The following is a 129,557-nucleotide window of genomic DNA, read 5'->3' on the forward strand; positions in this document are numbered from 1 at the left end:
ATTCAGAGACATGGAGACTTCTCATCCTCCCTCGGCACATTGGAACTGGATGCCTTTTTCTTTCTCTTCATACGGTCACCCATGCTCCACTCCAGGGACTTGAGCTCTCTAACAAAACATGTAGCTCTCTTCTTCCTTTCACCAGACGATAGGACTTTATTCGCCTTTCTCTCAGCCAAAAACCTAGCAATGGTCAAGGCTTCTTCATCTTCCAGCATCTCCAGACTGGAGTCATCCCCCTTCTCCAGCATCTCCAGACTGGAGTCATTCAATCGTTTGTATATCCCTTTTTTCTTCCTTTTTAATATTAATACAAATTATTCAAATAAAAAATTTGGTTTTCCTATGATAATGGAAAGTCGGTTTCATCCAGTTAGAGTCTCAAAATTCAACAAAAGAACATCGATATCAAGAACTAGTTCCCTAGAGATCTTAAGGAAGCAGTAGAAACAACTCTGTTCCATTGGAGTAGGGAAAGGAAAGGGATAAATTTTTAACGTATAGGGACTTAATAATAGTTTAGGACACAATGATTTCTTCAATCCAATCTTATGGTAAAACTTCGATTAAACGAAGTTTGGATTTTCTCAAGAGTTCTCACAAATTGTAGGACACCCCTTTACGTATTGTGAAGTTCTCTTCTGTCTAGTTCTTTTAAATTTAATAGTTTTACTTGGCACAGTTTAGAGAAGTATCAGTCCTTTGTAAGCAGATGGTATACACACACACACACACACACACACATATATATATATACATTTGAAGGCCAAAAGCTAGATAGAGTTTATTGGAAGTGTGAGTTGGGTGAGAAATGAGGGAGTCCATGGAGACCTTTCTCGTACAAATAAGTTATTCTGAAGCTTGTACCAACTAAAACTGAAAAGAACATGACTTGGTAACACAGAAAACCCAGGCCTGTAAAGGTCATCACTGAGAGCAACATGGTTTACTTCATCAGCTAGATAAGTTCTCAGATACACATATTGACAAGAAAAGAGCAGGATGGAGGAGATATTAAAACTGTAGTCCTCAGATAGAGATATTATAATTGTAAGAGGGGTGTCCCCCGTCCAACAAATCTAATATATACAGGACAACCATGAATTAATACTTCAAGGAGAAGTATTATTTCCTTTTTCTTCTCCACTTCTCCACTTATATCCTTTTTGCTAGGCCAAATCATCTTCACATAAGTCCAGCAAAGTCTAGACACTTATATTATCCATCCAATATAACTTTGTCCCACTGGAGCTTGGAAAATTATATACCACATTGAAAAGTATTTTGACGAACCCATTTTAACTACCAGTTTATTGATAAAGTGCATAGATATTATAAAACAGAAGGCCATCCCTTCACCTATTATACTGACAAACAAGCAGATCTGCTTAGTCGAACCAATGAAAAATACAAGAAAGAAAATAGCTACAAACCTTTACATTCAAAATCCAACTAAATAGCTTAAAACATTAGATACGTCCAAAACTATAATAATAATAATGGAGATCGATTGGTACCTTTATAGGCTTTGGATGGTAGTTATTCTCACGAACAGTTTTCAATAAACCTGACATAAGATTCGTTCGAGTAGCCTGTGAAAATGCAGAGTCACATATAAGTTAAAACTCAAAGACTTAAACTAGATAGAACAAATCTTGAACATAATCTAACTCTAGGAGCAAGTAAAGTTACAAATCAAATCCTATACCATCTTAAAAAGTCCATGAAACAATCGTTTTCTTGAGAAATATACTAGAAGGAGGCAACTAGCATAACAAGTTAATCACATGCTCAACACTTCCTACAAATTCAGATAGAAAGAAGACAAAATAAACTAAAATCTTAAGAATACTATGGTGCTGATTTTTAAAATTGCATGCGCCTACAGTGACCACCAGACATTTACATCAAAGTGCATCTTCATCGTCAATACTTGATGGCACATCACACAAGGTTTTTATAGATAATTGCATGAGGAGCAGTTTTGAATTCTAATATACACTCCCACCTCTAAACACAATCGGATGCAAGCTATTCTAATTTCTATAATCCATACAATTGAGTGAAGTTTAAGACACATGAGTCCATACTCAACAAGTAAACATACCTCGAAATCAGAAGAACGGGGATTTGCCACAACAACAGCTGTTGATCTGTTGTCCTTGCGGTTTAACATGGAGAAATTTTCATCATTTGAGCACAATATCCACGTCAGTACCTCTGTAAACCCGGCCATTGCCGTCTACATGCAACATAAATAGTGGAAAGTATGTGAATTAAATCCAATAATCTGACTAATGAAGAGTATATTATATACAAGCTGCTCTTGGAGAACCATTAAACAACTTGGTGGTACTTTGAACTACATGATCTATGTATGCCTCCGCATATTGACAAACTTGATACTCCAGATTTAGGCTCTTGGATCCTGTATTCGATGGGTTTAAAATGGTTGTCGCAAGCTTTTGGAAGGTTAGAATCAACAAGAGTTTTATAGAGTCAAATCCAAATAGCATATTGGAGGTGAAGGAAGTTTTAGTTTTGCTGTTCCATTGGAACAGAAACACCATTCCCGCTAGGAACTTACCTTTTTTAGGACTTTGTTTCCAATTGGGAGGCTATCATGATGTAACATTAGGAATACTTATCTCCTTTTAGCCTTCCATTCTTTTTCTTTTTCTTTTTCCCCCTTTCTTGTTTTTTTTTCGCTTTTGTATTCTTCCTCATTCTTTTAATATTAAATCAAAGTTTCAAGAAAAAGTAGTTCACAAGAAACAGGAACCAAGAGAAATTAGGTTAAAACGATAACCATTTTGAAACTCACCTCCCCTCTAATGAGGTCGCTAATTTGGCTCAGAGGTTGCTGCCTTCCTTGTGTTGAAATCACAGGCCTTGTTCTTAGGATATTATTAAAACCATATGCAACAGCAAGATCCTTCACATAAAGAAAAAAGAAGTTCAAATTAATTCCTAATTGACTGGTGAAGAAACAATGGACCAGAGATTTATGGCAATACCTCTGCCACGTCACAAGCTTCAAGAACATCACTTCTGGTTGGAGGTACCGACACACTTATCAGACAGTCTCCGTTTCTTGATAAAGATTGCTTAGCAGACAATTGCATCTTTGTTAACAAATTGGTAACCTAAACGAAAAAAGATATTTCGTGAATAAATTATACAAGATTCAAGTATTCAGAATGCAACTCACTATCATTATTGGAAAATAGATAGAAAATGATGGGCCTGGACCATATGACAGTAAAATTACCAGAACAATCTTTCAACGAATGCAGCATATAGATTGTAATATTATAAACTGAAAACAGCAAATACACATCTATTTGACAAAATCATCCAAATAACAATTGCAATTATCCAAATTCTGATTACTTGAAGATAAGAAGATCTATTTCGATTTTCGACACAGATGCTAGTACCACCAGTTATCCACCAAGATCAACGCCACTTCTCATCGCCCTTTATTGTGTTGAAAATGTTCATTCAAACCCAAAACAAAAGAAATGATGTCTCAGTGAACATCACTTCAAAGCTTGTTGCTTCCTAGAGGATGTTGAAGTCTACACAGTGACCGACTACAAAATCATCAAGTCCAACTCCATATACGTAGAATTCAAATCCGTGATAGATAACAGTGAGTCCGGTGCTATTTTAGTGACTAAAGATTTGTTTGAGGCTTAATCCCTTTCAATAGGAGAATAATGCAAACTGCGTCAAATTTTCTTGGGGCCTTTTTCAAAAAATAAGCCAGTCAAGCTGGCACAGAAATCATCAAAACCAACCAAATTCTTTTGAGACTGGGAGTTTTAAAATTTTAATTAGTACTTTTTCTTTTTTGTCAGAGTTCAATTCTTATGTCAGGAATAATATTTCTTTTAGATCCTGATTATTGTTTCGGTTAGATTAGGATTTATGTTTCTAGTTTAATTACGAAATGTACTAAGAGATGGTCTAGTTTCCCTATACGTAGGATTCATCCCCATAAGTAGACAGTTTATAGTTGAATATTTTATTTTGGTTGATAGTTTGGTGAACTATAACTCTATAGAGCAATATCTAACACGTTAAACTCAAGGCAGTTTCTGAAAAGTGAAGTGTTGCATGCTTTGGTTTCAAAAAGAAAAATTAGGCCACATCTATATAGAGAAAAACAAGAAATAGTTGTTTACTCCACTACGACAACATAATGTCTGGAGTGTTCCACAACAAGATACACAAGTGTATCTAATGTCGCATAAACTCAATACAGATAAATAACACATAAACACCCAACAGCAAAACTAAAAGATTCGAAAAGAACTTAATGTCATTAAGAAAAATCGAAGGACACTTCTGTTCACACGTTTTCTACACTTTTCCTAATTTAAGGAAAAAACTTAAAAGGATGCTGTAAAATGTCATTTTTCACGATTGAGTCCAAAGTTGCAAGGTTTACACCATATAGTTAATATAGACACCACGGTTGGCTACATTAACCATCGGCACATGGATATTAAAGCTACAGAAAGACATAGTAAGTTGTGATACTAATACCTCGTTTGCCTCCACAGAAATACCAATTCTACCAGTAATCTTTGACAAAGGAACCTCCATAATGAAGGACGACAAGTCGGGGTAAACATGTGACTTCCCGTCAGAGCCAATCACTTCAACAGGTTCAACCTCAAATTTTCTTTCACAGTACACAGAAAACATGGTCACCTACGCCACCAAATGAAAGATCAGTACCTAATTGAAGACAACATATTGAACATAATAACCAGCGAATGAGCATATAAATATAACAACCAAAAAATGATAACTGGACTCACCATTGTGTTCAATACAATTTTTGCTTTGGTTAAATCAGTTGCTGTGCATTCAATAAAGACGTTCTTCGTATTTAAGGAGATTGCTGAGTGTGCACCATTAATAATTGGCGGCAAAGATAAAACCGTTCTGCAGAAAGAAACTTCAACCTAATTAACAACGATGTTTAAATACTAAACAATAGGATTCTATTCCAGAAGGAAGTATACCTGTTAGAATCATATATAACAGGAAACACAGGTGAGTTCTCAATTATGTGCAAGAACTTCTTTAGTTTCATATCAGACTGCAAATGAACATTCACAACAAAAAATTACTTACCAAAAACGACCATGTACACTACATATACAGAAAAGCAACTGAACAATTAATTGGAGAATTAGCAAGTGGGAACAACTAATGTAACGGGACGTAACAAACTGATGAGCAAAAAAGGAAATAAGATAAGATTAAGAACAATTTCATCCTTTAAGATATAGAGATTTTAATGAATTCTGGTCTTCTGCCTCGCCGGAATGGAGGCTAGACAGTACGTTCTTGGTTCTTATCCATGAGAAGGAGAACATGAAGATTTAGAACGATTTCGGACGCTTAGCCATATTGGCAACCCTTACAAAGTTATCACCAAGATCCTAGCATCCAGGCTGTCTATAGTTTTGAACAATATCATCTCCCCTTTGCATGGGGGGCTTCGTTTCGGATAGACAGCCTTGATGGTGTTCTAATCGCAAATGAGCTTACTCACTCGCGGCTGAAAGCTAAATAGGATATTATCATTACGGCGGATCTTGAGAAAGCCTATGATAGAGTCAACTGGGACTGTGTTTACAGTGCCATGGAGGTCTGGGATTTGGCTATAAATGGAAATCTTGGACAATGCATGAATCTCATCGGCATCCTTCTCGGCTCTCGTTAATGGCTCCACATGTGATGAGTTATGTAGTTTGAGGGGGTCTTTCTTTTGATTGGTGAGATTCTTAGTCAAGCCATTACAAAAATTGAAAGGCTTGGCTGGATCTCTGGTGGAAAAAAACAAAGATACAATCATCAGGTTTGAACTATTATCAACTCCTAAAGTCAATTTTCATACGAGCTCTATCTTCTGAATCGAAAAAGCCAATAAGAAAAACTCTTCCAACCGGATACCCTGGCTAGCATGTGGGACAAGGGTACCAAAGCAAATCTCTCTGGGATCTAGTCCAGGAGAGCATTGATAGAACTCTGAAATCGGATTCCCATGCCATTGTGTGGTGCTTGTGGAGGGATAGGAACAGCATCATCTTTGGTGACAAAGGTGTTGATAAGAAATGAACAATCCTAAGTAACCAGGCAACTTTACACCCTTGGAGTAGACAAACTCCCTGGGCTACGAACTTATCTTTCATGGATTTCATTTTAAACGAGGCTTTCATTGTAACACTGTAATTTTGTATTTTTTTTTCTTTTGCCTTCATCAGGTCCACATTTTTAGGACCCTGAGCATGTAACTGTGATCGTTTTTCTTCTATCTCAATCAATCAAATCATTCAAGAAAAGAAAAGAGTTCTGGTTCATATAAATTGAGGCTTAGAAAGTCATAGGAACGTCAAACAAAGATGCCATAACTCAATAGTACTCACTTGATAAAACTCCATTAGCTCGTCAGCTCTGAAGTTTTTAACCTACCAAAAAGAAATCTTTAGCAAAGATTATAAAACATGGAAGATTAGACTACTAAATTTTGCATTGCAATTCCACTGGAGTCCAAATAATTCATTACCAACAGATAAAAGGGAGAAAGGCATAACACTGGCCATACAGTAGTTGTCACTAAATCAAAACAATTTTGCCATTGTTTACTCTGGCTTGTTTACAACCATCTACACGGACAAGTTTATCAAATGGCTAAAAGTTTCTGATAGTGATTGTTTTTTCTGCTAGGTCAAATATTCTGACTAGGTATACTGTCTAAAAACTGAAAGATTCTTAAGAAGCCTTATAACGTTGGCCATTCATCTGCAAGGGCTTGGACGCTACATCAATGAACATAAGAGATTAAGATTGCAAAAAAATCTGTGTGCAAAAAATACCTATATGCAAATCATGGTGATCAAACAACACAAAAATGATTTAAAGTGCCAAATAAGTTCTAGTCTTCCAAATTCCACTCTTTGACCTAAGCTCAAAAAGCATCGAGTGGTCTAAAGATCACAAGTTCATAAGCTTACCTGCTTTAGTGGCACGAAATTTATCTCTGTAGGTGGGAGAGCCTGGAGAGTGAAAACAAAGATGTGTGGTGTAAGTAACAGGAAGTATACATCTTTTTAACTAACATTATAAGTCAAAATGCAACCCAAACAATTATAATAAGAGATATTCAATTCCAGTATTTCCTCACTGGAGCATGATGCATATAAAACGACTCCCCTGCTATGACATGAAATTTAAAACTAATATCTACAATACTGGAATTGCTAATATATATATACATGATTATAAATTTTAATATATATAATAATAAGCCGATGAAATCCGACTGGTCCCGCTGACATCCCGCCTTGTAGCTAGTTCCCTGTTGGCCGCCTACGCCCTTTTTCCAATTTTTTGAGCTTAACATTGGTTCCGTACGCTAAGAGACTTAGCCTGCTAGCTTATATAAAATTTGCTACACTGTTACCATAACTACTGTCTTTTGCAACATTTTGAGCACCGATAGTTAGTGCTGCCTAACGTTGAACAAGACGTCTCTCTCTTGTGGGCCTTAAATTAGAGGGAACCCAAATGTCAAAATGAGGAATTTCTTATGCCACTTACTAGAGGCGGAACCAACCTAAGGTTATTAAGTCCCAATGTTCTTAGTTGGAAAACACTTCACCAAAATTGCCTCATAGTATGCTACAGAAATGGAAACGCAAAGAGAGGGAGAGATAACCCCAGATAGCAATTCAAGAAATTTGTATCTTGAACTGGTCCATTCTAATACAGTAATATTATTGTTTTCGAAGTGTCAAGTGTAAAAGGAGGCGGCAACTGCAGCACAATACAGTGGTAAACATCAACAAGATTCTTTTAAAATCGGAGTATCACGACTTATTCTTATTTAAAAAAATAAAAACAAACAGGATGATCTCTTTAGACCTCAAACAAACAGCAAATTTGCATCATTACGTAGGAACCATTCCCGATCTTGACTAGCTAATAGCATGAGAAAACAAATAAATATTAGCATGATTCCTACACAGGGTTTCTGAGGCTATGAACTGGCAATACCTCATATGTGAAAGGACCTTGTAGTGTATCCAAATCATGAGTCCCAATGGCAACCAAGGTTCTCCGCCTGAATCACAATTAAGAGGTTAGGTTTATCAAACCCAACTCCCCGGAGTCAATATAACTAAAGAAAATATGAAGCTAGGTTAACAAATGGCAGTAACCTGAGTTACCAAAAGAATTTGCACATACAACCTAAAATTATGACTACTGTAGCAAACCTGTAGCTTTAAAGTACAAAGTCTCAAAAAAAAAGCATGCTCAAAGTCCGTAAAATACAGAAGTTCATTAAAATGACAGAGTTTGACAGGTATCAGTTAGTTAAACTATTGTATACCATAATTTTTTTTTTTTTAAAAAGAGAGAGAGAAGGGAATCAATAGTACCTACTCAGTCCCCAATAAGGACTACAGAAGCAACTTGAACTTTTCTGGAATGACTAGTTCTAAGGTGCACACTTAAATATACCTGGGGTAGGAAATGCATTACCTCAACTAGGACCTCATACAATAATGTATAGACGTTTGCAATTTCTTGTGAATAAATACCATCCTACAGATTCATACAAACTTCGAACTACAACATAAATGTGGTGGTGTGATCAAATATAAGCATAAGAGAAATAACCTTGACAAATGGCTCGGAGAGAAGATAAAGACAGATAGAGCTGTATAATGTATCTTAAACTTCAGATATATTCAGGATCTATTTCAATGTGTACTAAACGAAAGAACTCATAAAATTTCGACTGGTAGACATTAAAAGGTCCCGAAACTCAACCTTTCTCCACAAGTAATACATGTACATACTACTGAATCTTATGAGCCTCTTATGAGTTGGATAATTTCTATCATTACAGTCAGGCATTACGTCACCGGGAAAAAACATTGGTATAATGTAGGAGTGTCGATGATAAAGCCAATAGTTGGTGTTAGTATAACGTGTGTGTATATATATATATATATAACTTTTTAAAAGGCAGCATTCTGTTTTTCAGAAAATTGGCAAATTGACAAGAACACACAAGAACAATTTGAAACAGGATAATCTCCTGGGGTCAAAAGAATGTCTGGAAAAGTAAAGTAGGAGACTTATACCGGCATATGTTCTGGTGGAGCTTATCTTGAAGGTCAATGAAACTCTTATAACTCGCTTCGTTAAAAGTTATGCCTCTTAAAACAGCACAAACAACGAATTCCCGAATCTTCGAAGTCTACAGAAAGAATTTCAAATAAAAAATTAACTTTAAATTTAAACGAAAATAAGTGATAAAAGCACTCAATCTATAGACGAAAAAAGGTACCTCTGCTTTGACATGCATTTTAAGCATGGATTCTTTTGGTACAAGGGATGTGGTATATGTAGGCATTTTATCGACACCTTCAAAAATACGGAGAGCTTGAACCAACCCTTCAATACAGAGCAAATCATATCTGTTGACGAATAAAATAGAGTGGGTTGACAATGGTTTGATCAATACAAGCACAATTAATCAACATTAGAGGTACAAAATAGAAAATATACCGATTTGCAGGGACTTCGATTTTGTATATAACTTCTTCATCTTCTGTTGAATCTTCTTCTCCCTCTAAGTGTTTCTCTTTCCTGATAATCGCCTTTTCCGTTGTCTAAATAAAAAACCAACAAATCTTACTTGGTAAAATCTCAAAGTAATAAAACCCTAAATCGAACAAGACGAAATCCTTCTGAATTGCTTACCACATCATCAAGTTCGAGTCCATATCTCAAACATAAATCATCGAAATCTTCCTCAGCTACAAATCAAAATGTAACATATGAGAAGAGCTCAATAATCTAGTGAAGAATAATCAATACTTTAAACTGTGAAAATTACATTAGTAAAAAAGAAAGGAAGGCTAAATCATACTGTAATCTGTTGGTTTATGAAGAAGTTGGAAAAGGAGATCCCTTCCAACTGAGATTTTAGGCATGGTGGCTACAATTCGTCAAGAGCTTGTGAAGTGTTGGAAAAAAATTGGACTTGAAGAAATTGAAACCTCGATTGGCTGACTAGGGCAGAAAGGGTTTTGATGGAGGCGATGAGGCAACACTAAACCCGAATCATGGGTGGACCGGGGAGATCTGAACTTTACTGGAGGCCCACTCTTTATTGAACCCTCCTTCTTAACTAACTTGGGGAAATTTTAAATGCACTCACCCTTTCTACCCTCAGACATTCACATTCCCCTTTTAACTTGTCACATTCGTTTTGTGGTGAACAAGTTCAGTAACTGATTACTGAGAGCTTACAGGTTATCAGTAATAAAGAGGAGCTAGCTAGGTTAAATGAACAATTACATAATCTTTACTTATATCAAGAGAGTTTGTGGAAGGAGAAATCCAGAAATGACTTTATTTCGGTAGGAGATAAGAACACCAAGTACTTTCATTCGCTAGCCATACAACGGAACCGTATCAATAAAATCACGGCTATTAAAGACAACAATGGAGATTGGCATGAAGAACTTAATAGCATCCAGTCCGTTTTTACCAGTCACCTTCTTAGCATCAACACCACGGATAATACTACTACGGCTCCGGACATCCTCAACCTGTTTAATCACTCTATTACCCCGCATCAGAATGAGAATCTAATCGCTATTCCGGATGAAGAGGAGATCAATAATGCCATCAAAGGTCTTAAGAAAGAAGCGGCTCCAGGCCCGGATGGCTATCCCCCCTTCTTCTTCCAATCCAACTGGGACACTGTTAGGCCTGATATTAATCAGCTTGTCCAAAATTTTTTTCTCACTGCTACATTACCTACTGAATCAAATCATACTCACATTTGTCTTATTCCCAAAACATCTACCCCCCAGGCTCCAGCAGATTATAGACCGATTAGCCTTCTTAATACCACTTACAAGATTATCACGAAGATCTTAGCGGATAGGTTTAAAGAAACCCTTAATGCTATCATTAATCCTTTCCAAGCTGCATATGTCCCGGGAAGGCAGATTTCGGACAACATTATAATTGGACATGAGATTATTCATTCAATGAAAAAGATGAAGGGAGCGACAGGGTACTTTGGATTGAAACTGGACATGTCTAAAGCTTTTGATAGGATCGAATGGAATTTCCTGATAGATATCATGAAGAAGCTAGGCTACGCAGAGCACTGGATTCGTATGATTCACACTTGTATTTCTACATCTTCCATGTCGGTTCTGATCAATGGTCATCCAGGACCCACGTTCTATCCGACTAGGGGTATCAGGCAAGGAGATCCTCTCTCCCCCTTTCTCTTCACTCTTGCTATGGAAGGACTGAGTAGAATGATTGTAGCAGAACGCGGATCTGAAACGTTTACGGGATTCCCAACTAATAATCCTAGTCTCAAGATTTCGCATCTCCTCTTTGCTGATGATTGCATAATCTTCGGTCGTAATTCTCTAGATAATATTCATATTCTTAAGGACATTCTTAATACTTTTAGTGTGTCATCAGGTCAAATGATCAATTACAAGAAATCTAATATCTTCTACTCTAAGAATTCTCATCCGAAATTCAAGCGTCTTATAATGCGTTCCCTTAAAGTTAAGAATGCGTCCACCTCGGATAAGTACTTAGGGGCGCAGCTTTTCATTGGAGCAAATAAGACTAAAGCTTTCAATGACATCCTTCTTCATATCAAAGCCAAATTAGAGAAATGGAATCACTCTTTCCTTTCTCAAGCTGGGCGCACTGTTGTTATCTCAACAATAGTTGCGGCCGTACCCCGATACCAAATGCAATGCTTTGCCATTCCTAAAGGCATATGCAAGAGCATTACGACTATTCAAAAGTCGTTCTGGTGGGGTAAGTCTAGAGGCATTTGTACGAAATCATGGTCTTCCATTTGTATGCCCAAATCCATGGGAGGGCTTGGTATACATCTACCTGAGCTAGATAATAAAGCTATGCTCAGTAAGCTCGCTTGGAGGATTAAATCGGAGCCCAATGCTATGTGGGTCCGTTTCCTAAAAGCTAAATATTTTCCTCATACAGAGAATCCTGGTCCAGTCAAGCCACATCACTCGTGGATATGGAAGACTATTAGAAAGCAATTACACCAGATTGAAGATTTCACTACTTGGGAGGTCCACAATGGAGAGAACATCAATATTTGGACGGATAGCTGGATTCCTGACATCAATACTCCTCAAATCCATAGTAGTGAGCCCACGGTGACAAAGGTTTCTCAATTAATCAGTAATCACAAGTGGAATGAAGAGGTCCTCACTAGTAACTTTGATAATAATACCTATAACCTTATTAAATCCATCCCCATCGATGAAACGGGGGTGGATCAAAGAATTTGGACGCTTACTAAATCGGGTAAGTTTACAGTTAAATCCATGTATAACTACCTTTGCACTAGTATGAATTCTCCCCCTCCACTTAACCCTAACTGGAAATTTATTTGGTCTCTCCCTACTATACCCAGAATACAAAATTTCATTTGGAAAATATGTACTAAATCCCTTCCAGTGAGGAAAAGAATTGGTAAATATATTAACAATAACCTGGTTTGCCCTAACTGTAATGAAATTGAATCTATTGAGCATGCGCTCCTTCACTGTCCTCTTGCTAGAAATATCTGGTTCTATTTCAATATCATATCAGAGAATATTATGAATGTTATAGAATGGATTTTTTCATGGGAGCACACACCTCCTTTCAATGAACCTTCATACCAGAATCTGTTAGCCACTATCCTGTGGATCATTTGGAAAATCAGATGTGATCACTGTTTTCAATATGAAATTAATTCTCTATCTCAGATTATTAATATGATTCAGGCTTTTCCAAAAAATATTATCACTCTTCCTAGCACGAATACACAATTGCAAGGAAAATGGAACCCTCCAGAACCAAATTGGCTGAAAATTAATGTTGATGCTTCTTTTATCAATGTGCATGAAATTACAGGAATTAGCCTAATTATCCATGATTCAGAATCTAAATTCATAGAAGCTCATACGAGTATTACGAGAGGCAGAAATAGTGAAGAAGGAGAGGCAATTGCAATTCTCGAGGGCCTGGTATGGGCGGTAGAACATGACTATAATAATATTATTATTGAAAGTGATAATATAAATATCATACATAACATTCAGAATACTAAGCATGAAGTTCAATGGCAGTCTAGAATCCATCTTCGTAAAATTCAGGAGGTAAAACGCAAGATTCAGATGGTGAAATTCAGTTACACTAATCGTAGATTCAACTCTCCGGCGGACAAGCTTGCTAAATGGGCCAGAAAGAAGAATAAATCGCAGACTTGGAGCAGAATTCCTTATTTTATGATTTCTTTCTATTGTAATGACACTTTATTAGCTTAATAATATTTATATCCCTTAAAAAAAAAAAAAAAGTTCAGTAACTGATTTTCGGAGCCTATCCATAAGTTGATCGGAATGGTTCATTTATTGAAAATCGCAATCCGATCCAATCTGTTTCGGTTACTAAACCAAACTATGTCTGGACAGTTTGGTTTGGTTCAGTTGGATAACCGATTTTTTTACTTTAAAACATGTTACAACTATACTTAAAACCGACTAAAATTTAGTGTGTATCACAAACCATTACATCTACATGTACCTAATTAATCCAACATAGTTTATCAACTACGGTGTCTTTTCTGTAGCTTTAGATGGAGATCGGTTAAGTGTGAAAACAACCGTTTTCAAAGCATAACCCCAGAGAGCGTTAGGAAAACCTATATTGTTTACACAAAGGCAGCAGCAGCTGCCTTTGTTTCCCTCCATGGTTCCATAGTCCATGAAGGAACTTTCATACCCATATTTAGACATTTACATGCTTACATACAAGCATTCAAATATTCAACTAAACATGCATATCAAACAAACAAAAACTAAACAAACATTCAAACACTGAAGATTAAAGAGTTAATATGTCGCAATTAACCAACAAAAGCACAAACAAACAATGCAATTCGAGTTTATCAACTATGAAAACAAGTGCAAGTTCGACAAAGAAGTAAATCTAGCAAAAGAAATGTTTCAAGTCTAGTAAAGATTTAAAAGTCAATATCTTCGTGATCTCCTGATTGAGCACCACCATTATTGTTTGACTTGTCTCATTCTTGCTCTTTTACAGGTGACGGATCGGCACCTTCACCTGCCTCGGGTTCAGAGTCTTCACCAAAAAGTTGACATTGTGGTTCCATCGATTGACTTTGACTTTGGTTTGGTGTTCTTCTCCTCTTATAAGATCTCAACTCACTGCTCGGACTCACATGATCTCCTTCATTTCCCTCAGCCTCTTCAACAAGCTCATATGTTAAATCGGAGTCACCTATGAACTGATCTGTTACATTAAATAAGGCAATCCACTCATCCAGATTTGCATTTTTCAACATGATTGGATCCATATATCTTTCACCAGCACTAGTTCGACCCAAACAATGAGTTGTTAAATCAAGGGATAAACAATCTTATAAATATAATGATTTGAATTTTTGGAGATTTTATTTTCTAAGGTTGTTTATTCATCACTTACATTATCAAAGGGACTCCAATTCCTTTCGCATTGAGATGCTGCAAGAGTTAGCTCAAACACTCTTACAACAAACTTCTCAAGTTCTGCCACATCTGATCCCCAACTAAACCACCATTGAGCTACATTGTCTGGATAACAAATTAACCATTAATAAACTAAACAAAAGATAATTCAAAGTTCCCAATTATGTTTGATTACTTAATACTTAGTGCTAGCGTTTTTTGTTTTCGTGATTGCTTCCTCGTCCCTCATTTCTCCTGTCGCATAACGATATTCTATAATTTGGTAAAAAATCAATGACCGAGCAGCAGGATTTGGAACTAAAGGCCATATACAAGCATTCACCCCTCTTTTTATCTCTAAGTTACTTTTCATAGTTGTCTCCAATGATGGATCGAAATATATGCGAGGATTAAGATAACATCGTGTTGCAGGAAGAGGTTGATGGAGTTGATCAGACCATCTATGCTCAATAATCTTAAGCACTTTCTGAATCACCAAATCATTTTTTCCTCCCAAAGAGTGTCTAACTTCTTCCTACACTCAGTCATTGCAAGATAAAAGTATCCCATGCATGGCTTTTCTTTCGGGATTCTAACCTAATAATCTTCACTAATGGTGAGATAATTTTGAGACATAAATGTAACTTAGTCCAGATATCAGACCTCTCCATTGTCTTTGATACTTTCTTTCCTTTTTGCATTTTCAACCATTTGCTCGTAGTCCATCCCTCGGAAAGCATCATTATCCTCAACCCTGTTCTTTGATTGAAAATATTATCCATCTTTAACTAGTAGCAAATCTAGTGGTTGCAGGTAATGTTGTCAAATCGTCAATCGTGTCGCAAATCGTTTTTCAATTTACTAAATCGTATCGTATATGTAAATCGAAAATCGTAAGATTTTTATATATATATATATATATATTAATTCATTAAATATAATAGCTCTAGATATTTGCTAACAAAAACGTTCAATGTATCTCTAACTCAAAACTAAGAAATGTATATCATAAGTTAATTAAAAAAATAAAATGTAAGATGTTCTTCCTCTCCATTCTTCATTCCCCGATCTCCATTTTCATTCTTCATTGTCATTATCAAGATCAAGAATATCCAAATCTAGGTCTTCATTAGGTGCATCATTATCTGATTCTGAAGCTTCATCTTCATCTTCATCAATAAGTTTTTTCTCTTTGCCTTTTCCTTTCGTTGATTTTGTTGAGTTTTTTGGTCATGTACCAAAAATAAAGGTGTTCGATAAGCTGTTTTGTATATGTGAAACAAAATCTATCATAATTGTATTTTACGTACGCCCGATGTCTTCGAAGAGTTTCTCTTTCTGTGTCAACAAAACAATCTCCAATTTCCCTCGATGTTGTGTCTTTTGGGAGTGCAGGGCCCTCTTTCTCAATTATCCACTCATTATCAGGCTCCATGTTTGATAAAGAAATAGGATTAGTTCCTTGTTCTCTTTTTACTTATCGTTCCTCGAGTCGAAAATTGTACTTCACAAATACAAAAGCATTTAAGCGTTTATGTTCCAACTTGTTTCTTTTCTTTGTGTGTATCTAAAATCGTATATGTGAGTGAATAAAGATACAATTCAGAATGTAAAGCAATAATTTAAAACTAACTTGCTACTTAGCTATTGTAAACTTTGTATTACCTGTTCAAATGTGCTCTAATTTCGCCCACATCCTGTAGCACTGCAGGTTAAGCTTAATATTTAAATTGTCAATCATTGCAGTTCTGAACGATGACCTCTATAACTTTCCCACCATAGAGCTATACACGAAATTTTTAAACGTTATAAAAATATTATGCACTTGACTACTTAAGAAAAAAATAACAAACGTTTGTAATTTGTAAACCTTGTTGCCTTGAGGCTCTTAAAAGTTTTGTCACACTTCTTCCAAATGTTCCTTCTGCTCGTGAGAATTTATCAATTTGTGAATCAACAAGTATTTTTCCCTTGAATTAAGACACATTCTTTCAATGGTGTTATAAAAACCCTCTTTAATCTTTCGGTCTGGATTAAAACCATCATTGTAATGGAATTTAGGGTTTAGGAATAAGTTGCAGCATGTAATGGGCCTATGGAGTTGAAGATTTAAACACTCATCAATTATCTTCCAAAAATTCGAGTATCTAGATTTTACTAAGCCAAGATTTTTCTCTATTTTCTCCTTAGCTCTATGCATAGCTTCTTTAATATTACCAATTAATGAACTATCATCGGAATCGACAAGACATAAAACTTTCACCAGTGGAGATGTACATTTGATTGAGAACTGCACTCCAGGCCAAAAACTCTAATCTGCCAATACAATATCTTTTATTTCGGTTCCTTCACTAGTTCTTTAAAGATAACTCTTCTACTACTCTGACGAAGCAAACATTTCCCTCAGTCCCAATTTTTGCTCATGTATGCTTTTCAATGAAAGAAAACATGTGGAAAATCGTGTCACTGTTGGCCTCAACAACTCTTTTCCCTTCGTATGCACACGCATTAGATTCAAAACCCCTATGTTTGTAAATATATGTTGATATTCTCTTGGGGCAATCACAGATGTTTGCATTCGCAACTACATAATGTCACCAAGCTAAGATCCACGAGATGTGCCGCACAAAATGACAAAATAAATGTTTCCTCTTCTTCATTAATAAATCTCCAAACTTAACATACGCTGCAGCACTATCAGTTACCACTTAAACCACATTTTCCTTGCCCACCTCTTCAACAACATCACTTAACAACTTGAATAGATTTTCGACATTCTTGGATATATCAGATGTGTCCATTGATCTAAAAAAACAGATCCCAATGGACTATTCACTAAGAAGTTACAGATGGACCTTTCTTCCTGTCCGTTCACCCATCAGACATTATAGTGCATCCAACCTTCTTCCGTTCTTTCTTATTTATACATCCGCAATTCTCTCACTTATTGTATCTACTTCTTTATTTAGATTAGTTCTTGTACTCGTGATACAAAGGCGGCTTAAGTCCACGACCAAAACAACTAATCTCATCTATCATTTCTTTGAAATACACGTCTTTCACAAGGTTAAAAGGGAGAGCATTAGCATAAAAGAACCTAGATATTTTGGCACAACATTTGTCTCTATCACCCTTCTTTCAAATTGCACTAATAGTGTTTTGCTTCTTGACAACTCGGTGATCCTACGTAGTTGTTTTCTTTTTTTCCTTTAGAATAAAAAGATCTCTATATCAGACTCAAACGTTTCCCCTTCTTCAACCATTTTGTTTTGCTTTTTCAGTTGCTTTATCATTCAACATCTTCTTAAATTTTCTATATACCTCTTCTGGGTATTTACTACAAGCAGCGACAATCATCCTAGTTCTTCCCAGATGGTATTTCATCCTATAAATACCACCTCAATAATTGTTGGTATAATAATTGCATTTAACGTGGTTCTTGGAATAATATTTTTCTTTTACCTGATCCATTTCTTTCAAACCCTTCAAATTCTGGGGTGAAATTAGAATCCCACGATTCCGTTTGCGATTTGGAATGAAAATCGTGTGGTTGATGTAATTCGATTGATGCAAATCGTACGATTTTGATAACATTGACTGCATGCCTCACTAACTCTCTTCCCTTAAGTCAACTTTCTCATCATATGCAACACTTGATTGTGGTTGTACATGAATACTACAATATATCTACAATCTCATACAACTTTCGAAATCCTAGCTATTTTTTATACATCATGGCGCGTGAGGTTCATACACTGTATCGCACATGGAGTCCAATAAAAGTTGTCTTTCTTATCTTCCATTAAGACACATGTCTGCAAGCTTGTAATTAGATGTATTATTTGTTACAACCTACAATCAAGTCAAATATGCCAAAATAAAAATTACCCTGCTTGGAGGACTGTTGTACCAAAAATCTCTCATTCACCCTTTGCGGCGTTGTTTAGCAAAGGACGAGCAAGAGTATGTAATGAACGAAATACACGGAGGGGCCGCGGGGAATCACGCAGGCCCGACAACGGTGTACAGACAGTTGACCTTAGCCGGGTATTACTGACCAAAAATGTTAGAGGACTACATCAAGTATACCAAATACTGCGAACCATGTCAGGTGTACGCCAACGACTACCGACTACACCCCACTGAGCTAACGCCAATCACGAGCCCCTACCCTTTCGTGCAATGGGGAATTGACCTAGTAGGCCCCTTCCTAGCAGGAACGGGGGGGGGGGGGGGGGGGGGAGATGTTGCTAGTCATGGTAGATTACTTCACCAAATGGGCGGAGGTAGTGGCATTATCCAGGACTCGGACGAAGGAGATTACCAGCATATTTTGGACAAACATAATAACTCGGTGTGGGGTTCCCAGGATTCTAATCATGGATAACGGGCCCCAGTTCAACAATGAGGCCATGAAGGAGTTTCTTGCCGAATATGGAATCAAACCAGCTTACTTCAGGCCAGTACATCCCGCCGAAAACGGACAGGTCGAGGTAACTAACAAAACTCTGGACGAATTTTCGGAAGTATTGTGGACCTATCGCATCACACCGCGAAGAGCCCCAGGAGAAATGCCCTTTCGGATGGTATACGACATGGACGTCGTGCTACCTGTGGAAATAGGAAAACCGAGTCTAAGGATAAAACACTTCGACCCCGAAACCAATGAGCAGCTAGCATTAGAATATCTGGACCTAATCGACGAAGTCCAAGATCGGGCAGAGCTGAGAAACCTTGCTTTCAAAGACACGATGACTAAACAACACCGAACTCAATGAAGATAAGAAAGTTTGACGTCGGAGACATGGTATGGAGGAATTCCAAATTTACCCAAAAACCATCGGCAACCAAACTCTTCCCCACACGGGAAGGGCTTATATAATATAGTAAAAGTTGTGGGCCCCGGTACATATAGATTGGAAAACACGTCAGGACAGATCCTCACACACTCCTAGAACGCAGAACATCTCAAGTTCGCCTTCTAGAAGAAAAACGCTGATGTACCTTGAACACGGTGACATCAGCTAAGTCCACGAGGCAATCGATAAACCAATCTGTATGATATTAAGTTAAACGCTGATGTACATGCTTCTAACGCACCTAGAAGCATGTACTGATAAGATTCACTCGACCCTAGTAAGCTGGTAGCCCTGGCAGTAGAGGTAACGATAAAAAATCTCAAGGAGGAGTCTTAGTCAAACTCATTTTGCTTTGGCTAAACAGGTAGCTCTAGTAGGTAAGGCAACGACCAGAGACCTTAAGGAGCAGTCCTAGTTAAACTGAAACTTTACTCGAGTAAAACTGATCCTTCACCAAGGTCCCAAGGAGGAGTCATAGTCAAACTGATCGTGCTCAAGCTGGCAAATTAGGCAGCTCTGGTAGATACGGCGACGACCAGAAACCTTGTAAGGAGAAGTCCTAGTCAAACTCACTTTCCTCGAGTGAAACGCGGTGCCCACTGAGGATCCTAAGGAGAAGTCCTTGTTAACTTACAGCCCTGGCGAAGGTAGCTGGGGTTATAAGGAGAAGTCCTTGCGAAACTAGTCATGCTTGAGCAGACAAAATAGCCCAGAAAGCGAAAGCAACGACCAGGGGTGCGGGAGGAGTCCCGACGAAAACTAGTTGCGCTCAAGCCAACGAAACCAGTCCTAATAGCGAAAGCCACAACCAGGGGTCCAAGGAGAGGTCCTAGTTAAACTAGTTGCGCTCGAGCCAACGAAACCAGCCCTGGTAGCGTAAGCCACGACCAGGGGCCCAAGGAGAAGTCCTAGCTAAAGTAGTTGTGCTCAAGCAAATGAAACCAACCCTGGTAGCGGAAGCCACGACCAGGGGTCCAAGGAGAAGTCATAGTTAAACTAGTTGTGCTGAAACCAACGAAAAACAGGCCTGTCAATAGCAGCCATGATCGAGGGTAAAATCCAGACCTGAAAACAATTTAAAGCTACTCAGTTGCACTAATTCGGGTTTTATCTTGCCGGGGGAAATAGTAAGATTAGGGCATGATAGAATAAGTTTAATCTTCTTTATTTTTACAGAAGCGACATATGGAACATGCGTAGGAAGCTCAGGATAAATGCATTAGTAATAAGTTAGGTTTTATATTAACGACGATAACTAGCCACTTTTGCAAGACCGCTGGAAACAAGAAGGACAAAGATGAAAGTAGCTCAGCAATCGAGAACAAAAGAAGCATAACATTTCAGGGAAATAAAAGTAAAATTCAATTGATCAAAAAGGTTTATTACAAAAGAAATTGCAACATAAGTACATCAAGAAGAGTGCGACCATTCAGATCTATTACAGAAGAAATTGCAAAAAGGATATAGAATCCACAAAAAGAAGACACAGGGCGTGGAAAAAACCAAAGAACGCGAAAGGCTAGAAGAGCAGTCGCGCCATTCGGTCGAAGAAAAGTTCAGCGGTTACTAGGTACCCCTTTCCAGAAGAGCTGCCAAGACAGGAAGACAACCAAGGAAAAAATAACCCCCTTGTCATCATCATCTTGTCCAGACTGTCCCAGCTGGAGGCAGCACTGGTAACCCTATGTCCTTGTGGAATTTACCCAAATGGGACATGGGATTACCATGGCCAATATGGGAGAGTCCACCCTTAACTATCTCTATTATCGGAAAAGCACTCTTCAAGCGGGAAGCCGGTATGAAGTCAAATAGAGGTCGCATCTCGGGGCTCCAATGAAATCAAAAGGTAAGGAACAGGATGTTATAATATATCGACGAAGGAAGGACCTTCTCTTCTCTAAACTTTTGATGATGAGGAGTTAAAAAAACCAAAGTAGGCTATTTATACTGAAAAAGAATAGCCATGAGACTTCTAGAAAAGAGATGAAGGGTAATTAAAAGTAAAGACCAAACACATCTCGGGAACACTCAAGGGAATAATGATCGAGGGATACGCACAGCTCGAGACTGCTCAGATTCGACGGGATATCGATAGATTTCGAGGAGACACGTCAATTCTCCCACTAATGGGGCACCACGTGTCGACGCATGCTGAAATAACTGTCGTGTACAACAATCCAAAAGATCAACGCCGAAAACGCGTGATCAGAAGATCAAATACGTGACGTCACAGAATCACGCATGGAAAGGAAATTAATTACTTGAGCAGAAGCAGAGACGTGTCTCGGGAGAACAAACCACGCGTCCTTCAATGCAAGACTTGAATCAGTTCTGACAAGTACAGCCTTAAGGAAAAAAGGTTTTACCGTCGGCAGTCTCCACCAACTCGGTACAAACTAGCCCAAGAATATGCAGTTTTGGAAAATCGAAATAAAGACCGAGCTTCGCGAAACAGCTCTGGTCCAGGTAAAATCCTTGACTTCAGAGTCTTCAATGTTTGAAACACACGAGTTACTTCTCTTCCCCAGTCTCATTACTTTCGACTAAGGAGTGGCGGGACTCATGATGATGCATAAAATGTTCAGACGTTGACTAACATCTTAAGAGTCAAGATCAGACCTGAAGTCAACAAGATCAAGCCGGCTTAAGGCAGCAGGACTACTGAGCTTCTGATGGTCCACAAAATGTTCCCCTGACTTGGAGGTCGGCCAGAAGAAACCAACTCTACGAGACGCCCTTGGCATAGACAGATAAGCCATGAGGTCTTCAAAGGAGTGAGGGGGGTCCACACAGGTTCGGCCAGTGTCTTACGCCCAGAACTAGGGAGGCAGCAACGCCAAGCGATCTATCGACTTAATCCCGAAACTTCTAAAAAGATCTTAGTCGGCTATACATCTCGAAGTGTTTAAGCTAGCTTAGACTCCAAGTATCTAAAGGAGGAAACTTCTCCTTTAAAGTCTATCACACCGGCAAGATATCTACGGAAAATCCTTGAAATTAGGAACTTCCACTTATCAAAGATCCGGGATAGACTCTGAGAAAAACCCTAGATACTCAAAAGAGGAAACTTCCCCTTTGGATTGACAACAACTACCTCACCATCGGCACTAATCACAGTTGGCCTAACATCGCCTATAAAAGGCCCCCCACATCGTCATTCACATGACACGATCTCTTTACCCAAAAAAAAATCACAAGAAACTCAGAGTTCTCACAACTTGCCCCCAAAAGGATCAATCAATATTCATTCTTTTACTACAAAAAGCACCTTGACTGGCTTGAGCGTCGGAGCGATTTTCGAATCCTTTGGAGGTTTTCCCCCCTCGGGAACAGACGAACAAGAACGAAGAGCTAGAGCAAGGAGCAAGGAGCAAGGAGCAGGAGCAAGGAGTGAGGAACAAGAGTCAGGAGCTGGAACAGAGAGGAGCAAAGCTGAAAACAGGAACACGGAGCTGATCAATCCCCAACTTAACAGAGGATTCAAATATAACGGAGGTTGTCATGCATCAACTCCCTATTTCATGCTGATTTAACGGAAAACCATTTTTTGACATCAGCAGGTTCGACTCGGTTGAGTTCGATTGATCGGTTTAACCGAACACAATTTAGAGAAAATATTATACTAATGATATTCATGTCATTGCATATACTGAAAATAAAAATTAAGAACCTATCGTACTTTTCCGCCATTACATATGCCGATAACGAAAACTACAAACTCATCTTAATTTTTCACCGTCACAAAAGAAAAAAAGTAGAAGTGCGAATACAAAATCTATAATATTAAGTTACTAACTAAGAATAGGTTGTAGTAAATAGAAAATGAGTGAAGACTTACCTTTAAAACCTTTCAATCAAGTTGAATAGGTGGTTGATGAAGCCGCCAACAGCAACTAGGAAGGAAGATGGATAATAATATGGAAGACTTGATTAGGGGGTTTCTAAAAAAAATTTCTTTTTAGTTTAACAATTTCTAACTTTACAAAATTATTATTTCATTTTTCCTTAGGGTTCGGTCGGTTCGGTTTGGGTGGTTTCTAGAAACTCCAGTCGAGGCCAAACTAGACCGAGTTTGGGTTGCCCGGTTTTTGGCCGAACTGAGTCGAATGGTGATCGGTCCGACCTAAAAACCGATCGGTGCGGTTCGGCCAATTGGTTCTGTTTTTGCTCACCCCTAGAAGAAAGTAAAAAATAAAAATAAAAACACATAACAAATGTTAGCGACTATATTCTTTTTTAGCTACAAAATAGAGTATGGTTGTTGAATTATATTGAAGGAAATTAAGATTTTAGGAGAAGAAGAACGTGAAAAATATGAAGAAATTAAAAAAGAAGAAGAAAGTGAAGAAGAAGGAGAAGAAAGTAAAGATGAAGAAACTAGAGAGTATGCTTGCTGCATACTGGTCACTAAGCAAAGTTAGCAATCATACTCTGTCTTTTAGCAACAAAAAAACAGAGTATGGTTGCTAGCTTGTTGCAAACGAAAAGTTTAGAAGAACAAGTCACCAAGAACAGTAAAAACGAGTAAAAAACAAGAACTTTATGAATTGAAGAAGAAGTAAAAAAGAGTAAAAACTAAGTGAAGAAAACAAGGGTTACTTAGTGAAAATAAGTGAAGTAGTAGCTCAAGAATAACATGTTGAAAATCGAGTGAAGAAATAAAAAGTAAAGAAGATGAAGAAGAAATAGAAAGTGAAGAAGAAGATGTCTGAGTTACCTAGAAACAAAACCCTTGAACTTTGGAGAACAAGAAGATGATCGTTGGAAAAGAACTTGGTCAACAATGAAGGGTGAGTCGTTTAGGGCAAAAGTAGAGAGAGAAACTGATTTGAAGAGTACAAAATTGTTTTAGGTGGACTTTGAGGAGTTGGGCTAAAAGATTAAAACCATGAAATTTCTATTGACACCCACCTAAAACGACTTGGTCCGACTCACAGTTTCCTAGAGGCGTCTAAAGGCGATCGTCTGAAGGCACCATAGAGGGAAAGAAATGGAATTCACCTCCAAAGGAGGTGACCCCCTTGGCATCACGTCACTTTGGGCGCTTATGCGTCGCCTTTAACAACATAGAGGAAAACTGGTTAGGCTCATCATGGGTCGAAACATGTCGAACACTGTTTGACTTCTCCTTTCAGACACACTATTCATTTGAGGCGTTCCAAGTGGAGTAAGTTGGGACATTATTCCACAACTCTAAGATGATCATCAAATATGGAGTATCTGGTTTGTTTTTGTCGTCTCTTCTTGTTAGCACTATCCTGAGGTGTTCGACATTCCACGGTCGGGGTAAGATATACCCCGAGGTTTCCTGAAGGATGAACGCCCCTAGGCCCACTACCTTGTTGATTTTGTAAGGGTCCTCCCAGGTTGGAAAGAGCTTTGCTGCTGAAGGTTTCTTAATGAATTTGGAGTTTCTCCAGACCACGTTCCGTATTCTAAATTTTCTTTCCTTCATGTGGGGTTTGTATTGTTTTACCATCATGTTTTTGAAAGCGACATTTCTTACCTCAGCACGGTCTCGTATCTTCCCTACGAGATTTTAATGTTCTCTTATAAGGTTGTGTTTGATAGGGGTGTGCAAAAATAGACCGAACCAATCAAACCAAACCGATCCAAACTGGTCCAGTCGGTTTTTAAACCAAACCAAACACCGAGTGGTTTGGTACGGTTGTAGATTTTTAAAAACCAACTGGCTTGGTTCGGTAAGTGGATGTAATTTTTAGGAACCATTGAAACCAAACCGAACCAGTCAAATTAAATTAATATATATATATATATAATTATATACATTATTTTTGTCTAAAATGTATCTATCAAATCTCTACAATTTCATACAAATACATATGTTTCATCAAGTTCTACCCATATAAAACAAAAACAATACTACAATATAATGTTACTAGTTACTATAAAATATTTCAGTCGGTGGCCTGCACATGTCCTTAATGTTTCAAATATTTTTTCAATGTATTATGTTAATTTGATTATTTCTCCAGGTTTTTAAGGAGTGTTGTCTTTATTTTATATGTCAATGTATGAAGAAAGTAATTCGATTTGCCGATTTTCATGGAGAACAAATTATTTTTATGGATGGTTTGGTATCCAGTGGTATCCAAACCGCTTATGATGGTTTGGTTAGTAACCGAACCAAACCCTGAGCGGTTTGGTAACGGTTTGAAAAAACACTAACCAAACCATGAGTGGTTTGGTAACGAATGCACCAAAATACTAGATACCGAACCAACGAACACCCCTAACTCCCACTTACCTTCTTGAAATTTCGCGATTCCAGAATTTCTTCATTCCTTAGGAATCAAAATTACTTTGATTACCTCTATGAATCGAAGATTCTAACTATTGTGTGCTTTAATCCGTCGATGGATTCTTTGAGCATGCTTATGGACATAACTGGATTGGAAGAATCTTACTCTTCTTGTCTAGTTTTGGGAAACATGATTGTTTTCGTCCTTCTCCATTTTCTATTTTGGAAAATTAATTTAGGTCTTCCGTTAACTTAAATTATCAAGCTACATGTCTTGATGAGATATGAATTCCATGATGATTTTGGCTCCTGATGATTTTGGCTCCTAGCCAAAATCTAGAGTCAGTTTCCCGTCTCTGCGCAGGTCTTTTATCTCTTCAGAAATAACCTTTATTTTCTGAGTCTTTGAGATTACTTTTGACCTTAAGGGCTTTTGAACAACAATTTGGAGTACTCTCAGTCGCTTGAGAGTTCTCCTGCGAATGACATTCGCTTTTGTGCGGTAGGTCTACAAGTTTCATGATTGTTCTTCACGACTCTTCATGATTTTTCTCATGATCGAATTAATCCGACTTGTACTTTTCTCCCACTTATTCTTGTAATAATTAGTACTTTTCTCCGAGAAATGCTAATTACTATAAGAATACTATCATGAGCAACAAAAACTTTGTTCTCATGATTGTGTATGGAGGAAGAAGCCCAAATTTCTTCTAAAGAAATTACGTCAGATATTAACCAAGTTTTGTAACACTGTTACAAGTTTTAGCCTTAGAAGGAGTAGGTTAAGTGTGAAAACAATCGTGTCTAGCATATATCCCAAGGTATTCGGAAGACTGGCTTAAACCCATCATTAATCGAATCGTGCATAGCAGTGTTCGATTACTCCCACTGAATCCACCATCTGTCAGATGTGTTCCATGGAGCAGAGTTGGGAAACTGTTTCTCAACTCCTTTGATGGTTATCAAGTGTTTGACTCAAGTTTTCACTATCTTGCCAAAGTGATTCTTTACTTCGGTTCGTACTTTGTTTGAACCTTTCAAACATTCCGACTCACACTTTATGATTTGTACGTTTCCATACTTCATGAAGTTTGTCGGAGTACATATTGAAGTATCTCTCGTTAGCTTCTGCAAGTAAACTTATAGGTCTGCATAATACTGTATGAGTCCTAATAGGTTACCAGTCTTATGCCCTTTTGATAGGGTGACTTCGACAATGCTGAAGTTGATGAGTTTGAATCTCTTGATATCAGCCATTATCAATGTTAACCTTTAGTTAATTTACCACTGGTTTAAAACATTAGATGTTTCTAGAAGAACAAAATAATTATTATTAAGTTCTAAACTAGATCAGTGTCTAAGAAAAGACTTCGATCCCTTTCAGCATCCTTAGCATTACTGCTTCTGCTCCCTCTTGGATCTTTACTTCTTTTAGTCAAGTATGCGATTCCCTTTAGCTTTACCGAGCCGCTCATCCGGTCTTAAAATTACCTGATGAAGGAATTTTACGATACTTGTTTAACTTTGTTAACAAGGATATGAAACCGGAATTCATGATTCCATTCCTTTTGTCCTCTAGATGCTAAGGGTAGTTTCCTTTTAAATGGTCTAGCCATTATTTGGAAACATTGACAGTAATGAGGAATACTCTTGATCATGTACTCGGCAACTGCTTTTCTTTGATCAAATGTTTGTCTCACTTAACTGACCCTTTGCCCTTTTGAATCTCAGGAGCTTTTTCTAGATTCTTTGTACCAAATCTCAAGAACCTTTCTTAGATTGGATATTCTCATATGTTCTGCTCAGTTTGTTCGTAACAACCTGAGTGACTCATTTAAGGTCTTATCTATCTTTGTTCAATCAATATTGAAATTAGGTGATAGATGTATTATGTTGTCTTCCCTTAAAATGACTTTCAGATTGCCTTGGAGGTCTCGTACCTCCCCATTTATGACTTCTGTTGGAATTTCTTCCTCAGTTTGTCTTAATGGTCGTGCTAGCATCCATTGCTCTTTCAAAGAGAATGTTATACGATTGCTTGCAAAAGGCTTTTGACCTTCTCTTGTATGAGTCAATATTGGGATTGGGAATTCTAGTGACCTTTCTTTGAATCTGAGAACTATTCTCGGATTCATTCTTCCATTTTAGGAAGTGGATCAACACCTCCCTTAGGTGTGTTTTAAAGTTGAAATCGTTTCCTAGTGACATCTTTAAAACTACATAAAGAAATGGCAAAGTTTTAAAACTCGTTATCGTTTTTGAAAAACACTAGTTTTCCCACATTATTCAATAAAATCGTCCCCGATTGAATAAGTGATTCCAAGACCCAGTTCTTCGGAGTAAAGCGGACGAAGGCCCTACCCTTTGACTCCGTCGTTCCGGGTGAGGGAAATACTTCACTGATCATACTTTATGACTCTTGGTTGATAGATTTCATTGATGAATGACTAATCTATCCTTTTGCCTCGAGTATCCAAGACTCTCTTGCTGATCTTGTTGAGTAGAACCATTTTGACATGTAGGCCTCTTCTATAGGCCTACCCGCATTGTGCCAAGGTAGAGGAGGTACTCTGCGAAGGCCGACACACCTTCCTCGAACAAGGGCGCAAAGGGTGTCTTAATCTGGATAGGCGATTACTCAAGATTACGTTTGGGGACTTTTACACTGGTCTGGTGTTTATTATAGTGAACTATTTAGCCTAACTAACATCCACGATATAAAGCGTAAATAAGTAAGTAAATGCACGCGAGAAAGTAAATCAAGCAGACATGGATCCTAGTATGTCCCCTAACCTAGAAAATCTAATCACCTTTGGTTTTCTTCTTGTTTTGCCTTTTGGTTCGTCTTAGATCGCCATCTTTGAATCTGCATTGATTTTTCCCACTCGCTTTTGGACTCCTTCCTCGAGCTTCTTCAATGGACTTATTGACCCTAAACTCCAATTACAAGACTCTAACGATTCGCAGATCGTATAAACTTGGAATTAAAATTACAAATATGCACCCATCCGTGCTTAAAACAAGAATAAGAAGTAAATCTATAGCCATACTAGTTTCCCGCATTCACATCACATGCATTCATATAATATATCAAGGCTAAGAATTATATATGCATGATGATCTTGGGAGATACTTTTGTCGACATCATATGTCACATTACGGACCTTAAGTCTAAATTCGAAGAATTGGACTAATGGTGTGTTCTAGTTTTATCTTTTATGATCGTAAAATCAATTTTAAGAAAAAACTCCGTTTTGGGTTTCGAAAGCCCGGGTCAATTTCGGAAAAAATTTGGTTCGATTCTTAATGATTTCACAAATCAATTTTAAGAGAAACATCGTTTTGGCCTTTCGGATGGCCCGGGTTGATTTTGAAATTATTCGGTGGAATCAAAAGAAAATTTGGCAAAAACTCCCACTCGAATGATGGTCCCTTTTGTGGTCCGAAAAGCCTCGAAAAACCCGGGACAAGTCCAAGACAAGTCCCGACCCAAGCCCACAAAGGGCCCAGACAAAGGCCCGGACATGGCACGGCCCAGAGGGCCGGCATGTCCTAGCCGAGGCCTTTTAAGGCCTGGTCTCGTCCTGGCCGGAGCTAGGACGCTAGTCCATGCTCCAGACGCGTTTGGTGCTGGACCGGATGATGAGTCATGATAATGTCTCATCTGAATCTCTTAATTTGGGCTAGTTAGTCTATTTCGAACAGTTACTCTGATGAATTGTGTGTTTCTCTTTCTCAGGTGTCTTTTACGGAGATCTGTACGAAAAACAGATAAAAACAGGAGAAAGCCACAGGAGGGGCATTTTGGTCATTTGTCGAGTCTGGTGATTTGGCCAAGATCTTTATTCGATTGAGAAGTAGAGTCCAAGATGAACGCGTAGGCGAAAACAGAAGTCGAATCGAAGTCCGGATTAGCAAAATAAAGCGGGTCAAAGTTTCGGTCAAAATCGAATATTTCTGTAACACGTGGCACAGATCTAGCAGAAGGACGTGTAGCAATCTGACGGTGGAAATGATATTTCGGTACACTGTTATGAAGAAGTGGGACGTCTCTGGGATTTTTCTAAGTTATTAACTACATGCAACGCGGAGCAAGATAACTAAGTAGCTCGCAACACTCTATCCGCCGGATTCATTACGTTAACACGTGGCGTCATCCAGTATGTGTTTCGTCTCTTTTCAGCAGCCCGCGACTCACTGAATCGACCCTTGATGCCAGCCCACTTTAACCGATTGGTTGATATTTCTCCCCTTCTCTCTTATCATCTAATCCTCTTTTAACAGAAAATTTCCTTTTTAAGAAAACTAACAAAGAAATAACAGAGATTCAAATGGAAAGAGGGATTTGTGAAATCGATTGAGAGAGAAGATTGAGTTCGATGGAGATATATTTAGGAGAGACTAGAGAGAGGAGCTGGTTGGTTTTCTTCATGGGAATATATTATAAAGAGAGAAAGAGGGATTGGCTGAGATTTAATTGAGGATTTTTAGAGAGATTCTCCATGATCTCTCTTCTTTGTTAAATTTGAAAGTATTATAAAGAAACAGATTCGGCTGGGAAGAGAAAGAAGAGAGACACAGTAGAGAGAGAAGTGTTTTGGAAGGTTTCTTTGGAAGGAAGGTTTTTCTTAAATGGAAAGAGAAGATTTTAAAGAGAGATTGAAGGGGATTTTATTTGATCTTCTTTCTATAAACAGATGACTCGACTGGGACTAAAACATCTCCTCTCGGCTTTGAACAAAAAATCAAAGAACACCATCACTATCTCCATTCGGCTAAAACAGAGAGGAAGTCTTCATCATCTCAATCTGTTTTTCTTTCTTTTAGTCGTATTTTCCTTCTTTTTGAGAGAGAGAGATTACAGAGAGATAGAGAGAGATTGTAGAGAGAGAAATTACAGAGAGAGAGGTTTGTAGTAAAGATTGAATCAAAACAGTTTCATCTTCATTTATTTTTGTATCTCTCTGTAATGGTGTTGTTCTTATTTGTATGAGAGAGAGAGTTTATAAGAAAAGAAAAGAAAAACAGTAGAGAGAGAGAAATCAGTGGGAAAGACGAGAAAATTGCTTGGGAAAATAATTTTCCCACAAAGAAATCGTTTCCGAGAAGACGAGAAAATCGATTTCCTTAAGGCTCTGTTTGGTTTGTCGAGAAAATTGTTTTCCCGCCTGCTGGAAAGTACTTCCCTAAAGGACTGTTTGGTTGCAAAATCAGTAAGAAATCCGACTTTTTCCCACTTTTCTCCCACATTTTATGCAATTAAACTTCCATCTCTCACCATGAGTAACTAACCTATCAATCTAGGGTTAGGATGAAACCTTAGTATCGCGTAAATGTCTGACTTTTTCAACTCATACCAAAGATCTTCGAAGTACCTTTAAATGAAAAATTGATTTCTCTCATTTAAATTCATGATATTTCTTTCATTAACTATACTTATATTTTGATGATTCATGTTTAGACCAAGTGTCTTTAATGTCTCATGCTTAGGATTTGATAATTAATAGTTAGATTATCGCTTGAACATTTATGTTTGAAATTAAAACATTATATTTTGTTCTAGAAAGTCGTATTTTCCGAGGTTGATAGAATTGTCTCTTCTTGAGTTATATAAGATCGAGTTGTCACAAATTAGGCAATAGTTTACGCATATTTAGGTGGATTTCGAAACCCTAGACTTTCTCCACATAGAACTTCTCTGTACACTTTACTTTTCCGTCATTTTGAATTATTTATTATTTTTTCCACCACAACATCTTACACCGAAGAAGATCCAAATTAGTTATAGGAGTCAGAATAGATTGGCTTAGTCTCTGAGGAACGAACCGGTCTTACCGGAACTATCACTTGACGCCCGTATACTTGCGGATGGTGACCTTTTTAGGAAACTTTTTAGGCCCATCACCAGACCAGCATGTGGTGTCTCAGACCTAGTCCGAGACACCCAGAACCTCCTAGACGCGTCTCCAAGATGTGTATGATCGAGTGCTCTGGACGCTTCCTAGACGCGTCTAGGAAGCTACCATCGCAGCTGCTGGTCGCGTCCCAGACGCGAGCCAGACGCGCCCCAGACGCGAGCCAGACGCGCCCCCAGCAGCTGCTCTGGACGCGTCTCCAAGACGCATCCAGAAGCTTCTATCGCAGCTGCTGGTCGCGTCCTAGACACGACCTGGACACGTCTCCAAGATGCGTCCAGAAGCTTTCTGGTTGCAGCTGCTGGACGCGTCTCCAAGACGCGTCTCAGCAGCTGCTCTGGGCGCGTCTTGTAGACGTGTCCAACAGCTTCTGGTCCGGCGAGGAAGCTTCATGGTCGGACACTAGGAGTTTCTAAAACTCATCGGTTTCCAATTTTTTTTTCTTTTGCAACTCTAAGTTGCTTTTCCAAATTTAAAATACTTCTAAAATTTCCAAAACTTTTTAGAACACTTCTAAAATTTTTAAAACTTTTTAGAAACTTCTTAAAATTTCCAAATTTTGTTTTTTGAGTTTCCTAAAACTCAAAACAACTCCTTTTAGAACACTTTCTAAAATTTCCAAATTTTGTTTTTGGGGTTTCCTAAAACTCAAAACAACTTTTTAATCAACCAATTTTGGATCAAAATCTAGGTTTTTGAAACTTTTCAAGAACAATTTTGAAACCAATGTGAAAAATTCTTGAATCCAATTCAAAATCAATCAAATTTAATTTTCAATTTGAAAATTCATTGAATCTTATTCAAACATAATCAAATTGTGAGTTTTAAAATACTTTTAAATCACTTTTAAGACACTTTTATAAACTCAATTTATCAAACTATCAAGCATATCAAATATGAATTAGTTCGATCTTAGCAAAAACTAGTTAATTGCCAGAGGCTCTGATACCACTGTTGGGTTATGGTGGTGTCTACTAATGTCGTATAAGCGGAATCTCAGACATCTAATGTCTTGACATTAGTATTGGTCCCAAGATCATCATGCATAAACTAGCAATTAAACTAATGGAGATAGTAGATTCCCTTAATCGTTATTTTCCTCGAACCAGTAAAATAGATTAAAGAAGACCAAGAGCTCCAATCGTCGCTCCTCTACTTGGGACACCGAACTGTGTATTTAATCTCCCTCCTTGAAAGCTTGCTAGCACTCCAATGGTGGTTTGATAATAAGAAGACCTTCTTCTTGCTTGACTAGAAGATAGCTTGGGAATTAGCTCACTTTCTCATCTCTACTTGATGTGGTAGAGCAAGAAAGCTTAAGGAGAAATTCCACACCTTATTCTATGCTCTAAGAGTGTTTATATAGAACCCTAATGAGAATCCACCTCCTTTTAGGTTTCCTAAAACACCCTTTAGAATAAGATTTAGGAAAATTATCGAAAATAACAAGTAGTTGATATTTTCTCAATTCCCTAAGGAGATGACGTCCAAACCCATCCAAAATTGGCAGATTTAATTTTCATAACATAAGGAAACTCCCCTAAAAAAATCAGCCCAATCCGAGCCCTAAAAAGTGCCCGAACCGGTTTAGGCCCAAACCCTTATTTCGGGCCTTTCTGCTATCTTTTGCCCAAATTCTATTTAGGCCTGTGAGATATGTTTATGGGACATTCCCAATGTTATATCAAACTCCCACTAGTCATATCAACCGATTAAATACCCATTCTTATGTGTAACCCGATGTAGGATCCGATCGAAGTTAGCCACGAATTCGACGATCGTAGTTGGTTCCTAGCATAAACTCTACGACCCCTAAATCAATCGGACTTGATGATCTTTTTCATCAAATGTCCTAGCCGACAAATTGCTCGCATTGCAATCTTGGTCAAAGGACATCTCCTTCAACTCCTTCATGTTTTTCGTACTAGGTCCCGGACCTATGTTGTCAAAAGCGCGCTGATGCGACGCTTAAGCGCCAAAGGCGCCAGGTGATGAAGATGATCGCCTTACTCCAAGTCGATTTCCCCTGGTTTCTCCGGGTGTCGACTTGAGGCGCCAAGGCGATCGCCTTTGATCGACTCGGAGAGAAGAAGGCGAGTCTGAGGCGTTTCCAAAAATCCAGAAATGAAAAATAAGGTTGTGGCCGCCATTTTTAGGGTTTGGAGAAGAAGAAGAGGGAGTCTGGTTGAAGAAAGAGAAGAGACATTAGGGTTTTGGGTGAAGTTGCAGCTTTAATGTGAGGGGAGGAAAAAAAGGTGACGTGGCCAAATTCTGGCCAAGTTTAAAATAGATTGGAGGTGAGGAGTACCATGTACCCTTTTTTCTTTGTTTTAAAATTTTAAAGTGGGAGGACAGAAAACCCTATTAAATAAGGAGGGCAGTAAGAATAATTAGAAAAAAAGTTAAACAAATCTGGACCTTTGATATAAATCTAAGGGCTACAATTAAAACACTTTAGGTTTTATTCTCTTCTTCACCTTCTTCAGCCGTGAGTTCGTTTTTCGTCTTCAACAACAACAAAAAGAACTCTGCAACTTCTTCAACTCTTCTCTTCTTCACCCTAACTTTCTGCAACTTATAGTGTTTGAAGCGATCGACAAGGCGCGCAGAAGCGTGAAAGGCGCAGGCGAGAACCTCATCGCCTCGCCTCGCCTTGCGCCTCAAACAACATAGTCCCGGACCCAACCCAGGTCAACCCGACTTTTTAAGCATCATTAGCACCACCTAGTGTTCTAGAGATCTTACGGTCACCTGTGCTCTATTTTCAGGTAGGGTAAAGCCCAAGAACGTTGTCGGTGCTCATAAAATAACTACGAGTGGTGGTTTGACTTCCGGTCAATAACCCAATCCCTGTGACTTCTTGACCCGTGATTTCAGCCCCTCACAATTCTTAGGTTCTTCTCTCAATCATGGATTGTCCATAATTCAACTTATCTTTCTCAAGGATTGAATACAGGTTGAAAATTACTATCTTTTGCCATTTAAATCTACACAAAATATGGAAATCTACACAAAATATGGAAAAAAAAAATTGCTTAGTATTACATTCGATATTAATGCAAACCCACTTTACCACATTATTCAATGAAAAACTGTCCCTTGTTGAATAAGGTGATTCTAAGATTTACTTCCCTGAGATTAAACGAGGAAGACTAGTTCTCTGCTAGCATCCTTCCTGCGTGAGTAAACTCTTTTACTGATCATACTCTTATGACTCTTGAATGATGGATCACATCTTATGTTTGTTTTTTATCTTTTTGCCTCGAGATCCAAAACTCTTATGACTCTTGAATGATGGATCATACTCCCATGATAACCTCTGGTCATAGGTCTGCCATACTGACTGAACACTCGAAGATGAAGTTTGCCAGAAGTGGTCCTTTAATGAAGCCCCCTCGCACGAACTCAATATCAAATTCACTGAGCTCAACTGCCAAGTTTAGCAGTCTTTGGGCTATATCTAGCTTGTACAACACGTTTCTTAGTGGTTGGTTGGTTTTTATGTACTTCCATGGCGTGAGCCTGAATGTATGGTCTTAACTTCGTTCCTGTCAAGATCAGAGCATAAACAAGTTTTTTCATTATTGGTTATGTTCGGCTCTTGAGAGCACTTTACTTACAAAATAAATCATATACATCACTCCCTCAACTGTCTTAATTAAAACAAAAGATACTGCCTATTTTGAAGTGGACATGTAAATTATCAGTTGATATCCCTCATTAAGACTCATCAACAAAGGGAGAACCATCAGGCGTTTCTTCAAATCCCGGAAGCTCTGATTTGTTTCGATTGTCTACTCAAATTTGGATATTTTTCTTAAACGTTTCGATGAACGTAAGAGCTTTTATCCTCCATCTTACTTGAAAATCGAGACAAAGATGTGTTTACCTGTCAGTCTATAAATTTTGCGCGCCTTTGTGGGACGGTCATGATTAACAGAGTAGCATCGATGCCTCGATGGCTTACCATGAAACTAGTGGCGCTTATCAGTCCCGACCGACTCGGGTGGCCTGACCTCTTTATTTTTTTAATTCCTATTAAGGATTAAGTAATATAATTTATATGATATATTCATAAGATCTTTCTTTTTCCATAAAATTCTAAGAGATTAATATTCCATAAGATCTTTTCTTTTATTTTTGTTATCTTTTAGGTAAGTTCTATATAATATAAATAATATTCCACAAGATATTTTCTAATCTATTTGTTATCTTTTATATTTGTTATCTTTTATATTTGTCATCTTTTAGGTAAGTTCCATGTGATATAAATAATATTCCAAAACATCTTTTCTTTTATATTTGTCATCTTGTAGGTAAGTTCTATATGATATAAATTATATTTCATCTTTTCTTTCGTATGGAATTAGAACCGGGCTACTCCATGATCATGATTCGATCTCTTTGAACCTTCATCTGGTCCATCTCTTTTTGCAATTTCTGAAGGGTGAACTGCATCAAGAGCATGGGTCTGCAACCCGTCTTTTTACTTTCTTCAATTTGTGACAAGAGACAAAACATACGTGACTATGAGATCCTTAGGACACCGGGACGGTGCCAACCTAAGGGGACTCCGACGATCAAGTCAGTAAACTTGGCAAATATTGAATACGAGTAATAAACTAGAGATCGAGCTATGAAGTTATTTATCTGAGCAAGATGACCGTCAGGAGAAAAGGTGACAAAATCGGGTGCACGCTAGCCTATATGTCTGGTCGTCGAGGGAGATGAAATGCTTGCAGCCTTGCACCCTTTGGTCGTTAGGAGAGAGAAGGATCGATCGTCCTCCCTGGATCAAGTGGTCGTTAGGAGAGAGAAATATCAGTCGTCTTCCTTGATCGCGTGGTCCTTTAGAGAGAGAAAGATCAGTCATCTTCCTTGGTCAGGTGGTTGTTTGGAGAGAGAAAGATCAATTGTCTTCCTTAATCAGGTGGTCGTTTGGAGAGAGAAAAAATCAGTCATCTTCCTTGATCAAGTGGTCGTTTGGAGAGAGAAAGATCAGTCGTCTTCCTTGATTAGGTGGTCGTTTATAGAGAGAAGGATAGTAGCAGTCGTAAGTTGCTTGCTAGAGGTTTTAGGTAATCGAGGTAAGAGAGAAAGTAGTCGGTTGATGGCCCAAAAATTGGATGTTTTTGTCAATGATCAGATGCCTCGTATCATCTTCTCCTTGGTCATTTTATAGCGTCTCTCATCGATTCTAACCTGGCGGCGAGTTGTATCTTTAATGTGGTAACGCCTGGAGCTGTCACCATGAATGAGAATATCGTAAATCCCATCTAATGGATATATTCGTGATATCATTGGTCAACCGTTATCTTGAATAACAGTAACGCACCCAACGGATATATGGGAAGAAGGTCCGTTTAGGAAATGACGACCAACCTTCTTGTGCAGGGCTGACTTCTTCATCCATGCTGACTCTCTTGTTTAATGCACGTGTATCTTCTCGTTGCTCTAGGCGCCTGAAGATGAATGAGTCAGACCCATTTGTCATTTGGTTCATGGGCTTTACCCTCCTGTGGCCCCATTAATCGTGGTTTTCTAGAGGCGCTTTTGATGACGGGTTTTGGCCCATTCAGTGGTCAAAAGCTGCAAATGTACATGGAATCACAAAACAACATAACTTCCCCAAATGAGGATAATCACCACATCAAAACAAAACCCTAATTAGCATCACAAAATTTATCATCCTTAATCATAACTGGAAACCCTAATTAACATCACCAAAATTCGTCACAAGCAACATGAACCCACGTAAACACCAAATATCTCATTTCCACCTTCTTTACATCAATACATCTTTCTTTAACAACTTGTTTCAATGAAATCAACACTTCAAGCATCAATTCCACCACCAATTTCTTCTCATAAGAAATAAGAGAACAATCCAAACCTCATTCCTTTATCTTCATCGACTATTTTCTAGATCTTTTCGATCCACCATTCCCTCGACCTTTTCTAGTGGTGGTAATGGAAGAAGTATTAATGGATGCTTAAGCTTGCCCAAAACAAGTGACGTGAAGAAGGATCTAGGGTTTTATTATTGGTTTTCCAATGAACAAAGGACTTAAACGACGACGAAAACTTCATTTATTTTTGCTTCTTTCTTTATTTGTTCTCATGACCTAGTTAATGAAGTCGGGAACTTCTCTAATCGACCTGGAATTGTTATGGGTGTTGGAAAAACTTCTCCACAACAAAAAAATGATAATCTTTTCTAAATACTAATAGCTATTATAGATTTTGATGAAGATATTTCTTTCGACTTTTTTCTCTCTATACTGTTTGATCTGCTTCGGGAGGATGAGGAGAGAGAAAGAGAGAAACCAATGAAGATTAAGAAGTAATAATGAGGACAGATAATTTCGGGAATCAGCTTCCCGCCTGACCCCCTACTTTACGAGAAATACCCGTATGGCCCCCTTCCGTTATAACACCGTTACTCTCTCTCTTCCATTTCTTTTCTCTCTCCTCCAACATGTTTTCTCTCTCTGCCACCTCGTTATAACCAGCCACATCATCGTCTTCACCGGCCGACGACCTTCAAAATTTTTTTTTTCTCTCTCTCTAAATTTTATATTTTTTTTTTTTAAATTTCTCTCTCCTCTCTCTCTCTTAACTCCGGCGAAGGGAAACCCTTCGCCGGAGTTTAGAGAGTGAGAGAGAGGAGAGAATAAAAAAAAATTTTTTGGAGAGAGAGAAAAAGAAATTGGAAGGTCGCCGCCCGGAAATTTGGCCGGTCGGGTACCCATGCCGGAGAAGATGATGAGGTGGCGTAACAGATGATGTGGCGTGACTTGGCAGAGAGAGAAAACATGATGGAGGAGAGAGAGTGACGGTGTTATAACGGAAGGAGGCCGTATGGGTATTTCTCGTAAAATAGGGGGCCAGGCGGGAAGCCGGTCACAAAGTTGGGGGTCATTAGGTAAATAACCCAAACAAATATGAGGTAATTTCTAAAAAGGTCAAAATAATATTGAAAATGAGTAGGAAAGCACAAAACATTTGAAAATTATTATTCAGGTCAAAAAGTGTGCAAATACTAAAATACCCTTTTTTGTCTTTTTGTGTAACTAAATTCTTTTATTTTTCTTTAAACTTTAAATCGATATAACTTTTGTTTGAGATGTCGGATTTCAATAAAAATTATATATTTAGAAATGACTTTTCATTAGCTTTCTAACAAGATCCACTTTCAATACTTTTTTTTGAAAAAAAAACCCAGAAAAAAACAGCATTTTTTTCCTTTACGTTTTTATGCAAACGTGTTTGCAACATTCTGTTGTGCAAACGTGTTTGCAACAATCTGTTGTGCAAACGTGTTTGCAACATTCTGTTGTGCAAACGTGTTTGCAACATTCTGTTGTGCAAACGTGTTTGCAACATTCTGTTGTGCAAACGTGTTTGCAACTGTATGTTGTGCAAACGTGTTTGCAACTGTCTGTTACACAATTTTTTTTCCTTCATATACATCTTGTGATAATTGACAATATCGAATTTTCGCATCCTTTCTTTGTAAATCTTGTAGAATTTCTGTAGCTGATCGATTCGATTTTTATGGAAGTACTTCTCGTCCATCTTCCATGGTTTTAGATCTTCAACAATCTTTGGGGACTCGGATTCTTTTAAGATAGTTGGAAGTCTTGTTACTCTAATCTTTTTTATCTCCATTTTGAGTTGCTGTATCAAGTCTTGGTGCTCCAACATTGATTCCATTTCGTCCGAGTCCTCAAATTCGGACATTGACAAATTCTTCGAGTTCAGTTCGTGAGATATATCATAATTCAATGGGTAGTCTTTCATTTCTTCACTATATTCGTCTAATTCTTGTTCTAGTTCTTGTTCTAATTCATTTTCGGTCAAAAAAGCAGCTCTTAAAACACTTGATACTGCAAATCTATCTCTTCTTCTACATAACTTTCGAACTTTTCATTCAATTCAGTCTCCATCATTCTCGGGTTCTCTTCGTAATCCGAAACTTCAAAACGCTCATCAATATCTTCATCTTGTTCTACAATGGGTTCAAGTTCAAATCTATCTCTGAAATTTTTGGATAGAAACTCTTCCCCGTTCGAATCGATTATACGATTCATAAATGAAAGTTTATTATTAAATACTAATTGATTCAGAGTCTGAATCAAAACCTATAACTTCTTGTTTCTCTGATAAGACTGATAAACCTCAGTTTCATCAAGGATTTCTTCCTGACTAATAACTGAATTACTCTCTAAACCAACTAACTGTTCAGTCTGAGAAATCTGAATCTCATTAACAATGGGTTCTGTTCCTGATTTTGATTGAGAAAAGTTTTTCACCGACAAGGACCCACCATGAAGAATCTTCTCTTTATTACCAATGGCATCTTTGTTTTCATCAAACTATAATTGATTAACAGTAAAATTCATAACTTCTGGTTCCTCCATGAACCACTAAAACCCTTAACAGGTAAGAACTGATATGTACTTACTTGTGTTAGTATTCAAGCTGTTGACAGAATCTCCTTTGTTTCTTTTGGGTTCTACACAATTCTGAAACTTAAATTTGAAGATAATTTTGGAGCATCAGTTTCTTCAAATTGATTATCTTCTCTATCCATAAGATTGACAACTTCACATTCAGACTGACTCAGGAACAATTTCCGGTTCTGAATTGGGATTAGGTTCATTTGATTGATCTTCCTTTAAAATGTTACTATTATCATGAAATCTGCAAAGATGAAACTGAATCAATCAAGGAAAAGAAGAACTATCCATTAAAGTTACTAGAAAATCAGACAAAACCCACAAATCAATTTCAAGTATCCTAATTACCTGAATAGAAACCTGGTTATGAACTTGACCAGATAAAATACGTAAGAAGTGATAAACCCCTAGGTAAAACTGATGAAGAAAGCCATTATCTTATAGAAGTATTCATTAATAAACCACTTCTTCAACAAAATCCCATTAGAAAACCAAAATTCTCACATCTCACATCAGATCCATCATCACCAAATTTAGGGTTTTGTTTTTATAGGGTTTGTATCATCAACATCAGGTGAAGAAGAAGAAGTCGGACTTAAGTTTTGTCGAACCACGAAGATGAAGAAATCGAAAACAAGAAGCATCAACGAAGAAGAGCCAGAGAAAACGAATCGGAGAAGAAAACCCAAAGTTCAGTATATTTTGAGAGAGAGAATGAATTTTAGTGGGAAAGGTTATTTCCGGAATGAAAAGTAATAAAAATGACCTTATTGATAATTATTGATATTATTTCAAACCTTGTCTATTATTACCCATAATATTTTGATAACTTCCACTTAATAGGAAAAGATTTGGGTGTTTTTAGTTATTATGATAATTTTGTAAACCTGAATAGTCATTTTTCCCTATATGTCCCCTTTCAACAAAAAAAAGAAAGAAAATCTCATTAAAAAAAAAAAAAAACAAATACGCCCCCGAAATCAAACATTTTTGACCAAATTCTTTATTTATCCCCGAAGTGGCCGCCTTTCCCCTTTCCACTTCATGTTACAACTTCTTGGGCGCCCTTTTACTAATAACCCCTTGAGAGCAATAAGCCGTCACGTGTTAAGGGCTCTATGACCTTGTTAAGTGTTGACGTGAGCCCAAAGATTGTCCCTTGTTGCCTGTCCTCTCCGCCCGCCTCTACCCCACTAAATAGGCACAAAAGGCGCATTTCGCACTTTCTCTTCTCTACTACTCACTTCGTTAAAACCCTCTCTCTACCAATTTAACAATTTTTTCTCAAACATCTTTCCTACTCTTCAAACGGTCTCCTTCACCACTCTTCTTCCACCTTCCATTACATCCGAACACACTCAAACATTTGCATAAACCCTAGTTTTAATGGAAGTCTTCACATAATCTAATCTAAACTTCTCAAAGTTGCAGAGTAACAGACATGGTTACTTCTAGAGACATTGAAGAGATCATATCGAAACTCTCTTCAGATAAAGTTAAAACTCGAGAAGTACGTCTTCCTTATATGTATTAGTATCTTCTAAGTATGATTCAAGTTTAATTTGTTTGTTTTTTGATTGTCATTTTGAATTTTGATGGATACAGGAAGGAATAAAGTTATTAAGTACTTGGTTAGAAGGAGAAAGATCGATTAGATTTTGTTCGTTTCTCAGTCAAAATACTGCAAAACTTAAACCTAATGAGATTCCTGACTGTAAGTTTGAAGTGTTCCGATTGATGATTAGCTTAAGTTGTTGGAGATTAGTAGTTCGTTTTTTGAATTTTTTTTTGTCTTGGAAGCTATTCTATTATTCATTTCTAGGTTGATTTATGAAGATTCACTTTGACTTTGTTTATCATTTTGTTTGATTTCTGCAGCTAAAACTTGGCCGTTTCTTATTAAAGTGCTTGTTGGATGTATATCCTCCGAGGTAGCTACAAGCAAAAGGCGCCCTCCAAAGCCAATTTTTGCTAAAACTCTTCGAATTTGCATTCAGCAAGCCGAAGACACCAAATATTCAGGTTAGGAGTTGAAAGGACATTTTGATGAATTGTACACAAGGATGGATAATCAAGAAAAGAAAATCAGATTCAACTTGAAATGCATTGAAAATCGCATATCCCATTATATTGTTGAAAAGATATTGGAAGTAAATTGCCTGTAGACTTAAGTATCCTCCTATACCCAATTAATGAACTGAAACTCATAGTTTCGTGGTTGCAACTAAAAAGCTGCTTCGTGGAAAAACATTGATCAAATTGCCACAAAAATACGGAAAAAGATGTACAGAAATGAAGTTATGTAGAAACAATTTACGATGCATATGTATTGAATGGAATAAGAATTAGAAGTTCATACATCCACAAGATAAAAAAGCATTTAACGTATGTTTGTCTATAATTATTTAGAACTGGACCTGAAAATTTGAAACATAGAATCTAATCAGTGAAATATAGTATCCTCATTGTGGTGCTGCCTCACGACTTCACCTATATGTGATGAATTCACCTTTTTTAGTCACGTCTTTAAGGGAAAATTTGTGGTTCTTCATTTATTCACGGCACAAGGAATGTGAGCTTTTGTATTTGGACAAGGCTTGCAGTTCCGAATGTTTTTCGATTAAAAACTCTATTTTATCAGCAAGTGTTTTTTTTGTTGGTTTAAGCATGCAGTTGATAGTGCAACATATACAACTGAAATGTGGATTCTAGAGAATGCAATATTCAATATGTGTTGTTGTTTTATATTAGGGAAGAGGCAGCTTCTTCAACCTGTGGTCAAGTCACTTTTCAATCATATATCAGATGTCTTGAGGGATGTTCCAAGCTTTCAGTCTGAATATGGCAGCATTCTCCGGCATCTTTTGGCGGTAAAAGATTATCGGTTTCATATGAGAAAGAAGGTTTATTGTGGTAAGTCTATTTTCAGAGATGTTTGGTATACTATATTGCTTATGTGTCGCCTTTCAGATACTTTTCTCCACATGTGATAGGTCTGGTGCTTCTATACTTGGGAAAGGTAGAAACTAGCTTGAACGGGAAGAACAACGTCCAATCTAACCTTAAGGAGGAACTTTTTAGATGTATCCTGACACTTCATTCCCTGATAGAAAACCCACCAGGAGATTATCCTGATAATCTTCGACAAGATATTGCTAAGGGGTTTGTTGGGATTTTCTTGCATATAAGGTATAATATAGAACCAGATTGCGTTTTTTTGTGCCATTGGACCTACCCGTCTGGCGATCATGTCCCGTAATCTTGTTGATATAGTTCATTAATCATGTGTGAGTGCACTATGGGACATAACCAGGGATGAGGGGAAGATTTCACGAAAGCTGATTGAGTGCGTTAATATTTACTTACGGTTGGATGGTCCAAATCTGGATTGTAAGCCCATGGAAATGCATTCTGCTCTCCAGGAGTTTGTGTTCCGTAATTGGTTCACAACTCACGATCGTGTGTTGAAGGTAAATTTCTAAATTGAGTATCCCACTTAGATAATGTATATTAATGTGTGGTGCCCTCAAACTTTCTATTTTGTAGGATGCACTTGTTCTCTATGCAACACTACAGTTAAAGCTGATTAGAAGTGCTGCTGATGGGAATCATCTGGTGGAACAACTTCTGGATGTTGTTTGTAAAGATATAGATCAAAGCAATATACCTAGCTCTACAATTACCTGGTGTGTCTTTGTCTTCTCACTCTGTTCTTTAGGGAGCAATTAGGTGCTTTCTGATAATTAATCATTTTCTTTTGTTGCTGCAATCAGGGATGACACAGCTGGCTGTGATAGGCTTGGGACCTTCACAACTTCAAATTGTGGTTTGTTGGAGCTAGCAGCTTCTGTGTTCTACTGGGTAGATAAACTTCCCGAAACATATTATTACATGCCGTTTCCAGTATTAGAATTTGCAAACACTAAACAATTTTTTCTTTCTTAAATCTTATTTTTGATGATCGCGGTTATTTTCCTCAATATTCGTCACTATGCAACTTGTTAAAATCCATGCATCTTAAGTTATTCAATTCTCCAATTTCTTGAGGTTATCCATTTAAGGTTTAATACTCCTGAAGATTTTCCAGTCCAACAAAAGAAACACATGCAATTGAAAAGTGCTTCCTTCCTTCGATTTTTTTAAAAAAAGTGCTTCCTTCTAAACCTGCCTAGACTCAATATGAAAATCTAGGGAGTATATACATATTATTTTCCCTTACATTTATTCAAAAAAGAAATAACTAAAAAGTGCTTCCTGGTGGGTAACATCTTATCGAGTATTATATGCTTACAGTTGGTTTATCTTCTTCCAGACTTGTTCTGAAACTACTAAGGCGTCTCCTTCAAAGAAACGGCCTAGAAGGGAGCACGCAGCTTCCCGCCTTAGCCAGGGGCTCATGAAAGGGAAATGGTTGTGGTAAGTTCTATTTTATAACCTACATAGAGCCTTGTTGTCTGTGACGTATCATACTTGATTATCCTTACTTTACTACAAGGCCACTTCCATATCTAGGCATTACAAGTTTGAACTACACCATAGATAGATCATTTAAAAATGTGTAGAATGTTTTGTAGGAATTCAACCTCAATATTCATAGTAGTGTGAGTAATCTAATAAAAGTATTATTGAAAAAAATAATCTAATAAAAGTTGGTAGTTACAGCATCACCTCCGTTTTTTACATAATGAAGACAATTGGTTTTGTCTCCATTCCTGTAATAAATGATGCTCTTCACTGAATATTCATTTGCACAGATTGATTCTTGATGATCAACACTTCCATGAAGAAACTAAACTTTGAAAAGATGCTTGATAGGTAATACCACGGATGCTTAAGTTTTGGCATCCAGCTCTAAGCATATGGAGTCACACAAATACCGACAGAATTAGGTTTTCTTGGAAAGAATTTCGTAGCCACTCTTATATGTTGCTGTCTTGCTGACCAGATAAGCTGAATAGCTATTAGTTGACATATTTAAAAAACTAATTGATGTAAACACGTAGGCCGAAGCTTATACCGACTTTTCATGATCCTCCCTCAAGCATCAAATCAAATTTCTCACCTGATATTTACACGTACCAGACAGCCCTTAATAAATTTAGAAGTTCTAAAACTGTAGGTATCTCTCAATTGCTTAGAATTTTCAATAGAAAATGTTATCTGAACCGGTCTCTTTCTTGTAAGGTATTAAATCTTGTACTTCCATATTATTGATAAAAGATATCTCTCATTTGATTCGGGCATTTCTCTAATCTCAAAGATATCCAAATGACCACATAGATGAACCTGATCATATGTAACCTCATATTCCGAAAGTGCTCTAAGATATCAGATACAGGATTCAAGGATTTCTGTTTTAATAGTGGAGCTTTATTTACTTTTCAAAAAAATAGTTGAGCTCTATTCTGTCTTGACTCTTGACGTAAAATTGTTCATAAATTCTTTATTCTGCTGGATAACTAATATTCACAAGTTCTTAATAATTTTCATGTTTATTTTGCTTTTTGCTGGTAGTGGCAGCCTTGTTCTCTTCGTAAATTTTGTGCTTTCATTTAGCGACCTATCATGATAGTGTTTATATTCCATTACAGAATTATTTTGGGATGCATCTACAATTGCATTTGGGCGTTTAACTTTGTGTTTATTGCACAAATCAATGATGTTCTTTCAACTGTGTACTACAGGAATGCTGCCTTTTGTTTCTTTATGCGGAACTATCATTCTCGTGTCCGGAAGGACCTCATAATCTACTGGTTTGAAGCCATTTGTGAGAGCTTCGAGAGGTATTTACTCCTATCTACTTGACTTATATATGCAAGTATGTACGAATGATGTAACTGCAATTTTTTCATTAAAAGATTTTTGGGATTAGATGACCCGACTTAAGGAACTATTGAAATTACTTTTCGTTTGTGTCAATTATATGCGTTGTATTTGCTTGGTTGCATTGTCTTTGCTATCAAGAGTTACCTATTTAATCAAATGTGAAAATTTCATGTGCATTTACTACTATATTTTTTTTCCACATAAATCATAATTTGTACTTTGATTCATATGTTATATCTAAGTAAGAAAAATACAATCTTATTCGTACATGTTCTTATAAGGTTTTTTAATGGCTGCCGGCCAAGTGAAATATGATATGAAGTGACGAGGATGTTCTCCTTATCATGCAGATCATTTCCATACATAATCGTTTATGATCTTAAACTTGTACTGTAACTCCATAAAAGTATTTGTTTAAAACTCCATAAAACTTGTAACTAACGAGTGGCCATATAAAAATGAAGTTTCAGTGATAACGATCGATATGATGAATTAATGATCCTTGTATGATATATATTTAATATAGAGAACTGTTTTGAATCTTGTCTGCTCTTCAACGACTTACATAAAGAAAGTAATTGTTCGCCAGGATTTTGAACAACGGAAATTCAGAGCATTCATATGATGGTGTCCTATGGATGTTGAGGTAAGTAATGTAATTAATTCAGTTTTTTTTTTAATTATTTCAGTTGCTCATGTATCTAAAAACCTGTTGGATATTTCTTCTAGGAAACCACAATTTTTTTTAGAATTTACCAAGATTTAGGCAGAGGGAGATACCTATAAGTATGCAGTATACTGAAGAGTTAATCACTAAACGAGCAAAAAGAATGTTGAAAATAAGCATAAAAACCGCAAACATTTCAAAATAAGAGAATGGGTTAAAAGATGTATAAAGACTAAAGTACCCTTGTGATCTAACTAATTCTTTTATTTCTCTTTAACTTCAAATAAGGTCGGCCGTATAGGCGTATAGGGACCATAATTTTTCTTATTGCAACCAAATTTTAGAGGGATCAGTATCTTTCTAAAATTCATATAGCTTGAATAGCTGCTGGAAAACTCTCTGGCTCCCTCAGACAGCAGAATGCAACCCTTATATATAGGCTAAACTGATCCTTAATATCCCATACTTCTAGACTTTTAAATTTCTAAACTCCTAGTCCTAGGACAGTAAAAGACATTAAAGAGACACAAGATGACATTAAAGACATTAAAGAGACACTAAAAGATACTTAGCCATCCTATTTAATACTTAGAAACTAGTAGAATTTCCACAAAGACATGTGGATCAGGCCTACTTTATTCAAGGTTCTAAGTGGGCCATTCATGTAAGACATGCCAAATCAGAATTTGGGTCTTGCAATCCTTCTTTTGACGTCTTCCATATGCCTTCAACAGTTGCTGCCATTTATCTCTATCATAAAGTCTCATTAACTTTACAGGCTGTAGCCTGCCCGATTTAGATTTGCCACCGATAATAAGAAGAAAAAACATCCTTGAAGGCGAAGATACAAGCATATGATAATTGATCATTTGAATCCATTGATTTTTTTTTTCTCACGTACAAATACCTTTTTGAGAAAAACAAAGAAGAATAATCAAAGTATAACAAGAGTAAGATGAGACGAAGATCTCGAAGATAATATAAAGAAGAAAGAAAAGGGAGAAGATGAAGATCAGTTAGAGCATGGACTTCCTTGATTTCATTAAACAGTAAATGTCATTAATAAGAGGGAAGGGTATATTCGAAACAAAAAGGGACAGCTGGATTAATTTGATCTAAAAACCAATTAACAATAATATCTTGTAACTAAAGATGGATTGACATTAATTCTTTTGCACTTATTTAAAAAAGATTGTGGCTTTTTTTCTAATCATGTTACAATTATGACCTAAAGCTCTAATTACCATTGCAATGCATCTTGAAGGAGCCTGCAGGAGTTGTGCTCTGTTCGATTGCTTTCTATTCTGAGGGAGGATACTTCGCATTGCCCATCTCTCACCCAAGACGAGGTTAAGTTATGACACACAACACACACACACATGCATATATGTTCATTAGTGAGGCATGTCTAAGTTATTGTATAGGTTCATCTTTCACATTGCTATGTTCGGTATGTTTAAGGTATAAAAACAAGGTAATAAAGCAGAATGCACTACTGCCATGCCCAATTGTTCTCTTTCTATTGAACCTAAAAGAGAAAAGAGAGCTATTCTGCTTTTTGAGATCTTAAAGAATGATTTAGCTTTTGCTTCACTTGAATTAATAGCACCAGATAAGCTTTAATAGCGGCCTCATGCCCACACAATATTTATACAACCACCGCCACCAATTAAGGTTCTCCCGTGTACATTAAAAGTCTGCATATACAAAATGACGAAGTAACTGTTTCTCGGGAGTGGGTCGATTCTTTTATGGCCACATATATGTTTCCGTATAATGACTTAATGTTATCATTTTCGTTGTCAAAATTTCCAGTTCTGTGGCAGGTGGAACAAAATATGGAGCTTTTTAATTCACGAGCTACCTATCTTCAGTAATGTTACTTCAGTTGTAAGTTTTCTACTATGTTTTGAAGTAAGAACGCTCAACTTTGTAATTCAATGAGACACCAGTTTGTATTTTAAGGACTCACAGTCACATCATACCAAGTTACCAACGGGTTCAGTTATAGAGATAGCTTCTTGCTTTCGTAATCTGGTTGCATCTATGCTCCTTTTGCAGCTGCTTGCCCTGAAATCTGATGAGTTAGCTGCTTGGACTTTCTCTTCTATCTATTTTACTGTGTTTAGTTTGAATACCATGTCTAGGGGAATTTTTTTTTTCGTAACCACCTCCAAAATAAGTTTTTATCATGTTGCACCATGCATTTGTTGATCTATCCATGTCATTAGTAGGTTGTTTTGAACTTATTGGAAATTACTTGTGGGAAATGAATTTTCATAAATTTCTTTGTCATGAATCCTGGCTACTTGAACAAGGACTTGGCTACCTAGACACCATTGTTTTTTATGTCCACCACAATGGTTTCTATGATGGGCAGAGGTTTACATGGTCCAAGGCATATTTGAAGTCCCCTCATCATTGAGATGATCAATCCTAACCAAAAGGACTGCATGGTAAAACTTTTAACACTGGGTATTAAAAATGGTAAATTTAACAGACAAAAAATAATTAGAAATGAGCGGTTCATATACTCTAGATCTAGAACCATATGATTTTCAGTAAGGATGATTTCCAACAAAGTTGAGATGTCACTTATCATGTCTATTTTGGTCTAACTTAGATGTTATCACTGTGGAAGAACATTTTGGTTTAGCAAGCTCTTGTAATATATGGCTTTGTTCATTGTGATACAGGCAGATGCTGCTTTAATGCTTCTTGGAAATATTATTTCAAATGTAAGTGAAGGGCTTCTATTTGATATGATAGGGTTCTCTTATACAAGGAACCAAATTTCAGTTTCGATGGAAATATTGGTCAGGCGAGAAAGAAAAATGTTTCGTAGAAATATTTTGGTCACGGTACAAATTTTACAAATCCACGGAAATTTGACAGAAATGCGATGCAATTGTATATAACAAGATTATTAACCCATAACAAGATTATAAAAACGTATCAATAATGACACATTTACACCCGGGGTTAAATTGAATAACTTCTTGACAATATCACTCACAAAATAACATTCTTACAGATAATGGTTAATAGTTAACAAACCCTGTTAGTTTAAGAACGTATCATCAATTAGACAGTTATATCAAGGATGTTTAAGATAATATCAATTTAGGCAGTTAAGATCAGGGGGTAAATCATCCAAATAGATTTAAAAAACATAACATAAAAATCAAGAGATATCTTTGAGAAATGAAGAAGAACATGAAGATGAAAAACATGAAGGAAGGGGATACGTTTTTAGTTTTAGTTTCTCTGGATTTTTTGCAAGATTTCCATTATCTCGGTCGCAATTTCTATCACGTTGGTGGAAATTCCCAACAATTTCGGTCGAAATTTCCCTCATTCAGTAGAAACTATGCAAGAAATAGTTGTAAGTGTGATTTCTTGCACTAATCTAAATTCTGAAATGTTTTGCAAATTTCCACCGAAATTTGGTTCCTTGTTGTTATTGTCTAATAAGCTTTTACCTTGTGCGAAATTTGAGATGTTCATGACATGTCAACAAATATGTTTTTACATTATAACACATTTTTATTTCTCAGGAGCTAGTAAATATACCTATTGTACCTCATGATGTGTGGGACCTCCGGCTGTTTAAACATATACTATCAGTGTAAGCTGCTACTCTTGAACATAACTTCATTCCAACTTCTTGGTTTTAAATTGATATATGATGCTTATTCTTGATTGCGAGTATCCTACATCTATAAGATTGGAATTTCATTTCGAAAATTTTCATCGTTCATTAAATTCTTCGCATGCTTCTCTCTTGTTTCTTTTACTTCTCTTTGGCTTAAAGAAGTTTTCTAAGTCATATATTGATTTTTTTTTCTACTTTACTCATTCACATTGAAATTGAAGAGTTGGCATGTGATGTTCAATGTCTCAACTCTCAAATGGACCATCTTATGAAAGTTATAGTATGACTATACATTGACACATTTCTACATAATGTCTAAAAAAGTTGTTTTATAGCCTTCAGCGGGTATCTCTTATGAACCACATAACCTTCAAGCCTAACCACAGTTTCAAACATAAAAATAAACTCAATATGTGCAAAAAAGTAAACTAGTCAGTGAACATAGTAGTTAACCACTAACAAATCTAGAAAGATAAGCAACTCAAGGAGCAAGAAAACAAGTGGGTAGCAAACAAAAACTCAGCAGGCCGAGTTTTTATATTAGGGTTAATTCTATTTTGGCCCCCTAAAGATGACCAACTCACCAAAATGGCCCCCTAAAGATGACCAACTTCCAATTTGGCTCCCTTTTTCATTTTTCCGTTTTTTCCGTCAAACGTTAGTGAGTTGTCTTTTTCATACCACAATTGCCCCGAAGGTTACCATTCGGACGCAACAGTCATCTTCTCTCCCTAACAGGCAAACCCTCTCTTCTTCCTCCTCAAATCCCTTAATGGCTTCTGCGGATATTTATAATATGGACTGGTCCTCCGCCATTATTCTAGAAAGGAAATCATCTTCCGACCACTGGGAGTTGGTGGAACAGGAAGTTAGAAAGATTGTTGGTTCTGAGGAGGTAGAGGTCCTCCCGTACAAAAATGGTGCAGCTTTAGTGAAATCCAATGTCTCTTTAGAAGCTTTGAGATCTATGGAGTTCTTTTTTGTAGATAACACAGATAAGAAGATCTTTGTCAGGAAATGGAATCCTCACTGTAACTCGGTGATAATCACTCCTATGCTCATGGATGTGAAAATGTATGGTATCCCTTTCCACCTTTGGAACGAGAGGACCTTCGCTAACTTAGTAGGAGATCTGGGGGAGATAGTCGCCATTAGCTATGAAACAACACACCTTCGCATCCTTAACTATGCATGTGTATCGGTGGAAGTTAAACCTAACGGATCTATCACTGAGAGGAAGACGTTGATGGTGGATGGCGAGTGTTATCAAATATGGATCACTACTGAAGTGGTGGCGGAAAGAAGGCAAAGTATTCAGACGCTATCATCGCCGGAGACTCAAACCTTACCGGAGAAGAACATGGCAAAAGTAGGTAGCGCGAGTACCGAAGGACAGCCTGGTGTGGAGACGACTGGTACGGTAGAGGCAGCTTTGAACTCTGAGTTGGTGACAGGTACTGACACTGATCTGGGCAGGTCCGATGAGACATTGATTAGAGATGTGAGAAAAGGCAAGGCTAAAGTCGTCCAGGATAAGGAGATTAGAGTGGAAGAAGTCTCTGAAAAGTTGAAAGTGATGCCTGAGCTGAAAGGCATGGAGATCCGGACTGAGATGGTTGAAGCTTTGACCAGGATTATGAATGATACTAACAAATGGTCAAAGTCTATTACCTACAAAAGACTTAGGAAACACCATGACTTCAACAAGAAGAAACTTTGGGCTTTGGGAAGGATTCCTATGGTTAAGAAAACGATTTCAAAGCACTACAGAAAGCCCAATCAAGCCAGGCCCAGCAAAGGTGGTGTTGATAAGGATAATAAACCAGAGGCAGCAGCTCAAGATCCAACAGATGATAGGTTCTCTAAAGGCACTGATGAAGATGAAATGATGGCTCGGTTCTATAAGACAGGTATGGAACTAGGTTTTACTGGTGGGGAAGAGTACGAACAGATCGTTGAACTAATGAAGAAGGAAAGGGTGAACATCAAGCAGCAAGGTAAGAAGAAGGCAAATCAAGGTGAGGAGGTCCTGAACACTACCCCTCTAGCCATAATCAGGCCCTCAAAGAAGGATCACGATGGGGGCAGCAAAGGGAAGCAATCGGGGTCGGTGGAAAAGGTGGGTATGGCAATAATCATTCAGGATGAAGACATGGTGATGGCTGAGCATCAGAAGGAGAGCCCTAGCAAAGTTAGCAGGGAACTGAAGAATTTAGAATGGGGACTCAGCGACCCTCCTTCCAACTTGAAGAAGTCTCGTTCAGCACCTAGCTTTGGGGCGATGCAGTCTAAATGTCCTTGAACCTTTTGAGCTGGAACATCAGGGGGCTAGGAAGTCCGGCCAAGAAGTTAGCTATTAGGAAGTTAGTTAAGGAATTTAGTGTCTCTGTTTTGTGCATTCAGGAAACCAAGTGTATGGTGTGTCCTGAGTCTTTGATTAGGAGTGTCTGGGGTATAGGTGGCTGTGGATGGGATGCCATCCCAGCAGTAGGAACCTCTGGAGGCATTCTATGTGTTTGGGATGATAATATTTTGGAAGCTAAGGAAGTAGTTAAATCAGAGTTCTGTCTTTCTATCTTGTTCCAAAACAAATCAGATGATTTCGAATGGGTCTTCACAGGGGTTTATGGTCCCTGTGAGAGGTCTTCTAGACCAAACTTCTGGTTGGAGTTAGATGATGTGGCCTCTAAGTGGCAGAAACCTTGGTGCATTGGGGGTGACTTCAATGTCATTAGATTTTTACATGAGAAGAAAAATGGGAGGAAAATCACTCGGAGCATGAGGGAATTTGGAGATTGGGTGGATAGACACTGTCTCCTGGACCTTCCCAAACAAGGAATGGAGTTTACCTGGACTAATAACCAAGCCAATCCAGTCCTTAACGTACTAGATAGATTCCTCATTAATGGGGAATGGGAAACCAAATATCCTAAGGTAGAACAAATCATCCTACCACGTCCTATCTCGGACCATGCCCCTATCCTGCTGCGAACAGATGTCACTAAATCCAACCCTCCTCCGTTTCGGTTAGAAGAGAGATGGATGTCTGATGCGGATTTCCTTCCTAATATAGAGATTTGGTGGAATGAGGCCCCAAAAGGAAATAGCCCGAGTAATACATTATGGAAGAAGCTTCATTATCTTAAAGACAAGCTCAAGGTATGGTCGAGGGACAAGTTCAACAAGTTCCAGAAGGAATATTTGAAGCTCCAATCTGACATCCATGATTTAGACTCCAAGGAGGAGGCTCAGCCTCTCTCTCCCATGGAGTTCAGCGAGAGGAAGAAGTTAAAAGATAAGTTTGAAACTTTTTTGGGGAAGGAGGAAGTGAGCTTAAGACAAAAATCAAGGGTTACGTGGTTGAAGGCAGGGGATAAAAACACGGCGTATTTCCATAGGGTTTTAAAGTGTAGGGGGAGACAGAATAGGATCAGCATCATCCTCCAAGAAAATGGGTCTATAACGTCGGAGGAAGAGATCATGAAAGAAGCGGTGAATTACTTCACCAATCTTTATTGTGAACCAACCTTCTGGAGGCCAGGTATTGAAGGTATGAATCTCCCGCATCTATCTTTAGTGGAGGCAGAGAGTTTGGAGAGGGATTTTCGTGAGGAGGAAGTGGTCCAAGCTATATCCGAACTAGCCAAGGACAAAGCCCCGGGTCCGGATGGCTTCCCAATATGTTTTTTCAGTAAGTGTTGGGACATTATTAAGCATGATATGATGGAGGCTATTTCGATGTTCTCAAATTCGGCTTCGATGGATTGGAGGTTGAACCAAACGTTCATAGTACTCATCCCTAAGAAGAAAAACAGTTCTAGATTCTCTGAGTTTCGCCCGATCAGTTTGGTGGGGGGAGTATATAAGATAATATCAAAGGTCCTAACTACCAGACTGGTGAAGGTAATGGATAAGCTGGTATCTCCATTTCAAGGTGCGTTTATTGGTGGCAGACAAATCCTAGACGGGGTGCTCGTAGCTAATGAGCTAATAGACTCAAGGAGGAAAGCAAATAAGAGGGGCCTAATTGTTAAAGCTGATCTAGAAAAGGCTTATGACAGAATAAGCTGGGATTTCTTATACCAGATCATGGAGCGTATGGGCTTTGGCTATAAGTGGAGATCATGGATTTATGGGTGCATTTCCTCGGCCACATTCTCAGTACTGGTTAATGGGAGGCCATCCATGGTATTCCAGAGCTCGAGAGGGATCAGGCAAGGGGATCCAATTTCCCCCTTTCTTTTCCTGTTGGTGGGGGAAGTTCTGAGTCATTGTATGCAACTGGCGGAGAGTAAGGATTGGGTCTCAGGGTTTCAGGCTACAGTTTCGAGTAGAAGAATTAATCATCTTCAATTTGCGGATGATACATTGTTCTTCCTAGACGAGAATGCAGATCAATTGGCTAAGCTAAGGGAGATCCTCCTCTGGTATGAACTAGCCTCGGGCTTGAAGGTAAACATGGAGAAATCATATGTCTATGAGGCCACAAAAGTGGGGGATGACAATCGTAACCATGAATTACTCAATAGTTTCGGCTGCCCGTTAGGTGCGTTACCAACTTCTTACTTGGGTCTGCCACTAGGACATAGATATAAAGCAAAAGTCCTTTGGGACCCGGTGATTGAGAGAGTGAACAGGAAATTGGCTATGTGGAAAGGTTCGGTTCTTTCCCGAGGTGGGAAGGTGACTCTCATCAAGTCGGTACTCCAAGCTCTCCCAACATACTACCTCTCACTCTTTTCTATCCCCTCCGGAGTACTAAAGATTATAGACACTAAGATGAATAATTTTCTATGGAATGGGAAGTCGGAGAGTAAGAGAATGCATTGGGTGGCATGGAAATACGTTAACACTTCTAAAGATAAAGGTGGTCTCGGTATAAAGAAGTTGAAGATCATGAATCAAGCTTTGTTATCTAAATGGATTTGGAGATTCGACCAAGAAGCCGGAAATCTGTGGAGAGAGGTGGTGGGGGATAAGTATGGTGAAGACCCGGAGCAATGGGATGCTAGGGTCCGCAATTCACCTTTCGGTTGTGGTGTGTGGAAAGGAATCCAAGGATTCCTTACCAAGTATCGAAGTTTAACCAGGTGGGAAGTAGGTGACGGGAGGAAGATTAAATTCTGGTCTGATGTTTGGTTGGGTCCTACTAGCCTTATGGCTCAGTTTCCTTTGATTTACGATATAGCTTCAGATAAGAAGGTCTTGGTGCGGAACATGTTCAACCAGGAGATCCAAGTTTGGGAAGTCAATGTGAGGAGGGCGCTAAATGACTGGGAAATCAACTCGTACTTGGGGTTACTTGAGGCATTGCAGTCAGTCAACCTAGGCAATGAGGAAGATAAAAGAGTTTGGAATCATGATGCAAAGGAATCGCTCTCGGTCAAACAGTGCTATGGATTACTGGATGGAGGTGACCAAATCATAGCTCCAACCTTAGTAAAAGTACTAAGGAGGGTGGCAGCCCCTCCAAGAGTTGGATTTATGCTTTGGGCCACCTTATTAGATAGGCTGCCGACGGTGGACAAGCTAAAACGCAGAGGATTCCAGATGGTTAATCGATGTATTCTATGCAAACAGGAGGAGGAATCAAGAGACCACCTATTCCTCCATTGCAAGATAGCCAGTGGGATCTGGTCCTACTTCCTATCGACATTGAAGATAACATGGTGTATGCCCTCAACAGTCCCTCAACTGTTCGAGCAATGGCACTCCATCCCGAAGCCTAAGTTTAGGAAAGAGATCTGGCGTGTTATCCCAGTGGCAATAGTGTGGAGCATATGGAAGGACCGGAATAGCAAAGTTTTTAAGGAGGCTAATGGGAACACGAGCCTCGACGTGGATGACGTTAAGTCGATTGTTTGTATGTGGGCAAAGGGTATCCCAAAGTTTAGTCACTCGTCTTATGTCGATGTAGTTTGTAATTGGGAGGCGTGGATATCGTGAAGAATCCACCTTAGCCTGTCTCTTTTCTGTTTTTCTTTTTATTCTTTGCTGTTGCCGTTGTATAGCTCTCTTTTCTATATATTCAATCAAATTTTCAAAAAAAAAAAATTTTTTTTTAAGTCCCAAGGTTCATTAATGCTTTTTAAATCAAATCAACCTTTTTCCAATTCTCAAAATATTTTTTTTCTCTCTCTCTTCACATCAACTCTTTTAATTTCTACCAAAAGCTTTGTCTCCCTTCTCTTCAACCAGACAACCACTCTCCATTAAAATCCCAAAAACTCCATTAAAATCCCAAAACCTCCATTAACAAGTGCATGTGCAGGCACCAGAGAACCAATGGTCTCAAAATCTTCTTACAAACAAAAACACCTTTAATTTACCACACTATTGTTATTTGGGATCTTCTTCTTCTTCTTCTCAAAAGCATTATTGTTTAGGGGTCCAGACTTTGACATATATGATATATGGCAGCTATCGTTCCTAGTTTGGTTCTCATGAACATAGGGTTAAGTTTGAATCAATTCCTTCACTTTGCAAACTCAAATGGACTAGCATTAGAATCCAACTTTCTAGGTGATCCTTTAGCCTATTTGTTGGTTGTGGTTGATTCAGGAGATCAAAATGAGAATAATATATTTTTTTTTTTAATCAAAATGAGAATAATATCACTATTAACCATATAGAAAAGGAGTCTCGTATACTTTTGACAATGGATGGTCTAAGAATGGCAACAGAGCTCTCTATCTTTCTTATGAATCAAACACCAACATATCAAGAAAACATAATAATAACAATACTAATTGCTTAACTGAAGTACTTAAATTATTTAAGCAAAGAAAGTAGCAGTACTAAACTAGCAGCTTGAAGTAGTAATGTTATCCCCATAGAAGCATGGCATCATCATCTGCATCTGCATATGCTCATTGTTATTCTTATTATTGTTTTTGTCCTCGACACCACCATAACCCATCTCATGTGGATGGTATTGTGGAGTTACCACTAATCTCATTATTAAGAACACTCTCTTGGCCTTGAGTCATTCCCATAGTACTAGTATTAAGTTGCTCTTGCTGATTTTTGTTCTTGATCAGGAAGTCTACTCTTTCATCAATACTCAATCTTCTCTTGAACCAACTCATTCAATTTAGTCAAATAGAAGCAATCGACATCGGGCAAATCAATTTTACCAATCAAAACTTGGAACATGAGATCCTCGATAGTATGTTTTGTGTTTTCATTTTGTTGTTTCATTAGTTGCTCCCTCAATTTTGAAATCCTCAATAGAGTTTACGGGCAATTTTGATAAAAATTTTGGTGTTGTTAATGGAAGTTTTGGGATTTTAATGGAGTTTTTGGGATTTTAATGGAGAGTGGTTGGAGAGAAGGGAGACAAAGCTTTTGGTAGAAATTAAAAAGAGTTGATGTGAAGAGAGAGAAAAAAAATATTTTGAGAATTGAAAAAAAATTAATTTGATTTGAAAAGCATTAATGAACCTTGAGACTTAAAAAAAATTGGCTGACAAAGAAGATGTAATATAGGGGCAATTGTGGTATGAAAAAGACAACTCACTAACGTTTGACGGGAAAAAAAACGGAAAAATGAAAAAGGGGGCCAAATTGAAAGTTGGTCATCTTTAGGGGGTCATTCTGATGAGTTCGTCATCTTTAGGGGGCCAAAATAGAATTAACCCTTTTATATTTCAGGTGAAAGAAAATAAACTGAAAAACTAAATCAAAAGATTAAATGAAGTATATTTTGTTTTTATGTTAGTGTTTGTAAATTTAGGCTACAAGTGAAAAAGCACAAATTTCTACTATAAGATTAAGACCTATTTAAACGAAGAGCGCAAGCAATTTCTAATTGTAGTATTAATTGTTTGTGTATTTGATTATGGGGTTTTTTCTTGTTATGAATGATTTTTGTAGCTTATCTTTATGAATCCTTCTTTTTACCGTTAATTTAATAATGATTCTGGACCTTCCCAGGCCGGCTTTATATTTCATTGCTTGCTATTTTTCAAAAAAAGCTTCGCAGGTATGTGGCTTATTCTTAATTATGTAATGCTCTTCTACAGGTCAAGATTACTGCATTGAGAGTAAACATTTTTCACTACATTAGTTTGCTATTTGTTCTGATCACAGGCTTCTTTCAAGTGGTTGGGGAAACTTTATTTATTTATTTATTTATTTATTTATTTTGCTATGTGATTTGACTTGATTATTATATTTGATCTCCCATCATATGATCGATATTGTCGGTTTGTTGTGTTTTCGTTGTTACTCCTGTAGGGGGATATTAGAGACATTTTACATCTCCGACAGAATCTCTTAAGATCAGTTCTGGGACAACTTAACTCGAAGGTTCGGTTCATTTTCTCTAGTCAATACATTTACCTAAAGTTTATATTTTTTTATAATTGAAGGAACTGTGTGTCTGCGGTAGTCAAATTCATGAAAATATAAATTCACGAAGTGGCGGGAGCTAATAAGAGGCTGAATTATTATCTTCTTAACTTGTGCATGGAACTGCAAATCATGTGGTATTGCTTGATCAGCTAAGTGGTAAACTAGAATTTTACATGAGTTCTCTTTTTTCTAGAATCTGCCGTCCTATCTCCACAATCATTCCATGCTGAAATCAAAATCCTGTGTGCCATGACTGTTTAATAGTTAGTCTTTGTTCTGCATTATTTCGGTTCTCTGCCTTGTCCCTTCTTTTGTCATGAGTTGGTTGGATTTCTTTGCGTCATTTGTTTCATATTGTCGAGTTACAGGTATTCTATAGGGATTATCAAGTATTGATGCTTTATGATTTTCCTGATCACCTGGTTCAGGGATTATTTCAGGATATGCAAGCGTGAACCACCAATTTTTTTTTTTTTTTTGAAAATTGATTGAATTTATAAAAGAACAAGAACGAAAGAATATACACGGAAGACGTTGAAGAGAGAGAAGCTCTGACACCGGCGTCCGACCATCGGCCGGCAACTCAAACTTCCAGTGAGATCGCAACGTACCATTCCATCGCTACCGCCATTGCACAGAGATAATCCTCTGGTATAGCGCCGTCTGGTACTTTGAGTGTATCGAGTTGGAGATCGCTAGTTGTTGGAAGGTGGGAGGGGAAGGGTTCTCTTCCACTTACGTTTCGTCAGCACTTCTACCCTAAAGATCGCAGTGAACCAGCCCACTGCTAAAGCCATTGCACTGAACCTTGGTTCTGGTATAGGACCGTCTGGTGATCTGAGTTCCATCAATAGGGGGTCACTCCTCCGAAGACAGGGAGACGAGTGTTGTAGGAGGAAAAAATTTCAAAGGGAAGGTGCTCCCTAATGGTAGAATAGTACTTCTGGAGTTGGGGTACTATAGAGAATGGAAGATTACATTGTCTAAGGAGGGTTTGCTGAGCTTGTCGGTATTTCTAAGAGAGCTCTCTGATCAGAGGAGACGTAAGGACAGTAGGAAGAAGATAGGAAGATTTAGAGAAGGTAACTCCTTATGGTTGTGGGGAAGTATGTATAATGACCGAGGTGAATATGTGTGGGCTCATGGAGGAGGGGACAATGGAGGAAAATCGATTTGCATTCCGGCGCCCAGAGATGGGAGTGGGTGGGGGGTGATGATTAACTTTTTGAAATCCTTCTTAAGTCTTTCTAGAGATTCGCCTTCGTCTTATCCAGCCTCTAATTTTAAATCTTTCTCCCCTCCCAAGAAGGACTCACCCAATGCATGGAGAGCTATTTAAGAAATTTGGATTTACTCACTCTGAAAAGTTATTTAAACACCCACTCTCTAGCTGCAACAAAACATCCTCTTCTAATCCTAACTCCTCTAATCCATCCTGCGCTTCGATGGCGGTCTCTAACCTTGTTGATATCAACTGGGCTAAAACGGTAAATTTGGAGTTGTATCCTCCTATAGAAGATTGGTCCTGTGCGAGTAGGGTGATTCATAGTATTTTAGCGTGAACCACCAATTGCTGTTTCCAGTTTGCGGTCTGGGTTGTGAGATTGAGTTTATTTTAGGGGTTGTGGGCTTATAGTCCATTTTGGACACGTTATTGGGTCTTCCATCCACGGATGGCACTGAATTAGCCAAAGGTCCAAAACAGTAAAAGTCCGTTTTGCCCCTCTGCCCAAACAAAATACAGCCTATGCCATTTCTCTTGAAATAATGCTCCTGATTTCACGCACTTCGGCTTCTTCTTCTTCTTGCACAATTAAATTCATTGAGATTGAAAAAAACGTAAAACAGGAATCTGTTAGGAATTTTGAATCTAATAAACACAAGGTGCAAGAAGTCGGAAGAATAAGCTGAGCATCTATTTCAGCACTGCCTCTAGATGGGAAGTGTTGATGATGTGACTTTTACACTTGACCTCTTTGTACATTATATTTGTTGATTAAAATTAACTATATTAGTTCATAAGCCTGTGCGCGAATCTTCACAAATATGTATGAAGCTTCAAATTTGAGATTTCAAAATTTGCTTATTATCAGTAAAAATAATCTAGAAACTGTATGAAGCCTCATAAATCTGTGTGAAGCATTCATAAACTGTCATGAACTTTCTTAGGTGACTGAAATTTTTTTAGAATAAGATTAGAGCAAAAAGTCATCAAAGAACACCTTCGAAACAAATGATTTCATTTATATATGAATAGATCTTAGTACATTAAACAAAAGAAGATGATTTTGAAACGCAGGTTTAATGATCTTCTTGATCCAACATATTATCGAAAGTTCTAGAGAGGGAAGTTAGGTTATTGATTCAAGTAGACTGAGCAGTCTTCTGTTTTGCGATTTCAAATGTTGATCAAGTTCAAAAGATAGGAACCAAGATATAGATGAAAATCGAACGCATAAATGACGAAAGATTAATTGATCCAAACATTATAAAAAGTTCAAATTTCGGTTGGTTCTCTTTGTTTTTTTTGGGCCGGAGGGGAGGCATCTATGGTCTTTTTAGAAAACTTTTGAACGTCCGCCTTATTAGACCTAATTATTTGAAATTGTTTGTGCATAAACTGGAAGTCTTCTAAAACATGGACCTTAGGGTCATTAATTTGAAATTCTTTATGGGTCTCACGGTGAAGGGTCTAACTTTAAATAAAGTTGAGTGTATCGCGTAGGCTGCAAACATGGGACAATTTTGCTTTCTCAAATATGTAGAGGGTGATGCAAGATTCTTTTTAGGGAAAACTTTCACGATCTTCTGGAGGCAGTGTTCCATGACATTATCATATTTTTCTTTTGCAGGAATCTTTTGTGCTGAATGAGCGCGTGATTATGTTATTGCCAGCTGCAATTTTTTCTCTTTGTGCTGGTTATGCTCCCTTTCCACAACTTGTCAAGAGTCCTTTCATTTCATGCTTCAGGAATGATGTTTGTGAAACTGTGGAAGACTGGTTTATGGTACTTCTAAAAGTCAAGCTTCTTCTGCAAAATGAGTTTGGAGTTCCATTACTTTGCAGGTTGAACTGACGAAGGCACTCATCGTGACATTTGTTGTAGGTGGAGGAACATGATCGACAACTTCTCTATCAACCTGTTGAGTGTTCTGTTGAAGTCCTGGCAAAAATCAAGCGAATTTCTTCAATTGAAATGGTAGAGTACTTTTCTCGAAATTGTTTATTTTAAAAGTTGCTTCTTGTAGGTATTTTAAGTCTGGTTACGATTTGATCTTTTAGGTACTTCAATCTGAACGCCATCCAAATGTGCGTCTCCCGCGCCAGATATGGCAGCCGCTACTACATGAACTGGAAACCCTCTTTTTTTCAGTAGTCATGGATCATGAAATTGAAAAGATGGTTCTATATGATCTCTTCTTCTTAGGTGCTCTACTCTGTAATTGCATTCACGGTTCATTTCTAACAAGGTAAGTTTTTACTCTAGAGGTCTGAGTTGATTATTCACCAGCTTCCACTTTGCCACTTTGACATCATTATGTCATGTTTGCTTCATTCAGAGGAAGGAATTAAGTGTCGAAATACTTCTGCTGAAATGACAAAAATTTACCACGCCTACCGAAATTTCCATTGAACCCGAAACATAATTACTTTCTTTTAACAATGTCCGATCAAGGAATAAAATTTTGGAATATTTCAGACGAAATAACCGAGATATTTCCATTTCCACGCCTACCGAAATTTCCACCGGAAATCAAAATTCATTCCTTGCTTCATTGTACCACAATTTCATTGTACCACAATTTCATTGTACCACAGTTTCATTCATTCATTGTACCACAATGTCATTCATTCATTGTACCACAAATTCCACAATTTCATTGTACCAAAATTTCATTGTACCAAAATTTCATTGCAGGTTAATAAAAGGCAATTCATCCTTCATCAACAAATTACAAGAGCACTTGCTGAGATTACTCCGTCACGCTGTTTCTGTCATCGAGGAAAATAATAGGGGCCTTCAAAGTCATGTTTGTTTTGGCTCTAGTTCCATTCTTGACGGAACAAGGCCAATCCTAGTTTCCCTTAGGGGTTTGGTTTGCTCTCCTCTATTCAGTGGTTGGGAGACTAAAAATTTGTTCAGTGATGTTCTCTCTGGAGATATTATTCAAATTATTGAGAAGCTTTTAAGGGCTTTAGGATTATTGTATGAGCAATTCTCTGAGGGTGCAAGGAATAGTCAGCCTGAGACAGCCGTACCTGAATTGTTTTCTGCTTCTGAAACTTTTCCGGAACTAGATGATGATAATACTAGAATTTTGGACATGGAGTTGGATGTGAACGATGGTTCCAGAGAGGTGGATATTGTGGGTAATAGAAGGAAAGGCATATCAGTCACTCACCTTTCTTCGGTGAAATGGAAGTTCGACGTGATTTCAGCGATAACAAGTTTCTTCTCTATATTACCCACCTTTACATGGGAAATCATGTTTGATCTCATGCAGAAAGAAAATGACTCAGAGGTAATCTTTCATGCCTTCGACGCATCAAGTGGCGAAATGTTTGTTAGGTTATATCATGGCTGTATTTTAAAGCCACTCTTTTGATATTTTGTCAGGTCTATGAATATATTATCTGGAATCTCTGTAAACATCTTCCATGCTCTTCAATTGCAAAGCTTCCGGATTTGGTAATTGTCTTGGGAAAAATAGTTTTTGTAAAAGATCCGTATTTTTTTTTCCTTCCATTTTCTGAACTTAAAACTGATGAACTCACTGCAAGTGCCACTTGATCATGTATAAACAAAAATTCCACTTCATCAGATAACCAGATATTCATGTTTGCCTCGCTGGTCATTTTGTGTTCCCCCTTTTGTAGGTCTATCTTATGAACAATATGATTGAAGTGAGAGGGTCTCTCAAACTCTCTTGTGTTAATATTCTAACTGCCATCCGTTGTTTGCTTGGAACGTTGGTGTCTTCCGACTCAGGAGCAAAGGATAGAAGTGTCAGATTATCTTCACTTCAGAGGCCATCTGAACAGGTGAGTCCTTGCTTATTTTTGACGACTAATTTAACCCTTAAAAAAATTAAAGATTCATGTGATTCTTTTGATCTTCATAAGATCTTGGTATCAGTTGGATTGCTTCAATACTTTTTTTTGAAAGATTTGAATTAATAACGAATTGCTATTTACAAAGTTTGGGAAAAGGGGTTATTTACATTGAATCGACTTGTTACTTCACTAGATCATCCCAATTCGAAATAAAATCAAAATATGACCAATCCTTGGCCCAATACATGTTTCTACTCCAGGGAAGCAGCAAACTTAAGATATCTTCCATTTCTAGATTAGAACTATTTTTTTTTAAATTCGAATGAATATATTAAAGAGAACAAATATATACAAAAAGAGAGACTACAAAAAGGGACTTATTTTTTTTTTGAAGAATTTGAATTAATTTAACGAAAAAGAGAGGAGGGACTATACAGAGACAACAAGAAAAGAACAAAGGGAAACCAAAGCGACTACATGCTCAAGACGCTATCTCAACTAGACACGAAATCTAAATACGTGTAAGCCCTAGTCCAACCTAGAGACCTACTCCAATGAAACAGAACTCCCAAAACATCTTGCACCTCTACTTTAAACGCCCGAGGGAAGTCCTTAAAAATTCCATCATTCTTAGCCTTCCAAATGCACCAACATATAGCAAAGGGACAAGGTTCCATAAACCTCTCTTAAACTTCTTCACTGTGATCTTACTCCATTGAGCCAGCATCTGAATCAGACTATTCGGACTACACCTATTGGGTATAGCCCAGCCTCGCTTCTTTAAAGAGTCTATCGTAGGGAGCTTACGTAGGGCTGCTGCCCACATCATAAAACTCACCCTTGGTGGGACAGTACTCGACCACAAAGAGCTATAGTCATAGTGCTCTGACTGAGGAGCAGGATTATGACTACGCCTAGAATAGCAATTCCTAACAGATAGGATTTCATCTCCCTTATCCACCCAGACCGTAGCATCCTCCTTACCTATAATGGGCCTGCTCTGACTAATAACCTCCAACAAGTTGGCGAAAATAGGAATCTCCCAATCGTTAAGACTCCTTCTCGTCCTCACTTCCCAAACTCCCAAGGTCCAATTGAAGTGGTTATGAACCGAGTCCTTTTGAGATGTCGAGATGTGATAAATGGCTGGAAATCTGTCTTTAAGAGAAATCTGAATGCACCAAGCATCTTCCCAAAAGCTAATTGACCACCAAGTCTGAAAAAGAAACATCTCTAAAATCCTTTAAAGCCTGGACCAAGCATAGATAGTTCCTTTCACATCCTCAATGTCTACTCTACTGCTAGCATTGGATTCTTTGATGATTTTATTATTTCTGTCTTTCCATAAATTCCAAATGATTGCTGCCAGGATAATGCTCCAGGTGCGCCTTCTGTTTTTTCTAACAGTGATTGTTCCCCATTGCTCCAATGACTCTGCTATACTGTTAGGGAAACACCAACTAATTTTCGCTGCCGAGAGAAAATACTTCCACAAACTTTCGACCATCGGACACTGTAGGAGGAGATGGTTGATGGATTCTTCGTCTTGTTTGCACTTTGCAGAGAATCCATCGGTTCTAGATTATAACTATTGATTCAGTCTTTAAACATCCCATCGTTTCTTGCGTTCCAAATTGACCAAATTATCGCATATGGAATGAGATTCCATAGCTCTTTCTTAGACTTGTTGATGGGTACCTTCCTCCATTGCTCTATGAGCCGATCTAATGATCTAGGAATGCACCATTAGTACCGAGAAGATAAGATGAAATAGTCCCACAATTCGCTTGTGCTCAATCAATTCTTCGCTTTGTTTGCAACGAGCTCATCTGTTTGGGATTTGCATTCCACGCCTCTGAAGGTTATCTATTGTAGGACTGCTGCCCAAATGACAAAGCTCACTCTAGGAGGGGTCTTGGCTGACCATAGACATTTGAAAACTGGGGATGCATCTCCAATGCCTGAGAGCTTAGTCTTTTGTAACGTTGTTTTACTGAGAAGGCGTCATTCTCTTCTGAAAACTGGGGATGCACCTCCAATGCCTGAGAGCTTTCTTTGTCAGGTTTTTATATATATTTGTTTTGTGAAACACTAATTGTATGAAGCTACTGCAATTATGGTTGATAGTAGTACATGCTGTTTCTGTTCCTCTTATGCTTCTGCTTGCAGTACTTATTTAAGTTGTAGAAATCATGATGAAATTGGAAAAAACATAAAGCTCTGCATTGGTATTCATTTGAGATTTTCCTGGGCGGTTCAATCATAACTTTTTTTGCTTTGTGTTGGATTTACAGAGCTTAGAGTCCCTACGGGACTTGGTAATCAAAATTGCGGAGTTAGATCTTCTCGACTGGCCTGCTCGTGTGAAGCTGATTGACTGCATTTGCGATTTTATCATACTTGATCCTTCAATCGGCCAGGTGATTCTATAATATATATAGGAGCAGCAGTCTAGGATTTCTTTCTCTGTTTTGAATTTTGATAACCTCATTGTTTTGTATGTTGTGCATTCGAAGGTAATCAATTTGAATGTACCTAAAGCTTAATAGCTTGACCACTCCCTTATTGTAGCTAGTTTGTAGTCAAATGATTGGCCTTTGCTCTCGGCTTCTACAGTTTAGCCAATAAAATATAATATCAATAACATATGGAGATGCAAGAGAGACTGAGAGCCTCATTGGTCTTATGTAGCATCTATTCTCTGGTTTTGGAGGCTAATTTAGGGTGGATAGTTGACGAAAGGGGTGCTACAAGGTTTACTTTCCCCTCCTATATGATATGGACTTCTTTTATGCTGATGTTGGATGGCTTAAGTCTTGTAGTTCTTAAGGTCTGGCATGTGAGTTATTTCTTGCAGGTCAGTTCAGATAGTCCACTTTCTCTTTTGGGCAGTCCCGCATTAGTTCCTTATATATTATTGTACGTCTTTGGTGTTCATGGTGGTTTTGTTCATAATTTAAGCATGAGGGTGAATACAAATTGTTTAGTGATATTCTTGCTCGAGGTTGTAATTATGTATTTCTTGCATGATAGGAAATGTAAAAATATTTTTATAACGAGTTGGTTTACTGTTGTACATATGCACAGGTAATGATTGAAAAACTTCTTACAATGCTTCAAGATATTGATTATCGAGTTAGGCTCTTTTTGGCTAGACGAATTGGAGTTCTCTTCAAAACGTGGGACGGTCACGACGAGCTATTCCAGGATATTTGGTGAGCAAGTATCTTTTATATTTGATATTTCCAGTGTCATTACTAATGGTATTCTATGAATTTAGGATAGTCATCGCTGCTTTGTGAAAGCGGTGGGGGCATAACCTTTGATGCTCATTCTGCTCCAGTTTGGGGATAGTTTCTCGTGGACCATATATGGCGAGTACCTTGAGGAGGCTGGTTATTGATTGCTTCACTTGTTGCAAGTGTTTATTTTAGAGTCTTCAGTAAGGTCGAACTTGCTTCCTGATTATGAAAGTAAATGTCTGCTTACTATTAACGTAAAGAAAAGGAGACCCTTAGGCTCCACTTATACCTACGGAATTCTAGCAATTTACCCTAAAATAAGATTGAGTTTGTAAAGGACAATTACACCCATGATCATACTCTCACTAGTAGGTTAGCTGAAGTTAGGCCCGCTACCTAATCATTGAAGTACCCTACTAACAGATGTAGCGACGAGGTCCACGCTCGACAGGAGGTGGACTTGCTAAGGTCTCTAGTATTCTATGGTTGTTGCTCATTTGGAGTTGGAGGAATTTGATAAGATCTTTTGGTCATGGAATGGGATATTTTACCACGTTTTTTTCCTATGGAGGGTTTCGTTGTGTCGAAGCAAGACTTTTAAGATTTATTTTCTTTGCACCTCTTAAGAGTTCGAATTGTTTCTGCAATACCTCTTTTGATCGAAAAATGCTATTCATGATACAAGTGCATAGAGTGGACGTCGAAGCATATGCTTCAATGCTCGCTGCGAAACTGCAGTTACTTTAGAAATGAATCCTGACATCTCATTTTTCATCTTGATGAACTGCTTTCTAGTAAATTTTTATGCGATGGTTCATGCTTGTTTGCGGTTGTTGTTTTTTCGTGTTTCAACATCATAATGTTGTTTTTTTAGGGTGACATCTCAAGGTCATGGTTCATCGATAATGCCAAAATGCCTCATGTTTTACGATCGTTTTCCAAATAAGTTTTATGATACATTATGAACTTCTGAACCTATTAATGCATTTGTATCTTCTACCTGATCACAACGCTTATTCAGTTGTATTTTTCTCCTGTTCAGTTCAAACTTTGGTATCAAGTTGGTGATTTTTTCATCAAAAACACTTGTTACTGCAAAAGAGGTCTTAGTTGCTGGTCCTCATCCTCGTCCAGCAGTGGAGACAATAGTTGTTACTCTTGCACATCTTGCATATTACAGTGAAAAGATAGAACTAGAGGTACATTTAAGTGCCATATTTATATTTAGATAATGTAAGCTGCTTTCAAGAAGTAAATCCTTTACCTCTGGTGGTAATTTGTTGCTTATTGTTGATCAGTGTACCTTTAAACTGTACAACTACGGCACCTTCAAATCCAATGCTATCTTCTATGTATTATGTATATCACATACATCTTTCTTCACCTAGTTGCTCTCTCTCATGCTTTTCTCTGACTTTAGATGGAATATCCTACGGTCGAATGTTATCTTAGTTCTGAAATAACTACTGACATTATGCAGTTTCTCAATCCTTCTTCTGAGCATTTACTTTCGTTCTTAATCATACTAACTGAGTTGTTGTTTGGTGGTATCCAATGGGAATATGTAGGCTGTTTTCATGATGTGTGTGGTTGCTGCAATTGATCCTTGTCAAAGGTATAAGGGTTCACCTAGCTTTGCTCGTGCTTTTTCTTTCTCTGTGTTTTCACTTACTGAAATTTTGTTCAGGGAGTTGGTTTCTGCTGTACTTGATAATTTATCGAATCAACTGGAATACCCGAGTAGGTCAAAGGTGCTGTATAACTTTTTCCTGATCTTCAGTTTCTGTTATGGAGATGAATTGATAGGCTTCAAAAACATTGTTACCACACGTTAAACACTTAGTTCTAGTTGAAGTCTGTGGTGTCACTCACTATGTCCACCTTGTAGTAGTATAGGGTTGGCTTATGTCTCCAGCATGATGATACAAGTATAACACTTAAACCATCAGTAATAACGTGGGAAAGATTTTTTTTTGAAACTTTGAATTAATATTAATTGAAAGGGGAACTATACAAGGCGAGGGGGGAGGGTGGTAGCCTTAAGCGATCCACGCCTCCCAATTGAAAACAACATCAGTGAAAGAAATAGAGCTAAACAAAGGAAGGTTTTTAGCCCAACCAAAAATTACAGACTTTATATCCTCCACATCAAGGCTCGAATTTGCATTCGCGTCCTTGAATATCTTGTTATTGCGATCCTTCCAAATGCTCCACACTATAGCTGCTGGGATTAAATCCCAGATCTCCTTCTTTCCTCTTGGCTTAGGGGTGTTCTCCCATTGTTCGAACAAGCTGGCAATCGACGAAGGCAAGCACCAGTTGATACCGGCTGATTTGAGAAAATATGACCAAAGGCCTTGCGCCACCTTACAATGGAGGAACAAATGATCGCTAGATTCCTCATCTGCCTTGCACATGACACAACGATTGACGATCATGAAGCCCCTGTGCCTGAGGACGTCCACCGTCGGAATCCTATCAATAAAGGTCGCCCAAAGCATGAATCCAACTCTCGGAGGGATGCCCTTCCTCTTGAGAATTTTCACTAGTGTTGGATGCATGATTTGGTCTCCTGATTCCATCAACGAGTAGCACTGTTTGACCGACATCTTATCTTTCTCCTCCCGCCTCCATACTCTGGTATCCTGGTTACTATCCAGCCTCACCTCCTGGAGAGCCTCGAGTAACTCGACATAATCTATTACCTCCCAATCGTTGAAGCTTCTTCTTGTTTTGATGACCCAAACTCCGGACTCTAAATTGAACATATTGCACACCCTCACCTTCTTCTCCACCGCAATAGAATATATGCTAGGGAATCGATCTTAAACATTGAACTGCTCAGTGTCAGCTTAAAGTTTTGTGAACAAGAATAATATACCTTACGGCTTACACAGTACCACTTTGCTTTTATTTTCCTTGGAGAAGTCAGTACGCTGATTTAGGTGCCACACTTGGCTTCTGGGTCAATGTTCGGCATGCTATAAAGGTTTTCTCAAGCATGTGTCCCCTAGACAAGCTAAAGCTTCCCACCAGACCATTTAGGTGGGAACCCAACCAAAAAGACATCGCGGGCATGAAGATTAGTATTAGCCTTATAGTCTGGGTGTTAGATGATCTTCGACTCTTCATAATCAATAATGGAATAACTGTAGTTTCCAGCATAAATATAGTTCCTTAATTCAATTTGGTCGAAATCATATTTTTCCTGTCACGACTAGTGGTGGTGTATCTACTTTCACTAGTGATTATAGTTGCACAGCATGGAAGAGCTTGATCCATTTCTATATTCGTCCATTAGATCCTATTGAGGATAAAAATATATTTTCGGGGTTCAGTTTGCGTAAAGTAACACAACAGAAGTTTTAAACTTGGACACTATCATTTCTAATTTTATTGCCTTATTCTGATTATTTCTGCAGTACTTGGACGAAATATTGGGAGTTGTTCTTTTTTCCTGGGTAGCTTGTGACGTGAGTGTGGTTGCACTTGTGGAGGTAAAAGTTTCTTCTTTTCTCGCAAGATCTCTTTATTTCAGTAAAATAGAGAAGCCAAGACTCACAAATTAACGTGTCAACATTCTTCTGTTCTCTAACAGAGTTATTTACCTGTCCGAAAAGAAGTGTGTGTTATCATGATTTCAGGTATTAAATATAGATATACCTGATATGTCAGCCCATTCCCGAGAGTATGATTAAGGCTGTCATGGCCAAAATTGGGTGGAGTTACATTCTGGAACTATCCCCAATTATATAATTTGATATTATCATATGTCTTGAATATGGAATGAGGCTTATCAAAGCCTGAGTTTTTCTCCCAGACTGTTTCACAATGTTCTCTGCTTGTGTCTCTAAGTTCTAGTATCAACGTTTAGTTCCGTTGTTTATATTCATTGCAGATACGTGATATTTTTCTTCAAAAGTCGGAACCTAGTTACTTTATACAATATTGCTGCCCATGGCTTCTTCCAGCTCTAATTCTTAGTGGGAACATTGAGACCTTAAAGTGGGTTGCAACGGTATGTAAGCTTAGTTCTGTAACTTAAATGTCCTCTTTCCACAACTACTTCACTCAAGTTTGTAAGCAAGCAAATTTAATTTCTCTCTATTATGCTTTATCTGCAGTCTACTGGCAAAATAAAGATATATTCAAAGTTTTCAAAAAATAAATTAAAAAATAACCGGCACTACTTTGTTTTTGTTCTATTTTATTCTTATTGTGTTGATTTTTCATTTATACTTATGTTGTTTTATATAGGTTGCTGGTCAATCTTTGCCACTTCTTGTGAGAAACCACTTTGTGGCAATTTTTGGCATCTGTATGGCATTGCATTGCAGTAAGAAGCAGGGGAAGGAAAAAGGAGCTGTTGTACTCCGGAATTCAATATTACATATTGCCGAAATTTCCGAACATGAACGAGATGAGTTGATAAAGAAGCATATGGTTCGCTCATCTTTCTCTCCTAGACAATTTTTGTCTTTGAACCTGATTTAAGATTCACTTAGATACGAACTTCCAGTGCTTAAACGCTGGTTTGGGAAGAAAATGATGTGCTATTCAGTAGCCCACGTGGCTATATGTTCTCACCACTCCCCCATGTGTGGCATGTTTTTGACCTAACTCGTTTCTTCTTGTTTCGTCATGTGGACCTGTACTCTTGTTAGTTGTTACGAGAGTACCATTTGCCCTTGTCGTGTCGACCGTTCTCTTAGTGTCTGTATTCTCATCACCAAGCTAAATTTATCTTTTTAGCAATATATGTGTTGAAGAAGATGTAAGCTTCAACCTTTGTAAACCTCACTTAGACACTTAGATTGTTAGGACTTAGGCACCATTCCATTAATTTTGGTTAGCTGTTAACCTGATAAATTCCGTCTGGAGCATTTCAGAACAGTGCTATATATACAACTATACAAGTAGCTAAACATACTGGTAAAAACTGCACGGAGGACTACGATTGTTCTCCGTAACTATCAATATAAAAATGGCTTGAAATTTTAAACCATGATAGTATGTTTAGTAAATTGGGTTTCTTATTGCAGGTCTCAATTGTCAGCTTTATACTGTCACTATCTTCTTCCAATGAAGGGGCTGGTATGCCACTTTTTGCAAAGGATGTAATTGTGCATGCAATACAAACAGTTGTCGATGGATTCTTAGATATGTATACTTCTTTCTATCATTTTCTTCTCAGTACCATGATATGTTGGTGGATGTTGATACAAATCTCACTCACAATTATATATATATATATATATATATATATATATATATATATATATACATCTTTTCTGGCTTGTTACAGGGAACACCGTCCTAGTAATGTTGGTATTGTTGATAAAATCAACATTTTCCGTGCTGATAGGGTATTTAAGGTGATACTACCTTGGATTGAAAATGACGTCATTAATTCTGAGCTGGTCTTGTCTTCTTATATATATAGTAATAACATTGTTATGATTTGCTTTCCAAATATGCAGTTTATCGTAGAAATACATTACAAAGTTGCTGGCGCAATTCATTATAGGCACAGGTGTCATCGATTTTCTGGTCTTGAGGCTCTTATAAACATAATTGGGCGTAGAGCTGCAATTTCGAGTACTTCAAAGTAAGCGATCTTTCAATTAGATAGAGGTTACTGATTTTATGTAAAGAAGCGGTACAACTTATTTGGCTGCAAAACTTTGTTTGATCTTTCTCACCTTTGACATCTCTTTCTGTTTTCAATTATCGTGTGATACATGATACAACTATTTTTTTTAGAAAAAAGCTGCAATATTGCATTACTATGGATTAGTTCATTTCTATACTTATCTAGAGGCAGGTTATTTGCTAACTCAAACATAAGAATTAAGAAGAGCTTCCATTCTATTGGTACAAGATGTTCGGGAGGATGTAAAATACCAGCATGGAATTACTTCTTAGTTAAAAGGTTCTTCTTAATATTATGGCCATCCCTTGTTTCTGATCAAGCTCATAAATGATCCCAATGAAACCATTTGGCTACTCAAATGACTATTTTCCAATATATTATTATTATTAAATACTATTTCGTGTATTTGTTGACAGTTGATTTAATTGATTAATTCATGGTGTATAATAAATAAGTTACTCTAGAATATTGAGTTATATTTCTATATATCTATAGAGCCCAGCCACACTCACCTAGCCTCGACTCACTACTTTCAAACTCCTCCCGCCCTACTAACGACTTGCTTTGTACAGCTAGGAGGTAGTGTAATTGTAATTTGGTGTCCTTTTAAGGTTTTACCTACTGATCTTATATTTATCCTGAGATAAGTCAAATCTTTATGGAGGGCCACTTATTGACAGAGTGCTAACACTCCTATGAGTCATTATCTCGGTAGGCCAGTTAAGCGCATCTCATAGAGTCAAAGAACTATTTATGCAATGACGAGGGGGAAACCTCTTTGAAAAATTTATTCTGTAATATTCTAGTTACCAGAAATACTGAAAAGTTAGTGAACTAAATTTATGGAAATTGCATTCTGGATAAGCTTTAAAGTTAAATTGTAGACTTCGCATACTTGTAATAATGTCGCTTTGAGTAATTATTAATTTGAATACTTTGAAGTAATATTGAAAGAGAAAAAAATACGTCCATGGGAACAGCTTCCCACTCGGAAGCAAAAAAGTAAAGTTACATTGTTATGCATCATATCATCTCATTTAATAACAAAGTGCTTGAAAGTTTTTAATCTTGCCCATGGTCGTATTCTGCTCCAGTGGAATCTCCTCCATGCTTGATTCTTCTCCTTGAAGATTCTATTATTTCTTCCCTTCCATACGGTCCAAACAAATGCAATTGGGATGAAATACCAAGTTTCCTTGCATATCTTTGGGATTCCATTGTTCCATTCCTTTCACCACTCTCCTCGAATTGCACCAACTAACGGAAAGTGAGTGAAATAATCCCCATATTTCCTTGGTCTTCAGGCACAGCATAGAACCGTTGTCTGCCGATTTCGACTTCATTTTGCAGAACTCGCATCTGCTTACTCTTTAGTTGCCCCTTTTCCCGAGTTAGTCAAGGGCCCGAAGTTTCCCGAAGCAAGCAGCCCACGGGGTGAAACTATTCTAATTGGAATTGGTTTTCTCCGAAGGACTGCGAAGACAGCAGAGTTGTTATGTTCCTCTGTCCCGTTCTTCAGTTTGTAGCAAGCTTTAACATATAATTCTCTCTCCTCGCGCCTCCATGCTCTGTTATCTTCCCCCTTGCAAGTAATCACATTGTTTTTTGAATACTGTGATCACATTGTTTAGAATGCTGATAAGGCGTGCCACCACTAGAATCTTCCAGTCGTTCAAATTTCGCCTTAAATGGAGGTTCCACCAAGTTCTTTTCTCTGATCTACTGTAGAAGTTTGCTAGTGTAGCTCCTTTATTGATGCACAACTCACACAAGGTTGGGAATTTCGATTTTAGCGTGTTGTCAGAGAACCACCTCTCACTCCAGAAGTAGACCAAGTCTCCATTGGTTACCTTCTGTTTGGTGATGTTGTCCAACTTGTCCTGCCTATTGGTGATTCCCTTCGAAACCATATTTCTCGTCTATTAACTTACCCCACGGGGACACTTTCTCGTTACCAGACTGCCATAACCGTTTGGAAAGTAAACAGTTTGTTCATGTTTCTTAATTTTTTTTATGCCTAAGGCCTCCCAAATGGATATATTTGCCAATTTTCTCTGCAGCACCCAATGTATTATCCTCTAACCACCCCATAGAAAATTCCTCATTTTAGCTATGATGAGTCGTGAGAATGGGATTCGGTCATAAGTGGAGGCAGTTGCTTAGAGTAATTCTTAATAATAAATCAAGACAGTTCTCATATATTGACTGTATGACCAATTATGTATCAGCATATGTTAATGTCATGCTCATCTATCGTGGGTCTCATCACCTGCCACTCTTTATCGACCTCCTTTCATTGTGAATAAGCTGCATCATTTGATGCTTTATGTTCCCATTGGTTGCTTCGTGAATTTTCTGGGTTTGTTAAATTTCAATTGATATTGTGCCATCATGGCTATGATAGGATTGTTCTCGGTAAGTGCTATATTTCCTGTTTTTGCAAGGCTGGTTTATCAGTCTTTCTTTGTTTGTTTTCATCCCCGTTTTCTCAATTATGGATTTCAAGATAGTACTTACATGACTGCCGGCATACCTCCTCTTTATTTTAGAATAATATTCCATTACCGTTTTGCAGTTATCTTTTCAACTTAGTTGGGCAATTTATTGGATGTCACGCCTTACAAGACCAGTGCTGTCTTATTTTGTTGATGTTGCTTGAAGCTTTTAAGTGTAACCCCACTAAAGACGTAATATGTGTGCTAGGGGAACAGCTTCAGGTACTTAATTCAGCCATTTCGTGGTGTATAAAATTTGTGTTGGTGACGTACATTTGTGTTGTAATATGTTTTATCTGATGCAGTTTCTGGTGTCAAAATTGGTTTCTTGCTGTATTCCTTCTCAAAACAGTGGAACAGTTTCTAACGTTCCATCTCTTCAAGTCGTATCTTTGCTTCGACAGCTAATTGTCGATGCTGACCCCTCTCTTCACGATTACATACGAGTAAGAAACTATCGGCAAAACGTTCTCACAATTTTTTTAGGTCGACCTGTTCTTGCTTAGAAATGTTAGATTATTAAACATTGGATGTTGATTATTTATTACCATAATTATATTTCTACTCTTCTTTTCAAGTAGTGGTATTTCATTGGTTTGTACTTCTGTTGTTTTGGTTACTGTCACTGCTAGGAACTCGAACCTTTTCCCGAGCTTGATTGCTTTGATGAAATACGAGAGTTTCATCAGGAACTTTGCAAAGACTATTCTACAAGAGATCACTTTTTGAAGGTAAAATTTGGGTTAACGATATTATCTCTATTTTTGTAATGTTTCATACATTTTGGACTTAAAATTTTGTGTTCTCCTAACTTGCATTGTTACTTTAATTTGATATTCATAGTTTGTCAGGAGAACTTCTTATCTTCCTCAGAGATTAGTTTTATGGAGGTATGCGCCTTTCTTGACTAGCTTGAAGAATTTAACTGCTTAAGTACTTACCATGAAAAAAAGACGTGCTCTTTGCGTTTATTTGATCTTTTTACAGTCTTGAAACGTTACACAAGAAGCTGCTTATGGGAGAAATAATTCAATTGGAAAAAAATGGGGAAACTACTGTGGGCCAGTTCAGTGGTTGGCATTGTGAACCTGAGTTAGTATCTGCTGTATGGACATTAGTGCGGACATGTGGTTCTAGTGATGCAACTGTTATAAGAGCATTGGTGGCTGACTTCATTTCTAGGGTAAACTTGTTCTTACTTCTTGCATAATTCACTCTTTTATGCTTTGGTAAGGAATGGCGATGAATGTACTTCAATTTGCAGGTCGGTATTGGAGATCCACATTGCGTTGTTTTTCATATTCCTGGAGACCCCAGTCAAGTGCCTGTTGCTCAACAGCTTCATTCTGGTGGTGCTACGGAAGCTGGTTTTTGTGCTGATAGCGGCATACCTCAAGAACTTCTTGTCACACTTGTACGGTTGTTAAAGAAATATCTACTCGATGAATCTGTTAGTATAATAGATATGACATCCCGAGCTCTCCGGGTAAGTGTATCCATTCAGCATTTTTAGGTTTATTCCACCTTATCTCTTTCAAATCAGATCTACTCATCTATCAAATGGAAATAAATCAATTTCAGTGGGTGTACCCATCACATGATAAATAAGAGATTACCCTGAGTTCTGATAACTTGTTACAATTTTATTATTTTGGAACACCTTCTGAATATCAGTGTGATTGTTTGGTATCTGTGTAAGAGAAGTAGTTGCAGATCCAATTTCAGTGTACTTTTCGACCAGTTAGGGGAACGACTTTCCACTTTCCCCCTTATGAGTTTTTGAGTTTATCATGTCGCTCTCCTTTTTTTTTCGTCGATTTTTTTTTTAATGCCTGAGCTGTTTATGTGGCCAAGAATTTCCAATGAACTGCTTGCACTCTTTCTGGCTTCCACAACTTTCAGCTGATGAAATCGTAGAGCTTTTCATTATGAAAGAGGTTGTATTTTGCAATGTTTAACTTTGTATTGAACTGGTGTGGAATTGTTGGAGAATTCCCTCACTCGACATTACGTTTTTCAGCATGAGAAAGAATTAATATGAATGGGTAAAATGTACAGTTCTGAAACCAAATTTGGCTGAGGATGCCAAAGAAAAAGAAGAGGGCTGGTTCAATTGATGAAAAATTTACTCATTGGGTATTTTTGTAAAATGTATATGTTACTGTTCACTGCCTAGAAATATTCAAAGTAGTTGGTGTTTTATAGCTATGGAATTGAATTGCTAACCGTTCTTGGTTAGTTCTGCTTTTAGTTTATTATTTAACCTATATTTGTTGTGCATTCATAATGCGCTCTAGTCACTTATTAGAATCTTAATAAATGTATGATTTCTGGAGCACAGGGAATACTCTCAACAGAAAGAGGTCAAAGTGCTCTGTTATCCCTTGATTCTTATGAGAGGACTCTTTTAACGGTGTGTACACTTAGTTCTTTGGCTGGATTATTATTTCAATATATTTTATGCAAGGAATAAAATTTCGGTTTCGGTGAAAATTTCTTTCAGCCCCAAAATGGAAATATTTCGTAGAAATATTTTAGTTAGTGTGGGAATTTTACAAATCCATGCAAATGATAGAAATGATGCAATTGTATATGACAAGATTATTAGACCATAATGAAGCATAAAAATGATTTATATAACGGATTAACATAATCTATTAGTTTGAGGGGCTATTAACAATTACACAGTTAGTGTCCAGGGGTAAATTGAATAACTTCATGACTACACCAAGGTTAACATTCTTACTGATAATTGTTAATAGGTAATAAACACTGTTAGTTTGAGAAGGTATCGTCAATTACACAGTTATATCAGGGTATTTTCTGAAACTTTGAATTAATATAAAATCAATTTCGGCAGTTATATCAGAGTATTACGAAGATAAAATCAATTTTGGCAGTTAGTCAGAGGGTAAATCATTGAAACAAATTTAAAAATTATATCATAAAAATCAAGAAATATCTATGAGAAATGAAGAGGAAAATGAATAAGAAAAGATGAAGGAAATAGTTGTAAGTGTGATTTCGGGTACCTAATCTAAATTTAGGAAATATTTCGCCAAATTGGTGAAATTTCCCGAAATTGCATCCCTTGATTTTATGTTTGAATTCAAAATCATATGGTGCTCACACTCCCTCTCTGTGAATGAGAATTTTTTTTTATGTCATACTTTTAGAGCTAATGCTATTTTGTTGCAGGTGCACTCAAAGGGCGTCAACATGCAGTTAGTTGAGAAGTTGCTATCACAGTCTGACAGAAAATCAAGTGGTAGACCTTTGTGTGTGTTTACACCATTATATGTTATATATATATATATATAAAATATATATATATATATATATATATCTTTGTGTATGTATGTATGTATCTTTATAGTTGTATAGATAATAACAGATCTGTTTACTAGAGGTTTAGATGCTTGTTATTTAAATCTGAGGCCTATTATATTAGCTTCTCGTTTCTAAAAAACGGTAGAGTCGGAGTTGAAGTTGTTCCATGCGTAATGTATAAAGTTCAATTAAGGGGAGATTCTCCCATAAATAAACTGGAAAGTGTGAGGTACTACTTCTTTCGTGTCTGTTATCTAGCAATTCCTTACGGGATTCAGCAGCCCTTAGCTGCATATATTTCTATGCTTCTGTGGACATTGTGAGCTCTTACCAGCAAGTGGTTGTTAGCATGATATGACAACTACAGGTAGGAGGCTTTGAGATTATAAATCTTTTGGTTCTCACATAGTCACATGCATGATGTCTATTATTAATGATCTCTTTCTGAAATATTTTTGCGTTTCTAGCTCTGAAGTGTTGGTAAAGAGTCCTTGAGCTGTTCATTTATCATTGTCACAGATGAAACTGAATCACTGGCAAAGACGTCCTTGTGGGAGACAACTGGAAAGTCTTATGAGGTCTGGATTTGCCGTCTTGTTCACTCACTTGTTGACTATAGCAGTGACATGATTCTTAGGTATCATTTTGTGCTTCATAAGTATATAAATATTTTAAATTTCCAACTGCAATTATGGCATTTGGTGAGTTTATTCGGATTCAGCTGAGTGTGTTGGAGTACCATCACTTTCAGATTATGTCAAGATATAGTTTTGGTGAAGGCTGAATTTGCTGAGCTGATATTCCCACATGTTCTAGTGAATTTAGCAAGAAGGAAGGATTCAAAAATTGTTTGCGAATCGATCTCCTTACAGGTTTTGTATTATACCTACACCTTTTGTGCCATTAGTTTTGCATTTGTTTTTTATGTTTGTGTAAATGAATCTCTTCATTTTCTAATCTATTAGGTTTGTGGTTGTTTTTTTGTTTATTCAGCAATTCATTTATGATATTTCATTCAACAAGAGCTTTTTTTCATCCTTTATTAGTTTCCTGGTAATATAGAAAAGGGAAATGCTAAAGTTACAAAAGATTTTGACAAAAGATAGTACCCAGCTGATGTGGCGGTTGTGGTTTGAAACTTTGACCAAATCTAGGCCGTTGAGAGATGAATATCACAACCGCCACATCAGCTGGGAACTTTCTTTTGCCAAAATCCTTTGTAACTCTAGCATCTCCCTATAGAAAAACTAGTTAGGTTGCTACCATTAGTTTATTTTGTATTATTTCTCCGATTTTTGCAAGTTTATTCAAGCATTTTATTGTTTATAGTACACTCCTATTGAATAACACTTGGTTAAAGAAACATGTTGATATTCTTTTAGGCCTGAGTTCCCTGTGCAAACCTGTGCTTCATAACTTGAACAGCAACCTGCACCTGTATTTGACCTCCTGCGGATATTACATACAATGTGCGAGCTCTTGCAAACCTTATGCAAGGAGCTGAAGCGTAAAAAAGACGATGGATCCTTTTTGACAAAAGAAAATTTGGTCTAGGACGTTTTAGCCAATTTTCCTATCTAATTTGGTTACCTGTTTGACAGTTCCTATTAGTGGAGTTATTTGCTTATTGTCTTCTAGGGTGTTTAGATCCTGGATGTCCTCATCAAATGTAAGATGCGATGTTCATAAGAAGATTCTGTAGCTATTACATTTCTTTGAAGAAAAAGGCATATTCTGCTTCTGATTTCTTAGGAACTTTTCTATAGTTACAGTTGTTAGGTTCCAGCTGTTACCTGTACGATTACTACTAATCACTGGATGATGGTTGGTGTCGGGTAGTCTTTTTCTGAATATCAAGATGGATGTGGCTGTAGATGCTAATTTGTTTTGTAATTAGTTGATAATTTTGCAGTCAAAGTGGTCTTATGTGTTGGCCTAAACGTGTAGGTTCAAGAACATATCTTTGGGAAAACCAATGAACTAAACAAATCAATTCAGGTTATGTTGGATGCATTAAATGAACTGCGGTTGTATCATGTCATTGAAAGAGGAGGCACTTCTTTGACAACCGTCATGCGAGATAGTTCAAAGGTGATTTATTGCTAACAACCTTTTTTTTTTGAACACTTTGAATTAATATTAGGAAAAAAGAAAAGAGAGTACAAACGGAAACACAGAAAGAGAACAAACAAAAAAAAAAGAAAAAGAAGGGAGCTGAACAAAATTACATCTAAAATAAAATCGAGATAAGTATACGCTCTAGCCCAACCAATGTTCCTACTCCAAGAGAAGAAAACTCCAAAAACATCTTCCACCTCCACCCTAATCGACACACTCGAATCCTTGAAGGTGCCATCATTCCTAGCTTTCCAGATAGACCAGCAAATCGCGTAAGGAACCAGATTCCAAAGAACTCTTTTAGGTTACTTCACTGGGACCTACCTTCACTGCTCAAGAAGATGGGCAATAGAAGATGGTAGCCAACCATGATACTTTCGAGACATGAGGAAGGACCACAGCTTATAGGCTTCACCACAATGAGTAAACAAGTGACTAACAGATTCTTCGCTGATCTTACATGTTATGCATCTATCCGGAATCTGCATCCCACGCTTTTGGAGATTGTCCACCGTTGGAAGCTTACACAGGACTGCTGCCCACACAATAAAGCTGGCCCTAGGAGGGATATTACTCGACCAAAGAGCCTGAAAATCAAACTGAGGGCCCGAATCACCAACGTGCCTACATAGTCTGGATTAGCAATTCTTCACTGAGAGCTCATCTTTTTCATCTCTGCTCCACACCTTCGAATCTTCTACCCCAACCAGAGGTTTAAATTGATCTAGGATCCCAAGCAGGTTAGAAAGGACAGGAACTTCCCAGTCATTCAAGCCTCTACGAACTCTAATATCCCAGGACTCAGGAGATTGAGCTCCAACAAAAGTGGCTAAAGACAGACTCCTCTTTAGAACAAGAGATATGATAGATTGCTGGGAATCTATCCTTGAGAGGAATCGAAAGACACCAAACATCCTCCCAGAATCTAATCGACTTCCCATCTCCTAGCTTCCATTTTGTAATACTATCCAAGCCCTTTGCTCTGGCTACTATCCCCTTCCAAACTCCACTTCTATAAGCTGACTTGATATTCCCATGACCCCACCCTCCATTACTACACCCATATTTCTCACTAATGATGTTCCTCCAGAGAGAGGTTTTCTCCTTAGCTAACCTCCACAACCACTTGGAAAGGAGGGCATCATTCATACATTTCAAGTTCTTTATACCCAACCCTCCTTCCTCTAGCTCCTTGCATATTGCCTCCCACGCAACCTAATGGATTCTCTTAGTCGACTCTTTATCATGCCACAAGAAGTCACACATCTTATTTATTACTTTTAAAACTGAAGATGGGATGCTGAAAAGAGAAAGAAAATACAGAGGGAGGGCTGAGAGAACTGATCTGATTAGAGTCAATTTGCCACCCTTCGATAGAACTTTAGCTTTCCAAAAGGAGAGTTTTCTATTCACCTTTTCTACCACCGGGTCCCAAATGGCTTTACTTTTATACGACTGCCCCAGAGGAAGACCAAGATAGTTGGAAGGCAGGGACCCAATAACACAGCCCAAGCTCCCAATGCTAGCCCCAACAGGTATCTCCTGGAGAGCCGGCAAAATCACAGATTTGTTTGTAGTTAACTTTCAACCCAGAAGAAAGCTCAAACCAGATCAAGATGTCTTTTAAGTTATTGATTCGAAAGGTTGAATCTCCCAAGAAAAATAAAGTATCGTCAGCAAATTGGAGATGATTCACTGCTGTCCCATTAGCTCCAACCTTGAATCCCTTGACCCACTGATTCCTCTCAACAACCTTCTTACTCTTGCTGTTGTTACCAATGTTATTGAAGTGGTTGACAGATCAAGAGTCTGGTATTTAACTTTATCTTACGGCATTTGATACAACTATTGTAAAGACAAAAGACAGTAAGACAAAGAAAGATGACGAAGGTAAGATACCAGACTTGGTGGAAGACAAACCATACAAACTTAGTAGAATCTGTCAATAACAGAACAATGGTGGTCAACAAGATAGACGGTTAGATAGAACTTCGTAACGTCCTTTCTTTGTTCTCTTGTGCTGTGCAAAACCTTAAAAACTATATACTCCCTAAATTTCAAACTATACATCTAAATAATCTGTAAGGAATAAATTTTTTATTACCTTTTACTTCGTTATGTGTGCTTGTGGTAAATATTGACATGCTTTTTCAGTTTTCAGAAAATATCTGCTTTACAAAGTGGGTCATTTGGTTCCAGTGATGGTTGACAAATTCACAATTTGTGGCCAGGTTACGGGTCCACTTTAGGTTTTCATTTGCCTAAGTATTCCAATGTTATGTTTCTGCAGTCCGATAAACCATCCAGTCTTGGCTCACGGTCTCGCTCAACTCCTGGCAAATCGAAAGGTCTAGCAGCTAGTTCAAGTTCAATGATAGTGTCAACCCAATCATGGAAGAAAGTAAGGTTCTCCAGAAACAGTTAGTTGTGAACTTTGTCTCGATATGCTATAACTGTTCACAGAATTGTTTGAAAAAAGTAGTAATTGTTAAGAAAATGAACTTCAAATCTTCAATATATGATATTTTAGCTAAATTCTCTTGAAATGTTCAGACAAATGTGATATAATGCAAGTCTAGGCAACATGTATCAGCCATCAGGTATTAATGAACTAGTCAAAGGCCATATATTAAATTTCAACGTATTTTGTTCTTTGATGGCTAAATACAAGGAATTAATATATAGCTGTTTATTAATATTATGTTGCTGGACATCATTTTTCATTTTGACATGAACAATGATTTCAACTTTTTTTTTTGAATATGAACCTATGAAAGATTTGGGATGATGTAAAATTGATTTAAGAAATGGAATAAACTTCATTTAAGAAATTTAGTTTGTTCAATAGAAATAGCATGGGTTACTTTAGCTTATTGAGCACTGGACCTTTATTCTGAATCATTTCTACGGGGTTAATAAAATGCTTTAAATTTAATTAATGAATAGAATTAATGGTTTTATATATGTTGTGCAACAACCTCTTACATTGTTCTACGAGTGTGCTACTATGTTTCATGTCTTGACCATTATTATTCTTTAAACCATGGTAATATGCTTTTACGCTTCTGTGTAGTTCGCTAATTTTGTGCAGAAGTTCCATATAATATCATAGCTTACACAACATTCCTATGAATTTTCATTAATTTGTAAACGATCTTCTTAAATTTCTTTTATGACATATTTCAATTTTCATTCTATTCTTTCTTCTAAGTTCTAAAATATAAATAAATTGCAAGGTGTATTGGCTTTCTATCGATTATCTTCTTGTTGCTAAAGCGGCCATTGTAAGTATCGAACTCTATCCATCTATTGTTTGCCCTTCTGAAGCTCCTAAAATTTAATAAAACGTTCTCCGGCTTCATGCTTCTTTCTCTACTCAAATTGGAAAATATTGTCTGTGACAGCGTTGCGGCTCATATTTGACCTCTGTTATGTATGTGGAGTACTGGTGCAAAGAACAATTTACTAGCCTAACTCTGGGAACTCCTGATTTTTCTCCTCTCGAAATGGTAAGCATAAAATGTAGGTCGAAGTAAAGTTAAAACTCTGAGTGCATTTCATCGTTTTCCTGTCCTGAGTGTAGGTCCACACATTTCAACTGTTTCATCCTTGTATGATTAATATCAGGGGAGGTAGATTATCAAGGTGTTTCCTTGTCAATTAAATGAACTATGAGAATCTTAGTGTTTTTATGTTGATTTTTGGTTTCTTTTCTATAAAAATTCTCTTTACGACATTCTCTTTATACTTTCAGCTACCGCAGCACATTGAAATACTCATTTCAGCAGTTACACAAATCAACGAGCCTGACAGCTTATATGGGATCATTCAATCATATAAGGTAGGGGTAGAGGTCCCTTAATATTTTCTTTGAAGAAGGTATTGTAAGTAGCTAATGGAGTTGACTTGATGCTTAATTTTGATTTCTTTTCCTTCACAAATTCGGTCGATAATTACATTGTAGGAATCTTTGCAAGGTAAATCTAATTATCTCTGAACTAGAGAATTTTCAAAATAAGTGCGCCTTACCCAGGAAGGGCAGCGCTAATGGTTCTTCACTTTCCTGCAGGTTTGGCAAAAGTTAAACTTCTTTTGAAGAGAAAACTGTGGTTGTACTAGACTACTAGTTATGTTGCCCAAGTATAACTTCTAAGAATCTGTCAAAGAGGAGCCTCTGATTGAGTTAGAAATTCACCTTATGAAACAAAAATAAATAGTAAACTAGAGGTTCAAATACTAAGTTGTTTAAGACCTTTCCGTGACGGGCTTCTGGTGCAATTAGGTTTTATCTTCCTTGAAATAGGACCATAAGTTGGATGTTAATGGGATTTGGGTCTATTGACTATCAAGTGCTTTGTTGGATATGTGTGTAGTGTGTGTGTTACACACACAGACACACGTTTGAAGTTTGTACATTCATCAATGAGTCTGCTTGCTTAGTTGATCCCATATGTTGATGAACTATAACTTCCTTCGACAAGGAGTGGGCTATAGCTCCATCTTAACATGAAAAACTCTCGTTTGTATATGTGGTTGTACATATATTAGTGTATATTTATTATTGTCTTATTGCAAATACTCAAACCAGTCTTACCTTTTTTTGTTGAAATTTTGAATTAGTATTAATACTCAAAATAGTCTTACCCGCGTCCGCATATCTGGGTGTTTCAATTCCTTATATTCCAATTGTTAGCTAAAAACATGTTCTAACCTGTAGAAGTCATATAAAAGTTGGTATAAAGTATAGATTGTTTTTTCTGATGTCTTATGGTTGTGTGTGTTCTTAACTTTGTCTAACAGTTGAAATCTCAAATCATTACCTATGAACACGAGGGAAATTGGAGCAAGGCTCTTGAATATTATGACTTGCAAGTGAGGTCATCCCCAGCAGTTCAAATTGATGGCTCTTATAGCAATATAATGCAGGAGCATTCTCAGGGGATCCATCAAATATGTTCAAGATCTGAAGTTGGGATGTCACAGAAGAAATCTTACAAAGGTCTGATGAGGTCCTTGCAGCGAACTGGTTGCACTCACGTGCTGGATTTGTATTGCCAGGGGTTGACTTCTCAAAAAAACCAGTTTGAACATGATTCGGAATTTACTGAATTGCAGGTTTGTGCGAATTTCAACAAAGTAGCAGTTCAGCATTATTAATCTTTTCTCAGTGTGTTTATTAAGAATTTATTGTGGACAAGGAATGAATTTTCGGTAGGCATGGAAATGGAAATATTTCGGTCAGTTTGACTGAAATCTTTCAAAACGTATTTACTTGACAAGGCATTGTTAAGAGAAACTTAATTAAATTTCGGTTTGGATAGAAATTTCAATAGGCATTCGAAATTCAATTCCCTGATTAGTTGACTGTGGATGCTACTATACTTAATGCGGCTGTCTGTACATGTCACTAGTATGAAGCTGCTTGGCGTGCCGGAAATTGGGATTTTTCCGTATTACATGCTGAAGTTAATTATCCAGCGACAAGAAAACTCATCAAAATTGATCATTTTAATGAGAATTTGCACAGGTAAATTATGATCCTTTACAATAATATACTACGCAGTCACAATAATGCCTTTTTCTCGTACCCGTCTGGGTGTGGAGGAATTAATGTGCAAGAAAAACCATTTAGTTGAACTTTTGTACATTTCTTCTAATCAGTGCGAAAATAGACGATAAACTTGTTATGTTTTTGTTGTTTTATATAATTTCATCCTGTCTGCAGTAGTTTTGTCAAAATTGCTACCGACGTTTTCCTTTTCGCTCTTATATTGTATCCAGTAACTTCATCTCTTATAATATAGTTGTGTGCTTAATCATCATTTTCTGGAAGGAACTGCATAGCAGTCCATATATTAAGCTAAATGCTTGTTAGTTATGCTAAATTTACTTGTTTGTTTTGACATTTTACTAATGTCATTGTAACTTAATTGATCAAACAATAATAGGTTCTTGTAGTTTTTAGCTTACTAAACATCTGTTTTTTCTTCGTTAAAATGTAGCTGCTTAAGGGCTTTAAAGGAGGGAGATTCCGATGAATTCCAAACGAAGCTTGTAGACTCAAAGCAGGTGAAGATAGTAATCCTTCCATATAATTCATTCATTGCTTCATTTTGCTTCTTTATTAGTCTTTTTCTTCTTAATACTTTGCCTCTTATATTAGTTTTTTTCTTCCTGATAGGAGGTAGTCTTGTCAATCCATCATTCAAGTAAAGAGAGTACTGAATTTATCTATTCTTCAATAGTAAAACTTCAGGTTCATAAGCTTTGACCACTATTTATTTCTCAGCCGGTAGTTATTGTATGCCAAATTTGACAACACATATTTTCTGACATATGCAGATCTTAAACCATCTAGGCGTTGCTTGGGATTTATGTTGGAGGCCATTACCATATGAAGAAACAAATGCCCATTCGGAGAAGCAAAAGGTTATTTTTGAGCATGTAATTCCTACAGTGGATCAGGTATAAGTATAACTTTCAATTCTTCTAATTTTCAATCACGTCTAGATTCTTACTATGACATTATCTCAATGGGATTATGGGTATCCTCTAATGTCATTCATTTCCTGTCTAATTTTAAATCCGGCCATAGAACAACTCGTTAAATCTATATTTTATTCTGTAAATATGCATATGAGCATATCGTTAGATGGTTTCAATTTTATATGGAAACCATAATTTTTCAGAATTTTATACAAGTGTTCATGGATATGACATGTTCTTTTAAAAGGCTAGCCTTCACTAAGCATTTAAATATTAATCTTGAGTCTTTCGACTCGCACCTTCCTTAGGAGGTCATTAGATTATGTAGTGATATCATCGTACTGGGCATTTGTCGTCTATTGCTCTCTCTATTTACTCGAGAAGACGAATTCCTGAAAAAATATTTTCGATTGATCAGATGGAGCTGCTGAATAGGGATTGGAATTTTGTTTTGCGTCAAACACAAGTTCATACGACCTTGTTAGAGCCTTTAATAGCATTCAGGCGTGTTCTGCTTCAGATACTGAATTGCAAGGACTGTACAGTACAGCATCTTTTGCAATCTGCATCCACTCTCCGTAAGGTTGTCGTTGTCATCTAGTAAACAATGGGGATCTCATAAAATTAGGGATTCTTTGTATTTCTAATATATCATTTGATGGCCTGCAGTGTTCAAGATTTTCTTTAGCTGCCTCTGCTTTGCATGAGTTTAAGTTACTAACTGCTGGAACGGAAGGCGATCATGCAACTTCTCACATATGCTTTCTTGGAAGGGTACATTTTAAGTCTTCTTTTTACTTTTCTTAATAGTAAGTAGCCAAACCGAATACTTTTCATTTGCCTACTGCCACGAGCAATACACAATGAGTTGGGTAATTTTGCGTATCGGCAATGGGTGATAAACAACTGTGTTGGGATATACGCTATATCACCGCCACATGTAATTTTCTTCCATAATTTTGCTGTATTCTAAATTGTCCAAAATATATGACCGCCACATGCAATTTCTGAAATGCAAATCTTATCAGTTAGAAACTTATTTAGAAACATGCAGGTGGCCTATTTTGTCTCCCAGGTGCATTTGACCATCTTAGTCGTTTATATACAATTTTGTACTTGTGAGGGTTATTTCAAAGGCGAATGGACGATAGCGTCATCCAGCTATTCCCTGGGTTTTCTAGCAATTTTTTTTCCACAGATATGTTTGTTCAATTTATATACTTGAAGGATGTGACTTTTGAAGTTTGGCTTCTAATTGGTTTTTTATAAAAACAGCTTGAAGAAGCCAAACTGCTACGTGCCCAAGGTCAACATGAGATGGCTATCAGTCTTGCTAAATACATGTTGCACAATCATCAGTTGGATGAAGAGGCTTCAAATGTATATCGTTTGGTTGGGAAGTGGTTGGCTGAAACTCGATCTAGCAAGTAATTTGTGAACTCTTCTTGTTTATTGAATATTCTTAGGAAGATTAGTTTTCTCAATACCACCCATATTCTTATTGTGCTTTAATAATTACGACCGTGTAGCTCAAGAACAATATTGGAGGATTACCTTAAAGTGGCCGTCGAACTAGCTGAGCCTAAAATAAGTGCAGACAAAAAGGTTATTGATAGACAATGCCAGACAAATTTCCATCTTGCACACTATTCTGATGCTCTATTTAGGAGTTACGAGGAAAGGCTTGTCTCCAACGAGTGGCAAGCAGCAATGAGGCTGAGGAAACACAAGGTTTCCCATTACCTATTCCTCAAGTCTGATTTCAAATTGTTAAAATATTTTCTGCATTCTACCCTAATCTTAAGCTGGTGCAGACAAAAGAGCTGGAGGCGCTAATTAGAAGACTAAAAAGTTCAACGAAGGCAAGTAGTTTATTTTGAGCTACTTCTGTGTTGCTTTATTTCATTCTTAACTCTTTTCCTCTGGATTCTTAGGGTGACAAGAATGATTACTCCATAAAAATACAAGAACTGCAGAAGCAGCTTGCTATGGATAGGAGGGAGGCTGAAAAACTACAGGTATTCTATTTAATCTATTATAAAAAGTTTGGTACCATTTTAGTGTTCATGGGAGTCCATATTACTTTTTTTGGGTCTCCCTGAAGAGAAACCAACACTAGCTTTGGGAGTATGTGTGGTTGGTGTAAACTATACAGTTTAGATATCAAATTCTCATTAGTACTTCGACAGTTCAACCCTCTAGGTAAAATCAGAAGGGAATCTCAACGAGAAGACAATTCAAGACTGTATCCTGTTACATTCCTGAACATGAGCATAATGCAATACTGTATCCTAATTCTATGTAATATGTATGTCTACCTTTCGAGATCCTGTTGGGTTTCTGTGACACATTCAATTGTCCTAAGACACCGCAAATTGAAAAATTGCATCTAACTCTAGTTAATAGCTGTATAACTGTTATTTCTATTATCATCACTGGGTGGACTGGTATTATATGGGCCTAATGTAGTCATGTGTGATTAATGATCCAATTGTTGGCTCCATCATTAAGCTTAATCTGGATCCTTACGAAGATTGATCGAGATATTGTGTATATAAATGTGTTTTCTTTCAGATGACCCAATCATCGACTCCTAAAAAGAAATTAGTCAATCTGAAATTCCTATTTCTTAATTTTCTCTCCAAGAGGTATTCGGAGTTTATTCACTACGTATTTTACATCAGTCCAATTCCTATCTGTTTTCTTCTGTTAGGATGACAGGGATAATTTCCTCCGCCTAGCATTGGAGGGATACCAACGGTCTTTGGTCATAGGAGATAAATATGATGTCAGAGTGGTAAGTTTCTACTACCAATATTATCTCTTCGCATGCTTTGGAAACTGTGATGGATAATGAAATGTCATTATGAATGCATGAGATTTTCTTTATGGGGTTGCTTTATTCTGAAATTATGTACTAATATAACCACATTCCCTTCATAAATCTCAACTTATTTATATTTTGTTAAGTACAAACATTCGTTACATACTATGTGCTTTCAGGTGTTTCGACTTGTTTCTTTGTGGTTCAGTCTCTCTTCAAGACAAAATGTTATTGATGGCATGCTTAGTGCAGTGAAAGAAGTAAGCTTTTATCTGGAATGTTTCGTCTGTAACTTAGCGATGACACTGTGTTTTCTGTAACGAGAAAGTTTGTAACTCTAGATATCCTAGCAGGTTCAATCTTACAAGTTCATTCCTTTGGTGTATCAAATTGCATCAAGAATGGGTAGCTCGAAAGATGGACAAGGACCACATAGTTTTCAGGTAACGTCTGAATATGTTACTTGTGTTTTTAAGGATAAATAGAAACTAATCAAAGACTGGTACTTATTCATATGCAGTTTGCTTTGGTTTCACTTGTTAAGAAGATGTCCATTGACCACCCATACCATACATTACTTCAGGTATAAAGACCGAACTTTTTAGTATATATATGCTTTAAAGATTGCTGCAAGTTAAGTTATGTGCATCGTAGAATTTCATCACTTCCACAAACTGATAAATGACCTTTCTTGTTTGGTTGAATAAATAGAGATGGTGCGATGTATTTTTGATCTGTGGTTTGTTTGTTAATGTATATGTACACCTTTGTCTTTTCACATCTAACTGCTGTTTTTAATTCATATATCTGTATTAGCTCCTGGCTTTAGCAAATGGCGACCGAGTCAAGGATAAGCAGCGTAGTAGAAACTCATTTGTAGTGGACACAGATAAGAAGCTGGCTGCAGAAAAGCTCTTAAGCGAGTTATCTTCACACCATGGAGCTATAATAGAGCAGGTGGTTCCACCTCCATGTTTAGAGATTTTATTTAACTATTCTTATTCTTCTCCTCAATATTTCTTGTACATCTAATTTATAGATGAAGAGATTGGTGGAGGTATACATCAAATTAGCGGAGCTCGAAACAAAAAGAGAGGTTAGTTTGGTTTTGTACATTGAAAAGGGTAACTGGTGTATAGTAGACTTTTGTCTGAAATTAAGAAAATTAAGAGTGAGTTCCCTCACGACCCTGATCATTGAGTGACTAATTTCATCTCTGCTTAGTTTAATTATCTTTACTTGGTTGTCAGTTAACCAATCGTTTCTTTCTGCAGGATACTAATAAAAGGGTTGCACTACCAAGAGACATTCGCAGTCTTCGACAACTTGAACTTGTAAGTGCAAGTAATATACTTATTTGAAGTGAAGCTGCCTGTGTTTCTACCGTAGTAGGCTCAAGACAACATGCATGTAATAGACTAGTTAGCCCTGTAGTGAAATCTTCAGTTCATGTCATTTTTCAACCGAGACCCATGTCACTTTCAGGTGCCTGTGCTGACAGCTACATTTCCGGTGGACCGCAGTTGTCAGTATGACGAAGGATCTTTTCCACACTTCATGGGCTTGGAAGATTCTGTCATGTATGTAATTTGCATTCTATTTCTACAATATTTTTCTCTGATTTAAAAATTCGTATGTGATTTGGTCTTTATTTGAGAGTTTGCAGGGTAATGAATGGTATAAATGCTCCAAAGGTGGTTGTTTGCGTAGGTTCTGATGGTCACAGATATCGTCAACTAGCAAAATCTGGAAATGATGACCTAAGACAAGATGCTGTGAGATCAAACTATTTTTTTTATTTGCAATATTTGTTTTCACGCTTGGATATGTAATAAAGTCCAAATGTTTGTTTTAGAGTTGCAAATGCTGCTCCTCAGAGTTTTGTACTTTATCTTCAGCGTATCAGAATTTTCTTAACATAATCTAAACAAATGTGGATGGTTGTTCAGGTTATGGAACAGTTTTTCGGTCTGGTAAACACCTTTTTGCAGAACAATCGTGATACGTGGAGAAGGAAATTAGGAATACGTACATACAAGGTATTAACTTTCACAAAGCCGAACATCTAGCATCTCATACTTGAAGGTTCTAAACCCATTGGTCTGTTATATTTTTTTTAGGAAAAGGTTACTAAGGAATGTTTCGGCTTCGACATGGAAGTTATCCATACTTTCTGTAATTTAGACTTTTAGTAACTTGAGCTAACCGAATTATTTCTTTGTCTAGTTTTTTGGCTAATTTTGGGATTTCTATGGCCAATTTTAGATACAGAGTGTTGGTACTAACTTTATTCTTCATTGATTATTTACTAAATTTAAGTTAATTATCAGGAGCATGTTGACCAAATATAGATTATCTAGATACACAATGAACTACTAAGAAATGTGATAATATGCTTTCTCCATTCTAGAAGACAATGACGATGTGATTTGGGTGTTCCGCATGAATGTGTAGTTTAGGTTAGTTCCTTAGTGTATGTAGTAGTTAGGATGCAATCATGCAAATGGTCAGAGAAAAATAAGTCGCTGTATTGTACTTAGTCTGGTTTGTACTGTTGTAAGATTTTGAATTGAATATTGGAACCGGTCAACTCCAGTTCTGTAGTAGGTGTATACTGTTGGGAAGTTGACAGCAAATGCTTTGCATTTCAAACAGGTCGTTCCTTTCACCCCAAGTGCTGGTGTACTTGAATGGGTTAACGGTACAATTCCTCTCGGCGATTATCTTTTGGGAAGGTTTGTTTATTCAAAAATATTTAGACTTATCGAGTAAAATTTGTGTTTTTCTAGAGATATTCTGAATACACTGCCTTGTATCCTTTCAGCTTGAAGAATGGAGGAGCCCATATACGTTATGGAGAAGGCGACTGGTCATTTCTTCGATGTCGGGAATACATAGCAAAGGCAAGTTTCATGCTTCTTCTTCTCTCAGATTTAGTCATAACAATTTGAAAGTCATTAAAGTATCCAAAAGTTGCATATTATTTCTCCTGATTTTCAAAATGTATTAGAGTTCATTTATACTCTGATCTGATGTAACTGTTCTGAACCACGTAATTGAATAGTGGGTATGCAGTCACCTAATGCCTGTGTAGCGCCCACTTGATTGGTTCACGATGTCTATAAAGAAACTGGTTCATGTGATTTGCTCATCTGGGGCTAATGGGCTATGACAACCTAGAATTAGAAATAAATGTGACTTGTAGAGCATATTGTGTCTATCCAATACAGTTTCATTCGTTGTCCTGGTACTGGTTGGGATCTATGTTGTTTGAGGCGTGAGGCGAGCGCCTCACGCAAAGGCAGTAGCTGCTGCCTTTGTTTGACTCTCTTAACCACATTGAACGAAATTCATTACCTGTTACAACCTACAGTCAAGTAAACATACCTATCCCACATCATTAAACAAGCCTTCGAACGAGTAAAGAAGAAGACTAAAATGAAAACGAGTGAAGAAGAAAAAGAACGTAAAAAAGAAGACTAAACTGAAGAAGAAGAAAACGAGTTACCTTTGAGTTGAAGACGAAGACCATTGGTTGAACAATGGAGGTTCGTCGGTCAACAATGGAGAAGAAGAGGTCGATTCGGGCTACAGAGAGAAACATAAACTGATTTAGAAGAAGTCGAGTTGTGAAAATTGGGCCAAAACAACTAAAAAATTGCTGTTGTCACCCTCATCCCGCACCTCGCTTCTCCTAGGCGCCTAAGCATCTAAAGGCGCTCAGCTAAGCGTCTAAAGGCGCTTGCCTAAGCATCTAAAGGCGCTTGCTTAAGCATCTAAAGGCGCTTGCCTAAGCATCTAAAGGCGCTCGCCTAAGCGTCTAAAGGCGTCACCCAGGGAAACAAGGGGAAATCGCATCCAAAGGAGGACCCTCTTGTGAGCCCGTCGATTGAATAATTTTTTATGGTGGATGATCTGGACGACAAGAAATTCTCCCAAACAAATCAACCGTCTGATTATCTCCATGTGGTCGTACATGCCAACGTTAACTTAAAATGGTGGCAGTACTCTTGCCAATATATATATATATGTAATGTAATGTAATAATGGACATCGATATGGACAGTGCTTACGAGACATTGATATGAACAGTGGTATGTGAACATCGATGTAAAGTGTCGGATCAACTAGTATAAAGCCCAGAATGGATGTACAAGATGTATCAGAAACTCCATACATAAAGCTGCATGGAGATTGTTTAGAGGATGAGTTTTTGTTGAGATGTTCTAATTACCATGTAATTCGCAACGAGAAAAAGGTAATTTTATTATGGCACCTTCAAAGCCTATTAGAAGGCGTTCTGGAACCAAAAATGAAGCAAACTTTCTTCATCTCTTTGTGAACCACTTATTTACACATGCACGAAATACCTTTCGACGGCCAGATGTACAAAAGTGAAATCGATCAAATATGGTCTCCATGTGCATGACTGGGAGAGCGTTCTCACCAAAATCGAACTTGGACTACTCTCCTTGTGGGCCCTGTAAACCCTATATCAAAGTTCTGTAAAAAGTATATGTTTGCACTGGTTCCCTCTGAGCCATGTATTTTGTGGCAAGGATATAGAGGAGAGATCTTTGAATGAAGTGGAGTGGCTAGCAAGAAATATCTTCTATTTTCCTGCAATGAAATTGCCAGGTTTTAATCATAATTATTGAAAAATTACCACTTAACTTGCCTAAAGCCGCAAATTATGAATTGCTTATATTGGTGGAGTAGGGCATTAGATATAAAGTCATAACCAAAACAAATGAAAATGGTTTGGCCAATTTGCTTTCCCGATTATCATTATCTTGTTAACCAAGCTAAGAGTTAATTTGTTGATATAGGAAAAGGACAAGCTCAAAGCATTTGAAACCATCTGCAAGAACTTCAGGTCCATTCCTTTTCATCTGCTGTGTGTCCTCCATGTTGACAGTAGCTGAAATACACTAAGCTTAACCAGTGATATGATCATATCTTTGCAGGCCTGTCATGCACTACTTTTTCTTGGAAAGATTCTTGGAGCCTGCTAATTGGTTTGAGAAGAGACTCTCTTATATCCGAAGTGTGGCAGCTAGTTCTATGGTTAGTGTACTGTACACATTCTGCAACATGGACCACAGACTTTTGTTTTGCTTTCTTTCAAAAATAGTTCCTTTTTTTACTTTTCATTCACTGAAGCCTGTGGCATAGCCATGATGTTCTTCAGAATAGAGTTTTGAAGGGACCAGGCTGGGCAAACATCCTATTTCCTAACCTATATTATTTCATGTTTTATGTATATTATGCCCAGTGAATGAACCCTTTGTTGCAATATTTGTTTATTTCTTTGGTTTCTGTGTCGCTAGTATTTAGCAGGTCCAAGTCTCCTTCCCCAGCTGCCATACCATTTTGGGAATGCTTTGTTCCATGATTTGGATGACGACCATTAAACTTTTATTATTTCCTTAGTCTTATTATTCATGTAATTTCTCAGTCCTACCTTCCCCGAAATCTACTTTTGTCTCTTCTCGTCATCAAGGAATTCTCCTTTGACTTTTTTAACATCAAATGTGGCTTCTATAGGGCAGGAGTGAATATATTAATCAGATCTGTTTACATTGTTGTATAATCGATGTTCTTTGTTTAACCCTTATATCTGAATGTACTGTTTTTTATAAAAACGATGTCTACCGTTATCACTGTTTTGTCCATAAACTGAACTAGTTGTCAATCTAAGACGCAACGTCTTCGGTATAGTAACATTTTAACGTGTTATTTATAAGTTCAGGTGGGTTACATTGTTGGGCTTGGAGATCGACATTCTATGAATATTCTCGTGGATCAAGCCACCGCAGAAGTTGTTCATATTGATTTAGGTGTTGCCTTTGAGCAGGGATTGATGCTCAAGACTCCTGAGCAGGTTGGTCCTTTCTGAACTCTCAAATATTTATGTTCACCTTTTTCCTTGTGAGACGAAAGGGATTTTGTTATCTAACCACAGTAATCTCCTGGTACTAAAAATTTGTTCACCAACTTTGGCAGGTCCCATTTAGGTTGACGAGAGACATTATAGATGGTATGGGAGTCACTGGAGTGGATGGTGTCTTTAGGAGATGTTGTGAGGAAACACTTTCTGTTATGAGAACAAATAAGGAAGCACTGCTAACGATAATTGAAGTAAGATTTATCCATGAAATTTCATTCCTAAGTGAAAAAATTGAGTTGTATTCGTTTCCTGACATAGCATGCTTAATATGCAGGTTTTCATCCATGATCCCCTTTACAAGTGGGCGCTGTCTCCTTTGAAAGCTTTGCAGCTTCAAAAGGTACTTCAAACAGAGTAGAACATTAACAAGTATCAACCAGCGCTGTCGGCCTCTCGGTCCTTACAATGAAGTTCTGTCATGTGCCAAGGAGTTCGACAGTGGTTATTTTAGCACCTACTAAATTAATGTGTAGCGTCCTTTTCCTAAAATTATGCAATAATTATAACTGTTAGTGCAACTATGACAGGTATTATAAAGTAACAGTTAATATATTTGTAGGGTTTTTATCGTGACGTCCCCCCACTGAATGTGTAATTATGACATGCCATTTGATGAACCAATGACTATCGTGTTTTCTGAAATTATCCTTCAAAAAACCTGTGTGGACTTTAAATACCATTCCCCCGCTTAATGGATAACCATTTGCTACCAATGGGGAATTGCTTCTTATCTCCAATTGGGACAATAATAGTTCCAAATATTTTGAGTTGCAGTTAAGATCCATTTTGGCAAACTTGATAACTCATGTGTTAAGAACCAAATATAAGTTAGAGTAGCATATGATTCTCATTCACAAAATAATTATAGAACTAAGAGTTGGTGAATTCATACCCCTATCTAGTATTCTAGATTTCCATCCTGCTTACTAACTCAGTATGCGAAACATTTCTTTTCCTCAATTGCAGGAAACAGATGATGATATTACAATATTGGAAGATTCGCAAGAGGTATATGAAGGAAACAAGGATGCTGCTCGAGCATTAATGCGTGTTAAACAAAAGCTAGATGGATATGAAGATGGTGAACTGAGAAGTGTTCATGGCCAGGTAGGTCTATTGTTTGGTAATCTTTTCCATTACAGTCAACGTATTCACTGGGAGTATTAAAAACTAAGTTCTTAGGATTGGCTGATCCTCCGAGCAACTTAGGGATGTGATTTGGGGTGGACCGAGTAACAGATCCTAGGCCAAACACTGGAGTTACTATGCTCGAGACTTTGGATTGTTGGAGTTCGATTTGAATCATCGGAAAAAAGTTGTCCTATTTATTAAAATATTAGACACAAACACATGTTGGTCAAGTTATTCAGCTGGGGCCGGTAGGGATCGGCTCCCCTATTGCGATCCCAATTAAACCCCGCCCCTGACTGCTTAGACTAAAAGGATGTTGTTTGCCTTGAGAGTATAGACTCTGAAACTGGTTTCTCTTTTACCTTGGGAGTGATTCCCTGGACAATTTCTTAAGAATCCGAAAATCAATTTTCTTTTACCTTGGGAGTGATTCCCTGGACATTGTGGTTCATCGATTAAGTTTTATCTTTGGCAAGACAGAAACTACCATAAGACCACATTAGTTCTCTATGTGTCACATTATGCAAAGTGCAAATACCAAGTGCACCAGAAATTCTGATTCCATTAGTTCTGGAAACTTGTTATCAGTTATTAAAACCGAAATCGGTGAAAGTTCAAACAGCAAAAGTTTAGTATAATTTACTTGAATTTTCTAGTCTTATGATACGAGGGTTCATTCGCTCGCAGGTCCAACAACTAATACATGATGCCATTGATCCAGAACGTTTATGTCAAATGTTCCCGGGTTGGGGAGCTTGGTTGTGATCAGAGAGAATACGAATATAATTTTTTGCACAACCAGAAGGCTTATCGAAGTTTCATTCCTTTTCTTCCTGGCAGTTTGAACTCTTATCAAGGCTGGAAGTAGCTGATGCCGATGTAAATTTTGATTTGATAACTGTAGTGTTGAGTTAATATGTAGATATTATCTTTTTGATGTAAAATAGTATGAAAACTTAGATATGTTTTTGTAAGAGAAATTTCGGAAAGGCTTCTTTATTCGGATGGTCATTTATAAAGGGTGCCTCTTTAGGGTGTAAACAATAGGTTATACGATCAAAGATAACTATAGCCTGATTATATTCAAATTCAAACTCTTCTGGCATTTATGGATACTCTGAAATTGGAATTTCATGACTTCATAATATTGGATCATAATACCTCTAATTTTATTGATGAACTCACCACGTGTTAGTGGTTAATGTTAAAACGGTAAAAACATCGGACAAACGGGATTAGCTAATCTGGGGATTAATGTTTCTCAATTTCCTATAGAATGGTCTAACAATCAATTATATGTCACGAAATCGGCTGCTAGTCCTGGTTCAGTTAAAAATAGGGGATTAGCTCAATTCTTTTGGACTAATTTTAGTTTTACCCAAAATTAACGGCAAAAGAAAAACGTAATCGAGGAGAGGTACAAAAGCGTTTTTTTAGATCAAAGTTTCCCTGTTTGTGAAGTCCATGAATTCACGTGAATTGCAATGCATTATGGTTGTTCATAATGTTTATGACCTGTCTTATTTGAGACAAATTTATGAGCACTAGTAATAGTGAACTATCATAATATGACAAAACCCATTTTCAATATGTTAGGAACAAGTAAAGCACAATATAGTTGTTCATAAGATGTTTGAAGCAGAAAATTAATTCGGACTAGCGTACCAAAATAAATATGTCATCTTGCTACCATTAGTTCACTATTAACGACAATTCTACCAAGAGGGAGATCGAATCAAGAGAGAAATAGAGCCATACCAAAATAAATATGTCTTCTTGTGTTGTTTCCGTGGTTCTCTTTTAAGAGAATAGTTCTTAATCTTTTTGTTTAACAAAACAAAGTACACGCACTTTTGTTTATCTTTCTATTTGATAAATCAGAGAAAGAGTTATCTTCTAATAATTAAGATAACAACAGTGATAATAAAATGAAAAAAATCAAATGTAAAGTATCCGAGTCGAGGATACCTCTGTCCTTAAGACAATTTACACCCTGTATATCAGTACCAACAGTAATGGTGTATGTCTCCCAGGATAAAACGGATTACCTATCAAAGTAAAGATGGTACCTCTTAGTTATGATAGTCTGACGAACTTTGTAAGTAATATGAACTTCTGAACAATGATCTCCTAAACTCTAATGCTTGAAGATGAATGCCCAGGAAATGCTAAAAAAATTGATATCTTGTTTGGTGAATTCTTATGGTATTTATAAGGGTATTGACACCACTTCGTATGGGTGCCTATAGGCGAATGGATGTTTCCAACAACCACATTTGACTGTTGGGTTACAGATTTAATTTCGACCGTCAGATCTCAACGGATCTATTTAGATCCAGCGTCACAAATGCCTACCGTTAGATCCCAATGGATCTATCAGATTTATTGATCAAATCTCAACCGTCGGATTAAATCTCTGGTCTAAAATCGAATGGCTCCAATCGCTCCTAGCGACGATGCGCACGTGCGGGCGCCTCTAAAGCGCCCTAAACGCCCATTCGCCCTCGCCGCGCGTGCGTGATGCGTGGTGCAAACCACGCCAAGCATCCCATCATCCCAACCAATCTATTGTTAGTAACATAAGGAAAAGTCTATATAAGGAAGTAAAACTTTCCTTATTTTTCCAATACGGTACTAATACTAAAACTACACGTTTAGTTATCCGTATATTTTTCCCCAAGTAAATCAATGATAACTCATTCATATGAAATCGGATTTTGACAAACTTTATGTCTAAATTCAAGAGCTCGATGAGACAAATCCAATGGTCCATCCTGATCTTGATTTGGACAACGTTTGGTTGCTCAAATTGACCAAAAACATATCCGGTTTCTACAATCCCCCACATGAACGATTATCATGATTTTACCAAAAATTCAATGCAAACTGACTGACACTATTTAAATACTAATGCAGACAGACAGAAGTTCATATCCGAAATTTCGCTGCATCAGAGGTGGCTTTTGGCTTTGAACCTTTCCTAGTGAATAACTACATGGCTTACAAGGACAACAGTGAACTTTAAGTCTTGAACTGAGTCCTGGTTATTGTAAACCAACATAGCTATCACACAGCTAGTTTCTTACTTACGCAAGTTCTCGATTTTGTTCTTTTCGGCCATGAACGATCCCGGATTCTTGTGTGTTACTAGAAAATTCAGCCTAAAACGACATTCTCATAGAACCGGTCACAGTTCTCACACATATAGGTTTTCCTACTTAGGTATCCTGCTATACCTTTACTTTAGAATTTAATTTATTCTAAGTCTTTTCGGAAATATTAAAAGCTTTCAAGCTTAGCCTCTTTAATGCAGGTGACACTAATATCATCCTAGGAATGGGAAAGAGAAATGCTCTCTTTCAGTGTCACTTTCGAGTCAGGATATAACTTCAGTTGCCCTTTGAACCTAGATCGTGGGATCTCCAGTCTTCTAGGTAGGGTTTCATCATGCCTTTACTCATTTTTCTTTAGGTAGTAGTCCCATTCCTCTTGATGAAGCAATTACAAGATCTCTAGATAACCCCTTAGTAAAAGGATCGGCTAAGTTATCTTTGGATTTCACATAGTCAATTATTATGACTCCCTCAGTGAGTAATTGCTTTACGGTGTTATGTCGTCGACGAATGTGTCGTGACTTACCGTTATACATCTTACTATGTGCTTGTGCAATCGCAGCTTGGTTATCACAATGTATATTGATTGCAGGCACTGGCTTAGGCCATACCGGTATATCTTCTAAAAATTGTCTTAGCCATTCAGCTTCTTCTACGGCTTTATCCAATGCAATAAATTCTGAATCCATTGTTGATCTAGCAATGCTAGTTTTCTTAGAAGATTTCCAAGAGATGGCAGCTCCTCCAAGTGTGAATACGTAGCCACTGGATGACTTTGTATCATCGGTATCTGATATCCAGTTTGCATCACAATATCCTTCAATTACTTCTGGATACTTAGTGTAATGGAGTCCATACTCCTTTGTATGTCGTAGATACCGTAATAGTCTGGTTATAGCAATCCAATGCGTCTCATCTGGATTACGTGTGAATCTGCTCAATTTGCTAACTGAGAGAGCTAAGTCTGGTCGAGTACAATTCATGAGATACATAAGGCTGCCTATAATCCTTGAGTACTCTAATTGTCTGACTCCAGTTTTTGTAACATTCTTTTTAAGATGAATACTTGGATCTAATGGAGTCCTTGCTATCTTGTCGTCATTTTTACTAAACTTTTCCAAAATCTTCTCAACGTAGTGAGATTGGGACAAACCAATCCCTTCAGCTGTTTTGGTAAGTTTTATGCCAAGAATGACTTCAGCTTTTCCCAAATCTTTCATATCAAAGTTCTTGGAAAACATTTTTTTAATTGTATTAATGACATCTAAATCATTTACAATAATTAACATATCATCTACATACGAACATAATATGACACATCCTTTTGTAGTGCTCTTAGTGTAGACACATTTGTCACATTCATTAATTTTGAATCCATTTGATAGTAAAGTATTATCAAATTTCAAGTGCCATTGTTTAGGAGCTTGTTTAAGACCATACAATGATTTTACTAGTCTACACACCTTCTTTTCTTGTCCAGGAACCACAAACCCCACAGGTTGTTTCATATAGATCTCTTCATCGAGATTTCCGTTTAAGAAGGCTGTTTTTACATCCATTTGGTGAATTTCCAAATTATATAAGGATGCTATAGCTACTAACACTCTTATGGAGGTGATTCGACTAACAAAAGAATAAGTATCAAAATAATCTAATCCTTTCTTTTGTCTGAATCCTTGTGCGACGAGTCGTGCCTTATACTTTTCGATAGATCCATCTGGTTTTAATTTCTTTTTAAAAATCCATTTACATCCTAAAGGCTTACAACCAGCTGGAAGATCAACTACCTCCCAAGTATGGTTTTGCATGATGGATTCTATCTCACTATTTACAGCTTCTTTCCAAAATGGGGCTTCTGGAGTAGTCATAGCTTCTATAAACGTTTGAGGTTCTCCTTCAATCATGAAAGTGACAAAATCAGGACCAAAGGTCTTTTGTACCTTTACCCTTTTACTCTTTCGAGGTTCAATTTCGTGATCCTTGATTTCTATGTCATCTTCTTTAGATGGTTCTGAAATTTGATCACTTTGATCTCGGTTTCTTTTCTTAGTTTCAGATTGTATTTCCTGGTTTTGTTTATATGGAAAGATATGCTAAAAAAAACTCTGCATCTCTAGATTCTACAATAGTGTTTATATGGATATCTGTTACATCCGATTTGTAAACTAGGAAACGATAGGCACTACTGTTAATTGCTGGTCCTAAGTAAATACAATCTACAGTTTTAGGTCCTATCTTAACCTTCTTAGGAGGGGGAACTAGTACCTTAGCAAGGCACCCCCACACTTTTGTGTACTTAAAAGATGGTTTTCTTCCTTTCCACAACTCATAAGGAATGTTTCCTGTTTTCCTATGGGGTAACTTGTTTAATAAGTGGTTGGCTGTTAAGATAGCCTCCCGCCACAAGTTCTGAGGTAAACCAGAACTCAACAACATTGCATTCATCATTTCTTTCAAAGTTCCGTTTTTACGCTCTGCAATCCCATTTTGTTGAGGGGTGTAAGGAGCGGTTGTTTGATGAATGATTCCATTCTTTGCACATATTTCAGCAAAAGGAGATTCATATTCTCCTCCTCTATCACTTCTAATTGCCTTAATCTTTTTATTAAGTTGATTTTCCACTTCTGCTTTATAAAGCTCAAATTTTTCAATTGCTTCATCTTTACTTCTTAATAAGTACAGATAACAGAATCTTGTGGAATCATCTATGAAAGTGATGAAATATTTCTTTCCTCCTCTTGTTTGAACCATTTTTAAATCACAAATATCAGTGTGAATTAAATCTAAAGGTTCTGTGTTTCTTTCAGCTGATTTAAAAGAAGGCTTAGTCATTTTTGACTCTAAACATGTGGGGCACTTCTTTCTGGATTCAATTTCAAATTTGGGTAATAGATCCATATTCATTAATTTCTTTATTGAATTTAAGTTCACATGTCCTAATCTCTTATGCCAAATTTCAGAAGAAGATTCAACAATATAAGCAGAACTCATAACTTTATTATTATTAATATTTGATGCCTTAGGCATTACAGTGGTTACATTTAGTTTGAATAGACCCCCTGACATGTATCCCTTTCCCACATACATATTATTTTTGGACAGTACGAAGTTATCTGCCTCAAATACAAGTTTAAACCCATTTTTACTAAGAAGAGATCTGGATACTAGATTCTTCCTTACATCTGGAGCATGGTACACATCATTCAAGGTTATTCTTTTCCAGAAGTAAACTTTAACACCACCTTTCCTTTTCCTTGGACTTTGGCGGTTGAGTCATTACCCATAAACAGACTCTCTTCATTATCTGCTTCTTTATAAGTAGAGAACATGCTTCGATCAGAACAAATATGACGAGTAGACCTTGTATCTACCCACCATTCTCTCATGTTACCAATGAGATTAACTTCAGAGACAACAACACATAGGTTCATATTTTCAAATTTCTGAACCACATCAACGACCATATCTTCATTATCATTATCAGTAACAAGAGCACATAAATTCTGAAGTTCTGAATCTTCAATAAGTGAAGTTTGATTCTTCACTTTATTTGGTTTACTGCCTGGATTAGAAGACCATGGCAGTCCTTTGCAAAGTGCCCTAGTTTTCCACAAGCAAAACAACCATTAGCATTTTTCTTCCTTTTGGCCTTACCATTTGATTTGGTTGACCTTTTTCTTTTATTGGCCTTGTTTGGTTTTGTTTCAACCACATTAACATTGAAGACTTTTTCATTTCTCCTTTCGGCACTTCGACTATCTTCCTCAATCCTTAATTTGAGGATTAGGTCTTCAAGACCCCATATCTTTCTTCTTGTGTCTAAGATAGTTTTTAAAATCCTTCCAACCTAGAGGGAGTTTTTCTGTCATAGCACGAACCTGAAAAGCCTCATTAGTAATCATATTTTCGACCTTTAACTCCTGCAACAACATTTGGAATTCTTGTACTTGTAACATAACTGGTTTGGAATCAGTCATTTTATAGTCCAAGAACCTTCCAACAATGAATTTTTTCATACCAGCTGTCTCTGTCTTATATTTTTTGATGAGGGTATTCCATAATTCTTTAGATGTTTCTATAATATAATAAATATTATAAAGACTATCATCAAGAGAATTCAAGATATAGTTCTTACAGAGAAAATCACTATGCTTTCATGCCTCCACGGCAGATACATTCTGAATGTCACCATCCTCAGTTAGGATAGGTTTTTCTTCAGAAATATATTTAACCAACCCGAGAGTGGTTAAATAAAACAGCATCTTCTGCTGCCAACGTTTGAAATCAATCCCCTTGAACTTTTCTGGTTTCTCAGCATGGTTCGAGGATGAAGCATTGACAAGAATTGTTTCAATGTTTGTTGCCATTTTCTCTCTCTCTCTCTCTTAACAAAGAAACAAAGTAAGTCAATATTTTAAGAAATAGAAACTAATTATAATAAATTGTCTTAAGATTGTTGTTTCTGTGGTTCACTTTTAAGAGAATAGTTCTTAATCTTTCTGTTTAACAAAACAGAGTACACCCACTTTTGTTTATCTTTCTATCTGATAAATCAGAGAAAGAGTTATCTTCTAATAATTAAGATAACAACAGTGATAATAAAATGAAAAAATCAAATGTAAAGTATCCGAGTCGAGGATACCTCTGTCCTTAAGACAATTTACACCCTGTATATCAGTACCAACAGTAATGGTGTATGTCTCCCAGGATAAAACGGATTACCTATCAAAGTAAAGATAGTACCTCTTAGTTATGATAGTCTGACGAACTTTGTAAGTAATATGAACTTCTGAACAATGATCTCCTAAACTCTAATGCTTGAAGATGAATGCCCAGGAAATGCTAAAAAAAATTGATATCTTGTTTGTTGAATTCTTATGGTATTTATAAGGATTGGCACCATTTCGTATGGGTGCCTATAGACGACTGGATGTTTCCAACAGCCACATTTGACTGTTGGGTTACAGATTTAATTTCGACCGTCAGATCTCAACGGATCTATTTAGATCCAGCGCCACAAACGCCTACCGTTAAATCCCAACGGATCTATCAGATTTATTTATCAAATCTCAATCGTCGGATTAAATCTCTGGTCTTAAAATCGAATGGCTCCAATCGCTCCTAGCGACGATGCGCACGTGCGAAGTGCAAAGTGCGTGCGGGCGCCTCTAAAGCGCCCTAAACGCCCATTCGCCCACGCCGCGCGTGCCCGTGCGTGATGTGCTAGAGAAATAGGTAAAAGAAATTTCCACCCAAGATTTAATAGTTGGTCCATTCTCATCCTAGGTAAAGTTGCGTGGTGCAAACCATGCCAAGTATCCCATCATCCCAACCAATCTATTGTTAGTAACATAAGGAAAAGTCTATATAAGTAAGTAAAACTTTCCTTATTTTTCCAATTCGGTACTAATACTAAAACTACACGTTTAGTTATCCGTATATTTTTCCCCAAGTAAATCAAAGATAACTCATTCATATGAAATCGGATTTTGACAAACTTTATGTCTAAATTCAAGAGCTCGACGAGACGAATCTAATGGTCCATCCTGATCTTGATTTGGACAACGTTTGGTTGCCCAAATTGACCAAAAACAGATCCAGTTTCTACATCTTGCATTTCTGTTTGACAAGCATTCAATGCTTAGATTCTCCACTAATGGTAAGCTTATACCATTAGTTCACTATTAACGGCAATTCTACCAAGAGGGAGATCGAATCAAGAGAGAAATCGAGCATATCATCATTGATTAAGCTTTATTTGTAAATTCTCTCTTGAAGAATTACTTTACATGTATCAAAATCAATTCCATTTTTCTTCTGACAATTTCGTTTATCCATCTATAGTATCACACAAATAATTTTCGAAAGACTCTTTTGGTATATAGTTTCACAAATTTTTCTCTGTTGATCGAAATGACCAGATTCGTTTGAGGGTTTCCCTTTTCTCGTTAGAAGTCTCGTTTATTTCATAATAAATTACGAATTACCATACTACCTAAATAGTTGTTTGTTCTCTCTTAACTCAATGTCAAGTGTGTTTGTTAATGATGGTGAACTTTCACTAATTAATGCTATCAGTGAAGTATTTTCACATGTAGAAATGTTACCAAAAGTATTTTCACATGTAGAAATTTTACCAAGCGTATATAGCAAATGTCATTGGAAAACCATGTAAGCAGAGACCGAAACTTACTATAACGAAGCGATAGAAACATTTTTAATGAAATTATCACGCACTAATCTAGTCATTATTCGTTTAGATAGAGAAAACCTGATAGCGATTTAAAGATAGTTTTGTGATGGCACGGACTAGTGGGTGATTCATATGAAATATGACAGAAAATCGTGTGGAGGGTGCTTATGCCAAGTTCAGGAGAAACTTAGGAAACTCCAAAGGCAATTATGTTACATGCGGGAATTCATTCATGTCATGACAGATAACGAAACATGTGAATTAAATCACCATTCGACCACAGTCGTACAAAGGTGAATGATGCCCATCAAACCATGTATATAAAAGAGTTATGGGGTTATATCTCACACGTTGCATTAAATTTATGTTGAATGAGATCGATTATGCAGACGCAATTGACAATTGTGCATCTGTTTTAAGGCATGTCTTGCGCACATGAGATGATAACTTTGATGAGACAAGATTCGACATTTTCTTCGGACATCATTCACCCACAGTGGACCAAGTTATGATTAATGCTTCTGTAGAGGTTTATAGTGATCTTCACGTATCACATGAGATAGAATAACTCTATGTAACGTGGGATAGGTTGAGCATTCTTGAAAGGTCCGCAATACTTGAAAAGTTCAAGGCTATTGTGTGTCCCTTTGTGACAAAGTTGTGTAAGTTATTACAACATACAAAGACTAAAGGAGCTCCCAAACAAAAAAGAAGTCAAAAAAGATAAAGAAGTAGTAAAATCTATGAAAAGGAACCCATCTGCTTTTGAGTATGTTGAGTGGTTGGAAAGAGATTTAAACAAAAGGTATAAAAGAACTTCAGCTTCTCCCTGATTTCTACAAGGAGATTTTAAGATCATTTGATTATGATAGGACATTATATAATGTTAATATGGTTCTTGCAACTCGTTATAATTGCATATTAGTTCATTAGACTCAAGCAGGTTCAACTACTTTCTTACCAGGTTCAACTACTTTCTTACCCTTAATCAAAATTTTATCTTCTAAAAGTTATAAAATGATATGCATTAGGTTTGTCAATGTCAGATGTTTTGTGTGCATTAAACTTGGAAGACAAATTATACTTCCTCCAATTGCATTACAATGATTTGTATAATGACTTGACTTGACATTATTAAAGATAAACTAAGGAGAAAATTTAGGTGATGATTAAACAAATTTTTGATACATACAATATCTTTTGCCATCTAAATTGTAAACTTAAGTCATATCAACGATTAATAGATGAATGAAATATATATTGTGGTAAATTTTTTTATCTGTCATTTTTTTTTGCAATATATGTCGAGATACCAAATTTATGGACCGGTCAGTCTGATTTAGTGCACATACCTAAGGATTTGTAAATCCATAAGCTTTTAGCAGGTGACGAACTTATTGATTCGTTTAGATGGTCGGTAGCCCGAAAACCTTATGTAAAGCTCCTGTTATTCAGGATTCGTGGCATGTGGTAACAAAATGGAATGTATAAGGGAGATTTGTTGTTTGACCACCTTTCGTATAATTGACTTGCTGTTTGGGCTCCCTTTTTCCAGTGTTGCCTTTGGACTCCCTTTTCACGGAATCACCTAGGAATATTCCGTCTCTTAAGTTATACTTTAAGAAGTTCCCAGTTTACCCTTGTATAATCAATATTGCATTTTTGACCCCTTACTCAGTTAACTCATCTTCTTCTATCTTTAACTCGTCTTCTTCCTCACAAACCCTAAGCACTTAATCACCCGAAGTAATCAAGTTGTTTCATTGCCACAATCTGTTTATGAAATAATCACTGATAAGATCCATCCACTTCCAAACAATTCAAATTATATGATACATAATAACTTTAGTAAACCACAAAATGATAACCTAGTTTCAAATTGAATAAAAGAAGTTTCATAAGCAAACAACTAAACTACTAATCGGTTTATTACGAGTACACATCTTGTCTGTCTTGTTTCAAGTCACCATTTATATACCATTCCAACCCTCCTTCCCCTATCAAATAATTTCTTCGAAATTCTTTGTTGCAATAGCAAGTTCTCGAAATGTAAAGGTACAGGCAACATGGGCGTAATAATAATAAAGCCCACACCATTGAAGGAGCCATTAGCCCATTAGTGACTGAAGATGCTCTACTTTCTCTCTCTACCTTTACTGAAAATCTTTCTTTGATGTTATAATAATAAAGCCCACTCCACGATAAAAAATTGGTTTAACCCCAACAACAACAATAGGAATCAACTAGCCACCACAAGTGATCAAGTGATTATGGTTTGCGAGGAAGAAGATGAGTTAAAGATAGAAGAAGATGAGTTAAACAATTTTTTTTTGTTGAGTTATTCTTTCATTAATTAGAATAAACGTTATTACAATATTTATGAACTAAGATACAAGTAACATTATTCCACTTTTTGCTTTTATTCTTCTTTCTTGCCCATTTTGCTAACTTGTCTGCTTGCGAGTTGAGATCTCTTCTAGTGTATTTGAATTGAACTATTTCGAATGCTCTGCAATATTTATTATACAAGGGTAAATTGGGAATTGTTTAAAGTATAATTTTAGAGACAGAACATCCCTGGGTGATTCCGTGAAAAGGGAGGCCAAAGTGCAACATAGGAAAAAGGGAGTCCAAACAGCAAGTCAATTACACGAAAAGGGGGTACAAACAACAAATCTCCTAATATATAATCAACATTTTGTGCATACACTCACGGACTTGGACGTCTCGGAGCTTTAAGCATGTTATGGACTAACCGACCGTCAATAGCCCACAAAACCTTATATAAAGCTCCTTATTTAGAATCTCTAACATTTGATAAGGGCACAAACATATCAATTCGTTTCGGTTAAAGGTTCACGAACTGATCGGTCCAAGGACATTAATTTCAATTTCTGTATGTTACATAATGATCAACTAGTCCATTCCCTGCATCACAAAACCGGACCAATCTATCTGAAATTCGTACTTACAGTATTTTTTAAGTTGCCAAATTTTTTCAAAATGAAAGATATGGTCAAAACATCACAGATATCCACGACACATGATAATAACATCATCAAAACATACTCAAACATCTACAAGATAAGAAAAAATAAGTACACATTTCTAAATACAAGAGAGAAAAATCACATAATGATTTTTTAGGCCTCTTTCTTTTCTTCTGATCGCCTTCAGTGCCAATCTCTCTACATTAGGATCTGCTAGAGACGAATGAGGAAACGTTGAAAGTAGCAGTTGACCTTTCGTCTTAAGTAGGATTTCACGTGTTAATGCCGAATCCGACCTGTCAAGCGAAGAAGGTCGCGATCAATTTTGTCTATCTGAGAAAAACATACATAAAATTAGTTTACATTTATCACAAAATAGTTAAAAATTTGGAAAAAACAAGTTGAAATACTTACCTAGTAAGCCACTAAACCTAAAGACTGGTCTGGTAGTTTCGATTTGAATCGATCCTGATTTTATACAATCGAGTGAGGGACTCTCTTGAACTAGCCTAAATAATTCGATGTAGTGAGCCAGTTACGTCATTCGATCTATCATCGACATAGGGCATGTGATCTTCCCAATGCCTCCAGTAACAAGCTACAGGATCAAATTTCTTTGCTTCGCCATTCTGCAACATCTTTTTTAGTCTAATTGGATCTTTAGGAGTGGTTTGAACAAACCCCAATTGCCTTAACACTTCATCCGGTTAGACCTCAACGATCGCGTTCACTGAGATGCATCAGGTATTGAACGAGTATTACAGTAGTTGAAGTACATCATTCGAAAGTAACCTTCACACGGGTCCTAAGTTCACATCAAAGGAAGTCAAGTCTGTCAGGGGCCTTTTAGAGAACAACTAATCAAGTTATCGTATTTTCCTTTATCTTATTATTTCTTCAATCAAGTTTTAATCTTCTTTTCAATTTTCGTTGTGTTTACATCAGTATCACTTTTGTCAGGGAAGAAAATGCAGCCAAATAGATGTAAGATGTACAATCGGGTGCAAGCATCGTTTACGCTTTCACTGTTGTCCTTTGACCCACTATATTGTTCCCTCAACCAATTAAGATGAACACATTTTCATTTGCTTATGTTTGCTTTGACATTGTTAAGGGCAGAGCCCAAAGATTTCCTGATCAATAATGCATCTTTATCGTCTTCATCTTCTTCCTTCTAAGCACAATGTCGGGATGACCTTTAGTTGAAAGATCACATATACAATGCACATCTTCCAAAGGGGTCTTAATTTTTTCATTTGGAAAGTATATTTGCCTTGTATCACCTCTCTATAACTGTCGTAAGTAGAACCCAAGCTTACTTTAGATACGAATATTTGGCGATGTGGGCCAAACTGGTCCTCCATCCCTTTCCTAACCACCATGTCACTCCCTTAACAAGTCCCACACAATATATTTTTTTCTGCATATATGTGCGGGTTGAAAAGAGAACCCCCCAACAAGGTTTGAAGTTAAAGGTAAGGAACACTTGGTTTTGTAAGTTAAAGAAAAGTCTACAAACAAGCACTAAGACTGCTACGGTAAAAAAAGTTTGAATCGTTCATGAAGGATTAAGGGTATCACACAAGACGGGTTCAGATCATTGTGTTTTCGTTCATAGATTTCCTGATGGGAATTTGATTATACTTCTGCTTTAAGTTAATGATATGTTGATTGTTGGCTATAATGCAAACAAAATAAGCAGGTTAACGAAAGAACCAAACAAGTATTTCGATATGAAAGATTTGAGTTCAGCAAAACAAATTCTTGGAATGCATACCTCTCGTGATAGGAAATCTAGAAAGTTATGTCCACCACAAGAAAGATACATCGAGAAGGTTTTATAAAGGTTCAATATGGATAAGACAAAATCATAAGTTGTACATTAGTCAGTCACTTCAAGTTAACTCGTGATCAATGCCCATTAACTGGAAGTGAGAAAGAAGAAATGGAGAAAATTCCTTATGCTTCAGCTGTACAAGCTTGATGTATGCAATGTTGTGTACAAGACTCGACGGTGCATTTGCAGTCGGAGTAGTAAGTAGATTTCTTCACAATCTAAGGCAAAGAGTATTGGACAACAAGGAAGTGGATTTTGAAGTATCTAAGAGGTATTTCTAAAACTCGTGTATGTTTTGGTAATGATAAGCCGCTATTTATACACAATGCAAACATGGCAGGAGATGTAGACTCCAAAAGGTCCACATCATGCTACCTATTTACATTTTCAAGGGGATTAGTGTCACGAGAATCTAAATTACTGAAACGTGTAGCATTCAACTACAGAAGAAAAATATATTTTCATTACAAAATGTTGCAAGAAGATGTTATGGCTGAAGAGATTGTTTAGAAGAATTTGGTATGAAAGAACACAAATATGTTATTCGTTGTGATATTTCAAAGTGTCATCCACCTGAGTACGAATTCAAGTTTCCATTCTAAGTCTAAGCATATAAATGTGAGATACTTACGGATCCAAGATGTTGAAGAAAAAGTGTTGAAGATAGAGAAAACCCAAACTGACGATAATGTTTTAGATATGATGACAAAACCATTACCTAAAGGAAAGCATGAGCTATGTAGAAGTGTTACAGGCGTGGGGACGGTAGGTTCATCTTCATAATTCAGGAGGGGGAGTTTGTTGGGGTCTCTCCTAATTTAAAAAGGACTCCTAGTTGAAATAGGACTTTCATTATTCATTTTTCGGGGTGAAATAAGTTTCCTATTTCAATCCTAAACAAGATATTTCTATTAGAATACCTTCCGATTTCTCTGTTAATCCATTATTTTATTTGCCGCGATATGAAATTAGACTGTACCATTTTTTTGAAATATCAAGTTACCTGCTAATTCATCTACACAACGCTTATTCACCATCAGGAAAGACCGGAAATCTAGTAAGAAGGGTCAGGTAAGAGGCAACTAACATGCTAACAAGTACCTATCATGATATGATTCACGTGGCAAAAAGCCTGTTCTCTTAGTCCCACATCTCCTTACAGAGCACTTGCTACCGATACGTTTGCCGACATCGAGCTATATTTTGGGGTCGACAGTTTGGTAAGTCTTTATGAATAGTGTGGAATCATATGATTCGTCCATTGATGGAGATCGACTATTCCTTGTTTAAACAACTATGGAAAATATAACGAATAGACATCTAACTACCAGTCCATAGTCCACGATCCAACCGTTTGCAAGTGCAAGATGCAAGAAAGAAGATTTTGTGAGTGTTTTTATAAAATTCAGTCTGACAAACTCGAACGGTCTCCATTTCTCTACTTGGTTCATCATTCCTACTTATATTTTAGTATAATAAAACTTATGACCTTTAGGGTCCTCTCATTCGTGATCTTTAGAATATTTTCATTGTGTGACCTTTAGAGTCTTTCATTCTGTGACCTTTAGGGTCCGTTTGATACGTGGGAAAATGTGAGTAAGAAAGTGATTTTCGCAAGAAAATCGGTTTTCCACCGTTTGATTGGGCATGTTGGGTAAGAAAATTGATTTCTTGAGAAAAAAAAAGTAGGCAAATAGACTAAAAAAATTTCCCACCTCTTAGATGGGAAAACCGATTTCTCACCCATCACAAAACACGCTCTCTCTCTCTCCTCCCATTCTTTCTTGCATCTCTCTCGTTCTCTTTCTTCTCTCTAACTGAACTATCTGCCTGAGTTGAATTGAAGCATCTCTAACAATAACAGTTCAGGAAAAACCCAATTAGGAGATCTAGTTAGAGAGAGAAATTTCCCATATCCAGAAGCATCTCACTCACCAAAGGATCCACTTAAAGCTCACGTCCAAGTTTGAATTCACCCTTAGTAACACTCTTCATGATGGTATCAATTCCAGTTAAGAATCAACAATCCTAACCAAATCATGTTAACAAAATAATAATCACCGTTACCCACAAACCTAAACGTTCAACAACACCACCCTTCTGTTAACCTAACATAGCAATATAACACAAAAAACATCAATTAAACCCAAATCTCTTCACCTACAGGTTGATAATGTGAACCCGATCTGGTTTGGCCATTGTTTTTTATAATGTGAAACCTCAATCTATTTGCAATTTCTTTTTAATTGAAGAGACTGAAACTCAAATCTGAAAATAGAATTAACACCAGTTTTGTATCACCTGATCACTTGTTATATCTAAATGGAATTTGTGTTTCATTGTCCGAAGTGTGTTTATCTCCCTATCTCTTATCGATTTGATGAGGAAGAGATCTGTTGTTCATCCCCCCCTCTCTCTCTCTCTATCTAAAATTAAGGTTTCTATATTTGAAGATTTATGAAATTAAGATTTTTGGAAATGAGAGAGATCTAAAATTAGAAATTTCAGAAATTTGGGTCTAAGGAAAGGAATTGGAATTAGAAATCAAACGGACCCTTAGGGTCTTTCATTCAGACCTTTAGGGTCTTTCATTATGTGACCTTTAGGGTCTTTCATTTAGTTTTTGTCATGTTATACTCCTCTTCATGTTGTACTTTACATTTGTAAGCTTTGTGTTGTAATTTACTTATGTAAATCTCATATTGTACTCAAGGGAGTAAAAAAAAATTTAAATCAATGTTCTTGATTGATTTCCTACATATGAATGAAAATTCTGATTTAGCTTAAAAAAACAACGACAAAAGACATCTTTCCATCAGATGACCAAGAACTCTAGAATATGATGAAATTAGTGAAGAAAATGTTATCCTGAAGATGCTTAAACTAACTGCTAGATGAAGAATAAAAGCTTCACATTCATATACAACAATCTCTGCATATTAATATATCCATACTTTTGTTCTTGCAGTGAACTGAATAGTTTTTCAGTACAAAACCTAAACATATTCATTATTCAATCATCAACAGGATCCTGAGGCATCTCCTTAGCCTTGCGCTTGATGATGATCACAAGGCACTCTGAATGCTTTTGAAAAAATTCACTCACGGTTCCCACAAAAACCCTGCAAATCACATGCAAGGGAAAACAATGTCCCAACAAGTCAATATTAATTTTGATTTGAATTAAAGAGACTGACTCGAACTTCCTCTAGTGTTTGCTACAACTTATAACAAATCACAAAAACCAGAGAAGGGATGATACAAACAACCATATAAGAACACAAAGATAATGTGGTTCAGTCGTAAAGACGTACTCTGATGAGACATGAAAATGTCCCATCTGAGTCTCTTAATTTAGACAAGTTAGTCTATCTAGGGCAAGTTACTCTCATGAATTACTCCTTTTTCTACTCAGGTACCTTTTTCAGAGTTATGTGTGCAAAACAGATAAAAGTCGAAGAAAATACAGACTAGGGGTATTTTGGTCATTTGTTGATTCTGATTTCATGGTCAAGATTAGTGCTCAGATGGAAAGTAGAATCCATGATGAACCCGTAGACGAAAACGGAAGTCAAATCGGAGTCCGGATGAGTAAAATAGAGAGAGTCAAAGTTCGGGTCAACTTCAATGGATCAAAAGTCAACAAAGACACGTGGCGCACATCCAAGGAATAAATCAGATGGACCGGAATGAGAGCAGGCTATTTTCGGTTACAGCAGAGGTACACCGAGCTTTAAACCGTCATCATCTTCTTCTTTAATCTGTTTCTAAAAAATCAAAAGCTACCAAAAATGTTAACAGAGACCGACTGAAATCAAAAGCTTTGAACCGACTCGATGAACAAAAATAGAAGGAGAGAAAGATAGAAGGAAGAAATCGACTAAACCAACTTATATAAAAGGAGAAGAGCCGGATGGAGAAGATCATCTCTCCATTCCACCATTAAAGCTTATGACCGAGAGCTAGAGAGAGAGAGAAAATTTGTAGTTTCTATTCTTCTTCTTCTTTTTCTTCTTCTTCTTCTTCTGATTCTTTTCTTTAGAGAGAAGGTTAGATTAAAAGAGTTAAGAGAGAGAAAGATATTGTAGAGAGAGAGAAAGATTGAATTATTTATAAACTCCATTATCATCTTTTTCTTCTTCTTTCTTCATATACTCGGTTATAAAGATAAAGAGAGGACTCCTGTGTTTATTAGAGAGAGAAAGAGAGAAGTTTAGAAAGAGAAATAAAGAGAAAACAGTAAAGGAAGAGAAAAACCAGGGAAGGAAAATTATTTTCTCACCTGGAAATCGTTTCCAGGAATACGAGAAAATAATTTTCCGTAAGGGTCTGTTTGGCTGCGCAGAAGGAAAAAAAGCGAAAAAAAGTGTTTTCTCTCCAATTCTTTTTCTCTTATCATTAATTCAACCATGTCTTTGATATTCATGGGTTTCTAACTCTCCCACTAGGATAAAGGATGATACCGTAACATGAGTATTTGGGTTTTAATATCGTATTTATTTTATTATCTCTTTTAATGTGCTTTAATGTTATGAATTAACCGTACTTCGGTTAGCCTAAGAAACTAACAACTTGGTTCCTAATTGCATGATATTTTAAGTAAGTGGGTTATGGGTTTAGTTAATTACAAAAGGTTCTTTATCGTTTTATCTTCCGAAAATTGAAGATTGATTTCTAACAATTTTTGAGTTATCAAAGAGGGATAATAATTTGAATTAGATATTAGATTTGAATATGATTGTTAGTGGTGAATTCCAATATCCTAGATTTACCAACTTATAGATTTTCATCACAACTTAAATTTGTTTTCTAAGTTTCAATTTTTAGTTTCTCATATTATTCTCAAAATCAACTATTTTCTTTCCTAGTTTATTAGTTAGTTTTAGGTTTAGACTTAATTCCGAACAAATCCTCGTGGGATCGACTTCGTAATACATACCATATTCACATACGGTTCGTGCACTTGCGAGTTTTAATTTGATCTAATTAGCCTAGTATTTAGGTTCACTAGATTTCACATCAAGTTTTTGGCGCCGCTGCCGGGGATTTGTTTTTAGGAATTGTTTCTAAATTTTGAATTGATTTTTAAACTAGTTAGTTTAGGAATTTATTTACTTTCTAAAAAGAAAAAAAAAATCCCAAAAATATTTTATTTCTAAATTTTTTTTTTAGAAACTTTCTAAAATCTGCTTTTTTGTTATTGTTTAAGAGAAAAAAAAAAAAAAAAAAAGCCTCGGTTTCGAAACTTAAGGGAATAGTGGTCCGGGTCGTTTGCAAAGGTCATCGCCCGTCTTGAACGGGAGGTAATTTTTCTGATCACCCACGAATCTCCCGTAAGTGGGTAATTGTGTGAATTTGTTTGCCTCATTGTTTTGCCGAACTGTTTAGTGTAAGCATTCTAGTAAGGGCACAAACCCAATTACAAGATAGGAGTTCGGATTTCATCACCGTTCTCTTGCCCATTTAGGAAACAACATTCACGATCCTAAGCCTCGTTGATAATTAAAATTTGATTTAGACAGTGACCGTAGGGTATCGAGCTCATAGGACCTTCATAAACAACTCGGGAACTTGATTGTTATCTAGGCATTCTCAGAGGAAAGTGTGTGAGCAATTCTTGTCAAAAAGCCGCCTCGAGAAGAGGAAACGTTTGCCGAAGGAAGACGACTATCACAACGTTCATCGTTGGTTGTCTTCCTGGAGAATTGTTTACCGACTACTATGATCGAGTAACCTTTATAACAGTCAAAGTTCAAGTGTTGTGGTGAAATAGGAGCTGTCTAGAATTACTAGGCAAATCTGACAAGCCATTCACCAAATCCACGTCTAATAACTTGTTGCTAGATACTGTTTAGGTTGCTTGGTTGAGTCAGCTTGATTGTGATTTTCCTTTTTCCTAGGGTCTTCGTAGTTCCATCCATCCGTATTAGTTTATGCCACCTAAACCTCGTGATCACTTAGGTTGTTTCATTAGAAGAGATCAAGGAGGCGAAATTGCTGAAGAAATGGGTGAGAACATAGATCAACGTAGGATTGAGAATGCTCCGCTAACCCTGAGAGAGTACATGTACCCCACAAGGACTAGTCGTCCGTCGTGTATTCAGTTACCTGTCTCCACAACTCATTTTGAGCTAAAACCGGGTATGATCCAAATGTTGCCTATTTTCCGTGGTGCGGAAAATGAGAACCCCTATCACCATATTAGGGAATTTGAGGAGATTTGTTCAACCATTAAATATAGAGATATGTCTGAGGATGAGTTAAAGCTGAGGTTGTTCCCTTTCTCTTTGAAAGAGAAAGCTAAATCTTGGTTGCACGCTTTGCAACCCGAGTCGATCAGTCATTGGGAAGAGTTAACTACAATTTTTCTTCAAAAGTTCTTCCCTAAACACAAAACCGCTACCATTAGGCAAAATCTTGCAGGTTTTATGCAGCAAGATGGAGAGTCCCTTAGTAGTTACTTAGAGAGGTTTAACGATCTCCTCTTACAATGCCCTCACCATGGTTTCGAGAAGATACGATTAGTCCAGATTCTCTATGATGGACTAGATTACCAAACTAAAACCATGGTTGAGTAATTCTGTAATGGTGGATTCGTGAATAAAACAGCTGAAGAGGCAATGGAATACCTCTACAATGTGGCAGAGAAATCTCACCAATGGGAACCCTTTAAAGAGCCTAGGAGGACTGTAGCTAACAAGGGGGGCATATACCATATAGAATCCCATCGCGCTTTTGTTGATTTAGCAAAAAGAGTAGAGGTCGTTGAGATAGGTAAACAAAAATCTTCTGTCGAGTCTAGGGGTACACCAAATCCGGTTATGAGTGTAGGAAATGAACCAGTAAGTTACCCATGTTCGGTTTGTGGAGATCCTACACACACAGGTAACCGATGCACCTTATTCTTTAGTGAACATGAACAAGCCAATGCTCTTTATCAGAACCAAAGGTATGAGAACAAACAAAGGTTTGATCCATTTTCTAACACCTACAACCCAGGGTGGAGAAAGCATCCTAATTTCTCATGGTCCAACGGACAAACTCATATCACTCAATTTGAGAATATTCTTACTCCTCCCGGTTTTCCTAAAGAACCAACTGTACAAAACCCTCCTACTCAACAAAATTTGTTGTCTTTAGAGGAATCTCTATCATTACTCGCCCAGAGTAATGCTCGATTCCAAGAAGAAACAACTCAGATGATGAACTCCCAAGCTCAGCTCATTCAAAAATTAGAAGCACAAATAGGTCCATTGGCAAATACACTAAGTGCGAGGGAACCAGGTAAATTCCCTAGCCAACCTCAACCAAACCCAAAAGGTAATCTAGAATAACAGCCAATGGGACAAGCTAATGCTGTAATCACCCTTAAAAGTGGTAGGGTAGTTGACAATAAGGTAGGAGTGCCTGAAAATAGTGAATCAGATCCTGAAACCTCCTCCTTGCCAACCAACATCCCTAGGGGAGAACCTGAGAAGGTACCTGAGCCTGAAAACCCACCTGTGGTACCTGAGTCCTATGTCCCTAGAGCCCCATATCCTCAGCGACTGGTAGAGCCAAAGAAGAAATCTCAATTTGAGGAAATAATGAAATTATTCAAACAGGTTAGAATTAACATTCCATTACTAGATGTAATTAAACAAGTCCCAGCTTACGCTAAATTTCTAAAAGATTTATGCACTAGGAAGCGTAAGATGAATGTCCATAAGAAAGTTTTCCTCTCTGAGAAGGTTAGTTCAATTATCCAAGAGAATATTCCACCAAAGTACAAGGAACCAGGAAGCCCTACACTACCTTGCACCATAGGAAATTTTAAAGTAGAACGTGCTTTACTGGATCTAGGTGCTAGCGTCAACATTCTTCCTTACTCCGTGTATTTACAGTTGGGATTAGGAGAGATTAAACCAACTTCTATGGTTCTTCAGTTAGCAGATCGCTCTACTAGACACCCACGTGGCGTTGTTGAGGATGTCCTGATTAAGGTTGGGGAATTCATATTCCCTGTTGACTTTATTATCCTAGACACAGAACTTGTCCATAACTCTAATAGTCAAATCCCAGTGATACTAGGTCGGCCATTTTTAGCTACATCAAATGCTGTCATATATTGTAGAAGTGGTCTTCTAAGGTTGTCATTTGGAAATATGACAGTAGAGATGAACATTTTTAGTGCTGGACTTCACCCTGATGATGAAAACGAGTTTAATGAGTTGAACTTGATAGACTTATTAGTTCAGGATGCACTACCGACCACTCTGGTAAGGGACCCATTAGAGACTCTGTTAGAGTTGTTGGGCTTAGATGTTGATGATGAGGGTAGTAGTAATGAGATAGATACTGCACTAGAGTCAGAGCCAAGTGTTTGGCCAGCCACAGAGACATCACTTAAGTCTATTGCTAATTCTGAGATGACACTCGAGCCACTCCTAGGGGAACCAAGAGTTGAGTCTGTAGTATCTCATCTGCCTAAATCTTCTGCTCCACTTACCCATGATATTAGGTTGGAACAAAATGAATGGGAAGATGAACTATGGCTAAGGGAAATGAGTGACGACTCAGTCGATGTAGGTGAAGTCCTAGAGTTCTTTAAGGACACAGATAACCCGATAATGAGAGAAATTTTAGAAGGTCTGTCTGAATCTTTACCTGAGTTGAAACCTAAGGAGCATGGACCCAACGTAATGGCTAGTTCGATGGAAAAGCCCAATGCTCCCATTTTAGAAACTCCCAGTTTGAGTATAGATCCAAGTGTTATGAAGAGTCCTATAGGTTGTTTTGCAAACTTAGTGATTTTACAATCATCTAAGTTTGGGGATGGCATCTTCACCCTGAAAGACTTTCTTGTGTTGTCATACGATCTCATAGAGGAGAATCTAGACCTCACTGGTAATTTTGTATTCTGGGTTGATCCTCAAGTTTTTCGATTACTATTTTATGGGGAGTCACTAAACCAGAATCCAGTAGGTCTATAGTAAATTTTTCTTTTCTTCAAGTCATCTGTTTCGTCTGGCTGAAGACGTTAAACTTAGCGCTTTTTGGGAGGCAACCCAAATATAGGACATTCGAATCTAGTAATATCTATCCCTCATTCCATTATTTTTGCATAGTCTTCAGAACATTGAGGACAATGTTCGGTTTAAGTTTGGGGATGGGGATTGAATTTTTGTCCTTCATTTCAAAAATTAAAAAGGGTCAAATTTTTAATTTTCTAGATTTGTGAATCTAGTTATTTTTGCTTGTTAATAGTTATAAAGTCTAGTTGGTTAGACTGCCTGCTTGCTAAGGGTTTGTTCATGAAAGTTGAGTCTTGAAATTGTGTGTGCACCAGCCATGTGAGTGTTAGATAGGTGAAAAATAGACACTTCTGAGAGAACCTGATTAATCATTAGTGGAGACTTAACCCGTGTGAGATTCTGAGCCTTTCTTTTAGCCTTTGAGTGATCTCTTCTGCATTAATTCCGAGTAGAATGAAGAGCTACTCAACCTCGCAATACTAAAAAGAACTCAGATGATCTCCTGAGTTTAAATTTCACAACCACTAGGGGTGTCATCAGGAAGGCGAACCTTTCTCTTGTAGTCTAAGAAACTTGATAACTGTGTCAACTAGAGGAAAATAGGAACTCCATCTACCAGTTAGAATCCTGAGAATAAGGCATGAAAGTGAAAATAAAGAGAATTGAACTCAAGGAGGAAGTAATCAAGTCAAAATCAAAATCAAGGTCAAGTCAAAGTAAAAAAAAAAAAAAAAGAGTTCTTGAAGTGACTAGCCCTTGAAAAAGAGAAAAAAAATAGAAAAAAAAAGGAAAAAGTAAAAATGGCTATCCCTTGAAGAAGAAAAAAAAGAAAGGAAAAATGTTTGATCTAAGTATTTATCCCTTGAAAAAGTTCTTGAAGATTTGAAGAAGTCGAGTTTTCAGGAGTTCTAGTTCATCTTTAGTGTCTATTGACCTCTAGAAAACATGGTTAGAAAGTAGATCAGGTGAGAAGAGTAGGTTAGCTTCCCCATCCCGTATTAGTGGTTGTTTCCTTTCTATGAGATCAGTCGTCCATCATAAATTCTAGTCCAGCTTTTGTAATGTGTTGAGTTTTCTTTCATACTCATACTCACACATTGAGTGAACCAATTCTGAGTGATTTGAATTTTTGAGTGTATGACCGTGAGGCAGCAGTCGAGGCGAAATGTATTAAGACGGTAATCGAGGTCTTGTCTGTTCAGAACCGAAATGATATTCACAATGGCTGGTCACGTGCACTTAGAGTCTTGATTACTAGTGAGTGGATTTTTAACTTTTGGATGGTTTGATTGACTCAGATTGCATTTCTATTAGCCTTCAAAAATCTCTTGGATAAACAAGTCTGGATCATGTATTTTTACACCCTTCTTGATTTTTGAAATGTTGAATTTTGTGGGTAGATTCACTGCAAACCCTCACGAGACACAACTCGTCCACTAGGGGGAACCTAGGGGTTTAACGGCTTGTTGCACGTGCTAAGTGCAATCGTGATTCCCTACGAAAGTGGTGAATTAGGTTTAGTTTTATTTTTCTGTTTTGCTCGAGGACTAGCAAAATCTAAGTTTGGGGATGTTTGATTATACACCCAATTCCTGCTGGTTCTGATAGGGAGGTGAAGGAGGCATCAACATTAATTTTGATGAACGGTGCTACTGGTGGTTTCCACGGAATCTGATTCGGTGCGACTTTATTTGTGTTCTTGGTTTTCAGACTAGTTGATGTTCCCAGAATACGAGTAATTATCTGCGAAGGAGTTTGATCCTGTGTAGAGAAACATTTTTCTCATCTCGCTTTCCATATGAACCATAATATCTTTGCATATAGGCTAGTCAAATTTTCGTCTAGATCCTTCCAATGGAGTATCCATTCCTAAAGACTGGTAATGTTATCTCTCATCATGTTAAAGTGAAACCAGATAGGACGAGTATGGCAACAGTGTAATAAAATATGAGTAATTGTTTCAATATTATCACAGTAAGAACAATTGTAAGAATTACCAATATATTTACCTTTCTGTCTCGTACCGGTAGACTGTTCGTACAACACTTTCATATAAATAGTTTAATTCTCATTGTAGTAGTTAAATTCCATATGAATTTCCATTCTTTCGTCTCGTACCGGTAGACTGTTCGTACAACACTTCCATATAAATAGTTTAATTCTCGGTGTAGTAGTTAAATTCCATATGAATTTCCATTCTTTCGTCTCGTACATGTAGTTATAGTTTCTCAGATAAAAGTACATAGAGTTGATAGTATGGTAGGCTATACAGTTAGAAATCCAAGATATTAGAGGGAAGGATACAAGTCCAATTTTGGTTAATAATGCAGTTCAATTGGACACATTTAAGCTGACCATGAGCCAAAAAAATTGTTGATGTTTTGCATTATACAAATTTCAGTATTTCGTTCTACTGTCTACATTAAAGTATTGTTTGTTTTCTGAACAAATCTAAGTTCTAAATGTGTAATTTACTTGTATAGTTTGAGTACTTGTATGTGTTTACTTCTTTAATCAGTTTGTAAAACAAATATTATTTTCAAATTTAGATTTGTTTTGAAAGCTGAAAACATATATGTTTTATATAACGACAAGTTTTCAAGATCTTAAGATAAAAACATCCAAAACAACTAAGAGTACATGTACATTTATTTCAGGTTTTCAAGATCTTATGATAAAAACTCTATTTGGAAGGCATAGTTTGAAATTCTCAAAAGCACCCTCCATTTTAGGAGACTGAAAGCCCTTGACTAGTGGTGTACTAAATTGTATTGTCCCATATTTGAATAATGGGTAAAATATGTTATTCTTTATTCGGTTGTACGACCACTTCACCGCTAAATTCATTCAAATATGGGACAATAACATATTTTAACTTTGAAGCCTTTCTTCACACATTAGTTCTTAACGACCAAACTAATAAGGCAATAGAATTTCGAGTTAAAGCCCTCAACTTCCGGCAACAAATATGGTTCAAACGACCATAAATAACTCCGGCCAGGAGAAGAAGTTCCAGCCAAAAGGCAGCTCGAGTCCGAGCTACTGTGTTGTCCCGTGCTGTTGATGATGTCCCGTGAAGAACCGGAGCCGATTCGTGCTATGCCGAGCACCTCCAACGTTCCTGTCCCGAGCTAAAGAGCAGCTGAATCCCTAGCTGGTGAAGACACAACCCGAGCTGCTATGGAAGTCCCGAGCACAACCCTCTCTGTCCGCTTCTCCTCTCGGCTCTGCCGGCCTAAGCTTTGACCGGCTAGAGTATTCGCCGACCAAGCTTTGCCGGCTTCTTTTCTTCCTTCAAACTTCCGATCACTTGCTTCCCCCAACCCTCCTTTTCTTACCTTCTTTCTCTAAACTCTAATCCCCCCTTTTTCAAACCCTAAATTTCAATTTAGAAGATAACCAACCAGACTTCTTTTTTCTTTACTAAAACCATCCAACCAAACTTAGTCAACCTTGACTTGTTCTTAAGACAATTTTGACTTGAGCTCTCAAAGGGTGCTCATAAAATCTCCATTTCTTCCTTCTTCTCTGGGCTTTGGGATTTTGGGCTTGACTTTGAGTTTCATCTAAAACCCAAGGGGTGCCTTCATCATATTCCTCTACATCTCTAATTCTCAGAAAGGACTAAAATGTCCCTCGACTTCTTTCTATCATAACTTCTCCGTCCAAACTCTGATTCAACTTCCGTCTTCGCCGTTGGACTCACCATTGACTCCCCTTGTCATTCAACCTCCGATTTTCTCAAAATGACCAAAATACCCCTGGTGCTCTTTCCTTCCGGGCTCTTCCACATGAGATGAAAATGTGATAAATGTTCCGTTTTATTCCGAATGAAGCGTCAAACTCCAAATAAGGTACCTACCAAGAAAAACTTATAAATAATTAGAAATAAAACACGAAAAGAACTAGCTTAACGAAGTTAAGTGGTCTAAATGTGGCATTTTAACGCCACATCATATTTACAAAGCATATTTATTCTATGTAAGTACCATATGCTTCTTATCTTGATCATGAGCAACTTTAATGCCTAGAAAATATGCCAATGAACCCAAATCCTTCATTTTAAATGCACAACTCAAATCCTTGATGAGAGAATTGGTATGAGAAACAGTACTGCCTGTTAGGATGATATCATCCACATAGAGTAAAAGAACCATAATGCCTGAGACAGACTTGAATACAAACATTGAGTGATCTAACTTGCTTTTATGAAAGCCATATTGAAGGAGAAAGGTTGCAAATTTAAACCAGACCCTTGGAGCCTGTTTTAAGCCATATAGAGCTTTATGAAGATGACAAATATTTACCTTCCATAACAAAACCAGGAGGCTGAATCATATATACTGCCTCATCAAGTGTGTCATGCAAAAAGACATTTGAAACATCCAACTGTTTTATATGCCATGATTTAGTTATTGCAACTGTGAGAACTAGCCTGATTGTATTGGCTTTTACCACTGGGCTGAAAGTTTCCTCATAATCAACACCTTCCTGTTGGTGAAAACCTTTGGCAACTAGCCTTGCCTTATACATCTCGATGGTACCATCACTTTTCTGCTTTAGTTTGAATACCCATTTGCAGCCAAGTACATTCATGCTTTTATTATATGGGACTAAAGACCATGTTGGCTCAATAACTACATAACATTCATCTGTTGGCATCATATTTGAGTCACAATCAAAGAATATATCATCATCTGAATCAACAATAACTGCTGTGTGAAAAATATCATCATCATTATTAGTACCATACTCATAAAGAATGGCATTATTGCACTCAAGTAGAGATGCATCTTCGTAAAGATAAGATTGTGAATCTATTACATGCTCAGGAGTAGATTCTATATGATTTTCTTATTGAATTTGAGATTCTGAATGATAACCCATGTGAGGTTTATTTGGTTTATACCTGAAAATACACACTCCAGCTGAGTGTCCCCATCTTTTGCAAATTTCGTAGGGAACTGAAGTAAAATCAAAGTCACCAACCCTCTGCCCCTTAAACTGATTACTATGAGAACCAGAGGGTTGAGAAGATGAAGGAGTAACATCCTTTTTGATATTAGACTGATTTTTGTAGTAAGAAGGTGAGGGTTTAAACCCTTGTCGTGGATGAGGCTTCTGATAAAACCTTTGAACATAATAAGCATCTTGGTCACTATCTCTTGACAATATCCACTGTGCATGCTGAATTAGTCTTGATTTGAGTTGAGCAAGGTGATGGGGCCTAAAAGGTTACCCTAAAAGGTCTCCACCCGCAAGTATACGGGCGTCAAGTAATAGTTCCGGTAAGACCGGTTCGTTCCTTAGAGACTAAGTTAAACTAAATTCTAACCTTAAAACTATTGAGATTTAAAAATGGTTTGATGGTGGTAAAATAAAAATAAAATATAAAACTCAAAAATAAATAAAGAAATAAGTCGGTATTCAGAAAAAGGGAACCTAGGGTTTTTGAATCCATCCACATGATAATCCTATAGACGATTTATTTGCCTTAATCAACTAAGTTCTTTGTTTTACTCGGGTTTTATTACATGAACGTTCTAGAATCCGGAAGATGTTGTCATTAAAACCAATAAGAACTTTAAAATATATGAAGATTTAATCTAAAAATTGACTTGCATATAAATCAAAACGATAACATTCTCATTACGGACTTCATCTAAAACCCTAGATAGGAAAATTAGTTTCTCATGATGATAGATGGAAGTTTAACTAAATAAATGATGAGAAAAGTAGAAAAAGTCAGATTTCTTACTGATTTTGCAGCCAAACAGAGCCTTAAGGAATTGATTTCCTTCTGTTTTTCCCGGAAATCTGCCAAACGCACCCTCTGGGAAAAAGATTTTCTCGTCTTCCCGGAAATGGTTTCCCTCTGGGAAATTTATTTTCTCACCTTCCTTAACTCTCTTTCTCTCTCTAAACTTTCTGTTTCTTTCTCACTCTTTCTGTAATCTCTCTCTCTCTTTCTCTGTAATCTCCCTCTCTCTCACTAAGAAGTAGAAAATAACAAGAGAAATCAAAAATCAAGAAAAATCAAGAAAAATCAAACTAATTTCTTAAAACCGAGTTTCTGTCTCTCTACAATATCTCTCTGTCTCTCTCTCTAACTTTCTCTCTTTCTCTGTAATCTCTCTCTCTTTCTCACTAAGAAGCTAAGATTAACAGAGAAAAACAAAAATCAAAAGTTAATATAGGCTCTCAGTTCTCTCTCTCTACTGTTCTTCCTTTTATCAAACTCGTACTTCTCTGTTTTTTTTTGTTCTCAAAAACCGATTCCCTTATCTCTCTACTTCTCCTCTGTTTTATAGAAGCCTGAACCCATCAAATCTCGGCCAAAACAAGTTTGATTTCTTCCTCCAATCTCTCTCTAAATCCGAACAACCCTTTCGGTTTTAACCAGCTTTCTCTCTCTTGGTCTTATCTAAATCCATCGAATTTGTTCCTTTAGCCGAGAATATCTCTTCCTCAACTATCTAAATCCTTCCCTGTTTCTGTTTTGAATTTGAAATTGCAAAAGAGGAGGAGAGGATACAGGACCAGTTCACGTACTGTTGTCAAGGTATGGAGATTTGGTGTATTGCGGCTGGATGAATAAATTTCAGCGCATCCTTAGATTTAAAGCACGTGTCACTGAGATGAACCCGGCCATTAGATCCTCACGGGTTACTACTTTATCTTGGACCGCATCATATGGAATCAAAGACCACAGAAAATCCCGAATGCCATCCTTCCGTACCCGAATGTAGCCCGCGTCTCTTCTGGTTCGTGCGATTGTTTCCTGGATGCATGCCATGTGTCCGTCTTGTCATTTAGTCCACCAAGTTTGACCCGAACTTTGACCTTCTCTATTTTATTGATCCGGACTCCGATTTGACTTCCGTTTTCGCCTACGGGCTCGTCTTGGACTCTACTTTCCATCCGAACACTAACCTTGACCAAGAAGTCAGAATCAACAAATAACCAAAATGCCCCTAGCCTGTATTCTTTCCGACTTTATCCGTTTTGCACGCGTAACTCTGTAAAAAAGTACCTGAACATAAAAGAGAGTAATTCGTGAGAGTAACTGCTCTAGAGAGACTAACTCGTCTAAATTAAGAGACTCAGATGGGACATTTCCATGTCTCATCAAACATCCCCAAACTTAGATTTTGCTAGTCCTCGAGCAAAACAGATAAATAAACTAATCCCATTTCACCACTTTCGTAGGGAAACACAATTGCACTTAGCACGTGCAACAAGCCGTTAAACCTCTTGGTTACCCAAGAGGACGAGTTTTGTCTCGTGAGGGTTTGCAGTGAATATACCCACAAAATTCAAAAATCAAAAATGCAAAAGGGTCTAAATATGATGTGGACTAAAAATGTTCATCCGGTAGATTTTCAAAAGTTAATAGACATGAAATCTAAGTCGACCAAACCATACAAATGCTAAAAATCCCTTCACTAGTAATCAAGACTCGAAGTGCACTTGACCAGCCAATATGAGTATCATTTCGGTTCTGAAAAGACAAGACCTCGATTACCGTCTCGATACATTTCGCCTCGACCACTGCCTCACGGTCATACACTCAAAAATCAAAGTCACTCAAGAATGGTTCACTCTATGTGTTGGTATGAATATGAAGGAAAACTCAACACATGAAAAAGACGGACTAAAATTCTGTGGACGACTGATCTCAAAGAAGGAAACAACCACTAATATGGAATGGGGAAGCTAACCAACTCTTCTCACCTGATCTACTATCTAACAATGCTTCCTAGAGGTCGATAGACACTAATGATGATGTGACTAGAACTCCTGAGAACTCGACGTCTTCAAATCTTCAAGAACTACTTCAAGGGATAAACACTCAAACAAAACCACATAAACACATTTTTTTTCTTTCTTTTTTCTTTCACTTTTTTTTTTTTTTTGCTACTGACTCTGGTAATAAAACTCAAAATACATAACATACTTTCTTCACATTATTCTTTCCTTGGATAAAATTCTATTCACTTTGCTTCATGCCTTATTCCCAGGATTCTAAATGATGAAGTTCCTATCTTCCTATAGTTGACACTGTTTTCAAGTTTCTCAGACTACAAGAGAAGGTTTGCATTCCTGATGACATCCCTAGTGGTTGTAAAATTTGAACTCAAGAGATCAACTGAGTTCTAAGGAATACTGCGAGGTTGAGTAGCTCTTCATTCTACTCAGAATTAGCTCAAAAGAGATCACTCAAAACAAAAAGAAAGGCTCAGAATCTCACCTGGGTTAAATCTCCACTAATGATCGATTAAGTTCTCTTAGAAAAGTCTACTCTTCACCTATCTAATACTCACATGGCTAATGCACAGACAACTTCAAGACTCGAAATTCGTGGAAAAACCTTTAGCAAAAGCATAGTACAACCAACTAGACTCTACTTTCCATCCGAACTTTGACCTTCTCTATTTTATTGATCCGGACTTCGATTTGACTTCCGTTTTCGCCTACGGACTCGTCTTGGACTCTACTTTCCATCCGAACACTAACCTTGACCAAGAAGTCAGAATCAACAAATGACCAAAATGCCCCTAGCCTGTATTCTTTCCGACTTTATCCGTTTTGCAAGCGTAACTCTGTAAAAAGGTACCTGAACATAAAAGAGAGTAATTCGTGAGAGTAACTGCTCTAGAGAGACTAACTCGTCTAAATTAAGAGACTCAGATGGGACATTTCCATGTCTCATCACAAGGGTTAAAAGTTCATTATTTACTCTTAATGCAATAGTAAATTGATCATATCTGAACTTAAACCTTGAATTGCAAGTCTAACTACCTCTTGCTCAGGTATTCTATCATGAACAGACATCAGTGAATCTGCAATCTGTTTCAATTCTCTGAGATATTCAGAAACAGAAGCACTTCCTTTTTTGATAGTCTGTATTTTTCTCCTTAACTGATCTTTTTGAGACTCAAGACCCTCATTGTTTGTAACATAGAGGTAATCTCAAATCTCCTTGGCAGTGGTGAGACCATAAATGTCATAATATACTGACTTAGACAGAGTGCTTTTGAGATATGACTGAACAAAATTTTCTTTAATTCTCCACTGTTGGAAGTCTGGATTGACTTTCTCAGTCCCTTGAATGAACTTAAGTTGTGGTGGTTGTTCAATAGTACCCGTGACAAACCCTAGTAACTCGTAAGTGTTGAGAAGGGTTTCAACTTGGTCTTTCCACATGATATAGTTAGAATCATCTAACTTCTCAGTGATGAAATTAGTAACAGATGAAATTGGTGGTAGATTACCTTGATTTGAAGCTATTTGATGAAAGCTTGGAGCAACGTCTGAAAAACCAGTAAAAACTTCAAATATTTCTGAATTTTGATCTTGATCTTTGTGAATTTGATGATGATGAATGTTAAATCTTCTGAATTTTATATCTTCTGAATGTTAAATCTTCTGAATTTTAATAATCTTCTTGATTCTTTGCGAGATATCAATTGCTATTGAGCTTTTTGGAGAGGAAAAACCCTAGTTCTTGATCT

The 129,557-nt window shown here is 37.2% G+C and overlaps 3 protein-coding genes and 1 non-coding gene across 6 annotated transcripts in view; 2 read left to right on the forward strand and 2 right to left on the reverse strand.

Moving 5' to 3' along the window:
* LOC147567663 (tRNA synthetase beta subunit family protein) overlaps nucleotides 1–10,100 on the reverse strand; it is a 17,748-nt gene extending 7,648 nt beyond the window's left edge. For both annotated transcript variants that reach the window (XR_015230814.1, XM_086654282.1), the window contains exons 1-15: nucleotides 9,968–10,100; nucleotides 9,799–9,854; nucleotides 9,604–9,707; nucleotides 9,383–9,512; nucleotides 9,177–9,292; nucleotides 8,080–8,146; nucleotides 7,038–7,079; nucleotides 6,450–6,491; nucleotides 5,040–5,116; nucleotides 4,833–4,959; nucleotides 4,555–4,722; nucleotides 3,018–3,146; nucleotides 2,825–2,935; nucleotides 2,108–2,242; nucleotides 1,518–1,592 (exon numbers count right to left, since the gene is read on the reverse strand). Coding sequence is in view for 1 of the 2 variants with exons in the window: in XM_086654282.1 (XP_086510408.1) it covers nucleotides 1,518–1,592; nucleotides 2,108–2,242; nucleotides 2,825–2,935; nucleotides 3,018–3,146; nucleotides 4,555–4,722; nucleotides 4,833–4,959; nucleotides 5,040–5,116; nucleotides 6,450–6,491; nucleotides 7,038–7,079; nucleotides 8,080–8,146; nucleotides 9,177–9,292; nucleotides 9,383–9,512; nucleotides 9,604–9,707; nucleotides 9,799–9,854; nucleotides 9,968–10,031 (1,443 nt within the window). In the remaining variant the exon portion in view is untranslated. The remainder of the gene's footprint in view (nucleotides 1–1,517; nucleotides 1,593–2,107; nucleotides 2,243–2,824; nucleotides 2,936–3,017; nucleotides 3,147–4,554; nucleotides 4,723–4,832; nucleotides 4,960–5,039; nucleotides 5,117–6,449; nucleotides 6,492–7,037; nucleotides 7,080–8,079; nucleotides 8,147–9,176; nucleotides 9,293–9,382; nucleotides 9,513–9,603; nucleotides 9,708–9,798; nucleotides 9,855–9,967) is intronic.
* An 8,888-nt stretch (nucleotides 10,101–18,988) lies between these two features.
* LOC147567664 (uncharacterized) lies at nucleotides 18,989–19,387 on the forward strand. The gene has a single exon (XM_086657463.1). It carries the CDS (start codon nucleotides 18,989–18,991, stop codon nucleotides 19,385–19,387), a length of 399 nt encoding a protein of 132 aa, XP_086513589.1.
* A 21,874-nt stretch (nucleotides 19,388–41,261) lies between these two features.
* Nucleotides 41,262–97,989, forward strand: ATM (Serine/Threonine-kinase ATM-like protein). 2 transcript variants are annotated; one of them, XM_086654280.1, is made up of 79 exons: nucleotides 41,262–41,617; nucleotides 41,713–41,821; nucleotides 41,986–42,129; nucleotides 42,859–43,020; nucleotides 43,101–43,296; nucleotides 43,421–43,577; nucleotides 43,654–43,793; nucleotides 43,881–43,968; nucleotides 44,420–44,523; nucleotides 45,792–45,890; nucleotides 46,523–46,579; nucleotides 47,865–47,949; nucleotides 48,416–48,490; nucleotides 49,297–49,338; nucleotides 50,158–50,228; nucleotides 58,191–58,239; nucleotides 58,494–58,565; nucleotides 61,463–61,618; nucleotides 61,718–61,810; nucleotides 61,894–62,081; nucleotides 62,531–63,134; nucleotides 63,230–63,301; nucleotides 63,490–63,654; nucleotides 65,961–66,086; nucleotides 66,754–66,881; nucleotides 67,951–68,107; nucleotides 68,477–68,523; nucleotides 68,596–68,659; nucleotides 70,331–70,405; nucleotides 70,807–70,926; nucleotides 71,166–71,351; nucleotides 71,951–72,072; nucleotides 72,214–72,283; nucleotides 72,389–72,516; nucleotides 75,137–75,278; nucleotides 75,362–75,502; nucleotides 75,689–75,787; nucleotides 75,900–75,946; nucleotides 76,044–76,239; nucleotides 76,321–76,542; nucleotides 77,398–77,469; nucleotides 78,255–78,324; nucleotides 78,906–79,023; nucleotides 79,138–79,258; nucleotides 80,334–80,477; nucleotides 82,795–82,905; nucleotides 83,741–83,788; nucleotides 83,909–84,013; nucleotides 84,259–84,345; nucleotides 85,305–85,619; nucleotides 85,916–86,031; nucleotides 86,507–86,573; nucleotides 86,686–86,760; nucleotides 86,847–86,969; nucleotides 87,409–87,573; nucleotides 87,660–87,764; nucleotides 88,266–88,417; nucleotides 88,520–88,721; nucleotides 88,805–88,852; nucleotides 88,925–89,008; nucleotides 89,704–89,787; nucleotides 89,994–90,074; nucleotides 90,168–90,257; nucleotides 90,335–90,397; nucleotides 90,631–90,771; nucleotides 90,854–90,910; nucleotides 91,089–91,148; nucleotides 91,300–91,394; nucleotides 91,481–91,589; nucleotides 91,764–91,853; nucleotides 92,470–92,549; nucleotides 92,639–92,717; nucleotides 94,644–94,690; nucleotides 94,782–94,881; nucleotides 95,567–95,698; nucleotides 95,821–95,955; nucleotides 96,039–96,104; nucleotides 96,731–96,871; nucleotides 97,583–97,989. In XM_086654280.1, the coding sequence occupies exons 1-79, from the start codon at nucleotides 41,549–41,551 to the stop codon at nucleotides 97,658–97,660; spliced, it is 9,123 nt and encodes a 3,040-aa protein (XP_086510406.1). In that variant the 5' UTR covers nucleotides 41,262–41,548; the 3' UTR covers nucleotides 97,661–97,989. The 2 variants fall into 2 exon arrangements, with proteins under 2 accessions (XP_086510406.1, XP_086510407.1); XM_086654281.1 differs by having other exon boundaries at nucleotides 48,427–48,490.
* Nucleotides 97,990–117,429: 19,440 nt separating this feature from the next.
* Nucleotides 117,430–117,536, reverse strand: LOC147567666 (small nucleolar RNA R71). Its single transcript, XR_015231608.1, has one exon. It is a non-coding gene; the product is annotated as a small nucleolar RNA R71 (small nucleolar RNA).
* Between the last annotated feature and the right edge of the window lie 12,021 nt (nucleotides 117,537–129,557).

Source organism: Eschscholzia californica, unplaced genomic scaffold, assembly GCF_041429995.1.
Source record: "Eschscholzia californica isolate CP2 unplaced genomic scaffold, dmEscCali1.0.p SCAF_1, whole genome shotgun sequence".
Taxonomy (NCBI): domain Eukaryota; kingdom Viridiplantae; phylum Streptophyta; class Magnoliopsida; order Ranunculales; family Papaveraceae; genus Eschscholzia; species Eschscholzia californica.

What these genes read in the sequence shown, in the direction of transcription:
- ATM (XM_086654280.1), top strand. Translation starts at nt 41,549, where the DNA reads ATGGTTACTTCTAGAGACATTGAAGAGATCATATCGAAACTCTCTTCA. An exon ending in TTTAATGAGAATTTGCACAG is followed by an intron (nt 86,032 to 86,506) that starts GTAAATTATGAT and finishes GTTAAAATGTAG; the next exon opens with CTGCTTAAGGGCTTTAAAGG. An exon ending in GTCGGGAATACATAGCAAAG is followed by an intron (nt 92,718 to 94,643) that starts GCAAGTTTCATG and finishes TTGTTGATATAG; the next exon opens with GAAAAGGACAAGCTCAAAGC.
- LOC147567664 (XM_086657463.1), top strand. Translation starts at nt 18,989, where the DNA reads ATGGATAACGGGCCCCAGTTCAACAATGAGGCCATGAAGGAGTTTCTT.